Raw genomic sequence first — 144,179 nt, 5'->3', positions numbered from 1 at the left:
ATCCTGCCGCTTTTGCGTCATAAAGTCTACCCGTTCTCACCTCCTTCAGTGCTAACAACCTTGCCTGTCACCATCACCTCCTTCCTGGATCCTGCCGTGGTCACCCAACTGCCCCTCCACCCGCTTCCAAGCTGGCCCCTCTACAGTCTCACCTCCCCAGTGTTCCTAAGGCTGATCTTTCATCACATCACCTCTGTTCTCAAACCTCTAAGTGCTTCTCATTTGACTCCCAGAATAAAACTCAAAGTCTTTGTCATGTCCTGTGGGTCACATGAGGCCCTATGTCATCTATATCTGGCTGCCACGTTCATCATATCTCATACTGTTTTTGCCCCTGTTCCTCTATTGTATCCACACTGGACATCCAGACCTTCTTCACACACGCACCCAGAATTCCCACCTCAAAATCCTGAACTTTGCTTTCCCCTAAGTCTGGAACACTCTTCCCACCATTTTTACATGGCTCCCTCCCTCCTTGCATACAGGTCTCTGCTCATATGCCACCTTCTCTGAGAAGTCTTTTCTCATGACCTTATGCAGAATCTCCACTCTCCCCACCCCAACAATACAGATGGTCATACCACAGAAAATGGCTATCCTTGTAGGTCAAAATGGTAGAATATTGTCAATTTCAATTGGTCTAACACACACATACATGTTATTGTGCTTACCTGTCATCCTTTATGTTTTTATGGTTTTACTATTTATTTATTGGCTTATTTTTTCTCCTCCCCGGGAGTGCAAGTATCTTGAAGGCAACAACTTGGATGGCTCACTTCTAGATAGTACCTGAAACAAAGAGGCATCTATACATCACCATCTGCTGTACACTTCTCTCATCTTTGGCCGAGCCCTTTGATAAATTAAGTGCATTAAACGGCTCTCTGTACAGGCGCACTGCCATTTTTGGAGGCTGATCCCTTTCACTCCTTATCAAGAGCCATCCTCTTCTGTTCTCAGATTCTCAGTTTTGAGATCCTGTCATCCCTCTTATACTGTTTTCTCTTTCAGATTGTCTGCTTATAGGATCAGATTGTACTTTCCTCTGAATTTCTGAAAGCTGTGTGCTGACTTTAGGATTCATGTCACAGTCCCCTGAATGGTTTTTTCCAGGCATTTTAACCTCCCCCCCATGTGAAAGATTCCAGCCCCCAGCTTCCTACACTTCTGCTTCAATTACCAGCTCTTTCTCAGAGGTCAGAATTAAATCTAGGAGAGAAGTTCCTTGTGTTTCTTTCTCTTCCTCTGCAAAATGAAATTATCAGCAAGACAAGGTCAAAAATATACTGTATGTTCTGCTTTTAGAGAAATGAGATTTCCAGTTGAAACTCAGTGGCTGGTAAGTTCCCACTACTGCTATGACTTGCAAATGTGTCAATTCTGTGATCTTTTTAGGAACATATTAATCAGAGCTCCATCTTATTTAGCTGAGGCTATTATATTCACTTATGTTATGCCAGGTACTTTCCAAACCATTTAACAGTGGATGGAACTTCAGTCATCAATATGATAATGTTTAGGACCTACTCCAAGGGATGCACCCAAAGACTATAACTTGAATCTCTAATTATACTTGATTCAGAGTGTTTTTTGAATGCCACTGTTGATGAAAAAAATTAATGATATTTGTTGAAGATGATGGAAGACTTTATTTAGGAACATCATGAATATATGGAGACCACTGTGATGAAATTTCACAGGGAGAGAGATTGGGCTCAACTCTGAACACAGGATGGGCAAGTGGGAATTTATAGCCAAGGAGCACAGTAGGGATCAGTGGATGAAAAATTACTGAGACGAAACATCCAGGGTAAGGGTGGGAGGGTCCAGCTAAAATGACCTAACCGGGTTCTTGCTGAAGACAGGCCAGGGTGATCAGACATCCGCTGGGGGGGATAGTGGAGCATGAGGAACCTGATCAGTTATGAACGGTGGAGGGCTCTGGTTAAACTGACTTAGCACGGTTCTTGCTAAAACTAGGTTTTATAAGGTGGTGCACAGGAGAAAGAGACTGAGTAAAGTTTGATCAAAGTAATGTATTTTTGGGGCGCCTGGGTGGCGCAGTCGGTTAAGCGTCCGACTTCAGCCAGGTCACGATCTCGCGGTCCGTGAGTTCGAGCCCCGCGTCAGGCTCTGGGCTGATGGCTCGGAGCCTGGAGCCTGTTTCCGATTCTGTGTCTCCCTCTCTCTCTGCCCCTCCCCTGTTCATGCTCTGTCTCTCTCTGTCCCAAAAATAAATAAACGTTGAAAAAAAAAAAAAGTAATGTATTTTTGCCACAAGTAGCGAAAGGGGGTGGGTGGGAATAGCACAGAGTAGGGATCAAGGGCCTGGATTTGGAGTCAGACATACTTGATTTTGAGTCCCAGTGTTCTATGTATTAGGAAAACAGAAACCAAACAAGTAACTTTAACAGAAAAGAATTTAACGGAGAGAATTGGTTAAATGGGTATCGGAGATGCAAAAAGGTAAAGAAGGAAAAAAAAAAAAGAGGACACTGAGGCACCAGAGGGATAATGACTTTAGGAAGCAGCTTCTTCCCTAGGGCTAGGGGACCAAGAGAAGAAGATGAGGGTATCAGAACTTCGAAGCTCAGAGCAGGGCCCTTTATAATTGGGACCCAGACCTCTGGGAAAGGGGTGCCCATTGACTACTGCTGGTATTTGTGAGGTGCTGGTCTGGGAATGTGGAAAGTTACTGCTGCTGAGGTCAAAACCACAGCTGGGGTGAGGCTGACCATACCAGGAAGCAAACAGGAAGAAGCAGTCCCTACTCCCTTGCCCAGCCTTACAGTCTCCTGCCAGCATGCCAACAGAGCACCTATGACGAAGCAGAAATGCGGTTTGCAGAGTCCCAGACTCAGCACCTCAGAGAAGATTGGTTTTGAAACAGAAAGAGATCACCTAGTAACCGGGATAATGGCCTTCAGGACTTAGAGAAGCTCTCTTGGCCTCAATTCCTCTACCTGTGTAACGGGAGGAAATGCCTCCCTTCCAGGTTTTGGTGAGGATAAATGAATGGTGAATATAGATTGCCCAGCAAGTGCATCAACAGCAGCTCTACATGTATGTTCCTGACACCCCATCTTCAGCCTCAATCCAGCAGCCAGAGGGTAACCAGGAAAGGTAGAAAGAAAGATGGTAAAGAGGGAAGAAGAGAGGAGATGAGAGAAAGAAGGGGCAGGCGGAGGGGGAGAACGGAAGGCAAGTGAGATGCACCCCAGGCTTGTGTAGCCAAGTCTAGGGGGAGATTTTACACCACCGGAGGGAAGGGCTGAGGCTCTGTGGACCATTCCTGGTCTTCTTGGGCGGGCTTTTCCCATTTGGAACAGATTACGTGCTCCAGGTGCTTTTAATGACTCCTGGGTGTTGTTATGATTTCTGCAAAATCAAGGGAACTAATAAGGGTAGTTGGAGGTATGTGACCATTGTCTAAAATGTGAAGGCCCAGTGGCGTGGCAAAGGATGACAGCAGGAGGTCTTAATGAGTTAGACAACACATTAATCCTGGCTTGTTTCTCCTTTTAACTGTTTTTTTTTCTTCCTTGTGTGTCTTTGGCTGGCTCTAACAGCTGTTCCAACTGTGTAATTAAGTCATTTCTAAAAGAGCTGAGCAGCTGGGTCAGTACTATATGTTCCAGTGATCATTGGCTGTCAGGCTCAAACTTAAATTAATATTCTAAACAGTTATTGAATTTCTGCTGCCCCATCTTCATGGAAACCAGCAAGTGGGATGAGACTGCTATTCAGGCTTCTACTTCTATCAACAAATTCAAGGAGGGATAAAATCCAGAGCCAGCCTGCTATGTCCAACAATATTTCTTAGACTAGCTGTTGATGTGAAAAGTAGATAAGACTAAATTTAGTCTGAGGAATTGGAAATGTGGCTGTTCACTGTAGGCTGACAGGACAATCATCACTCCACCACGCTGAGCTGTCTCTCTTTGCCTCTTGGCCTCATTTCCTTCCTGGATAATAAACATAAATTCCTTACAATGCAAAAGGGTTACTTTCTGGAGGTGCAAATTGAAATTTGCTAGCTGTATAAACTTATGAAATTAGTTTTGCTGGTGGAATAAATCTTAATTAAAGGACTACTTTGAAATAATGGAGAGTAATAAAATATTTTTTGTTATGTTCACCTTGGCACCAGCCACATTCATTTAATGATCTACTTTTCTTATTTAATGGATGGCATTAGATTAGCTTTCCCAACAGTTTCATTTCCAAAAAGTTAATGAAGTCAAAAGCTAAGTATATATAGTAGATCATTAGGTTTTCTGCTTAGAACAACCAATATTTGGGGCGCCTGGGTGGCTCAGTCGGTTAAGCGTCCAACTTCAGCTCAGGTCATGATCTTGCGGTTCATGGGTTTGAGCCCCGTGTCAAGCTCTGTGTTGACAGTTCAGATCCTGGAGACTGTGTCAGATTCCGTGTCTCCCTCTCTCTGCTCATGCTCTCTGTGTCTCTCAACAATAAACAAATGTAAAAAAATAAATAAATAAAAAGAACCGCCAATATTCCATAGTTCTTGATCCTGCTTTGTGTTTTGGAACAAGATGAGATTTATTAGAAAAACTAGTCCCTCTTTTTATACTAAATTCTCTATACTAGGAAATCATTTTAATGATCAGAATTGCAGAGGAAACAGCATCTCCTCCAAATAAGTAAATTGCCCAAATATCAGGTGTTTTTTGTGACTTTTCATAAAAAGAATTGAATGAAAATAATAGATTTAATGTATGAGAATCAAAATTTGGGAATGTAAAAATTGATGTGTCACAACCCAGTCTTACCAGGGAGCCGGGGACAGGGTTTCAAGCATTTACTCAAGGCAGTAACAGGAGTAAAATTTAACTTTTTATAAAATCATTTTGTTTGCTTGTTTTCTTTTAATTTTTTTAATGTTTTTTTTTTTTTTTTTTTTTTGAGAGAGAGACAGAGACAGAGAGACAGAGCACAAGAGGGGGAGGAACAGAGAGAGAGGGAGACACAGAATCTGAAGCAGGTTCCAGGCTCTGAGCTGTCAGCACAGAGCCTGACATGGGACTCGAACCCACAAACCGCAAGATCATGACCTGAGCTGAAGTTGGATGCTTAACCGACTTCAAGCCACCCAGGCACCCCTTGTTTGCTTGTTTTAAGGTGGGACTATATCCACGTCTCTTCCATCAGGCTTCTTAAGGAAAGAGCACAGAATTTGGGTTCAAAGGCCTCGGTTTGCTAGTCAACAGGGACTAGATTTACAATTCCTGCCTGAAACAACCAAAAAGCAAAACAAAATAAAACAAAACTCCAAAAAAAAAAAAAAAGAAACAATGGTCTTCAAAAATTTGAACACTGGGGAACAAAGGATTGTTACTCTTGAGACATGATAAAAAGTGAAGTGAGTCTTACAATCTATGTAAAGTCAGTGCTATCTTACATAAAATCTCAGATGTTTTTCTCGTAGAAATCAAAAAGTTGATTCTAAAATATGTATGGAAATGCAAAACAACAAGAATAGTCAAAATAACTTTGAAAAAGAAGAGCAAATTTGGAGGACTTATACTACCTGATTTCAAGACTTATCATAAAGCTGTAGTAATCAGACAGTATGGTATTGGCCTAAAGATAAACAAATAGATCAGTGGGATGGAATGGAGATTGGAGAAACGGGGTTACATATATCTGACATGCAATTGACAATCAAAAAAGGTGCAAAGAAAACTCAACAGAGAAAGGACAGTCTTTTCTATAAATGATGCTGAAAAAATTGGCTATGCATTTGCAAACAAACAAACAAATAAGAAATTCAGCACACTCTCACATCATGTAAAAATTAACCAAAATGGATCAGAGGCTCAAATCATAGAACTTCTAGAACACATAGAAAAAAAAAAAAAAGAATCTTTGTGATCTGGGGTTAGGCAGGCTTCTTAAATATGATCCATAAAAGACAAAATATGATCCATAAAAGACACATTTTATAAATTTGACCTCATCAAAATTTAAAAGGTCCACTCTTCAAGAGACATGAAGAAGAGAACGAAAATACAATCTACAGAGTGAGAAAACTATCTGAAAAATCACATCTGATACCCAAAATATTTAAAGAACTCTCAAACCTCAATAATTAGCAAATAACCTAATTTTTAAAATGGGCAAAAGATTTGAATAGACACTTCACTAAAGAAGATGTATGAATGGCTAATAAGCGCATGAAAAGATACTTACAGTCATTAGTCATGGAGGAAATGCAAATTAAGACCACAACGAGATCTTACTACATGTGAGAATATATAAAATGGAAAAGACTGACCATAGCAAGTGTTGGCAAAGATGTGGATAAATGAACTCTCATACACTACTGGTATGTAAAACATATAACCACTTTGGAAAACAGTTTAGCTATTTCTTAAAAGTTAAAGTTTTTTTAGTTAAAGTTAAATAAAGTTAAACTTTATTTCTTAAAGTTATATGATGTACCTATCATATAACCCAGATATTCCATTTCTAGCTATTAACCTAAAAGAAATGAAAGCCTATGTCCACGGCAAGGACTTGTACATTAATGTTTATAACAGCTTTATTCATAATAAACCCGAAACAGAAATAATCTAAATTTCCAGCAAAGAATGGATAAATTGTGGTATATCCATACAAAGGGATATATGTCAACTATAAAAAATGAACCACGGATGCACACAACATTAATGAATCTCAGGATAAGTGAGATGAAGCCAGACAAAAAAAAAAAAATGTGCACACTGTATGTTTCTATTTATATAAAATTGTATAAAATGAAAAGCATAGTAATGGAAGGCAGATCAAAGTTTGCCTGGAGATGGTAGCATAAGGGTGGATAGGAAGGTGGGGTGGGGCAGGGGAAGGAAGTCTAAAAGGGCTGAGGGGAGGCGCCTGGGTGGCGCAGTCGGTTAAGCGGCCGACTTCAGCCAGGTCACGATCTCGCGGTCCGTGAGTTCGAGCCCCGCGTCAGGCTCTGGGCTGATGGCTCAGAGCCTGGAGCCTGTTTCCGATTCTGTGTCTCCTTCTCTCTTTGCCCCTCCCCCATTCATGCTCTGTCTCTCTCTGTCCCAAAAATAAATAAACGTTGAAAAAAAAAATAAAAAAAAAAAATAAAAGGGCTGAGGGAATTTATGGGGCTGATATATTCATTATCCTGATTATTGTGATGGTTTCACCATTTTATACATATCAAAACTTACCACATTTTACTTTAAATATGTGCCGTTTGCTGTAGTTCAGTTACATTTCAATAAAGTTGTGTTTAAAAAGGCCTATGTTGGGGCATCTGGGTGGCTCAGTTGGTTAAGCGTGACACTTGGGCTCAGGTCATCCTCTCGCAGTTTGTAAGTTTGAGCCCTGCCTTGGGCTCTGTGCTGACAGCTCGGAGCCTGGAGCCTGCTTCAGATTCTGTGTCTCCCTCTCTCTCTGCCCCTCCCCTGCTCCCTCTCTCTCTCATTCTCTCTCAAAAATGAATAAATATTAAAAATTTTTTGAATAAATAAAATAAAAATAAAAAAATGAAAAGGCCTATGTTCGAGTCATAGTTATGTGATCTCGAACGAGTTTCTTGAACAAGTGTACCTGAATTCCCTTCGGCGGCAAAGGAAGGCAGTAATAACAAGCATGTCACAGAGGTGAGAACCTGTAATGACAGCCCTTGCTTGGAAAAGTACTACATCGATGGCGGGTACAGCATCTTGTCCTCCCTGTAAAGAACCTGATTTTACAATTAATCCCTCAGACAGTGTTCTCTCTCCAGGCTGTATCTTTTATCTTCAGAAATCAAAGGACATGATTTTTGAAGCAGAGGTAGTTCAATCTCTTAAAATGCCTTTATAAACCAAGTCCGACGAGGAGAAATGAGAACACACAGGAGATTAAAAAGCAACAGCATAGCATGTGTAGCACTCAGGTGGAAATCACACTTGCCCGATCATCAATGCGCACAATAAATTCAAACCATCTGGCCTAGGTGTGAGCCACCCCCCCTCCAACCCTCCCACATTCACATGACAAAAAAGTATAACAATTAAATAAATAAACAAGCAAACAAATAAATAAATAATAAAGATCGTATGCTTTGGAGTCAGACTTCAGATCAGATCCTGACTCGTCACTCACTGAGTCTGTGATTTGGACAGCTCACTCATTCTTGCTGAGTCTCAGTTTCCTCACTTCTTTTAAAAAAAAAATTTTTTTTAACGTTTTATTTATTTTTGAGACAGGGAGAGACAGAGCATGAACAGGGGAGGGTCAGAGAGAGGGAGACACAGAATCTGAAACAGGCTCCAGGCTCTGAGCTGTCAGCACTGAGCCCGACGCGGGGCTCGAACTCACGGACCGCGTGATCATGACCTGAGCCGAAGTCGGCCGCTTAACCGACTGAGCCACCCAGGTGCCCCTCAGTTTCCTCACTTCTAGACCCATTACCTGTATGGCTGGCTATGAGGAAGAAACATGAAAAATACCTTGGACAGCACCTGGCACAGGGGAGGTGCTCAGTAAAAGTTTAACAGACTGGACAGTGGTAGATCTTGAGTAGCAATCTCCTGGCCCCAGTTCAATACTCCTTCCACTATCCTCTGCTGCTAGTTTCCTTTGCTACTCTGTGGCAGAGGGGCAATCAGATATCAGGAGTCTTAGCTCTCAGTCTGGCTTGTTACTGTGCAAGGTCATTTTTTTACACCACCATGAATCGGAATTCATTTATTAATTAGGGAAAAGGGCACGTAGAGATAAAATCATATTAGTTGCAGGAAAAAATCCCTTTGGCCTCTCGTCCAATGCCATTAATTACCAGCTCAGTTCCCAGTGTCTCTCTACTGAAGCATTCTCTGACTGCTACTGCCCCTCTGAGCCACAACCCTTTCAAGAGCTTTACACCAGGTAGCCCTGGTGCTGGACTGCAAAGGATGTTCTTCAGGTGCATAATTGCTGCTGTGGCAGCTCTCAACCACTAGATGGCACACAACTCTCTCCTTTCAGATGAGAAAAGCTAGCGAAGCCATGGAAGGAAGTCTGAAACCAGGCATATTTCAAATCGGGTGAAAATGCATTTATTTTAAAGAGTTGCCCCCTTTGCTTTCAAATATGGCCAGGACAAACCAAAGAGCATGGAAGGAGATCATGCTAAGGCCTGAGAGATGACGGGAGAAGGGAGGCTGCGTTGGGGACACCCAGGAGGGTTGGCAGAAGAGAGGATGTGTCTTGTTGGTGTTTGCACCTGGTCTTGTTGCCTCCCTCCCTGCTCATAGGCTGGCCAGAGCTCCTAACTCCAATATGGGTTATAGGGTTCCCTGTCCCTGACTGAGGGTCTACTTGAGCCTTGACGAGACGTCAAGGTTCCTGAATTCCTCTTCTACTCCCATAAAGATGTGTTCCTTACCTCTTTTCCCATAATGGCAAGGACATGGTTTTTACATTTTCCCGCATGTTCTCTGCTGCTGAGCAGCCACTCCAGATAGAACTTATTGTTGTTGTTACGCCAGTACAGGGATACACGAGTCTATTTTATCTGTATTTCACCTGAATACACCCAGGCCCGGGCAGCAGTGGTCCTGCCCCTCCTACCAGCCACAGCTCCCTGCAGCCCCCTGCTGAGAGGGTCACCATCTTCCTTCCTTGTCCTTCCTCCTCCCTCAGACTCCATCAGCTGGCAAAAGGCGTATTATGGAACCCAAAGCATTTGTAATACCTCCCCCAGGAGCTCATAAATCTCACTTGCAAAGAAGAGAACATTCCCATTGCCTGAAGTAATTCAAAGCCCTGCACTTAAATCTGGTGTCATCATCTTTCCTATCAAACCTTGAGGGAACGTGGTACGGACATACAGACAAATAATTGCAACATAAACCTGAGGGAGTGAGGAGGGCAGGTTAGAGATGATCACCAAAGCCGAGTGAGTGGGAGTTACCTAGTCCCTAGGCTGAGGAGAGGGGCTGGAACGAGGAAACACGTTCTCCTTGGACACAACGGCATGCGGGCTGGAGGCAAGGAAAGGCAAATGCAAGCAACGGGCACAGGCAGTATTGTTGTGCTAGAGAGTGAAATGCAGACAGTCACTGAGGAAGCAGCCCCTGCGACAGGCACTTGCTAGATAGAGGGCCTCTTGTGCCAGAGGGAAAGGCTAGGCCTCTGGCTCTAAGTGGTGAACTGAACCACCGAAGAGTTTGATAAGGACAGTTTATATTCTATTTTTTAATTAAAATTTTTTCATGTTTATTTATTTTGAGAGAGAAAGAAAGAGAGAGAGAGAGAGAGCAGGGAAGAGGCAGAGAGAGAGGGAGAGAGAGAGAATCCCAAGCAGGCCCTGTGCTGTCAGCACAGGGCCTGATGTGGGGCTCGATCTCACGAACGATGAGATCATGATTTGAGCCGAAATCAAGAGTCAAATGCTTAAGCGACCGAGCCACCCAGGCACCCCACGACAGTTTATATTTCAAATAAGCTGCTCTTCCCCTAAGATGAAGGACAGATTTAGGAAAGATATTCCTGTGTCCTGGGAAACCAGTCGGGATGCTACTGCAGTAATTCAAGCAGGAGATGATGTGGCCTGAACTAGGACAGTGGTGAAGGCAGAGAGGAGCATTGAGAAGGTCCATATAAGAGGACCCCATCAACCAACTGAATGTGAGGGACCAGGGCAGACCCCTAAGTGTCCAGCTTACAAGAGTAAGGAGATGTGGGATCAAGAGGGAGAGCTGATTTGGAAGGAAGGTGATAAAACAGGACGTGTGCATGTTGAATCTGAAGTGCTCAGAGGACATCCAGCTGGAGATGACCAGCAGGCAGGTGCAGGCAAAACCTGATCAAGGGCCTGGGCCAGCAATATTTATTTGGGAGACAGCAACAGATGAGTGTGGTTAAAACCAGGACAGTGGATGACCTTGTTCTGGCATGGAGTGAAGAGGAAGAAAAGCAGAGGGTCAAGGAGTGGGTCAGTGTTGATTCCTTTACCATTGACATTGAGGGGATAAGTAGCAAAAGAGAAGCTATTGGAAAGAGAAATCCATAAGGGAGACAGAGAAGAAATGGCCAGGGAGGTGTAAGTGGGAGCAGGAAAGTGCTTTGCAATAGACTCCAAATGATTAGAAGGAAGGAGTCAATGCATTCAGTGCAGCAGAGAGGCCCAGCAAGGTGAGGAGTGTGGACTCTCCACACTGCCTGGTGATGGGGAGGCTGCAGAAGACTGATGGCAGTGGACTGGAGAGCCAAGGGAGCTTGAGAAAGTGGAGACAGCGAGGGCAGATTACCTTCTGGGCGCACTGGCTGAGAAGGGGAGGAGAGAGGTGGGCGATGGGGTGGTGGCCATGGGATGGGGGCCTAGCAGGGCTGAACTGAATATAAGGCAATGAAGCTTATGTTACTTGCTTGATTTTAAAGTACAGGCATTTATTTTTTACCTTGTCTTTTGAAATCATTATAGATTCACAGGAAGTTGCAAAAACAGTACAGAGAGATTCTACGTGTCCATCACCCAGCTTCACCCAATAGTAACAGCTTACTTTGCTGTCGTATATATTACTAAAACCAGGAAATTGACATTGCTAAAACCTATAGACCTTCAACAGTTTTTACATGCACTTATGTGTGCATGAACAGTTCTGTGCAACTTTACCATCAGTATAGATTTGTGCCACCACCACCGCAATCAAATACAGAACTGTTCCAGCACCACAAAGGACTCCCTCAAATTATCTAACCTCTGGTGACCATGAATCACTGTAATTGTCATTTTGAAAATATTAAAGGAATGCCATTACATCGTATGTAACATTTAGAGACTGTCTTCTGTCACTCAGTCTAATGTCCTTGAGACCATCAATGTTGTTGCAGTTATCAAGAGTTTGTTTCTTTTTATTACGGGGTAGTATGTGTATATGGGAATATCACCCTTAGTTCAGCCATTTACTTCTTTGCAAGGCATTTGGGGTGTTTTCAGTTTGGGGTTATTAAGGATAAAAGCTGCTGTGAACATTGTATAGAAGTACGGGAGACATTTTTGTGATATTAGTTTACATTTCTCTGAAATATTTGCCATATTTGTATCGTATGTTAAGTGTATGTGTAGTTTTATAAGAAACATCAAACTATCTTCCAAAAGACTATACCATTTTGCGCTTTCAATAGCAATTTATGAGTGATCCAATTTTTCCATATTCTCACCAGCACTTGGTATTGTCAGTATTTTTCGTGTTAGCATTTCTTTTTTTTTTTTTAATTTTTTTTCAACGTTTTTTATTTATTTTTGGGACAGAGAGAGACAGAGCATGAACGGGGGAGGGGCAGAGAGAGAGGGAGACACAGAATCGGAAACAGGCTCCAGGCTCTGAGCCATCAGCCCAGAGCCCGACGCGGGGCTCGAACTCACGGACCGCGAGATCGTGACCTGGCTGAAGTCGGACGCTTAACTGACTGCGCCACCCAGACGCCCCTCGTGTTAGCATTTCTAATAGGTGTAGGATATAGGAAGCTTTTGTCTGTGTTGTGTTTTGTTCGTTTGAAGTTTTTTTAGCAAAGGTGAGCCTTCGGCACGTCTGTGGGTGGAGGGGAAGCAATGAGCAGCGATAATGGATCGGAGGTCCAGGAGAAAGGAGATGAGCGGATGTAGTCCGGAGAAGAAGGAAGAGGCGGGGCGGGATGAGCTTGGACAGCAGGATGTGAGCCTTACTCTCTGACACCACAGGAAAGAATGTCAGGATGGCTAAGTGGGTAGAGATAAGCTGTAAGTGAGAGGGTGAAGAGTTGACTCTAAGCAACACGGCAGATGAGACAAGATTAGAGGTGGAAGGCCCTGGAGAACATTGTCACCTGGTGGGTAGCAGCGTAGGCTCTGGAGTTGCACTGATCTGGACTCCAATACCAGCTCCTCCAGCGCTCACCAGCTATGTGACCTCGGGCACACTACCCGATGTCCCCAAGTACTTGGTGTCCTCATTCATAAAACGGGGCAGTAACAGGCCCTCTCTTATAGGACTACTGAGAGAACTGAGTAAGGTTCTCTGAACCCTACCAGTGTAGAGTGGCAATGATGATGGTCACGCAGCAAATCAAAGAACTAAATACGCCAGAGAAATTCATGGTCCAAACAGTTTGATAATTCGGGGTTTCTCTGCCTTTCTACTGCTTCTCACAAACTAAAAATAACTTGAGGGTAAGCAGCATATGTCTTCCTTTTCTTTGTTTCCTAAGTATCCAGTTCAATTCATTCCTCCTAGAGGGCTCTGAGTAAAATGCGTTAGGTGATGGAATAAATGGGTGGCAGTCATCCGGGCAACAGCTCAGACTCCTGACTCTCAGGCTGCGTTCTCTTTCCACCACACCACCCCTCCTGGTGGGGCTCTCACTTCTGTGGTTGCTACCCCCAACAGACTAATCTCTCTCTATGATCACCAGACGAATAATGAGTCCTTGAACTGGGTTCTAGGTCAGTTCTGAAAATGCAAAACTCTATTATTATACACGATTAAAGTCAAGTGACCTATTTGTGTTGGTTACAAATTACCCAGTATTAAAAACGAAAAAGGAAAGACAAATTGTTGGACAGACTTCTTTGAAATTCCTGTTTTTTTTGTTTGTTTTAAGTTTATTTATTTTGAGAGAAAGAGAGTATGAGCAGGGGAGGAGCGAAGAGAGAGGAAGAGAGAGAAAACCCAAGCAGGCTCTGCGCTGTGCGGAGCATTGGGGGGGGGGGGGGCTCCAACTCACAAACTCGTGAGGTCATGATGTGAGCCAAAATCAAGAGTCCCACGTTTCACTGACTCAGCCACCCAGGAGCCCCTTGAATTACCTGTTTTTAGGACCACTTGCATCCTGGGAGGGCTTTAACTTCAGCAAGTTCAACAGGTTCAATGTCCGAGGGTTGAGTAGACCCAGCTCGCTGGGTTGCATCTTCAGTGGGTTCAGGTGCGCAGACAGGTGATGGCCGAGTGCGGTCTAGGCCAAGGAGAGAAAGGCCGCGGCCGGAATATGGCCGCACCCATGCACACCTGTGTCGAGTTACGTTTTTTCAACCTTCGTCCCCACCCCAACCTTCAAAAAAAATAATGTCTTGTAAAAACACCCAGCTTCCTGTCCATCTCTCTCTCTCTCTCTCTCTCTCTCTCTCTCTCTCCCCCCCCCCCCCCCCCGCCTCCTCCCTCGGATGAGATACATAGAAATGCAGCTAAAATGCCGCCTGCAGGCGTTCAGGGGAGAGGGGCTCCGACAAAACGCGTAAGCAATGGAGGCAAACCAAAGAAGTTGGAAAATCCACAAACTGCAGATCATCCCCTCCTCACGACGTTCCAGTCTTGGCAACAGAGGCTCCGCCGGCGGAGGTGGAATTTAACTTTTCCCGGGACTTTCTACAGCCCAAAAGCACCGGGTCCTGCCCAGCAAACCACTCGCTCTGGCCACCAGGGGTCAGGCTGCGGCCGGGACACCCCGGGCTGAGCTCCGCCCCCCCGCTGTCCCCCAGGCCCCGCCCGCGTCCCGGAGAGCTCACCCACACTGGGCCCAGCGCGCCCAGCCCTGGCCTGTGGGATTCCTTTCCCGTTTGTCACAGAGGCTGCCTGGGGTTGAGTTAGGTCCGCGAGGGAATCGTGCCCTCATTTCCATTTAAGTTTGAGAACCACTCACCTAAGGATCACGTGGGGCGGGGGAGGGGGGCGGAGGCGGCGCTTATTCTGGGTCCTGCTTGTGGAGGCAGACTCGGTAGGAGGGTTTGGGCCCCAGAATCTGCGTTTTACGCAAACTCTTTTGAGTAGTTCTGAGGCGGGTGGTGCAGGGCCACACTTTGACAAGACGCTGCTTTAAGCGATTGCTCAAACGAGGGCAATCCCTAAGTGGAGGGATTTGGCTCTGTGCCTTGCCCTGGACTTAAGTAGGCAGGTGGGATGAGGCATCAGATGTGTGGTCTCTGGCCACTTGAATAAACACCCAAGGTGAGGGGCGCCTGGGTCGCTCAGCCTGTTGGGCGTCTGACTTTGGCCAGGGTCATGATCTCGCGGTTGGTGAGTTTGAGCCCTGCGTGGGGCTCTGTCCTGACAGCTGGGAGCCTGAAGCCTGCTTGGGATTCTGTGTCTCCCCCCCCCCCCCCCCCCCCGCGCCCTTCCTCTGCCTGCGCGCTCTCTCTTAAAAATAAATAAATAAACATTAAACACACACACACACACACACACACACACACACACCCCACCCAAGGTGGGATGAAGGAGGGTGAGGATGAAGGAAAATTCTTACTCCCTGGTGCCACATGAAGACCACCACTGCCGCTGGCTCTTGCCCTCTCCTGATGTCCTTCATGGTCTGTGTTCCTTCTAATTTCCGGGCACCGGTTTCCTTGTTTCATCCCCTTTGATGTGCCTCCCTCCTCCTCATTGCTCAGCAAAAGCATCCTGGATTAGAGGCAGCCAAGCTCTCTGCTCAGGAAAATGTGTGTTGTCCTCATCTGGTGCTAAGATACAATTTGCTCCTGGAAACACCCTGATGTCCTAACTGCTTTGCAGGGCGGAGTGGGGGGTGAAATACAGCATCAAATATGCTCATCCATGGTAAGATGCAGCCCAGTTCCAGAAATCAATAAAAAAATATATATGTTTTAGAATTGAGAGAAGTTTCTCTCTTCTTCTCATCATCTGATGTTACTGTATTCATTCAACTCAGATTCACAGAGTACCTTCTGTGCCAAGAAGCTGCTCCAAGCGCTGTGGGAGAGTTAAGCCAGATTCATAGTGTGGTTGCCCTCACACGGCTGAAAATGAAAGAATAATAAATGAATTAGTGAATCAGAGTTGGAGGTTGTGACCGGTGCCATTAAAGAAATAAATAGTATTATGTGGCAGAAATGCCATGGAGGGACCCATTTCAGCTGGGTGTTCAGGGAACTTTCTGCGGAGGGGTCATGGAATTGAGGTTGAAATGAGGAGAAGGACTTGAGGTAGAATATTCCAGGTAGAGAGTACTTTCTTGCGGTTCCAGCTAAGCTCACCCAGCAGCTTGGCCCATGTTGGCAGAATTTCAACTCATTGCTTAACATGTTTTGACCACATGTTTTGAGTCACATGATGCTAGTTCGTCAGGATGCAGCTGTGAGCAAGAATGCCGTGGTTTCTGCCCTCCTAACGCTGATAAATTGGTGCAATTTTTATTTATTTATTTTTAAGTGTTTATTGATTTTGAGAAAGAGCTTGAGAGAGCAGGGGAGGGGCAGAGCGAGAGGGAGAGAGAGAGAATTCCAAGCAGGCTCCATGCTCAACGCAGAGTGTGGGCTCGGTCTCAAACTGTGAGATTATGACCTGAGCCGAAATCAAGAGTTGAATGCTTGATTGACTATGCTACCCAGGCGCCCCTAACCTGGTGTAATTTTTTAATTTTTTTTTTTTTTTTGAGAGAGATTATGTGAGCGGGGCCGGGGCAGAGAGAGAGGGGCAGAGAGAGAGGGGGACAGAGGATCTGAAGCAGGCTTTGGGTTGACAGCAGAGACCCCAATGTGGGGCTCGAACTCATGAACTGCAAGATCAGATACTCAACTAACTGAGCCACTCAGGTGCCCCACCTGGTGTAATTTTTAAAGATAAGGTTCTGCTGATGTTCAGTTTCTACATTTACCACTTATCTTCTTCATCATAGAAAATCTATTTTAGTTTGGGACAGTGTGGCCCTTCTGGGGAGGCCTTTGTGACTACAAATACCAAAACCCGATGGGAAAACCATCTGTTGGAGGTCTCCAAGAAACTGAATACAATGTCCGGTGACTCATATTAAAGAAAGAAAAGCCACGGATCACAACCTGCCCATTTTGGGGGGAAGAAAGCTTTTCTTTGCTCTCTAGCATTCCCTTCATACCATCCCATCTCACCAGTTCTGGGTGAGAAGAAGAAATGGGTTCCCAAAGTAGAGCTCATATCTTCCATAACTGAATTCAGCCCATTCAGGCATTGTCATTTTGGGAGCCATCTATTGGAGCTGAGCAAAAGCACAATGGCCACGCCTGCCCAGACTTCTCAGACCTCAGAGGGGAAAGAACTCTTTGCCTTTGAATCCCTCAGTTGCCTTTCTGAGTTTCTGACTGAAGATAAGTGATGGGATAAAAGTAGCAACAATCAATAGCAGAGCTTTGTTCCCACCCTTCCCAGGAAGCCCCGGCTTCTCCTACAGCATGAATTGGTAACTGACAGGTGCTGTCAGCCCCCTGGCAAAAAGCAGATTTTTACCTCTGGGTTTCAGAAAGTTCCTGCTGCTTCTGAATTGCTAATAAGGAAGAAGAGAAAGCTGAAGTAGGGAGAGGACTGCCCCGAGGCCACAGGCAGGCCAGGCTTGGTCTGGAACTGGCACAGCGGGGCTTGTGGGGGTGGCCGTGGTGGAGGAATGAGTGGGAGAAACAGAATCCTGGGCCTTAAAACGCCTGCAGGTTCTGATCAGCTGGTGTGCTGCGAGGCTTGGAAATAAATCTATCTTAAAAAAAAAAAAAGTCTTTGGAGCTTCTGAAAATCATTCAGGTTTGTAAACACTTGAACTAGGGGATAGACTGATCAACAATCTCCTGCTTATCATTGTCTCCCATCCAGACAGGCTCCGTGTCTCCACCCACTCCCTCCGAATATAAGACCTCCGGTTCCATCTTCTGCCCCACTTTTTGTCTTAGCCCCCTGAGACTGGAGGCTGAAACCTGAGTCAGCCCCAAGCCCATGCCAGGTGGAGGAATTGCCTTGGTCCGTTTCAGTAAAGGCTTTGAGTTACCAGACACCCATCTGCTGGCTGTTCTCACCAAGGAAACGGCAGCCAGATCACTTTCACTGGGCATCAACCCCACATGTCCCAGTGTGCAGGGAGGAAGGGAGATTCGTCCCACCTTCTGGCGCTTTCACTACAAACAACTCCCATGTGGCTGCCCAAAGCCTTTTTCATTAATAGGCCAACACCTCCCAGAATAGCCTGCAAGGCGTTATCAGGAAGAGTCCATGCCCAAAGGAAAAGCCTCCCTCTTCCATTCTACCTCCTGGGCTCACATCCATACCGTGTTCATTGGAGATAAACTTAACAGCCCGTTCCTCAAAATGAAGACTGACGCCCACCACACTTGCTTCCATTTGCTGATTCTTTTCTCTTTATGGTCTCTGGGAACCCAGGGTTCTGTGCTAGTGACTGAAATCACTTTTTAAATTCTTAAAAAGAATTTAAAAAAATTTTAAGTTAATAAGTCTACATTATTTGAAAGTGCTATCATGCCTCTAACAAAAAATAGCAGTTTCCTCTTCCCTCCCCAGATGCTAACACTTTCAGTTCTTAAGGTGGTTCTAGAAGTAAAGTATTTACCTCCATGTTTTAAAGTAACATTCTCACAAATATTTGTACACTGCTTTTTCAATTTGGAATGTTCTCTGTCAACTTCTTGTTATGAAAGATGAGAAGATACCACTTGTATATACATTCACTCTCTCTTCTAACACTGAAGGTTCTCTGGTCCTATCCAACAGAGCTTAAAAAGCAAGCCTTTAAATATTGAAAGAAAAGGGCTGTTCAGTACTATACCCAGCAAAAATCTCTTTCAAAAACAAAAACGAAATAAAAAAATAAAAAATGGAAATCTTTCAGGCAAAAAGAACATACCAGATGAAAAACTTTATATGCACAAAGAATGAAGAGTCCTAGAAATGGTATATATGTGGGTAAAGATAAAACACAATTATTTTCGTATTTTAAATCTCTTTAAAAAATAACTGACCATTTTAAGCAAAAATAAGAACAATGTATTATGAAGTTTATGACATACGTAAAAAGTCAAATGTACTGCAATAACAAAAAGACCCGTATAAATTTCTTATACTATATTTGAAGTGGTGTAATATTATTATTTTTTTAAGTTTATTTTTGAGAGAGAGAGAGACAGAGCATGAGTGGGGAAGGGGCAGAGAGAGAGAGGGAGATACAGAATCCAAAGCAGGCTCCAACGGTCTGAGCCATGAGCACAGATCCCGATGTGAGGCTCGAACCCATGAACCATGAGATCATGACCAGAGCTGAAGTCGACGCTTAATTAACTCAGCCACCCAGGCACCCCTGACATAGTGTAATATTATTTGAAGGTGGATTATGATAGCTTAATAGTGTATACCATAAACTTTAAAGAAACTACTAAAAATAAACAAAGAGGCATAGGAGAGAAAATGAAATAAAAACCACAAAGCCCAAAGAAGGCAAAGGGGAAAAAAAAAGAACAAAGAATAGGACAAGTGAAAGCAAAGAGAACATTGGAACATTTAAACCCAATCATATCAATAATTAAGTGCAAAATTGACCAGAGACATTTACAAGGAATAGCCTAGAATTTTTTTTTTTTTTTGAAATACAGACCCAACGAGAACACGTTCACTTTTCCAGATGCAAAAAACACCACAGAATTCCTGTTATTAATGGTAGTGATGACGAATTGGCAAATGTTTTCTACAAAGGCCGAACAGTAATATTCAGGCTTTGCAGGCTCTATGGCTCCACTGACAGCTACTTCTCTCTGCCCTTGTAGCCTGAAAGTGGGCCTAGACGATAGGTCAGCAAAGTGCTAGCCGAGTGCCGCTGAGGAGGGAGAGAAATCAGTGCTTGCTCTCTCCATTTGCTCTCCCTCTCCTGCTTCTTTCCGCTCTGTGCAGCTCTTTTCTGGGACTCAGCCCTGTGAACTCTACCTTGGCCTCCTCAAATTCCCACCCTGTTTTCTCAATTCTGGGAGACCACTGGGGTCTGCTTGGTTCCTCTTCCCGCTTTGAGGCCTGGAAACCCTCTCCGGGCCGTGAGCTGGGGCAGTGATAACTTTTTGTTTGTCCTTCTGGGGCTTCCTCTACCGCGCTATGGTAGAAGGTTTAAACATTTTTTCATACATATTTTTTCTCTTTTTAAAGTTGTTTAAGGTGAGAGAGTAGCACTGCTCCTATTACTCCATCATGGTTACGATGTTTCATCATTGGGATTTTGATTGAAATTGATGGGAAAAAATGATATAATTGAGTCTTTCCTTTTAGGAACATGGGGTATTAATTTAGGCCTCTTTTAAATTTCCCCAGTAGCTTTCGTGGTCTTCCACACTCACTTTGCTGTTGCCTTTAAAGGCCCCGATAGAGTCTCCTTTGCTTCTCTCTTAGCATCTTATTTATACCCTGTAGCAATGCAGGGACAGAGTTTCAATAAGACCCTGGGGCTTCTGCTTCTTCCCACCTGTAGATCAGAAGAAGGTCTGTGACTTGATCTTAGGGGTTGGCTTCATTCCAGCTGACTCTGATGATGGCAGAGCAGGATTGAGCAGCTCTGGACCAGGGCCTGGGTTGTGGATGGGAAAACCCTAGAAACATCCCTCGTGGAACCGCAAGGCAGAAACTGGCTCAGAGCTGCTTCGTTTTGGCATAGCTTACCTGAAGCCTTTTTCTACTTTTAGCTACAGTTGGGCATGGATGTACCCTGAGATGTAAAACCTGAAGATTGAATTATTGGTCTACTGGGAGTGCTACCTTCTGTATCTGGTTGTCGGGTCACTCCATCTATCTTATTTATACTCTGGGCCTCTTTGTTGGTGGTTACTAATGCACAGGAAAAAATCATCTCTAATAATATCTCTGGGATAAACAGGCATTTGTGGGCTAGTTAGGGAACTTGGCGACGTTGTGTTCTAAATACCAAACAACCAATTTAGAAGCAAACTTGGAACATAATTCCTTTCTAAGTTGGGAACTATCTGTTTTTATAAAATCCATCTCTCGCCATAATAACAGTAATAAAGTGAGGAGACCTTCACAGACTAGGGTTCACACCAGATGGGTAAACACCCATTGTAAGTAATGAGTTGGTTAATTATAGCTGTGCCCTGTTTATAGACCTTCGATTAATCTCTTGAGTGTACATAACTCCATCATCCACAATGTCTCATAGCATTTGAGGAGGACTTTCCAGAGGTCAGGCTCCTCCATTAATTCAAAATGAATGTGTTAAGAATCAAAGAGCTAGGTGGAATTTAGCTTACTTCTTTCCATTATTCTCAGTAGCGATCAACTCATACAAAGCATCAGAGGAATGACAAGGCAAATGAAAGTGGCAGGGAGGAGATCTGGAAGTATTTTACTGTACTCACATAACCTCCACTCTCATACTTAGCAAAATAGTTATGTGTAAGTAACGCCCAGCTCTCTAGAATGTGGGTGTATTCAGACTTCCTGGGATGGTGAGTTCAGTGCCTCGCCTGAACGTTGGTCCACTCTCTGACCTCTTTATCAGTAAAAACATGATCATTCTCACAAAATGCAATATGCTGGGACACTCTGGAGACCCAATGCACCCCAAGTGTGGATCATGCTAGTTCAGAGCAAGTAGCCTGCTTGGTCTGTATTGCTAGGGCTCACTGTAGACCAGTGGGTGCACATTAGCCTCCCTTGCTGAACTTTTCCTAGTACCGTATGCCCACCCAGACCAAACAAATGACAAGCTCTGGTCTGGGCCCTAGGCATCGCTGTTTTAAATTCTCCAGGTCAGTCTTCTGTGCAGCCCAGCTTGAGAACCTATAGACTAGAGTAGTTGTGGCCATTGTGCCAATTTTTGACATTGGAAGCATCTGTGCAGAGTAGATTGTAATTCATTCTATAAAGCAGTAGTGAGCTTTCTGGTCTTCCCAGGGACGTTGCCAAGTATGGAAACTTGCCTATTTCTCCAGTATTTAGCTTAGAACGTAATGTGTGTGTGTGGGTGAGAGGGAGATGTGAGACAGGAGGGGGGGGGGAGAGAGAGAGAGAGAGAGAGAGAGAGGTGAGGGAGGCATAGCTACATAAGTTTTGAATCTTTCTTCTCCCTGCTGCCACATCCTTGTTCAGATCATCATCTCTCCAGTCCTGGTCCCGTGCCTATCTTCTACTGGCACTTATCCCATTATTTCTCTCAAATAATGTCTCTCAAACATGTCTCTTTCCGTTTATAACTCCCTTCAATGGTTCCCTGTCCAGAAAAAAAAAACAAACAAAAAAACTCATTGTCCTCCTCTGGGCACCCAGAGCCTTTCACGACTAGTCTGGAGAGAGTCGTTACTCAAGCTTAAAGGCCCCTGAATGAGCACTGTCATCCATGGCTTCTAATCTTTGCGTGGACAGTTTGTACCTCACCCCCATCTGCCAGAAGCCCCCCTTCAAGGCTCTTCTATGTTCTTCCCACCTCCCACTCCCTACTACCACTCCCCAGGTCTCCACTGCTTCTGTACCAGAGTACTACCCAAATAATGCTTCTATAGGTCTGGCATAGGGGTGCTTTAAAAAGGTGGGCAGGGGTGCTTGGGTGGTCAGTCAGTTAAGCATCTGACTTCAGCTCTGGTGGATGGTTGAGTTGAAGCCTCACATCAGAGCTCTATGCTGACTGCATGGGGCCTGCTTGGAATTCTTTCTCTCTCTCTCTGCCTCTCCCCTGCTCATGCACTGTCTCAAAATAAAATTTTTTTTTTCTTTTTAGAAGTGTGCAGGGACGCCTGGGTGGCTTAGTCGGTGAAGCATCGGACTTCAGCTCAGGTCTTGTGGTTCATGAGTTCAAGCACCACGTCGGGCTCTGCGTGGACAGCTCAGAGGCTGGAGCCTGCTTCGGATTCCGTGTCTCTCTCTCTCTCTGCCCTCCCCTGCTTGTACTCTCTCAAAAATAAATGAAACATTAAAAACAATGTCTCTCTCTCTCTCTCTCTCTCTCTGCCCTCCCCTGCTTGTACTCTCTCAAAAATAAATGAAACATTAAAAACAATTTTAAAAACAGTGTGCAAATAAATGTCATTTATCACATTATCCAAATCATAAGTCTGTCTTCCCTATCAGATTCTGAGCTTTCTCTGAGTGTAATGGATAACGTGGTATGTGTAGTAGAAAAAGCAAAGCTTTTGGACATGGATTTGGGCTTAAAACTCTGCTCTCTGTTTACGAACTGTAGGATCTTGGGGAAGTTTAACCATTTCCTCAGCTGTAACATGAGTTGACTACTTGAAGAGCTGTGAAGGTTAGACTTGACGGGTGTAATGGCAGATACAGAGCAGGTGACCAGAAATGTTCTTTTCCTTGACTCCAATTTACTCACAATTTACCAGATATGCTGCAAAATTCATGAGTTTACCCCTCAGCAGAAAGCTTTTGTTTTGGACCGGATGCTTCCGAATGGCCACATGGCTCAATTCTACACAAGTTAAAGGCTTGTTAGAAGATCAGAAAACACCCACCCTCCTTTCTCCCACCTTAGTGATCAGGGGCATGTTATAACTATTACGTTATTAATCCCCCAAATAGTCCTTTGAATTATTAATCCCACGAGAGCCAAGAAAACTGGAGTAATGAGAAGATAATGGATGTTCTTTCACCAGGACAGCCAGGCTTTTTGGTGCTTTCGACGCCTGTCTACTGACCGCCAGCTCCGGCCTCTCCCCCTGATGCCGCTTTGCTCTCACGCCCAGCCTTGCGATAGGCATGCTTTTAAATGTAACCACTTACTTTTTTAAAATTAAAACTAACATGCCAATGATGATTATCTTGAGGGAAAAGTTAAAGTAGTGATTTTAATTTAAAAAAATAAAATATTGTATCTTATCGAGTGCTTTTAGCCCCACAGCTCAGGCCTGCACAGCGGCTGGCTGCCACTGCCTCTCTGAGCTTCGGTTCCTTCGTCTCTAGGTCGAGAATGAGAACAGACCCCGCCGTATGCAAACACGAGGATGAAGGAGTTAATATGTGAACTCCTCACACACGCAGAGCAGGAGCAGGGGCAGCTCAGTCCCCACCAGCTTCGCCACGGGGGGCTCCGGGCTCAGAATCCTACCACCGTGGACCCTTACATGTTCCTCAACATGGCCTATTATAAGAAAGAAGAACATAAAGAAAACATTCACGCTTTAATGCTTCTTGCTTAATTGAGAACTCTTAAAAAAAAAAAAAAAACGGCACTTTAAAGACAAATAAAAAGTAACTTTATTGACTGCTAATCTTACCATGAAATGCCTATAAGAAATCATTACAAAATAATGCAGTTTTCTTTTACACACTTTTGGTATCTTCCTGATATGATGATCCTTTCACAGAAAGGATTATTTACAGTTTATGTAGATATAAAGCTCATTGTTGCAAATACAAATGTCGCTGTATCGAGGCAGTATATACCAACTGGTATACCGACTAGCGATGATATTAACAAATGCAGAATAAATAACAGCTTCGTACGTTTCTTTTCCTTTTTTATTTTTTAAAACAATTTCCAAATACAAAACGTAGATAACCAAAATGGATTTTCATATACATATATATAATTCTGCCACAAATAGAGAATCAAAAAGCAAAAATGTTCCTTAGCATGTTTCATTTTTGAAAACCCACAAGACTATGCATAAACCCAATTAGAAAGAGGGTGTGCAAAACCACCAATAATGCTGGCAAAACCCTGAAGACCTGATTCTGGCTGAAGCACAGAGAAACTAAAGCGCTACATACTGAATTAAATATGCTTTTGCCTCGATGTTGCAAGAAACGCTAAGAGCTAGGGAAACGCACCACATTATGATCTGGGCTCTTGAGAGTTAAACTTCCTAGGATTTGTCCCTTAAGCATCTATAAGAAATGGTGGACTATTTAACGACTTACTTATAAGTGAAGCTGTCATTAGATGATCCTTCTACCCTTTCATACAGAAGACTGAGACACTTGTACATTCTGGTATCTGAAAACTTTGGTTCTTTTAAAACTTTTGATAAAAACAAAATAATCGCATGACTACAAAACTCTATAGAACTTCTGTTCCTTTTTCCAAGTGTCGGGTTGAACTGATTCGATTGGGATTGCAGTGTCCACACTGGCCTGCCCCATCCGCACGCGGGCATCCGAGCACAGCACAGGTGAGGCTTGTCCACACTCCCCTTATGTTCATAATACTGACTCCCGCCCCTGGGGAACACTGCATGTTCTGCTGTACCCTAAATCGATTTCTTTGTTACCTGAAAACTTAATTTTGTATAAAAATATGACTGTTTCTCTAGAAAATAATATATAGTTTTTTTTTTAAGAAAACCTGGCAGATAAAAAAATGGTGTATCAAAATATGGTAAACAAATGTCGTTAAATACGAAATCATTACAAACATCTCGTAGAAAGACATTGTGCTAAAGTTCTCTCCTGAAGTGTGAACAACATTGTTTCTGTACATCTAAAGGTTGATCAATTCACTCTCCTGACGAGGTTTCATTATATATCCTAATAGCAGTGGCAGTAACTGTCTTAAAAATGGTCCTTTCTCAAACACTGACATTTTCTGTATACCTTAACTTCAAAATTAAGAAAAAGACACCCTCTGGAGCAGTGGTTTTAAACCCTGTAGCATATTAGCTCCATCTGGAGAGCTTTAAAGGAAAAGGCAATTCCACCTGGACCTCACTGCAACAGACTGATTTTATTGGTCTGAAGTGGGATCCAGACAGTGTTATTGTTTTTAAAGCTCCCCAAATAATTCTAGTGTGCAACCAGGGTTGAGAATCATGGCAAAAGACACATGGGAAAACAGTTGTTCTTAACTCTGCATATATTAACTGATTGTCTGTAGGTATCATTCATTCAGTGACACCTCCTCCATATTAAACAAGAATGACTATGTACACAAAACAGTCATGGAAGCCAAAATGAAGCGTTAATAAGCTGTAAACACATATAAACACATACAATCTCAGGTATTTATATATGTATAACATATATGTATAGTTAGGGTGTTTTGCTTAAGCAGAAACAAGCATTACTACAATTTGTTGTTGATTTAAAAAAAAACAAAACAAAACACCAAGCACAAACATTTTCTAAGACGTTTCCATAGTTTTAACAGAAACTGGTTTTACAAACTCTACAAAACGCACGAAGACGTGAACACAACTGATGAGTTACTTGGACGAGAAACTAGCTGGGTCCCAGAGCTTTCGCGAAGAGCAGGAGGAGGACAGGGCACTGACCAGGCATGAAGGAGTCACAAGGCATCACAGCACACATAGCCTTCTGGTTATTGCTTCATTCATGTCTTCTTGGCCCCAGGCTGCATTTCTGTTATGTACATATCTTTGGCTTGCTAGAACTACAAGATTTTGACCACTTCATTAGTGTTCACTTTGGGACAGCCCCAGCGAGGCGGCAATGGCTATGTACCAGGCAATGGTTTCTCCCTTAAAAGGAGAGACTCTCCTTTCTCTCCTCCCTCAAACCACGTGCATGAGGGAGACACACACACACACACACACACACACACACACACACACACATTTACAAGCAAACAAATCAATCTAATAACATCTTTCACATGATAAAAAATGTGATGTCGTATGATCAAACTGAAAAACAAAACGAGGGACAAACACACCACAATTCAATATTCTGAAGGCTTGGTAACCAGTAAAGCACATTTCCTTCCAAAGGGTCACGAACTTCCGGGCACTTGTCTTGCTGTACCTTCTCTGCAGTTCTTTTCTCTCTGTGTAATACTTAAAGTGCAATTGTCCCAAGGCTTTTATTTCCATTGCAAATATCATAAGGAAAGAGCTATGTGGTGGGGTGAAGAAAATATGGCACGATACTTAAAGAGAGAACCCGTGGCTTCTCCGGCCTCCAGCAGACAGCAGGCTGCCTGTGTGGCTAGCTACACGCAGACGTACTTTATACAACGAACTCTGGAACTTCGTCATGAGTGAGATCCAGAGAAAAGTACTTGCTGGTTCTTTTGACTGGAAAACCATCTTGGATGTTGACACACTGCTGAGCCAAGCAGCTGTTGCAGTAGAGGCCTTCCTCATCCAGTTCGTGGCCACACCCGAAAGTGTAGCTCTGAGCAGTGTCTTGACATAGACCTGCAATGCGCAGGAAGTCTTTCTGGTAAAGCCTGATGTCATCAAGGCTCAAGCTGTGTCGATCGGTGGAGGTCTTTGGTTTTCGACATATGGTCTGCAAAATAAAGTAAGGTTAAAACCACGTCAAGAGGATGACTAAAGTGACAGGTTAGCGCTATTTTGCCCTTGTAAAGAGCGACACTGCAAAATCGTAAAAGGTTATGGAATCCTTATATGTTAGAAAGTGATTTCCGGTCTGAGGTCCTGCAGGGAAAACAGCACCACTACCAACAGTCAGAGTGGCTAACATTTACTGAGCCCTGATTATGTGCAAAGCTCTCACCTAAACACGATATTATATATTTACTTGTTTACTCTTCCCATCTGCCCTATGAGCCCAGTGCTATTATTCTCCCCATTTTACAGATGAATAATCCAAGGCAAAGGAAGTAAATGCAACAGAAGCCTGTCTCTAGCATCTCAGAAGTCAAGAAAATGTCTTAAAAGGAGGCTAGAGTTTCCGATTCTGTGTCTCCCTCTCTCTCTCTGCCCCTCCCCCGTTCATGCTCCGTCTCTCTCTGTCCCAAAAATAAATAAACGTTGAAAAAAAAAATTTTAAAAAAAAAAAAATAAAAAAAAAAAAAAAAAAAAAAAAAAAAAAAAAAAAAAAAGGAGGCTAGATACGTACAGATATAGTTTCTTTTCCTTTTTCTTTCTACTAGAATATGACAATCAACATATTCTATACAGTAATACTTTCATGCTGAGCTCTATTATTATTTTCATAAGAAATGCGGAAATGAGCCAATTACTCAAGGAATACAATTTGAAGAACAGTTTTTTGGGGTTTTTTTTTGTTTTTTTTAAAGCTAGAGTTCTTGGATAGAAAAATAATACAAAGTACGGAAAGGTTGGGAGGCAAGAGGCAGCTCCCAAACACTGTAGGAGGTGCTGTGCCAAATACTCCACACAGCGGGCAACAGACTTACAGAACTCATTATCCCCAGAAGTCGTACTGGCTGAAAACATAAATAGGTTAAAAAATGGCTCAGATAATTACATGAATGAAAGATGCTTAATGGGTTATTTAAGGAAACAGGGCACTGTACCTCTCAGCTTTTGCTGCTGAACACCACAAAAGCCAACCTCGTTAGAATAAGAGATCACTTTTTGCTAAAGGCAAAAGCACCAGGAGGAGAGAACAGGGTCTGAGCCCAAAACCGTTTTATTTGGAAGTATCACATCCGAGCACTCCCTGAAGAAGATCCCCTGGACCCACACGGCTTCCCAGGTGCCAACGGGCTTTCCCACACAGAATTCATTAGGTCATCCTCACGAATCCACACAGCAGGCACGCAAATGCGCTTCCCATTTTGCAGGTGTGGAATCTGATCCTCAGCTGTGCACCACAAGCACTTACGTACAGGAAGATCTAACACCGGGTGACAGAACTGGGTGCAAACCCGGGCAGTGGAACCTGGGATTTGTAATCATCATGCTACACATACTGCTTTAGAAATTATTCACTGGAGTATTCAAAAAAATATGTAATAAAACATCATGTGCACATAGAAATGAAAAAGAAAACAGGGAAGAGAGAAGCACACACAGAAAGCAAAAAAGACACAAAACCCAAAAAAGACAGAGATGGACCAAGAAAGAGAGTCATAAAGGAGAGAGAAAGAGAATACACAGGAAATAGAGGTGAGTATATCAGCTGTGGAATAGATCCAGACGCTACAACGACGAATTTCAGAGTATTTTATCTTTTGATATTTTAATAGTCTAGCAAGTGATCACAGGTTATCAGTCTCACTCAGCATACTTTGAAAACGCAATCTGAATGGAATAATCAGCGTGGAAACGTTTCTGCCATAACACGCCTGACAAGAAAATTATTCTCTCAGTTGTTGAGGTTCACACACACAACCTGAAGTCTGAAGTTACACACTTCCCACCTCTATAAAGTGGGAAACAAAGTATATAATTTATCCAAATGAAAATCAACTCAGAGATGAATGGAACTAGCAAACACAATGGTTATCAACTGAGGATAAAGCTAGAATGTACCTAAGAAGAATCACTGCCTTATGGTTCTTAATTTTTGCTCATTTATATAAATATAAACGTTAAGTTCCAATTTAACATTTTCTGTAACTTCAGTGCACAACTTAAACATTTCGATTCCTTCTGTACCTGTGGAAGAGAGTCCGTACTCTGGCCACGAAGCTTCACAACTGTTTCTGAGGAGCTAGAGGTGGAAGAACCAATTTCTTTCACAATCAACCCTGAAGTAAAACACAGAAAAACAACAACAATGAAGAGTTCCTTATTCATACTTTTTGCCACCTATCTGACACATGCTACCACCGAGACTGAAAGGTCAAGTATTAACCGTTCCTGAAAAATCTCACTGTGACTCATCCGTGGTAGACAACCAGCCTAGGACACATCCCATCTCCTGTCTCACAGTAAATAAGGGGGAGAGGGATAAATGTGGGGTCAGCGTACATGAAGGAGTTTAGAGTCTGCCTTTTCTAAGGTGAACTACAATTTCTAATTAAGCTATTTATGATGAAATTAGTAACAAAAACAAAGACCGTAGATGTAAAGCAGTCTCCCTCCTAAAGCTAAACTGTGACACGGCCGTCTAGGTTTGGGTCCCTTTAGATGGATGGTTAAAGTGTAGTGTGGGGCTTGACCTCCAGAGTCACACGGATCTGAGCCGGAAGCAGGCCCAGAAAAGTAATTAACTGTGTATGCTGGCCAGTGACTTAGCCCCCCTATGTTTCGGTCTCATCTTATAAAGTGGGCCTGACAGCAGTGTCTATCCAACAGAGTTTAATGACGACTGACGAGTAAATGCATGGAAAGGGCGAGGTACAGGGCCTGCACACGGGACACACCCAACTCAGAGCTCCTCGGGCTGACAGGGGCCCTGTGGCACTTGCCTCCTACAACAAATCCTGCTGGGGAGAGGCCACGAGTGGGAGGCCACCCTAAGCATTCAGTTCTGGATCTCTGAGAGTGACAGGGCCCTAAATCACCCCAGTGCCCAGGAGTCACCTCCTAATATTTTGGAAACAGAAATCCAGGGCTGAAACTTCCCTCTGTGGCTCTAGCATGTTGAGTGAAGCACCAGGAAAAAATGTTTCGTAAGATAAAACTGCTAACAAGAATTGGATATGGAAGTGGAGATCACTGACATTTTTCTTGCAAATAGATGAAGCAGGTCAGTCAAACCCCAGATTCTTAAGGCCAAATGGCTTCTCAGATAAAGCACATTCTCACCTTATAAAAAAGGAACCTGGAGTGCAATATGATTTTTATTTAGCTACTTGCTGATAACCTCAGAAATGGCCTTTTGTGTTTTATCCCTTAACTCTTTAGAAATGACGTCTAACGATTCAGTGACGAGTATATACCTTGTATATATTAAGTGTTTGATATTTTGTTCAATTGAAACATGGAAGGAGGACATTCTTGGTTTACATGTAGACAGTTTAAAAGCCTTCAGGTGGGTACTTATGTTTTGGGGGTTGGTACAGACTGCTTTAGTAGGGGGTCTTTCTTGAGAATATCTTTATCTTTTAAAAAGCTTTAAACTTTTGACAAATCTTCAGAGGATGACGTGGACTGGTGTCCTTGGTTGGCACTTGGCATGGGTCCTTCTGGACTTCCTGGTAAATGTGTCCTTGGCCACCATGTCTGTAAATTATGTGCTCCCAAACCCAAACTCCGCATTAGACAAGTCAGCACAAGTCTGGTGCTGAGAACACTAACCTGACTTGTACCAAACTTCCATCGCTATTTGATCTCAGCTCCATGCTTGAGAAACAATGTTTAAATGCTCAAATTGTAGGGGCACCTGGGTGGCTCAGTCAGTTAAGCATCCAATTTCAGCTCAGTTCATGATCTCATGGTTTGAGTTCGAGCCCCGCATTGGGCTCTGTGCTGACAGCTCAAAGCCTGGAGCCTGCTTCGGATTCTGTGTCTCCCTCTCTCTCTCTGCCCCTCCCCTGCTCACGCTCTCTCTCTCTCTCTCTCTCTCTCTCTCAAAAATAAATAAATGTTAAAAAAAAGTAAATGCTCAAATTGTAGAGAATTTGGAAGAGGAGGATGATGCGAGGAAGAAAATAAGATCATCACAACCCCATCATCCAGAGAAAGGCTATTCATATTTTTATGTATTTTTTCATATACATATATACATTTTTGTAATTTGAGATCATCCTGATTATACAATTTGTGCTGTTTTTCTTACCTATCTTTCTTATATTATTAAATATTCTTTAAAAGTGTCATTAGTTAATGGCTGTATGATATTTCACTATATGGACAGCATATAACTGCTCATTGTTAACCATTCAGGTTCTTTTTCAATAAATAACATTTCAAAAAGCATTTTTTTTTGTATAAAAACCTCTTTAAACAGCCACCCTATTTATTTAAATTTTATTTCTACTTAAAATTACAAAATCTTACCATAAAAATTAAACATAGAAATATATAAATAAAAAGCCAAAGTCTGTTTCCCTCATCTCCCCTCCTCCCATGGACACTTCGGTGTATATGGTTTGGACAGTTTTCTTTCCACAAAAATACACATGCACATATCGAGTGAGAGCATGATATCCATGTACATATAATGTGCATAAAATTGTAAATTTATATTTAATATATGTGTTAAAATGTATTTGTGAGGGAAGACATCTATGTAAGAAAGTAAATGGGCAAAGAAACGGGGGTAAAGTTTGGTTTGAGAACTCTAAGCCTGAAGCATGACCAGAGCAAGCAGCCTGACGAATCTGTGTTTGCTTAGGCAGAGCGGTTCTCTGTAACCACTGGCAGGTCTATTCCCCGCAGAGCATCTGGAGGCCATGCTTCTGCTAGGTGAGCAGAGGAAATTCTGCAATAAAAGGAGCCTTGTGCTTTTACAGATTCAATGCCAGGATGAGGGGACCATGTGTACTGTGGTCTTGTTTCTCTCTCATTCCCAGCACCTGTTGCATGGGTGAGGCTCACTTATCAGGGACCGTGGGTCTTGACACAGCAATGGCAGGTCACCCCAGTTGTAAACAGGGTCTTTCACTCAAAGCTCAAAGCAGCTGACCAGTAAGTACCTGGGCCATTTCGACTTCATTCCTAAGGTATGTTTTTTAGACAGAACGGAGACCAATTCATAAAATGTGGCGAGAGCAGTTAGGAGTGACTGAGGTTTAAAAACAAAACCTGGGGCGCCTGGGTGGCTCAGTCGGTTAAGCGTCTGACTTTGGCTCGTGGTCATGATCTCGTGGTTCGGGAGTTCGAGCCCTGCGTCAGGCTCTGTGCTGACAGCTCGGAGCCTGGAGCCTGCTTTGGATTCTGTGTCTCCTTCTCTCTCCGGCCCTTCCCCTCTAGAGCTCTGTTTCTCTCTCTCTCTCAAAAATAAATAAACATTAAAAAAAATTGAAAACAAAACCCATACTGTGGTTTTTTGCAGTAATATCGAAGGGTAATATCTTTTATTTGATAGAAATAGATTATTATATATCGTATTACATAATCCCATAATAGGTTTACAGTGAATGCAAGTGTCCTAGTAGAGTTAATCAAATACAGAATATAATAGGAATGCATTTTTATGCCAACATTTTTTGACACTTTTTCCTCCATACTCCGATACCCACTCTGATCTAGTTGGGGAAAAGCAATACAAACCAAACTCAGAGACCTGACTTCTGTTTCTAGCCACATAAGCGTCTGTCCCCCTCATCTATGGGTTTTCTCATCAGTAAAAAGGAGGTCTCCGAGGTCCCTTCTAGATGTATTCTAGGATTCTCTGATTATCATTTGTAATAGCAAAACAAAACAACAGCAACAAAGAGAAAACTGTGTTTTACCACTTTGTGCTGAGCACAGGGGAGGAGATGCTAATTCCCCATCCTAGATGCTTCTCCCCTTCTGTTCTCTTTCTTCCTCACGAGGTACTCGACCCTGCAGTCTATGGCACTGACTTGGAAAGGTTCTGATTCCAGCCCTGTTTCTGATCGAGAGCTCCACCCTGACCCTTCTGTTTTCTGAGGCACCTGCTCCTTAGTCCAAGACCATCCACTAGCTCAGGAGAAGGACTTCCCACAAGAGCTCACCAGAGTGTCCATTCAGCTTCCGTGACATGAGCATGTCCTCGGTGATGTAGATGCACATGTCTGGGCTGACTTCCAGAGACTCTTCATTCATCTGTTCCAGGTCCCTGGGGTCATCAACCAACATCTCTATTTCTGACACAGAAGAAGAAAAAGACGTTTAGTGACACGAAGGGAAATGGATGCCAGCATTCGTAGCCACACTTTGCGGGAGGCTCTGTAATTATTCAGATTTTAAAATACATTTGCTAATGAGAATCTACAATAGGAAACTCTAGGACAGTTCTCAACTAGATGTATTTGCTCTCTTTTTCACAGGGTTGCTGTGTTATCTACATGTCTTCTAATGCCACGATTGAACTGTGTTATTCTTTCCTCTGTGAGAAAGAAGGAAAGAGCTATACCACCTTGCTGAGATGACAAAGGGCAACTGAGACTGATGGGCCACATGCCTAAGCCAGAGTAGACTGCTGTCACCTGCACAAGGAGTAGTTCATGAAGCTCCCCATTTCCAGACCTGCCTGCCCGCAGGGCATTCAGCTGACTTCACTAGAGATCCACATGAATTCTACAGTAAGCAAGCAAATGGGCTGTCGTTTTCCTTAATGAAGTCACTACCCTTTCCCCAAACCCGAATGCTATAGCACTTGAGGCATAAAAATAATAAAAAAGATGCCCACATATGTTAAGTTTGGCTGAGACAGTCTGGTTTTTCTCTCCTTAACAGAGTTAAGCATCCAGGTGCTAACTTTCTTTTACATTCCCAGAGTTCTGGCTGCATAGGAGGAATTGAAGAAATACTAAATAACCAATGGCCTGGGCTCAAGTCTTGTTTTTTGTTTTTTTTTTCCTCTGCCAAGTTTAAGACATTTCTGTCGCTATCACTGAGTCTCTGCTGTTGTCCTCACCGATGCCTATTTAATCTGGGAACCAGAAATGCAGACACGAGTGCTGCGGTACCGATCTCTCCTCTACTTGGGCTAAACCGCCAGGACTCAGCCTCCGCTGGCGTCCAACCCTGTGGCGGCAAAGGATCGTGACCAGAGGGATGCTTTGTTCACCGACACGAGCAACTCCCCGAAATCACGGGGGAAGGTGCAGGACACCTGTCCATTACTACCCCCCGGCTGTGCCCTACACAGCAGTTCTCCAGAAGGGATGCTTGGGAAAAAAAAAAAAAACCAGAAACAAGACGAGGCAAGAGAAAGAAGGGGGCGAGCGACAGCGGCTCAGCGCTGCCAGCTTGGAAAGCCGCGGCGAGCGGCTTACCGTCGTCCTGCGAGTCCTCTTCCGGCCGGTCCTTGCCGCTGCTCTCCACCCCGGAGGTGTGGGAGCTGCCGTGGCTGGTCGTGGAGCTGCAGGTCTTCAGCTTGCGGTGGATGGCGCTGCCCGAGTAGCTGTCCTCCGGCCCTGCGTCTCGGGGCTTGGTGTCCGCCTCGATGCCCGACGTGTGCGAGCTGCCGTGGCTGGCGGTGGAGTGGCGGGACAGGCGCTTGTGCTTGGCGCTGCCCGCGCTGCTGCCGCTGGCCCGGGACCGCTTCTCCAGCTGGTCCACGTCCAGGTCCAGGCTGTCGCTGATGTAGGACTCCCGGTACTGCTTCTTCTCTGCGAGGTGAGGAGCACATTCACGCAGGACGGCGGGCGGGGGAGGGGAGGGGAGGGGGAGACACGCCTGGTTAGCCTACAGGGCACATCAGGCTAAGAACGCGGGCAAGTTCACACACAGGATCTAGTTCAGCAGGATCACACCCAGGATCTAGGCGCCGTGAGGGTTCTGACCCGGGTGGGTGGGAGGGGGTCAACTTAGGAAGATGAGCAAAAACCAGTACAACGGATTTGAGCGAGTACTGAGACTACTCAAAGGGTTTTGATGCTTCAAAACTCGGAAAAGTGCTATTTGAAGTAGAGTCGCCAGACCACCTCTTGTCTGCAAGTTGTTATTGGTCCACAGCGATGGAAGCTCAGTAAGTGAGAATAAATAGAGATTTTCAGAGCAACCTGACAGTGCCGTGACAGCCACTTAAGGTGCTTTTGTATTTTGTAAAAGTATCAGTCCACGGTGGATGAGGAATGTTAAAAATCTGGTCCTTCCCCACAAATAGTTTCAGAAGCACTGCTATGGAAGACTGTTTGATAAATATAATTACACTAATTGCCAATGATTTCATTTGTTCAATTTGGCCCATTCAGTAGCTCAGTTCTGACTGCTGAATATAATTTAAAATAAAACTATTCTTCTATAAATTTCCTTCAAAGAGTTCTAACATTTAGTTTTTCATTAGTGAAAACTGTTTTTCTCCATTTGGGGTGTGAACTAGTGAGGTTTTACCATCTACTTAGAAAACACAGTCATCACTACTGGTTTGATGATTTATACCTATGTGGCCTCTGACTGACAAAACTGTTCTTTGATTTAACATGTCAGTGCCATTCTTTAACACCAAGACGCAATGTTAGAAAGTCCCTTTTATCAAATGCTAAAGCAACGATCACATTAAGGCACAAAGTTACAAGTGAGTTGCAGGTATACAATACTTTTGTGTCTCAGGTCAGAACTGTAAAACAGAGAACTAGTTTAGATTCTTTGTATTCTTAATGCTGATGACAAATAACACATTAGAACAATGTTAAAGATGGAGAATGCATTTGAGGAATGTTAAATTGATATTATTTCAGAAATTGCTAACTTGTAGACTAATTGGGTTCTCAGAGGCCTGCTGATGAATTTAATTGTCTTGTTTCTTGGGTAAGTGAAATCACTTGCACTCCTGGTGTCTGAAGTATAATCTACACAGCTTCCTCAGGGAGGGAAGAAGCATTAGCAGAAAGAGAAGATGCGCTCTCCAGGATGCAAAATGCAAAAATGCTTGCAGAAGGCGATGTGTACGTTTTTGGGCTCCAGCCATTCATGTCAATTCTAGGGAATCAGGCTGCATCACAACAGCGAGAATGCACAGCCACACAGAAAGCAGACTGGGGCAGGACACCAGAGCCCAAAACACACATCTGAGACAGATGTGCATCATCTAAAATCCATGTTTTAGGGCTAGACTGGGTTATAAACATTCCTGTTTTCTGAAGACAACAGGGGTTGACATGAAGACGGAGAGATAAAAGGGTTTGCAAAATTCTCATACAATTTCTATTCACTGTGGTTTCAAAATACTAGCCACGTGGCACTTGGAAAGGTGGAAAGTGAAAAAACAGTTTTCTAAAAAGTTCTTTAGGGTGCCAGAGTTCTAAGACAAGTGGGAATTGTGGCTCTAATAACTTAAAAGCTTTCTGCCTCTTTACAAATAGCCCTTTTACTCCCAACCCTTCCCAGCAGGTTGGGAGTCTATTACGGTTACTCTAGTAACAGAAGGCAAGCGCTTGCCTAACTGTGGTCTACCTCACAGGAGCCTAGCGTTAATCTGCTTCGTGTCAGCGTGTCAGCATGGCCTTACTGTTCTACGTGGCTGGCCAGTGTTCCCTTCCCAGAGCTGTATCACTTAGACCTGGTACAAATAAAAAGTGTCATGAAGGAAATGCTGACGTGATTATGAAGTTTATTCTGAGACCTGGGAAATGCAACCTCTTAACTCCCTAGTAATCACCGGAGTCAACAGCACAGATTACCAATGTGTTGGTATTCTTTGGATTCCCTCTGTTGTAAAAGCCCAGAGACCACAGAGCTTTTCATATATTATTTTGGAACAGAATGCAGTGTGACCTCTTGGAATATGGCCTAAGAATAAGCTCCCACTGTTGAATAAAGTTGGGTTAAAAAAAAAACTTTTGTTTTTAAACTTTTTTAATGACAAAGGCATTCTCCCCCTTCTAAATGCTATGGAATAATTCTTGTGATCATTTTCTACCATAAGATGCTAAAAGAGTATCTCAGACAAGATGGATCTAAATTAAATTTAAGAAAAATACACTCTCTTTCTGTGCTGTTTTTTTGCTAAGAAAAGGGCTTTATTGTAAAAGTGATGAAGACTTTAAGCGTGAGTGAAATAACTGGCATCAGGCCAAAACTGGCCCAGAGAAACTTAATTTTGGGTGTTCTTTAGACTGTGAGGGATCTCTACGTAAAAGAAAAGAAGTATGTTTTCTTTAGAAGAAAAAAAGGAGATATCCGCCCAAATCTATCTACATTTACCCAAATAACAAATACAATCCACACCTTTATCATTCCTTCATTGCCCTAATCGCGAAAGCCCCCAAATGCACTTGATACTACTAGGCGTGGTAACAGACAAAATCCTGCTCTCTAAGAACTGAAAATTCTTTGTCATTTTACCTGAGAACCTATAGGGCTTCTGGAATTCATTCAGGCTCTAAAGGGCTCCCCTTACGGTCATCTAAGCAAGAATCTGCTAAAATGCTGGCAAAGGTGATGAAATAAATAAACTTAAGGTGCTATAAGCTGGCCATTTAGGAATGTGACCCATTTGGCACATGATGGGCTCTGCACGTAAGTCGCCTATTCTTACAAGTTCCCTTGGCGCTTCTGTCCCATCTCGAGTCCTCCTAATAATCATGTCAGCATTGGAGAGAGGTGCTTGTTATAGCAATGAGTCATCGTGGGGAAGAAGGGGCAGCCTGGCAGCAGAGGAAGCCCATACACCTGGTGGTTATACACCAGTTCTCTCCAAAGACAAGAAAGCAGTTTGGTGGCAGACCGTGCAAAATGATTCATGTTCTAATGGCTACTTAAGATGCAGTGGCATCCCCAAACTGGGTCTCATTTAGTTAGAGAGATAGGTTTTGAGAGAAATTGATTAGATGTGCAAGCTTCTTTCAGGTTTTTTCTTAAGAGGACAAGTATTTGTGTTTCTGTGAGAAAGCTGGGGTCTGAGAGGTCGAAATCTGTTTCAGACAGGGACCTAAGGATATGAATCTGCATCCAAATGTTCATGCAGATATCCTAAATCTAATCCAATTGAATTATAAAAACTACCACAATGGGAATCTACAACACAAATGGAAGACATTGAAATAGGCAGGGGCGGGGCGCCTGGGTGGCGCAGTCGGTTAAGCGTCCGACTTCAGCCAGGTCACAATCTCGCGGTCCGTGAGTTCGAGCCCCGCGTCAGGCTCTGGGCTGATGGCTCGGAGCCTGGAGCCTGTTTCCGATTCTGTGTCTCCCTCTCTCTCTGCCCCACCCCCGTTCATGCTCTGTCTCTCTCTGTCCCAAAAATAAATAAAAAAAAAAAACGTTGAAAAAAAAAAAAAAAAAAGAAATAGGCAGGGGCGCCTGGGTGGCTCAGAGCCTGGAGCCTGCTTCCATTCTGTCTCTCTCTCTCTCTCTGCCATCTCCCCACTCATACTCTATCTCTCTGTCAAAAGTAAATAAACATTAAGGAAAAAAAAATTTTTAAAGAAATAGGCAAATGAGCACAATAGCATTTTGGGGGATCAGAAGTTCGTGTGTGTTAAATGGAATAACCCTGGGTGCCATGACTTAAGATGAAGGGCTAACCAGTAGAGTTGAAGCCTGCTCTTAGAGGCCCCAATCCCTGCCTTCCTCTTCCTTACCGTGACTCATTCTCCTTTTCAGGGGCCCCAAATGTATCTCAGCAAAGCCCCCACAGGACTGGCTGATATAATCCTCAAATGGAAACTTCTTTCAGGGCACTTAGATGGCTCAGTTGGTTAAGTGTCAGACTCTTGTTTCAGGTCAGGTCATGATCTCACAGTTTGTGGGGTCGAGAACCGCGTTGGGCTCTGTGCTGTCAGCGTGGAAACTGCTTGGGATTCTCTCTCTCTCCTTCACTTTCTGCCTCTCCCCCGTTCTCCCTCTCTCTCTCAAAATAAATAAACATTAAAAAAAAAGAAGAAGAAAACTTCTTTCTCCTTTGTCATTCCTGCTGACCCAGACCTGGGGTCCTCTCAGCAGTCAATAAGAGAGACTGGAGACATTTCTGTCTCCCACCTTTATTGTTACTTTAACCTAAGGAGTAATTGCACTGGAAAAAATTCCAGATTCCAAGGTGCTCGGAGTCGCAGATAAATCTTGCCCTGCATCTTCATGTGGTGGCTTTTTGCAAGGATTTTCAAAGCAAGTGTGGGGAAACGTTAAAGAGACTGTACTCGGGGATAGCTAAATGATAGGGATGACCTCAGGTATTTGGGCAGGTGCTGGGACAGTGGTGAGATGTGAGGCGGAACACGGCCCTGAATCTGGAGAGGCTCAGCCCTCGAATCCCATTTTGCAGGGGTCTAAAGCCCCAACTGATGGCAGCTACAGACTAAGGGGCCAGAGGTGGCCAAGGCACCGTGTGTGCTTCTCCCCCCCCAACACTGCCATACCTTCGTTCTCCTCCAGCTTCCGGATGTGGCGCAAGACAGGCTGCAGATTCATGTAGAGGCGGTGGCTGTTACTCAGGAGCTGGAGGAGGTGTCGGGAGCGCATGGGGCACCCTGTGTAGTAGATGAGCTTCCTGGCGGAGGGCAAGCCATCTGGCAAAATCTCAAATTTCTTACCCTGTGGAGCAAAAGCACGAGTCAGCTTTTGGAAGGTAAGTCTCTAATTTGCCAAGGTCCCCTTCATTTTCTCTTTAGTAAGGAGAAGTGCAGATTCAAAAAGAGATGTATAAAGCTGCATTCAAAATTCAGCGAGAGATAAATTGCTGTTTTCCTTTTCAAAAATGTCCCAGGACAAGGATTACCAAAAACTCAGGGAAGTGTCTAGCCAGGGTCATCCGGTCGACACACGGTGGAGGAGTATCTTTGGTTTCTCTGGCTAGTCAGGCCATTTATACAATGGAGAAGAGAAGGGCTCATCATGAAAGCATCTTCAAATGCAATTCCAACACCCTAATTCAGCAAACAAGATGACATTCTAGAAGCGTGATGCATTCAGATATTTGTTAAACACTAGGTACCAAACACTGTGCTAGTCACCAAGAAAATAACAGTGAATAGGACAGACGAGGTCGCTACCTTCACAGAAATACATTCTGGTGGGAGAGATGGCAAATAAACATAAATATATAAGATAACTATAGTTTGTGATAAACTCTGAGGAGGAAATAAATGAGTTATAAGAGCAAACACTATAAATACCTTTTTAGGGTTAAGAAAATACGGGAAACTTCTTCAGCTGGATAAAAGAGGGAGGCTGGGTGCGGGGCACCTGGCTAGCTCAGTTGGTAGAACATGAAATTCGTGATCTCAGGATTGTTAAGTTCAAGCCCCACACTGGGTGTACGGTTTATTTAAAAAAGGTGGGGGGGGGGTGGGAGGGGATAGGTGGAAGCTAGAGGGACAGCTCAAGGGATGAGACAGGAAAGAGAAAGGAAGAGATATAAGTACCGTTAAGTATTTCTATCGGAGATACCAGGAATCTCATTGTTTAAGTTTGGGATCATTAACATAAAGTTCATTAACATAAGCTGAGGGTGAGAGTTTGGCAGTTTTTTATAGTTATGGAAAACTGTAAGTTTATTTATTTTGAGAGAGAGAGAGCACACAAGCATCTGAGCTAGGGAGGGGCAGAGAAAGAGAGAAAGAATCCCAAGCAAGCAGGCTCTGCACTGTCAGCACAAAGCCTGGCCTGGGGCTGGACCTTACAAAACTGTGAGATCATGTGACCTGAGCTGAAATCAAGAGCTTAACCAACGGAGCCATCCAGATGCCCCAGAAATGGAATTATCAATTCCTTCACCTTTCCTATGAATGAACCGGGCAGCAGGATTGCATAAGGAATACTGCAGACATAATGCTTCTCAGCCAGAAGGGAGAAGTAAAGCAGAGAGAGGCATCTTCTAACCACACACTTAAAGTCAATAAAAAACAATATGGCTCTGTGTATCTCGGTTGGGAATGGATTTTTCACCTCTCGATTTTTCATTTTAAAGGAACCACCAGTGGATCCCAATGCTAGAATGGTAATAACTGACACTGAATGAGCACTAGGCAGGTATTGACTCATTTAATCCTCAGAATCAGTCTATGGGGGAGGACCAATTATCTCCATTTGGGAACAAAGAAACCAATGCACAGAGGTTAAGTAACTTGCTCAAGGTCACACGACTGGGGCAGGACTGGGCTGGCTGTGAGAAGAATCATCTGGGAAGTTCATTAAAATAGATGCCTGGTCCTCAACCCACACCCTCTGAATCAAAACTCTCTTAGGGGAGGAGGATGAGGCCCAGAAATCTTTATCTTAAACCAACTCCTCAGATGAGACCGATGCAAAACTAGATTCAGGAACCACTGTGTCCAGGACCCTTAAGACACTCAATTTCATAAATGCATTTTATGTCTACTCAATTTGGGACATGACTGGGGTAATGGGCTAATAATTTGCTCATTTTCATACAGCTCAGATCCTTTCACAAAGGGCCTAAATGAGAGAGAGCAAGTGAGGAGGAAGCAGGTAGGGCCCCATTTGATATATGAGTGAAGTGAAATCAGATTGAACTGGGCCCAAGTAATTAAAATAATGTAAAGTCAGGAACAGGTCTTTGACTTCACAGGGCAGTATGGAGTCAGAACCCAAATGCTCTTTGGCAATACAGCCCTTTATTTATATAGGCCATCTTCTTTACTTGTGTATGTGTACAAATCCTTATCTTCCTCCTTTGTGTATTTTTTTCCAACAATTTCTGAACAAAGAAAAAAATATGGATTTTAATGACCACCAGATATACATATTATTAACTGTAATTCTTTGAACCCTGCCCCAAACCGGATAGAGCCGGCAAAGTAGAGAAACAGCTGGGAAAAATCATGAATTTGCTCTTATAACAAAAAAGAGGATACTATTCTCAATATTCTAAAAATAACACCATTTTTTTTTCCTGTTAAGAATTGTAGACCTTTCTTTATAATGATGAGTTTCAAAGAGTTAGATATTAATAGAAACATCTTTTTATATCACTCTTTATTCTTTGCTCAAAAGAAGTAACTTCCAAAAGAACTGGCCTACCCCCATGCCAAGAGTAATTTATCCTGTGATTATGGCTTTCCGTTTTCTGATCCCTCTGATGTAGGCTTTTGAAAATCATTCTCTTTGCTGAAGTCATCTTGCACATTCCCCCACTACATTTCTTCTGCAACTAGAACAACTTAGGATAGCACTGTGGGGACCAGACTCACAAATTAAATAATTTCTTTTGCTGTAAAATTCCTTAATTTTAGATTCATGACCTATGAGTGGCAACGAATAGAGCACATACATAAGAATATAAGAAAGTGAGTTGTCTTCATTTTCAACTTTTTAAAAAAAAACATCAGCTTTTGTGCCTGTCACAGCATTATTTTTAAAAACAAAACAGGGAACAACGAAAATCCACAAAAACAAACAACTGAGCAATTTTTCTTTAGTCAGTTACTTTAAACTTACCACAAATACCAACTTTCCAACATTTGTCCAGGGGAAATCATAAAGTAATTGTTTCTCTTCATCTAAATTCTGTGGAAAAAAATTTTAATGCATACAGAGTTACTGAGGAAACTGCCAGACACTTTAAAATGGCTCTAACTTCTCTCCCAGAAAACTAAAATACAGTAATTAAAATCTGAAAGAGGTCCTCAACTCTCTTTGGAGATGTTCAGACAGTAATTAAAAGATTAGTGAGACAATTCTGTAGCTTTGGGTTCCTGAGTGACTGCATTAACTGGCCTTTCAAGGCAACCTTTTCCCTTTGAGCCTATCCATAAATTTAAATAAAAAATCCAAAAAGACTCAGGCATTGGAGAGATGAGATAAGGCACTCAGACTTTCATAATTGGATATTGTGCCTACGTCAAGATAAGAGATTCTTATATTCTCCCTGGTCTCACAGAAAGAGGGATTCTCTCTTTCTTGTTGATGGCTGTGGTATAATACCATCCCACCTGCAAAAGCGTGACAGGGACAGGGGACAGGCTGTATTGGAAAAGTGTAATGAAAATTAAAATACAGTGGTCTGCCACTGTATTAAGATGTCATTTTTTTTTTTCTTTACACAGTTGTAACGCTCCAGAGGAGCATTATAATCAGGATATTTAAAATCAGTAACACACAAAGAAAAATGTTTGGATGTTAATGATCTGTTAGTGATGAACCTGAGCCAATCTTGGGCTTATTACTTTCTATTCTAGAGGACTTATTACTGTCAAGGTTTGGACTGTATCACTTCATTTATCCTACATCATCCCCATTTGTACTAGACAAATAGGAAGTAATGGCCAGTCGATGGCCAGAAATGAACCAGTGAACCTGTCCAAGGACCACACAGGTACACTGTCAACATGAGACATGGCGGATGCCACTTGACACTCATTTCTCATTTACTGACCTGAAAAATCTGTATTCCTCGCATGGTCAGTCCAAGCATCAGAGAAGCTTCAATTTCCCTTTTATCCTATAGAAATAAAATCATATGAAACAGTAGTGGGTTTTTTTTGTACAATGGACAATTAAACACCAAAGGGAAAAAACAGAAGGAGAAATCTGATTAGAAAATTTTTGATTTAAAATAACTTCATTCAGGGGCATCTGGGTGGCTCAGTCCATTAAGGATCCGACTTCAGCTCAGGTCATGATCTCACAGCTCCTGAGTTCGAGCCCCACATCAGGCTCTGTGCTAACAGCTCAGTGCCTGGAGCCTGCTTTGGATTCTGTGTCCCTCTCTCACTCTGCCCCTCCCCCTCTCGTGCTCTGTCTCTCTCTCAAGAATAAACATTAAAAACAAAATTTAAATAACTTTGTTCATCTTTTTGCATCCCTAGCTTACCATAAGCTTTAAGAAAATCATGAGCACATACACATGAGCAAGGATATATTCTACTTTTTAAACCACTGAGATTTCAAAGGATTAGTGTTTTTACTATATTATATACACTTTCATATCTGACAATATTCTAAATACCGCCATCGCTGAAAACTCTAGTAAACAATACTATTTTTGCTGCTTATTTATTTATTTATTTATTTATTAGTTCTCTTCCTTTTCCCAGATGTCAGAATCTTGAATCTAATATCATCGATATATTCTGAGATGCATTAGACTTTATAGGTTTCAAACTATGTAACTCTCTTGCCTCTGAAGCCAAAATCAGAGGCACGCCTAAATATTTAAGACTGTCATCCCATGGGGATAAAAAACTGTAAAAGCTTTATATTCAGTTTGTTTGGAAAGAAAATACTTATTTCTAAAAAGTTCAATTGTCACTTGCCAATATGATATACATTCTACCAGCTAAACTATAAAAAATCAACTAAAATGAGTGTAGGGGACAAAAACCCCTGAAATGTTCTCTGAATTTTAAATGTACTCTGAAATTTGACCACATCTTTGGAGTGCTCATATGTAATAATGGGATATAAGGTATGAAGTTCAAAATAGAAGATAAATAAAATCACAAAGTAACTAAAATATTTTCATTATGAAATTCCTCAATAAAAATAAATGAGCATGTTTAGTGCCAGCGTTCCCAAGAATATGGGAAGAAATATTTTTAGAAAATGCATTCTCATCTGGTATAGTAAAGACAAGATATGGCCTATTTTCACTATTTGGGCTGTTTTCTCCAACTAGTATGTTTTTACATCAAGAAAGGCGCATACAGTATAGGTTCAGCAGGAGAAATCAATCTATCACTGTGAGTTTAGATCAATTTCCTCTTCAAGGCTACTCTGATTGCTTCCTGAAATAAGATTGTGCTCATAAAAATGCTGGCTGTGCAGGCACAGGCATGTACTACTGGGAGAGGGACACAGAAGTTTTTCCCCCCAGAATGTTTCCTGTCCTCTGTCTACCTTATTTCCACTTTACGAGCAGTTTTAATGGCTGCCACTTGATTTCTCTAAAGAATGAAAACTCCGCCCATGAGGTAACAATATCTATTTCCCCACTTCATTCAGTTTCATTATTATTAATTATCTTGCTTTAAGAAGATAAGAGAGTCATTTCCTTTTTTTTAAATTTTTTTAACATTTATTGATCTTTTGAGAGAGAGAGAGAGACAGAGCACAAGTGGGGGAGGGGAGAGACAGAGGGAGACAGAATGCGAAACAGGCTCCAGGCTCTGAGCTGTCAGCACAGAGCCTGATGCGGGGCTCGAACTCATGGACTGCGAGATCATGACCTGAGCCGAAATCCAACACTTAACGGACTGAGCCACCCAGGTGCCCCAAGAGAGTCATTTTCTATGCCATGTAGAAGTACCACATCGTAAGCAAATAAAAGGTAAATCTTTTAAGCAAAAGATAAATTCCTAACAGGATTCTTTAAAATACTATGTTTCCCTATCAAGTGAGAAGCACTTGGTATTTATTGAGCACTGATTAATGTACCAGACATTCCACCTGGTTATTTCAGATTCATTACATCATAGAATTTTCCCAACCTCGTGAGATGTATTGAACCATTCCTACTTAATAGATGGTCCAGAATTATAGTTGTATTTGCCTAGGATCCCATAACAGTGGTGATGCAGGGTTTCTGATATCTGACTCTAAAGCTACACTCACTCCTTCTTATACACGATTCATATTTCCTGTACATTTTAAAATATAAACTGATTGTCAAATGCCATTTATTTGCATTTTCTCATATAAACTGAGGTGTCACAAATGAAATCTCTCAAGGAAACAAACAAACAACTCCGTCCTTCAGGAATTTGGCCAAAGAGATCTTATAGAACTCAATTATGCCTCTCAAGGATGACAGGACATTAACAATTTCATCTCTTGGGCACAGAAGTGAGAAAAAAAAAATACCATTCTTTGGTACCTAATTAAGTTTTCTGAACCAGACAAGAAGATCATCCAGTAACATATCCAAACTACAGACTAGTCTCCAAAGGTCTAGTTATGCTAAACTTACCACAAAGGGTATAGTAGTAATAAGAAGCACATTAATAACAATGATAATGGTAACAACTTAACATCATTCTTAACATGTGCTGGGCACTATTTTTATCCACAAATTCCTTTAGTCAAGTAGACCTGGGTTGAATCCTGGCTCTGCCCCTTGCTAGTTTTGTGGTCTTTGGTCTGTTTCCTCATCTGTACAATGAATATTACAGCTTCTATTTTATAGAACTGTAAGGATTTAAAAAAGAAAATAAAGCGTGCCCCATAAAAACAATACTCAGTAAACACTAGCTGTTGTGGTCGTTCTTCTAATTAATGGATACAGTGCAGGTATGGCTTCACTTAGAGGAACATTAAAAATTACTGATCAAAAAAAGTTGCAAATGTTAGTCCCCAAGGCAGAGATGCAGATTTGGAAAGGAGAAAAATAACTATTTCATAGTCACTGAAAAACCAGACTCACAATTTGAAGCCACTTGGCATCTCAGTATTAGAACCATTATAAAGGGACTCTATCATGCTCCCAGGCCTGAGGAAAAGCATCATTAACTCGAAGACTGAACTACCACGAGAAACAGTTCACATGAATCCTTTTTAAAAAAAAAAAAAAAAGCCCACTAAAAAATGATATGACAACTTTTAATAAAAGCTTCTTCAAATCATGAAGGTATTTTGTCTTCAGAAGCTGCAGACTTGGTTCCCCGGGTGGCTCAGTGGGTTAAGTCTCTGACTTGGGCTTAGGTCATGATCTCACAGCTCTTTAACGAGTTCAAGCCCCACATTAGGCTCTTTGCTGTCAGCGCAGAGCCTGCTTTGGATCCTCTGTCCTCCCTCTCTGCCCTTCCCCCGCTCACTCTCTCTCAAAAATAAACAAACATTTCACAACAACAACCAAAAGCTGCAGGCTGACTGCAGTTTTGTACCTTATACAATCTGTAGTAATGAACGGCAACATCATCCAGTCGGACGGCTTCTTTGATGTATTTAAGATGAGCCTCGGAAGCTGTCAGCGCAAACTGATCTTTGTGCATGTTTGGAATGTGTTTCAGGATGTAGTCCTTCCCTCTCTTGGAAACAACCTGTTGGAATACAATGGGTATGCACTGCCACATCTGTTGGAGTGATGGGAGTCCTACCCTTGTCCCCCAAATGATGAAAGGACAAGGACCTAACATAGGTCATGGAAACTGGCTAATTTCCACCAGGAAATTTCCCACTTGTATTCTGTTTTCACCATCTGTTATGTTACTAGGCTGAATCAGCTAGTACTAGAAGCTCCAAAGTCAATTTAGCTGTATATCTGAGAAGAAAAAATCACAAGAAATGAGAAAAATATGTTCTCTTGGCTTTAAACTCACCAAGAAAAAAAAACATGCAAACTTGCAAAATTTTGTACACATCACTGTTTATACTTGCAAAATTATTGGTACTATGAAATACATCTACTGTCAACACATCTTCAGGTTCTGGATCCTACTTAACTCTTCTAAAATTACAGCCACAGAGTGGGAGGTTCTAAATGTTAATCCAAAGAAGGCAGGGGACTGGGAGGAATTCTCTGAAACATTTTTGGTTTTTGCATAAAAGGCTGATGTGAACACTCTATTTGAGTATTTGTGAGGAAACAATTTCATTCAAACATTCATTGCAATTCACTATGGCTTAGTTTTTCAACGGACAGTAGCCCGGGCCTTTCAATGCCCAAAACATATAGTATCCAGCAGCTGCAGGCTAAGATTAGCTAAAAATCTTAGCCGAGGGGCGCCTGGGTGGCTCAGTTGGTTAAGCGTCCGACTTCAGCTCAGGTGATGATCTCACAGTCCGTGAGTTCGAGCCCCAGGTCAGGCTTTGTGCTGATGGCTCAGAGCCTGAAGCCTGCTTTGGATTCTGTATCTCCTTCTCTCTCTGCCCCTCCCCTGCTGATGCTCTGTCTCTCTCTGTCTCAAAAATAAATAAAAATATTTAAAAAATTGAAAAAAAAATCTTAGCCGATTTCATAAGGATTATAAAACATGGAAAGGATTATGCAAAGAGAGCAAAAAGAGTAGTGCTTAAAATCATCAGAATAAAAAATAATTAAAGAATTTTTAGTTTTAAATGTTTTTATAGATATTGACATTTTGTTTCTTCCTATTGTTTAAACATGATAGATTGCTGGCTATTTAATATTGCTGAGAACTCAAGTTACAGATTTTTCTTTCAGACTCCTTTTACATGGAGATCACCTAAATTAGTATTTGTTAACTTTTCTCGGCTCAAAGAACACACAGAAAATAATATTTGCAAGGGCACTGAAGTAAGTGGCTTTGGTGATCCCAAAGGTTGAAGAAACTTGTATCTCAGTGCTCTGGAAGCTATGGCGCACTGACTGGGAAGATCTGATTTAAAAGAGCGAGATTCAGCAAGTACGTGATGACAACTTACCGGATGTAAACATAGGCTAATTTGGGTTCCACAGACACTGATATGTAAAAGCTTGATACCTTTTGTGGTTTCTCTTTAACAACTGACATGCTGGCAATCAGTTCACAAAAATTTATATTGAGCACCTCAATGTGAAGTGCTGAAGAAACAGAAAAGGTATAGTTTAAGCCTGCCCTTTAGAATATACTAATAAACAGTTCACTGGAGGCAAAAGATAAACAGAAAATAAGATGTAAAACACTATGCGTAGCGGGGGCTTCTAGAGCCCAGAGGAGGGGCACTGGGTACCTAGCCAGTCTGCCCAGAAGGAAATACATCTGAGCAGAGTCTTGGAGAATGAACAGGAGTTGGCCAGGTCAAACAGGGAGAGGGGTTCTGTTGGCTAAGGGAACTTCAGGAAGAAAGGCCAGAAGTGCAAAATACCACAGGGCGTTTGGAGACATAGGGATTGCTGGATGTTGTTAGAGCATAAAATTCAAGGTGCAGGACAACCTGAAAGGAAGCTGGAAAGGCTGGCAGAGATCAGATCCTGGAAAGTTCCTCGGTTATGTGTGGGAGCCTGGCTTTCACTCTGTAGGTGAGAGGGAAGCCCCTGAAGATTTAAATCAGGAGCAAAATCCACTCATCCGCAAGCTCTAAAGACAGAGGCAAAGACAACAAGCCCCCTCAGCAGTGCTGCTGAGTGCTGATGAGAGCTGGAACCTGGGGGACGGGAGCAAGGACGCTGGGGAGGGCACACGACAAACATTCAGGAAGTCTACCACAAGGAAACTTCAAGAGAATTTGATTTCTTAAGCTGGTGACGGGTAATCAAGTATTTTATGTTCTAGGTTGTTTCGGTTGGTTTGGGCAGGCCAGGGAGAAAGGAGGGTGATGGGGAGAGCTCTGCAGGAGACTCAAGTTTCTGGGTGACTGGGTGGATGGCAGTGCTACTAGCTGACATTAGGGGCACAGAGGCAGGAATACATGAAATCAGGTGGGAGAAAGATGAAGTTGACTTGGGACATTTTGAGTTTGAGGTGCCTATGGGTAAACAGCTGTCTCACGGACACAGAGGAGAGAAACAGATTTGGGAGCTACTGGCACACAGGTGGTTGTTAAAAAAAAGAAAAGCATTCGTTTGGAGGAGATCTCCAAATGAGAGTGGTTCTATGTCAAATGCAGCCGAGAAAAGAAGTGGAAAGTGTCCACAGAATTCGGCAACTTAAAGGTCACTGGTGACCGTAGGGACAGCATGAGGAGTGGAGGGGAGCGTCGGGGACAGAAAGCAGATGGAATTGTGTTGAGGAGTGTATCTGGAAAATAAGGTAAAAAAATCAGATTTTCAACAGAGGCCTGGAGGAAGGGTGGGCACAGACATGGGCAGGGTTGGGCGGAGAAAGGACAGTTGAGACAGTTCAAATAACCTAAATTTGCCTGCTGCCGTAAAGGCGTGGTTCCTCTCTCGAGAGTGGAGGAGATGGCGGTCAGGGCAAAGTGACTATTTAATTTGTTTTCTCAACATAGGAAAAGCTGTGAATGATCTTACTTTTCAAAGTGTAATGTTTTTCTCCCTTCAAAGGGAGGAAAATGATGCTTGAATTAAGAGTAAATAAGAAAGTAAAGACCAAGCAACTGCCAAAAGAAGGCTGGTAAGTTTCAAGTTCCACCACATTTAGGATGGACAGAAATCTTCTTCCCCTTTAACTGGAAGGAGCAGATCAAATATATCAAGAGATCATGTGTACAATGCTCTTAAGTGTTAAACTTCTATCTGGGCATCACGAAGGGTTTTACTGGCCACAAACATCTGTGTTCCCATTTCTTGAAGCAACCTGAGTAGCAGCATAATGAACTAGAAATGTGCTAGAGAAAACACTTTAAAACTTGAAAACAGTGCCTACCCAAGATGGGAAGTAAGCCTCCGGCTCAAAGTATTTTCCATAGTGCTTATTCCTTTTGAAGTTCCCAAGATCAGCCTGCAGGGCAAAGGCTGCCAGCAGGAAATAGGCCTCTTCTCGGAGCACACACTGAGAATGAAGAACTTGTTTTCTCAGGTGCCAGTAATAATAGTATCTTGCTGCTCTGTCACTAGGAAAATAAAAGAAAACAGAACTCACATTTGATGGAACAATCCAATGGCGTGTAAACAGAACCCAAATCCTGCTATCCATCTGGTGACAAGAGCTCTTCTGTTTCTGTTCCCTCTTCCTGCCTCCACACTCCTTGAAAAAAAGTGGGTGGGGGGTTGAGGCTAATACCTGATTGCTGTCTCACCCAGGTTGCAGGGAGGTAGGACTCCACGTCTGACTGCCCCAACAGGCAAAAATAACATTTCCTGAGGCCTATAACATTTAATTCATTCAGAGAATGGAATCATCCATTCCAACATGGTAAATATTTCACTGAAACAAGTATTACTCTAGAAGCCTAGGCATTTGTTGTCTGCGTTAAAGTAACTTTGCTGCAATAATGCGGCACATATGACAGAAACAAGGACAAATCTGAGGGGACAATCCTGGCTTTAATGTTTTGCTCCTCTGTTTTGTTTTGTTTTCCAGCTGAGCACATTACAAATACCCTAAGGTCCTTATAAAAAAATTTCTGTTTAAATGCCCATTAAAAAAAACTATAGTGTTTTGTTTTCTTTCTCAGAATGAACTGGAAAAAAAAAAGCTTGCTTTAAATCTCTCTCTCCCTTTCTCTTTTTTTTTAATTAAGTGGATGTTACTTTATGGGCGTGGTTTTATAGGAACATGTTATGACAGTCATGATACTCCTCACAGATGGAAATCCTACTAGTGCACTCATTACAATCCGTTGAAGTCAGAAATAAATATAGTTCCCATTAAATACATTGAATAAGAAGTGCTGACTGGGGAAAAACATGGTCAAGCTCCAAAAAATGTCACAGGCAAATGGGATGCCTTTGTGATCAAAGTAAAAATGCAAGAAAAAAAAAAAAGTGTGTGTGTGTGTGTGTGTGTATTTAATGAGCTTACTTGCTTCCCCTATTAGTTTAAGTCAAAGGTTTACCTGAGATTTATAATGCATTAGCTGATGACAATAAAAACATGAGTTTATTTTAACTAAGATCATGTTTGAGTATGATGAGTTTAAAAATAAAGCATTTATGTAATTTTTTCCCCATGGGACAGAGTACTTTTCAAGGCATTTCTTTTTATAATGCTGACCACACAGTGTTTGGACTAGTTCATCCCTGGGGAAAAGAGCAGAAGTACAGGGATGAATTAAACATTCATTAGCCCCAGGGGGTTAATTTGTGGCTAAATAATGTATTTTCCTTCTTTTCAGCACATTCCATACTTAGTAGGTAAATTGAGCAAAAATTTTACATAAACTCCAAATAACTAAGAAAGTTTCTTGGCCTTTAGAAAAAATTATTTATGGGCTAATATTTTTTACTTTAAATTTACATGTGGCAATAACACAAATATTAAGAGCAGATCTCACATATAACTTTTAGCCAAATGTATCTTTGTATCTTTTAATGGAGTTTCTCAGAGTTTGAAAGTAAATAAGGAAAACAGAGTTCACATTTCTAGTATTTTCCATCAGCATTTTCTATCCGTTAACAAAACCAACTCTGAAAGCTTTCCAGCACTGAATCCTCCCATACAAATGATAAACTGAGCTTTTGAAATGGTAAATTCTGAGTCTGTATCAGTAGCATAGAATTGCTCATGCACCCACCTCCAGAAGAAGAATCAATTACCTGCCCTTGCCAAACTGCATCTAAGATTCTCACAGGATAGCTCCACTGGGTGTAATCTTAGCTTTAAGGCCCCTGCCAAGAACAGAAGCAAGACCCCAAAGGTGGAAAGAAAACCAGGCTATATCGACACCATTTTTACAGGAGAGAGTTCTTGCTGCTGCCCTACTCCCCATATCACCACCAGAAAAGAATACAGTCCTTTAATTAATTTCTCCATTCTTCACAAAAGTGCTAGTTCCTTCTTGAATGAAATATCTTCTTTTTGGTGAATGACTGGTTATCGAAAATGGGGAGTACAGACAATGTGAGGCAGTGACATTGTTAACATTTTCATCAATAGTCTAACATTATCATTCATCCATTCATTCATTCATTCCACAAATATTTAGAGCGCTTACTGTGCCTCTTTTCTAGGAACTGAGGATACATGAGTGTACACAAAGATTTCTTTTAAAATCCTTGCTCTTTTGAAATGTGTATTCTAGCAGATGGAGACAAACACACACAAGAACTTTATTTGGTTATGTTAGAAGGTGAGTGCTTGTGGAAGTGAAGGTTTAGAGTCTCTCCCTGTCCTCATACCTGATCAATCTGCCATTTTCCACATAGTACTGCACACGGAAGTGAATGATCATAGGAGGTCCAAATTGGTCAATACCCTGAAACAAAGACACATATAAAAAGAAAGCTATTTTTAGTAACTGCAAAACGGGTTTTAAACGCAACCAAATACCATTATTTACAAGATACTTTTAAACCTTGAAAGGTTTAATCTACTTCTAATGGGGCTGGGTGGTGGTGGTGGCTGGGCAGAGGGTAGACAGTTGTCCATTATGGATATTAAGTTCATACAAAACTGGGAAGTTATAAAGCATCATCATGTATTTGATACTCATTCACTGTAATGCCAATGACAACATAAGGGAAGATAAAAATAAATGCCAGTGGAAATTTCTAGTTGAGATCCAGTTCCTCTCTCAGCTCTATCCCCTGTGGTGACCATTTGCTCCTCATTACAAATGTTCTCTTGTTCCTCTGACATTCCACATACCAAATTCTAATATGCTGTTTGTTTATTTAGACTTTAATGTTCCTTACTTTGTAGTTAGCTTCCAAGTAGCCTTCCCGTTTATTCCAAGAATTCTTAAATACGAATCGGAGGATCTAGGATTAGACATTGGGGACTTATTCCTGATTAATATGGTGGAAACACTAGGCAAATTCCCTGTGAATGATGCCCCATGTAAATGGAATTGATGTTTATTAAATAAAGGCACCAGTATAATTTCCTACTTTTAATAAAGTAATAAAGTATCAAAGTACAGTAAAAGTAGATTTAAAAACTATGAATAACTTCTAGAACATTAGTTTTGATGGCTAACATAGCCACAGAAGAGAAGCAAGTTCTTTTTCCATGGTTCTCGTTTCAAAGTATTATCCCCAAATTACTAAAAAGTTATTATCCAACATGATTTAAACAGATACCCGAAATCTATCATACACTATAAGCTATTAATACTTTATTAATGTGACATTTTAGAACTTACACATTTCCCTTTTCCATTTTCTACTTCATAGTGTTTTTATGAATTAAAATTTAAAAAATTAAATATTTTTCTAATGTCGAATAGCTAAAATAAACCTTTTAAAAAAATCAAAATAGTTTTGCTCATAAATGTAATCTCACCCAAGTGACTTCGTATTGTCGTACCTTGCTGGCCTCTTTCTTCCATTCTTTTGGACAGTATTTATACAGCTTTTGTGACAACTCCATATAGACATGTTCATTATCTGCACATTAAAAAAGAAGGCAATATGATAAAGAAAAGATGATTTTTTTAAAGAAAATACACACAAAAACGGGTTCTTTAAAAAAGCCTCAATTTGTGAATGTGCTCTGAATTCACATACAAAACGTGAACAATCAACAAGATACTAAAAGTCAAAAAGTTGGCTAGACATTAATGAGATTCTTTATAAACTATTTTGCGTTCGCAATACAGAACACATCTTATTAAAAATATGTGGTATTTAGAAGAAATACTAGCTTCCACATCCTGCTTTTACTAAGTTTCTATGGTCAATCCTAATGCATAGTCAAACTTCCAACTCTGTGCTTACTTGCTCTTAGAGATACATGCTTTTGCTTAGCTCACAGAGGACTCCTGTCATAGCTGCAGAATAATGAAACAGGGCAGAAACACCATCCTAACTGCTATGTAAGAAATGAGACAACATTCAGGATAATTGCCTATTTCCAAGTGACGGGTCTGACCCACGCTTTGTGAAGAACATCCTTTAAGACAATTTCTTCTCTGTGTTTTCCACATAAAACACACCCTGGTAAAACACACTGTCTTTGGACTGATCCCATGGAAAGATGAGAAGAATCTCATGCAAAAAAAATAATGCTAAAGTATTTCTTCAAGGAGATGATGTTCTTAAGATGAACAGAAACCATGATTGCTAAAAACCCATGTAACAATGATCTAAACATATGAAGACAAGCTGTTAAAAAATATTAAAATTTTCAGATTTCCCCAAGAGAATATTTTAAAAGAGAGATATTTCACAACAGAAACCTTCAGCATTCCTATCCTGTACAAAGTTGTAAATCTTTTTAAAATAGTTTAGTCCTTTTTCTCTAACCATCACTAAGGCAGCTTCCTCATGGAAAGCTCTGCATAAAAATGTACTCAATCTGGAAGGGAAGGGTGTCTCTTTGACTTCTCCAAGGATAACAGACCTGACTACACTGTCACTCCTGACTGAATGCTGGAGAGGTTTGCTTGAAAAAGAGCCATAAGAGAACAGGAAGGGTAGAGTTTCTCTGTCTATAAATGGCATATTAAGCCAGCCAATTTGAATGAAAGGGATAAGAGGTCCCAGAGACCAAAACAAAACAAAAACAAAACAAAAAAACCCAAAAGGATGCTACTTAAATCCACTTATCAGATCAGCCAAATTATCTCCCATATCTCACATGCTACCAGTTAAACATGAAGTGAACAAGACCAGACAACCTTCCTGTTGAATATGGTTTGTGTTTGGCTTGAATTCCCATCTGAAGAAGCAATATAATAAACAGAATGGAGACTGTTCAGCGTAATAGCACATACTTTTAAACTACCACCGTATCTCTGCCATCTGACAGTCTGATCATGGCTTTATATTTTAAGAATTCTAAAGCATATATCAGAAGTCTGCAAAGTGGGTGAAGTAATCTCCAGCTGACACCTGAGAAAACTGAAGTCGAGAGAAGTCAAGTGACATTTCTAAAGCTACATAGCTAGCTAGTGGTAGAACTATAATTGGAACAAGGTCATCTGCATCCTTTTCCAATGTTCTTTTGCCACACTACAATCTCTCTTTTAAAAAAGAGATCTTAAAAACTCATATTTTGAAATCTAAGGAAGCCATAAACTGGTTTTATTAGACTGACTTGTTAAACAACACAGATCAACAATCTGGCTGTCGTGGCAGTAAGAAAGAATTAATTTTGAGTTTAGAATAAAAGAAACAATTTTTAGAATCTATAGAGCATCTTATTTCTCCCAAACCCTTCCTCGAAAGAATGACTGAGGGATGTACTAATAGAAACACAGAGCTAAGCATCTGTGCTTTTATTGCTTTAACTACTACAGGAAAAAAACTGAAGAGCAAATGGTTGATTCGTTGGTTCCTGAGGTGTTCCCTGCTCCAAGCTCTCTGGCTTCTCCTAAAAAGACAGCTGAAGATGGTCATATTTTGGAGGAGAAGGGCTGATCATGATACACTTTCTAACTTGGCAGATCTAAGCTTTTTATGGTATTAACCAGATTCTCAAGATGTCATAAGCCTTTAAATTTAAGCCGATTCCAGTAGTAGAATATGATTCATCTACAAGTATAAAATGTAGTTAAATACATTTTGCACAAAAAAAGTATTCTTGAAAAACTGAGCAAAGATAGAAAAGGTTTTTTGCATAAGGGTAAATTAGAGAAATTTAAACATATGACTTGAAAGAAAAAGCTTATAAGGAAAGGCTGCAGGTAAACCCTGGGAACTTAACTCTAAGGTATTATGGGAGTGGGCAGGTGGAGGAGGCTTCATGTGAAGAAAGCCTTCACATAAAGTAAAAGTAGAAACTGATCCCCCATCTTTAAGTCTTATAGTCTGATTGGAAGAAAAGGAGAAGGTGTTAAGAGGGAAAAACAGGAAACAAGAGCAAATTAATAGATCACTTTGTTATACTATATGGTCAACAGCAAGAAAACTTGAATAGACGAAAGCCATTTTTCTTATGCCTAAGTTTTTTAATGTCAAAAATTATGAAACACATTACAAAAACATGCAAGATAATTTCCTACTAGCTCCAGCTGTTCCCTGAGTGCAAGGAAACAAAAATCAAGCATGGTTCATAAAAACAGAAAAGAACAAATACAAAATTTAGACTCCTGAAAAGGAACCGATTTTTAAGTTCAAACTATGATACACGGCCTAAAATTCTAAGTCTTGTAAGAAATACACAACAGTTAAGATCAAAACACGAATAGTAGACTAAAAATGATGATGAATTTATGGGTATTTTGCCAATCACAATCTTATCACAATACGCCCAAATCAAGTCACAGCCAGCTATAAAATATCACTTCCTTGGTGACAGTTGGCTAAATCTATCAGAGATGGGACTAAGACCTACTTTGTATAACACTGAGTCCAAACAGGTGACAGTCCTTTAGCCTGAGTAGGTCACACACCTGGACCAGCAACTGGTGACACAGAATTTTAACCTGTAGAGAAAAACAAACAAGCACACAAAAAACACAACTTGAGACAAGTCACTCAAACCCAAATACTGAGCCACAATCAGGCAATTTAATACACCCTGAATATATGCCTTGAAAGGACAAGCCAACACTAGCAAAACCGCTGTTGGTTCATGGAAATTGCTTTAATCTGCGTTGTGTTTCAATACTGATTATCACAATACGAATTTTTACAACATGGCAATAAAGTACCAATGCAATCTTGTACAAGACTCATAAATCTTATGACACATTGACGAGGCCTTAATTCTAAACCCATGGCGCATGGTAAATATTTCAGAAGGTACCCAAAACAGCCTACTCAGATTATCAGAAGCATGAATTAGGCAGGTATCTTTACAAGGAAGGTTTTCTTCTTGATGGTCTAAGCAAAATACTTAGATATTATTACAATGAGTGAATGAGTGAATAACTAGCTTTTATTTATCTTACTTTTATTGTTTTATACCTTTTAAGTACCTAAACAAGGGTCCTTTCTAAGTCCTAGTATAATTCAACCATAAAAAATCATATTAATTTGGAACTCTGAATAGGCTATCCTGAAAAGTCACATGTTGAATAATAACATAGTCTTTAACAGACACAGTTTTAATGATTTCTCCAATATTTAATAAAGTATTTTAGGGGACAGTAATTCTGTTGGGTCTGTCTCATTGAATTCAGAATCACTAAAGCCTAGAGCTGACTTTAAGAGACCATACAGGTCAATTTCTTCATGTTATGGATGATTTCTTCATGTCATGGTCAATTTCTTCATGTTATGTCATGTTCTTCAGTAGGTTAAACGTCCAACTGGTGATTTCAGCTCAGGTCATGATCTCATGGTTCATGAGTTCAAGCCCCGCAACAGGCTCTGTGCTGACAGTGCACAGCCTGCTTAGTATTCTCTCTCTCTGCCCCTACCCTGCTCTCTCTGAAAGAAAGAAAAAGAAAGAAAGAAAGAAAGAAAGAAAGAACCCACAAAGCTTAAAGTCATATAAGCTAGTAATGGCAAAAGCAGCAACTCACAACTTTGCTCATTTAAGTATTAAAATATTTCCAAATGTGTATTTTAAAATATATACAACATGACAGTTTATCATTTCAGCTATATATATTATGTGGGGCATTTGTCCCTCACTTGTACTATACTTGCAATGATACTGATGCCACTTGCAGTTTTAATGATAAATTCTAAATGAACTCTGAATTCATGACTTTTTATCATACCTTAATATGTGACTCAGATTCAGAAAATAAGAGACCCCTGAAACCCCTTGATAACTGAAAGCCAAACAATGCAGAATGGTGATAATTCCAAGTGAAGGTTTGCTGCTCTTTCCACATTATTAAATGGCAACTAATCTGAAGCACCTTATCTAATGGAAAGAGCAAAAGGTATTTATTTAAGACCAAGAGCACCAATTCGGCTGCTTAGAAGCACCAGGAACTCAATGAAGCTGGGATCGTGTCTTATCTTATTTTTAGGATATATAGTTGGCACTCAGTAAATGTCTGATGGATAAAAGCAGGTGTCTGATGCCCATTTGGGCTTCTTGCTTTTGTTCTGTTCCAGGACTATAGGCTAGTCTCTGGCCCACTGAGCACATCACTTTATGAATGTGCCACTGAAGAATTTAGGGAAAATGAAGAATTGCAAACTCACGAACACCACTGGGAGACTACATTTGCCAATAGGAAATCATCCTCTTTGTTCATTAAAAAAAAACTGTGTATTTTTGAGTTCTATATTGTCCTAATTCTACTTTACAAATAAGCTTAACCAACATGATAAAGGGGAAAACTATCAAATGTTATATAAAGTTGAAATACACACTGCAAATTTGAGACTTAAGATGCCATACCATCTAGGATACCTTTAATCCTTAGTTTTTACTGTATTTTAAAATGTTATAAACAAAGCAACTGGGATAAAATGTGATAAAAAAGTTAGCAGAAAACTTCCAAACCACAAACTATACATAAAACAAACCATGTTGTAACTGTAACTGTTGTTCAAATAATGCTGTACATTTCTCCCATATATCCCATATACTTACTATTTTTCTGCTAATTTAAATCAAGTATTTGGGGCCTACTGATAAAGCTCTGTAACAACTATGGAGTAAGTAGTGTTCTTGTTTAAAATTGTGGCTCTGAAGTCTTACTTCTGTGAAAAAAGGCTTGAGTTTTTTGTATTTGCATATTATGAGTCTTGAAGGCTACATTTTAGCTGATTGTGAAAATTTTCAAGTTCTTTAACCTTCAGGAGCAATGGAGCTTTAAAAAGTGCTATAGGGTATATGAAGTATTAAGAATAAGAATTAAAATATTATCTAAAAATATCCTCTATATGGACCTTTTATTAAAAAAAAAGCATTTGGTCCTAAATGTCAATGGTTATTGAGCAAGCACATTTAAAATATATTCCAGGGGCGTCCGGGTGGCTCAATTGGTTAAGCATCCAACTTCAGCTCAGGTCATGATCCCGTGGTTTGTGGGTTTGAGTCCCACATCGGGCTCTGGGTGGACAGCTCAGAGCCTGGAGCCTGTTTCAGATTCTGTGTCTCCTCCTCTCTCTCTGCCCCTCATGCTTATGCTCTGTCTCGCTTTCTCTCAACAATAAATAAATGTTAAAAAAATTTTTTTAAATATATTCCAGATAAAAAAGAATTGTTTACCTTAGTTTTAGTGAACAAGTATAAACTCTTGGCCACTATTTATATCACTCAAAAATTTTGTGGCTCTAACATTTACCATAATTTTATTTCCAAAATTTTCCAAGTTTCCATATTTAGTTTTATCTGATGATTAAAATCATTTAAAACAGCCCCTACTAGTTCAACCTCATGGAGAAACTAGAATGATCAGATACTAAATATACCTCACATGTAGAAAGACAACATTCTATCAACTACACGTCAAGGAATAAACCATCTTTGTGTAAAAAATATTTAGAAATGATGAAAAAAATGAAACCGTTGATAAAACTGGTTTTGTTACAGTTAATTTGCTATGTTACAGCCATGCAAATAACAATTACTATTTTATGAATGCAGAGATAACACTTTGAAGGAAAAGGCAGAGCTCTGGCAGTCCTGCACTGGTTTTCCAGCAATGAGGGGCCTCCATACTACTTAACTGAGTCCCTCCTCCCTCCTTTGTTCAATCACTTGCTAGAGAAGGGTCTGGACATGGCAGCGGGGTCTACATGCCCTGGAATAAGAAGATCTCAACAGGCCCACAGGGGGTTCGGATTCTCTATTTGAGTTTCATTAACAGAGCTCCCAAATGAAATGCACAAACATAGCTCAAAGAAATGAAAACAAGCGCTACTCTGTTAAGTGCTCACGTACTGAGCAATGCTCAGCTGAGATTTTAGGACAAGTTAATCTCTTTGAAAATTCTAGCCGGCTCTCGGTATTCTTCATGAAGCCAGATTAGTCTTCCTTCCACTCACCTGAGGTCAGTAAGGTTTTGTTCCGTATCCTGTATGTGCGCATAGATGCACACATGAACACAAGGACATACAACCCTCTGGGTGGGAACATATAAATGGAACTGAGAGAAGTTTCTTAACTTCTTATAGCTTAGGCTATATGCCCTGGATTTTGAATTTAAAAAAAAATTTAGTATCTCTTTATATAACTGTATATAAAAACTGAAATAGCATATTCACCTGTATAAGCAAAATTAAATTTTATATATTTTGACCATGACCACACTGAAAAAGATAAGCTGCCAAGTTTTATTAGATTAAAAAAAAAAAACCCCAAATGTTGTAAAAATGATAGCCTATCACTTCACATACTCAAAAACAACTTTGGGTACCCTGAATAGCAATGTTGCTGATGAACAGAAATTCTGCCCCACAGATGATAAAATTCATCCAAGAGGTAGGTTTGATGCTCAGACAATTCCTATAAGCAAAAACGAGGTTATATTAGTAAATCAAGAAACTAAAACCCAGAAACTGTGGTGGTTGTCAGAATAAAACCAAAATAATTACGGTGATAAGCAGAGCCATTTCCTGTGTAAATTTTGTAATGAAGCTATTTAAATGCCATATATATTCAGTATAACACTTAGAAATATTCTTTTATATAGCAATTGGGTTAACAAAGAAAACTAAGGGGTGCCTTGGTGGCTCAGTAGGTTAACCATCTGACTTTGGCTCAGGTCATGATCTCGCAGTTTGTGAGTTTGAGCCCCACACTGGACTCTGTGCTGATAGCTTGGAGCCTGCAGCCTGCTTCAGAGTCTGTGTCTCCCTCTCTCTCTGCTTCTCCCCTGCTCATACTCTGTCTCTGTCTCTATCAAAAATAAAGATCAAAGAAGAAAAAGAAAAAGGAAAAAAAGAAAACTAATTTAAGGCATTGCACTGAGGCAATATTTTTCCTAATTCCATCTGAATACAATCAGTAAAAGGAAGAATATGAAAGTCGATAACAGGGAGAGGAGCTGAAAAGTGCTAGGCATGATTCTGATTACCATAAAACTGTTTGGCAGTGTCTACCAAAGCTAAACACAGGTATCCTTTTTATGATTCACAGTTCTGCTCTTAGGTGAGGCTCAGAAATGTATACACATGTGCATATACATAAAATGCTCTCAACACTTTTACTCATAGTAATAGCCCAATACTTACAACAACCCAATATCCATCAACAATAAATGGATAAACAAATTGGGCATATTCATAAAATGGAATATTACACAAGAATGAAAAAGAATTAGTGTTATGTGCAATAACATAAGTGAATTTCATAGGCCAAGTTGACTGAAAGAAGCTACATATAAAAGAAAACATACCATGTAATTCCAGCTGCATGAAGTTCAGAAATAAGCAAATTACTCTATAGGGGAGGGAATACTTATTACCCTTTGGGTAGAGATGACTGACAAGGAGAAGTCATAAAAGATCTTTCTGGGGTGCTGGAAATGTACTGTATCTCAAGCTGGATGATGGTTATAGGGGTGTATACACTTGTAAAAATTCTCTGAGCTGCATGCTTATGATTCCTATACTTTGCTGTATGTAGATTATAACTCAGTTTTAGAAGTTAAGAAAAACAGTACCATATTCCTCAATATCCAGGTCAACTAAGAGAGTTACCCTTGACTCATGAACCATAGCAACAGCTTAGTGCTCAAGTGCACAGCCTGTCCTTAAAATTGGCTAGACTTAGGCTACGATTAATGATCAAGATGCATATTAAGAAGCTAGCAATTATTACCATATCATGTGTGTGACAACTCAAAAACATTTAAAAAGCAAAATCATACTATAGATTAATAAAAATTTATATTTCAAGACACAGTTTTAAAATAGCAAGGTGTTTGTTTTTCTATAATATAGTAACCAAAATTCTGTAATTCCCCCCCCCCCACCAGGTGAAAGAATATTGAGGGCAGTTGCTCTAAAGCCATAATTCAAAGTTTGTAGACAACTTTAACCCCCCAATTCTGTCACATTATTAATGGTCTCATTCTGTAGCGCTCTCCCCTTCACCAGGTAATAACTTGAATGTGGCCACTGGTGGGAACAGGACGTTCAAACATTTCTAAAGTCGAATCTACTTACATTTATGATGATGTTCAGAGATTCATCGTTGGGAAGGAAGATACACACACTCCGGCGGTCTTGCATGACTCTGTTGTTGTGGAAATTCAATTTGTTCATCGTGTTGTGGGCTCTCCAGTGGTCAGGGCTGGGCTCCGAGTCCTCGGCAATTCCTCTGGTTCCGAGCACTCCAAAGCCAAACTCCGTTCCTCATCACACGCCCTACGGGAGAAGCAGCGTGATGTTCCACTACGTAGGTTTCATAGCTGTAAAAAAGCCCAAAAGCCAGCCATAAATGAAGGCAGTGAGATTGGTGAGGAGAGAGACAGGGACATGAGCAGCAGCACAACTGTTTCTGTTGGCACAAAGACAGCACGTCTCAACGCGAGGGCTGCCTGCTTTAATAAATGAGAACTCACTGAAATTCATTCTGTATTTTGCCCACTATCAACTCTTTCAAAACTTTCATTCATCGTCATGAATTAAACATAGAGCCAATGAGCGCCTCATACATTCGAAGCTGTGCTGTGCACTCCAGGGCTCACAGAAGCAGAGAGAGCCTGCCTTTGAGAAGTTTCCAGTCTCGCATGGGAGATAACAAAGGGTTCCATAAACAAACAGAATGACAAACCAGCAACAACAACAAAATTCAATCTTTTTTCCCATCGCAAACTCAAATAAATGCCTTGGCTCTTACATCACATTCCTTCTTTAACTGCTGTGGTCTGGCTTTCACTTCCTTCACTTCACCACCATGGCTCTGCCAAAGGAAGCCAGTGACCTCCAGACCATCAGCAGAATCTGGGATTCACTTCAACCGATCTCTCTCTTACCAAGGTTAAGCCCTCCTGACAACTTTTTTTCTCCCTGAGGTTTTATGGTGCTGCTCTCCCTCCCGATTCTTTAACCTGACAATGCAAACAATTTTTCTGTTTCTTTTCACCAACGAATTAACACCTAGAAATAACAAAACTGTATCTATCAAACCATGTTTGTATACAAAAGAACTGTGGATTTTGTAGATACCCTCTCATATCTATTCAGTTTATTAAACACATTTTTTAATTTCTCTCAGGTTTTCAATATATGCAATTTTTTTTTGCAAGTAATGAAGATTTTATTTCTAATCTTCAACACTCACACCCTTTGTTTCATGTCTTATTGCATTGGCAAGACTTTGCAGAATAATTTTAAAACAGTGGGGGATATATTCTACTTTTAATGGGTGTGTCTACTTTTTCATATATTATTGCTAATATAACACTATTCAACCAAGATTAAGACTAGTTGCTTCTCAAACAGTAATTATTTTTCCCCAACAGTAATTATTTATATTGTCTCTTTCCAGCTATATTTGTATGATGCAGAAAAGAATTTCTCAGAATACAAAATTGTTTTGCCAGAGAGTATAACCACACATTTTTCTTTCTTTTTTTATCATCACTTATATTCAACACCCAGCGCTCATCACAAGTGCCCTCCTTAATACCCATCATCCATCTAGCCCATCTCTCACCCACCTCCCACCATCAACCCTCTATCATTAAGAATCTCTTGGGGTTTGTTTCCCTCTCTCTTCTTCCCTACCCCCCATTCCCATATGTTCATCTGTTTTGTCTTTTAAGTTCCACATGAGTGAAATCATATGGTATTTGTCTTCCTCTAATTGACTTATTTTGCTTAACATAATACATTCTAGCTCCATCGACGTCATTGCAAATGTGTGTAATACACCCCCCCCCCACACACACACACACCATCTTCTTTATCCATTCATCAGCTGATGGACATTTGGGCTTTCTCTGTAGTTTCGCTATTGTTGATAATGCTGCTGAAAACCTTGGGGTACATGTACCCCTTTGAATCTGTATTTTTGTATCCTTTAGGTAAATACCTAATAGTGTAATTGCTGGATCGTAGGGTAATCCTATTTTTAGTTTTTTGAGGAACCTCCATACTGTTCTTCAGAATGGCTGCACCAGTTTGCATTCACACCAAAAATGAAAGAGGGCTCTCCTTTCTCTGCATCCTCACCAACATCTGCTGTTTCTTGTGTTGTTAATTTTAGTCATTCTGACAGGTGTGAGGTGGTATCTCATTGTGGTTTTGATTTGTATTTCCCTGATGATGAGTGATGTTGAACATGTTTGCATGTGTCTGTTAGACATCTGGATGTCTTTTTTGGAAAAGTGTCTATTCGTGTCTTCTGCACATTTCTTAACTGGGTTGTTTTTTGGGTGTTGAATTTGGTAAGCTCTTTATAGATTTTGGATACTAACTTTTTATCAGATATGTCATTTGCAAATATCTTCTCCCATTCCATAGGCTGCCTTTTAATTTTGTTGATTGTCTCTTTCACTATGCAAAAGGTTTTATTTTGATGAAGTCCCAATAGTTCATGTTTACTTTTGTTTCCCTTGCCTCCAGCAATGTGTCTAGTAAGAAACTGCTCTGGCCAAGGTCAAAGAGGTTGCTGCCTGTGTTCTCCTCTGGGATTTTGATGGTTTCCTGTCTCACATTTAGATCGTTCATCCATCTTGAATTTATTTTTGTGTATGGTGTAAGAAAGTGGTCCAGTTTCATTCTTCTGCATGTCGCTGTCTAGTTTTCCCAACACTATTCATTAAAGAGACCGTCTTTTTTCCATTGGATATTCTTTCCTGCTTTGTCGAAGATTAGTTGATCATATAGTTGTGGGTCCATTTCTGGCTTTTCTATTCTGCTCCACTGTATCTATGTGTCTGTTTTTGTACCAGTACCATACTGTCTTGATGACTACAGCTTTGTAATATAGCTTGAAATCCGGGTTTGTGATGCTTCCAGTTTTGTTTTGTTTTTTTCAGGATTGCATAAACTGTGTAGATTGCTTTGGGTAGTATAGACATTTTAAAAATGTTTGTTCTTCTAATCCATGAGCATGGAATGCTCTTCCATTTCTTTGTGTCCTCTTCAATTTCCTTAGGCATAAGTATTCTATAGTTTTCCGAGTACATAACCACACAGTTCTAACAGAAAAGCTACTGTCAGTGCTCACATAAATCAATGCATAAATGAGATATAATCTGGTCTATTTGCTTAAGGTTAAATGTCCATCTGTTATGAGCAGGAAGATGGGAGAGAATACAATCTTATATGGCACTATGAGTAAATACAAACTAGCATTTCTTTTTAAAATATGAATAAAATGCCACCAACAAGGAAGCTACTTAAATTAAATAAAAACAAATGGTAATCTTACATACAGTATTTCCTTATTAGGAAGGTGACTGAAAGCCCCCTTACAAGTATTCTGTTTTTCTTAAAGGATAATAGCAATTGTTTCACATTAAGATTGTAGCCAGCATATCACCCTATAGGGTCACTGGAGGTCAACACCGAAGTTTATCTCCAGTATGGGATGGTTAGCCCATGTGTTATATGACCACAAACTAAGTACATGCCAAATCCAATCACTGGTCTGACAGATGCACACTTTCAGTTCAACAGTTCCAAAGCACCAATTGGAAGACCCATTTTGGCTGCATCAGAATCACTTCAGTGTCTGTAAGAAATACAGAATCCTGAGTGCAGTGACATTTCTACTCACTCAGAATCTCCCAGGTCAGGACTCAGGAATCTTAATCTTTTAAAAAAAGCTCCCAGGTATTTCTGACACATAGTCATGTATAAAGACCGCACTTGAGTTAATGGAAGGAAGGTACTGAGCAAACAGTTGAATATAATACTTTCATAGCATACACTGGGAAAACATCATGAGGTACAGAATGAGGAATAAGCAACATATAAGGACTTCTGAAAAGTACTCAATATTTTCAAAGGTATAAATTCCTAAAACAGGTCAAATTTTTGTATTAGAACACTTCCCTGAAAAGTGTTACTAGGTGACCTAGGGATAAATAAGTTGGAGAAACAGGGGACCCTATATATACCTTCTCCGAAACAAAGTGTTAAAGGCTCTGAGGAATACTGCAGGCAACTTCCTAAATCTGTTTAACTTAATATTTCTCATATTTACTTGGTCACCGAATACATTCCCCACCTCTAAGACTTATCTATTAAGGTCCTATAGAATAATATTCTTAAACATACTATTTGAGAACTATGGTTGTAAAACAATTTCCTTGTCAATTTCATTGCAAATTTTTTTCCTACATATTGATCTATTCTAATACTTAGGTCTCCTCTCTGCTATTAAAATCTTTTCAAGAAGAAATACTAAGCTATGACTAAACGCATCTTATTTAAATTCAAACCCTTAAGTTATATTAGTCCCAGTGTAATTCTTCTTATTTAAATCTACACTTCAAATTGAGTTATTCCTATAATTTTCCATTCCTAATTAAAACAATTAAAAGAGGGATATTTCTACTGATCTACTTTCTAGAATTTAAAAAATAAACTAAGGAAAAAAACATCTTCTGGTGTTTGAGATGTTTCTAGAGCTTCATTAAAATAATTTTCAAATTTCATTTGAGTACAATTTTTACTTATTTTATGATTCAAATAATGTAATAAAAAAAGGACTGGAAGAGGATTACTGAAGAAAAATTAATGAAAAGCAGAGTCTTTAAGAAGCAGCACTGCCTCGTTGCTGCCTTTTCTGCTTTGAGGATGGCAAACTAAAATGTCCTAAAAGAGAGATAGGATTACTTTTTTATTTTACCCAGGACTGCATTAAAACTGATTAAAAGATTCCAGTGAAACAGCAAAATGCCTATGTCTTTAATACACTCCAGTATAAAATTTAATCTGAAATTGGACTTTCCTAGGGAAAAGAATTAGGCTAAATTTATACCTATTTGAGTTGTTGAAATTAGCCTGTGAGCCATTGGCTACCTCTGCTGTGTCCTCAGCTAAGTCCCAACTCCGCCCCAGGAGGGCACATTTCCTACTCCAGGCAGTCCTTTTCTGCCCAGTGATCTTAGGATAGATTACTGATTTTAAGACAGGTATCCATGAACATACCATGTTGTAGGATCAGATTTCCAGGCAACAAAAACATACCTTTAATAATGATCAAACCCCACATCCTGTCGTCTTTATTAATACCCAACTTACAAATAAAATTTGTTAAGCTATTAGATTCCCCCACTTGAATTTTAAACCCAGGTTATTATAAGTCCCTTACTTCCTGATAAGCTGCACTGGGTAGTTACTTTGTTTCTTTTAAGAAACAGGAAGCTACCATCTGGTATGTGTGTACAATGAATAGAGATTTTCATTTTTTTTTTTTTTTTTTAGAAATTATTAGAATTAACCCTTAAAACTGGGTCACCCCAGAATGAAAGTATGACCTTTAGTTTATTATCATGCATCAATAATGGTTATTAGTTGTGATAAATATAGCACACTCATGTAAGATGTTACCAACAGGGGGAAGTGGGTACATGTGGGTATGTAGGGACTCCTATACTCTTTGCAACTCCGATATATTTGAAAGTATTCTAAATTAAAAAGGTTAATTAAAAATAAAAGAACTAGGTTACCAGAAATTTCCAACACACATAATATAGTCTCACTCTGAATGGAAGAAAAGGAGGATTCTCAATTCTGAGACTGTCACCCTAAAAAAAGTGAAAGGTGGTAATGTGCTACGGTGATTACTAGAAGGCAAGCATGGTTAGTAGTCATATTTCAACGGTCAATAAGGTATCTTTACTACCTAACAAAAACAAGATGAAAAATTATCTTGGAAAGCTGGATCACAAAGAGCCCTTTTAATTTAATGACTATACATTTAGGAAGCTCAAGTTACACACACAGTATTGTATTTATTTGCTGAAAAGCAGAATACAACGGCAATAGAAGACGTGCCCCTGCATCCTTGAGCTTGAAATCTAGTCAGGAACATACCACTGCCAAGAAACTTAAGATGATGATATTGCCTCTGCTTCCCAAGAACACACGTATCCTGACGGATAACTCTCATGGGATGACATAATAGCGGACAGCATTAAGTACATAAATACTGTGGCTAGTATTATTTTGGCATAAATAGTATATGGTCTTTCAATGTATGGTATCCTAAAAGTGATATCAAAGTGCCTTTGGTAAAATGAGTCGGGTTTTTTCCTCATTCATTTATTCATTCATTCATTCCATGTATATACATTGAACACCTACAATGTACTGTTGTCGTAAGCACTGAGTATATAACACTGAACAAAACAAATATCCTGTGATGATGGAGAAAGACAAATATATAATGTAGATGGTGATATGTACTGTGAGGAAAAATAAACTCAGAGTAGATGACAGAGTTGATGGAGATAAGGTGGTAGTGTAGATGCTATTTCATACAGGGTAATCAGGGGAAGCATCTCTGGTAAGTAGATATATGAACTGATAACAGAATTAAGAGAGGGATGCCATTTTCTTCCTTCCTTCCTTCCTTCCTTCCTTCCTTCCTTCCTTCCTTCCTTCCTTCCATTTATCCATCAATCCATGCCTCCATCCATCCACCTCGGGAAGACTTTTCCAAATAGAGGAAACAGCAAATGCCAAGGTTCACCTACTGTTCAGAAAAGGCACTGATTATAGCTAACATTTAGTACACACTTACTATGTGCCAGGTGCTCCTGTTAAGGACTTATGCTATATTAAAGAAAACTGTTAACTCTTTGCCATGCTTCCCATTAAGAGATGGGATCTATTTCCCCTTCCCTTGAATTTGGGCTGGCCCTGTGACTGACTCATATTCAGTTAGAAATTCTGCTTCATGGATGACTCATTTGTGCGAATACACTTTGTTATTCCAAAGCACTATCTTTACACTAACAGTTCAGTAGCTTATGTTTCTTGTCTGTCTCCCCTACTCAGACTTCATTTAACCTCCGATTGGCAGGTGTAGTATATGCTCATTAAGTGAGGGATGTTTCACTTACTACATACATGTCCTTGGACAAGGAAGATTCTATAGCAGGGTTTCTTAACCTTGGCATTATTGACATCATGGGTAAAATATGCTTTGCACTGTGGGACATCCTGTGCATTGTAGGACGTTCAGCAGCATCCCTGGCCTCTACTCACTAGATGTCAGGTGAATCCCCCCACCTCCCAGTTGTGACAATCCAAAATTTCTTTGGACATTGTCGAATGCCGCCTTGGGGAAAAATCCCCCACTGTTGAGAACAAGTTTCCTTAGAGTCATTACTTTTTAGCATCCAGTTGTTTTTAAAATACATACACATCTTGTTTTATTGCACTTTGCTTTACTGGACTTCACAGATGATGTTTGTGTGTGTATGGTTTTATTTGCTTGTTGACAAATTTAAGGTTTGTGGCAAATCTGGTTGGCACCACTTTTTCAACAGCGTTTGCTACCTTTGTGTCTCTGCATCACATTTTGGTAATTCTCACAATATTTCAAACTTTTTCATCATTATTATATTTATAACGGTGATCTATGATTAAAGATCAGTGATCTTTAATGTAACTATTGTAACTTTGGGGGAGGGGCGCCATAAACTGTGCCCAGATAAGACAATGAATTTAATCAATAAATGTGGGTGTTCTGACTGCTCCACCAACCAGCCATTCCCCATCTCCCTGGCCTCTCCATTCCCCATGAAACAATATTGGAATAAGGACAATTAACAATCCTACAATGGTCTCCAGTGTTCATATGAAAGGAGGAGTTGCACGTCTCTCACTTTAAATCAAAAACTAGAAATGATCAAACTTAGTAAGCAAGGCATGTCAACAACCAAGATAGGATGAAAGCTAGGCCTCCTATACCAGTTAGCCAAGTTATAAACGCAAAGGAGGAGTTATCGAAGGAAAAGTGCTATTCCAGCGAACACACAAATGATAAAAAAGCAAAAAAGTTTACTTAGAGGTCTGGATAGATCAAACCAGCCACAACATTCTTTTAAGTCAAAGAGTAATCCAGAGCAAGGCCTTAACTCTCTTTAAGTCTGTGAAGACTAAAGGAGCTGAGGAAGCTGCAGATGAAATGTATGAAGCTAGCAGAGGTTGGTTCATGAAGTTTAAAGAAAGAAGCCATCTCCATAACATAAAAGTACAAAGTAAAGTAGCAGGTGATGATGTAGAAGCTGTAGCAAGTTATCTAGAAGATCTAGCTCAGGTGGCTACATGAAACAGATTTTCAGTGTAGACAAAACAGCCTTCTATTGGAATAAGATGCCATCTAGGATTCTCATAACGAGAGAGGAGAAGTCAATGCATGGCTTCAAAGCTTCAAAGGACAGGCTGACTCCTCTCCAGGGGCTAATGCAGTTAGCAGGTGACTTTAAGTTTAAGCCAATCCTAATTTAGCATTCTGAGAATCCTAGGGCCCTTAAGAATAATGCTAACTCTACTCTGCCTGTCCTCTATAAGTGGAACAACAAAGCCTAGATGACAGCCCATCTGTTTACAACATGGTTTATGGAATATTTTAAGCCCACTATTGAGACCTACCACTCAGGAAAAGATTCTTTTTAAAATATTACTGCTCATTGACAGTACATCTGGTCACTCAAGGGTTCTGATGGAGACGTACACTGAGGTTAATGTGCTTTCATGCCTGCTAACACAATATCCTTTCTAAAGCTCATGGATCAAGGAGTCGTTTCGACTTCCAAGTTTTATTATTTAAGAAATACTTCCCATAAAACTAATGTTACCATGGATAGTGAGTCCTCTGATGGACCTGGGCAAAGTCAACTGAAAACCTAGAAAGGAGTCACCATTCTAGATGCCATTAAGAACATTCGTGCTTCATTGGAATAGGTCAAAATATCAATAAGAACAGGACTTTCGAGGCAGTTGATTTTAACCCTCATGGATGACTTTGACGGGTTCAGTGGAGGAAGTAACTGCAGAGGCAGCAGAAATAGCAAGAGGACTAGAATTAGAAGTGGAGTCTGAGGATGGGACTGAATTGCTGCAATCTCAGGATAAAACTTGAGCGGATGAGGAGTTGTTTCTTATAAATGAGCAAAGAAAGCGATTTCTTGAGATGGAACCTATGCCTGGCGAAGATGCTGTGGAAATGACAACAAAGTATTTAGAACAGGATACAAGTTTAGTTGATAAAGCAGCAAGAGGGTTTGAGAGGACTGACTCCAATTTTGAAAGAAGTTCTACTGTAGATAAAATGCTATCAAACAGGGGCGCCTGGGTGGCGCAGTCGGTTAAGCGTCCGACTTCAGCCAGGTCACGATCTTGCGGTCCGTGAGTTCGAGCCCCGCGTCGGGCTCTGGGCTGATGGCTCAGAGCCTGGAGCCTGTTTCCGATTCTGTGTCTCCCTCTCTCTCTGCCCCTCCCCCGTTCATGCTCTGTCTCTCTCTGTCCCAAAAATAAATAAACGTTGAAAAAAAAATTAAAAAAAAAATGCTATCAAACAGCATCGCATGAGACAGAGAAACTGTTCATGAAAGGAAGAGTAAACTGATTTGGCAAACTTCATTGTCTTATTGTAAGAAATTGCCACAGTCACCCCAACCTTCAGCAATCACCATGCTCATCAGTCAGCAGCCATCAATGCAGAGGCAAGACCCTCCAACAGCAAAAGAATTACGACCTGATAAAAGCTGAGATGATAATTTGCATTTTTTTAGCAATAAAGTATTTTTAATCAAGGTATGTATATTTTTAAGACATAACAATATTGTGTACTTAATAGACAACAGTATAGTGTAAACATAACTTTTATATGACCTGGGAAACCAAAAAGTTCATCTGACTCACTTTATTGCAATATTCGCTTTTCTGCAGTGGTCTGAAACCTAACCTGTGATAGCTTGAGGTAATGTACGAGTAATATACAAGTTAGAATAACTACATTTGAAATGTAGTTATTGAATTGATAAAAATGATAAGCTTGTAAAGTGGGGATATAGTAAGAGGTAATATGATGTGCTACTTAAGAGCATGGAGCGACTGCCTGGATTTGGATCCACCTGAAACACCGGAAACCCAGGTGCCCGTGGGCAAGTCTCTTTACTTCTTCGTGTCCATTTTTCTCACCTCTGAAATCAAATTGTCATGAAGATTATTAAATTGGCTACTCATTTACTACCAGGTAACATTATTGATATCATATTACGGAAAGTAAGTGGAAGAATGGCTTTTTGTGTAACACGTGGTGTTGAGTTCTAAAAGAAATCGTGTTCTTCTCTTGTTAATAGCTAATAGATTATTTCATTTCTGTATTTAATGATGACATTTGCTAGACACACCGTGGGGCTGGGAATGGCAAAGCACCTTCCAATTAAAGTGGACTTGAATTGGTGCCAACTAATACTTACCATACTCTAAGGAATAAAACTATGCAGCCAGTCCTACAAATGTTTGTACCTTTGACCCAATAATCTGACTTCTGGGGACAAAATGTGTAAGAAGGAAACAACCAAAACACATCACACTTTTGATCAAAATTACTCACTGAACTATTATCCATCAGAGTAAAAACTGGGAAAAAAACTAAATAGTCTAACAACAGGAATGGATTAGTAAATTATAGTACATCAATAAAAGGTACCATTTATTGAACACATTCTTCCCAAATCACAAATACCCACTGTAGCCCCAAATTACTCTTTAACTACATTTTCAGAATAGAACTAGCAGGAATAAAGAAAGCCCCTAAATCAAATAGGTACAAAGAAAGACAGACAGTAAAAAGACAGTAAGACAAGGAAGGAAGGAAAGAAAGAGAAAGAAAGATAGAAAGAAAGAAAAGGAAACAAAACAAAATGAAACAGGGAGGGAAGGGGGGAGGGAAGGAGGGAAGGAGGGAGATCCAGAGTATTCTGTTAGTCGGACAGCATGTAAACTAACTGGAATTTGAGTCCTCCAGCACTTTAAGTATGCTCCTTCTCGTCTCTCACATCATTTCTAAATTCTGGCCTTAGAGACCTTATAATCTCTATTAACACAGTAGGAACAATAGGAAGTAATACAATTGTATTTTAAGTTAAATGCTAAAGTGTGTGGTAAAAAGAAGGTTGTATCTGGATTTGTGGAAAGGCTGTGAACAGAGGGAAGTGCAGCACAGAGGAAGGTAAAATGGCTTGTATGCACTGGGGAGAAAAAGAAAGGATTACAAGGGTGTAAAGTCATACAGATAAGGGCCCCGGCTAGGGAGGCAGGACAGAGGACCGAGCCCCTCAAAAATTCAGTGTTGCTGTCCCATGATGCAAACTCAGACTGGACAGATGAGAAATCAGGCTGTGGAATGTTCCCCTGAATGATAAGGCATTTCCTTCAGTACCCTGACCAGGTTTCTGAGGAGACTCAGAATGAGGAAAAGACAGTCTCTTCAGTAAACAGGGCTGGGAAAACTGGATGGCTATAGGCAAAAGAATGAAACTGGGACACTTTCTTACACAATACAGAAAAATAAACTCAAAATGCATTAAAGACCTAAATGTAAGACCTGAAACCATAAAACTCCTGGAAGGAAACTTAGGCAGTAATTTCTTCAACACTGGATTTAGCAACATTTTTCTAGATGCCTCCTAAAGCAAGGGAAACAAAACAAAATTAAACCATTGGGACTACACCAAAATAAAAAGCTTTTGCCCGGTGAAGGAAACCATCAACAAAACAAAAAGGCAACCTAATGAACGGGAAAAGATATTTGCAAATGATATATCCAGTAAGGGGTTAATATCATATATAATGAACTTGTGCAACTCAACACCAAAACCCTCAAATAATCCAATTAAAAAATAGGCAGAGGACCTCAATAGACATTTTCTGAAAGAAGTCATATAGTGATGCTCAACATCACTAATCATTAGGAAAATACAAATCAAAACCATGAGATATCACCTTATACCTGTTAAAATGGCTAAAATCAAAAAGACAAGAAATAACGAGTGTTGGCAAGGATGTGGAGAAAAAGGAACCCTCATGCACTGTGGGCAGGAATGCAAACGGGTACAGCCACTGTGGAAAAGAGTATGGAGGTTCTCAAAAAATTGAACATAGAATTACCCTATGACTCTGTAATTCCACTACTGGGTATTTACCCAAAGAAAACAAAAACACTAACTCAAAGGGTGCAGACATGCACCCTTCTGTCTGTTGCAGCACTATTTACAACAGCCAAAATATGGAAGTAGCCCAAGTGTTCATCCACAGATAAGTAGATAAAGAAGATGTGGTACATATGCATACAATGGAGTAAAAGCCACAAACAGGGATGAGATCTTGCCGTTTGCAAAAATATGGATGGACCTCGAGCGTATTATACTAAGTGAAGTAAGTCAGACAGAAAAAGCCAAAGACCGTATGATTTCACTTATGTGTAGAATCTAAAAAACAAAACAAACAACCAAAAAGCAGAAATAGATCCAAAAATACAAGAACTGGTGGTTGCTAGAGGAAAAGGGGGTGGAGGAATGGGCAAAATGGGTGAAGGGACATGGAATGAACAAGTCACAGGTATAAAAGGGACAGCATACCGTAAAAGCATTGTATAGTGACAGAGGATAGCTATACTTGTGGCGAACATAGCATAACGCAGAAACTTGCCGAATCACTATGTTGTACGCCTGAAATAATGTAACAATGCATGTCAACCATACTTCAATTAAACAGAAAAAGTAATGGGATCTTTACAATTACTTTAGATATTTCAAAACCCCTGATAAATGCTGGTATATTTATCCATGGTAATATTTCAAAGAAAACTAAAAGATCATTCACTTAAGTCATTTTCATACCAGTTTTCAAGTGCTTATTTTGATGGCACATTTGGTTTTACCCGCCAGATTTAAAAAATGAAAATTCACTTTGACAGACAATCTTTTCATAAGGCCCAAGGAAGGTGGGGGAGAGGAAGGGCGACAAAAATGATCCCAGGGGTCGAAAGGCTGTGATATAGTTGCTACATATACACTTAAAAATAATCTTAGTTACAAAAAATGAATATATATTCTTCCTGTGTCTGGTCTACCATTCTAGTGCCTTTCTCCTCTACTATACGTCGTCACTGTACTCTCTCCCTTGGATTTCTAGCTGTTCGGTCTTGTTTCACTCTTCGAGTCCGCCACCCCCTCAATGCTGCCAAGGTGACCTCATGAAACTGCACATTCAATTTTGCGTCTCACATCCCAGCTCACACATTCTTTCATGCCACAGCACTTCCACAGGACAACTCCTAAACTCGAAGGCACAACCTTTCACCTTCGCGTTGTATCCAGCCCCCACGTGGCCGTTCTGTCAACTCGTGTTGTACATTACTACAGTTGTTTTCCTCAGAGTTCTCTGAACAAGTCTTACTGTCATATGTCTATGCTTTTGCCCATCCTGTTCCCCCTGCCTAGATATCCTCCCTCACATAGTATTCACCCACGTCCAAAAGAACAAGAACAAAATACTGTATCTTCGTTCTCCCCAGAAAACTCAAGATACTTGTCCGGGAAGCATGCCTCCACATGGCTAGGCAGCTGAGGGGCATTTCACTTGCACTCTTATCACCCTTGTACTTGTTGGCAAGTTGTCCCCCCCACAGAGAACTGGAATGTCCTCCAGGATAGGATGAATGTCTGTGGTAGGCAGAGACACTGGGTCTCTAATAGGCACACAGCAGGACGCAATGAGTAAATTATTTATCAATTCACCAGAAATGTGAATTCTCTAGCAATTAAGATTAAAATTATGTTTTTAAAGAAGCGCTCTCCAATCCCCACCCTAGAAATGGGAGTCAGTATTGGTCACAGCTTCTTGAATATTTTCTGCATGTTAGTTACAGAAGAAAAGGTGCGTATTTTTCCTCATCTTTAAATGTGATAGCCAAACATAAAAGAAAATAATCTCCAAAACTATCAACAAAATACAGTTTCTAGGAAAGTCTCCCTGTATATCAAGTTAAGCCAACTTATGTGAAAGCAAATATATAAAAAGATACATTGGGTGGGATGCATTATATTGTAAGTACCAAAAACATCAAACTGAAACTTGAACTCTGTAGCCAAATTGCCTGGGTCTGACTATTAGCCATCTACTTCCTAGCTATGTGACCTTGGACAAATGCCTTTGCCTCTCTCTACATCTCAGCTTCCGTATCTGTAAAATGGGAATAACAACAGTAACTACTTTAAAGGATGATATAAGATATATGGTATACACTACAGACATGTTAACTATTAGTAGTTAGGCTAGTTAAATGCTATAAGGGAAATTTATAAAAAGCAAAGTAACTTGAAGGCAACAAGCAGGATGAAAGGGCCCGTGGGTGGTTTGATGTGATAGTTTGAGATGTCATCCAGAACCTAGTTTCCTCTTGGTACCTTGGAATCACTCCACTTTAAGGCTTGCTTCTCTCAGAGTCGCCAAGTAAACCAGAATGCGGAGGCAAACAGGAGTAAAGATATTAATCCTAACTGAATGTCTCAAGTCACCAGCACGCACCCCCCCACCCCCACTCCTGACACACACACAATATAGGGCAGCGGCCTGCATAGATTAGCTGAGGCCACCCAGGGCTCACCTCTAGAGCTAGAGGTAGGATCAACTTCCCCTCAAGTACATAGACATCAAAACAAAAATCTGAGTACATTTGGAAAGCCTGGGAGATGAGGGGAGATGCTAGATAGGCAACCAACAAGAAGAACAAAGTCAAGGGTAAAATTCATGAATTTTAAGCCAGAGAAACTTGATTTTGCATAGCCATCTGTATTCAAAAGTCATATCGGGTTTAGCAACCAGGCACAAAAATTCCTTTCAACCAAGATGGATTTCTAGCATGACATCGCCAACAAAAAGTGCTGTTCTCAGGGAAAATCCTCCAACTTAGAAGCATCTGCTTCTAATTTCCACAATGAAATCTTTGATTCCTTCATTCATGGGACTTGCGCTCAATTCTCTCTGACAGTGGAACTGCAATTTTCTTGATAATGATTTTGCTGTGAAATTCTCATTATCTGGTAGAAATATAGAAATCCTTATATTACATAGGAACCTTAACATTAACTTTACTTATTTTTCCTCTGAAATATTTTTTTTTTCCAAAGAGACTTTGGTACCCCTAAGAAAGACTGAATTAAGGATTTGGAAAGTTTCTAGCTTTAACACTGCAGAAGGACTTTTCATGTTATTAAACAGTTCTTAACAACAACAAATTAAACACACATATCAGAGAGGCAAAAGTCCATTGACAGAATAAATAAAATATGGTACATTAAGGCAATTCAGCAGTGAACATTAATGAACCACAGCCACACGTGAACAACTGTGAATCTCAAAGACAATGGTTCAGTTAAAAAACAAGTTACAAAAGAATACATACAATTCTTTCCTGTGAATAGAAGTTCAAAATCAGGTGATGAAACAATAACTCATTCAGGGATACAGAATATATATTGGTAAAACTGTTAAGAAAGGTAATGAGTAAGTTCAAAATGGTGCTGGATGGGGTAGTCTGGGAGCAGGAGATGTCTTCAGAAAGGGACAGGAGCTACAAAGGAGCTAGAGAATTATTTTTCTTATACTTGATAGTGGATATAATGGTGTTGATTACTATTACTGTTTAAAATGTACACAGACATTATAGGCATTTTTCTGTGTGTGTATTTCATAATTAAAAAAAATTATCAGAGGTACCGTTGTTGAAAATGCTGTGAACAACTACATATTGGTGACTAAACTTGAAAAAGATATATAAAGTACGACAAGTATGCAATCCTGTTAAAATAAATAGCCTGTTACTTTTAACATAAATTGAATCCTTTGAGGATCCTATGCAAAGACTTTACAGCAAACTAAAATAATCTTTATAAAATATTATTGTACCCACTACATAAGTGTTTTCATGGCCCAGAAGTGGGAAAAAGCCTTAGATATTCTGGTGTTGTTAATGAATTTTTACAGTATTTACAAGTTAGTAGTAGGCATATGTATTAATTTCTAAGATTCTATCTACTACTGAATGGAATAATAACGCAATAGAAGAACCAAATGAAAATTTGACCACTGTATCAGATCTCACAGATGATCTACTCCAATCCCTTAATTCAATTTTACTTTGTAAGTTTATTCATTCATTTTCGAGAGCCAGCAAGCGAGAGTGCGCACAAGCGAGGGAGGGGCGGAGAGAGAGGGAGACACAGAATCCGAAGCAGGCTCCAGGCTCTGAGCTGTCAGCACACAGCCTGATGCAGCGCTCGAACTGACAAGTTGTGAGATCACAACCTGAGCTGAAGTCGGACACTTAACCGACTGAGCCACCCAGGCGCCCCCCAACCCCATAATTTTATAGGTGAAGAAACCAATGTGGTGAGAGAATGATCTGCCAAGATAATACCAGTTAGTTTTAGGTACCCAGTATCCTTTTTGTTCCCCCCCCGGATTTTTCTTCTCTAAATTCTGTTCAAAAACTCGCATGAGTAGGAAACAATTTAATTTAATCTAGTCTGTCTTCAAAAAGTTCATTTTTGATATGAAGTTAAGAAATATGTTAAAACGATTTACTAAAGTGAATGTACTCAAATGCTAATAAGACCTGCCTTCCACCCTGACAGTTGTAGCATTATATGTAAAGAAGTTTATGAAGCCAGAAAAAGAGTTTGAGGTGCTAGGAATCCAATTTTTACCTTGATACACATAAATGATGGGCTGCAATTACTTTGTTAACCAGACACACCTGAAAGAGTAGCATTCGCATCAGGGCACACCCTCACACATGTGCCCATACTGTTCATGTGCCAAACGTGCAGAAGGGCGTGAAGTAAACCTCATGGGTCCAGGTACTCTTTACAGTAAAAGATCAAAAGCACAATCTACAGACTTCAAAGTAAGCAATTCCTCTGGACATTCTAACAAGGCTTGATACTGCTACAAAAGTTCTTATTCAACACCTCTTTGGGGGTTTTGCTGTGAGTAAGGTAGAGACAAAGTTGTCACGTAAACTTATAAAGATATCTGAAAATACCAATTTTAAAAAGTCAGAGAAAACAACTATTACTATTATTATTATTATTATTTATTTATTTTTTTAGTGAGAGAGAAAGAGAGAGCACACATGTGCATGCACAAGCAAGGGAGGGGCAGAGACAAAGAGACAGAGACAGAGACACAGAGAGAATCCCAAGCAGGCTCCATGCCCAGTGTGGAGCCCAATGTAGGGCTTGATCTCACGACCACAAGAGCACGACCTGAGCTGAAATCGAGAGTTGTATGCTCAACTGACTGAGCCATCTGGGAACCCCAACAATGATTATTTTAATCATTAAAAAAAAAAAAGTCTAAAACTCTGACTTACAGTTTTAAAAGTCCTTGCTTAAGAAAACTGATGAAAATGTTCATTTTATATAGGGCTTCCCAGTTATATATAGCTACCCCATCCCCCTGGGGCATCATCCAGTCATTAGCTAATCTTCTCCAAGGAGACTGAGGTGATTTGTGCTATTCTGGAGAAACACAAATCCAAGACTGTTAAGACGGATGTGAGGAACATCACCGGGAGCCACGGCTGCATCCCTTAGGTTTTCCCCAAGGTAACCTTCAATCAGAAGTTGGCTCTCTTGTATCCGTCATCCAGCGTTTAATTCCCTTAGCTTACTTGTAGAAGATAACCACCATAAATTTGCCAGGTCCATCAAGTGTGAAATCTCATTTTCAAGTAGTATTTACCTATATAGTAATATTCTATTTCCCATACACCAACTCACAGACCTTGTTTCTAGAACTCTTCTCAACCAGGTTTTGAAATAAGAGACCAAAGCCAACTTGAGTGTCACCTTATATCCCAAAGAGAATAGAAATAAAAGTCATTTAACAGTGAATCTCTGCACTCTCTGGTGAAGTCCACACTGTCCAACAGTGAGTCACTGAATAGCCCAGTCAAGTTGTCTCCATTTGACCTACCTGTTCATCGGATTTTCTGGTTCTGTGATGTGCATCCCTCTGCATACCGCCAAAAGACAACATTCCTCCTGATACTAATCATCCTCTAATGCTGTGAGAGAGACTTAAAAGCCTGATTTTTAAAGGGTGTGGAGGAAGGAAATCAGAATTATAAGTTACCCTACAGTGACAGGGTTAATCTTCCATGAAAAATGGAACCACAACTCAACGTTGAAGTTAAAAACAAACCAATCAAACAAAAAACAGAAACCAACCTATCTCTGTTTAGTATTGCTTTTTTTTTCTTTTTTTTTTTTAATGGCTCTAATCATCCTGGAAAGGCAGCTAGTCTTGAGGCTGACCTACAGACTATTATCCTGAATAAACCAAAAGAGCAGCCTACTCCAAGGTCAGCCATTCTTCATGGCAGGACTACTGCCCAATACCAGTGGTCCATCACTGTCCTCCTACTGCCTTAATTCTACCAAGAAAATGTTATATACTGCCAACAAATGCCATAGAATCATTATGACCTCAGATCCAGAGGCAAAACTATTCAACTATTCAAAAAGTCCTCATTAAGAGATGAGTGCCTATTTTCCTTCATGACCTTCACATTTGGAAAAGTGAATTAAGAAAATACGTTGTTGGTACTAATCATGGGCTCTCTAGGGAAAGCTGGATGAAAATTCTTTTTCAGATAAGATTTGGAAAGTTGTAGGTTGTCTGCTGGTAACCCTCGATACAGTTGGCGATAATGAAGAGACAAAATCCTGAAAATCCTTCTAAGGAGTCTTTCAGAAACATCTTCCAATTGCGTTACTCTGTCTGGAATTTGGAAATTACTTGCTCCTAGAAGTCATGACAGTTTAAGAAAAATCTACAGTTAATATTACACTTAATGGTGAAAAAGTAAATGGTTTTTCCCTAATATTGGAACAAAGCAGGTATGTCTGCCCTTTCGACTCAAATTCAAAGTTGGAAGACTTAATATCTGATTTTTCAGACTTACTGTAAACAGTACATACATTACTTAAAGCAGTGTATATTTTTACTTTTTTTTAAGTTTATTTTGAGAGAAAGAGAGCATGTGTGCATGTGTGAGCAGAGGAGGGGCAGAGAGAGAGAGAGAGAGAGAGACAGAGAGAGAGAGAATCCCAAGCAGGCTCTGTGCTGTCAGCATGGAGGCCCATGTGGGGCTCAATCTCACGAACTGTGAGATCATGACCTGAGCTGAAATCAAGAGTCAGACGCTTAATGATAGCCACCCAGGTGCCCCTAAAGCAATACAATATTGGCCTAAAGATATGTCAGTTGATGGAATAAAGAGTCCAGATACAAACCATATATCAAAAGTCATTTGATTTTTGATAAAGGTGCCAAGGTACTTTACTGAGGGAATAAACTTAGAATAGATTTCGACCCTAATACAAAGATTAACTTGAATCACAGATCCAAATATAAAGGCTAAAACTGTGAAACTTATAGAAAACTTCTAGGAGATCTTTGTGATCAAAAATTTTTTTAAAGGAAAAATTGGACTTCTTTACAATTAAAATTTCTGCTCTTTGCAAGTCAGTTTAAAAATGGCAATGCAATCCTCAGACTGAAAAAAATATTTTTAAACATTTATCTAATTAAAGACTTAAATCCAGAATACATAAATAGCTCTTACTAACAGAAGAAAACTCACTTAAAAATATGGCCAAAAGATTTAAACAGTCACTTCTCTGGAAAAGATACACAAATGGCAAGTAAGCATTTGAAATGATGCTCAATATTATTAGTCATTAGGAAAATGCAATTAAAAACTACAGTGAGGGGTGCCTGGGTGGCTCAGTTGGCTGAGTATCTGACTCTTGATTTAGGCTCATGTCATGATCCCAGAGTTGTGGGATCAAGTCCCACACTGGGCTCCATGCTGAGCATGGGGCCTGCTTGGGATTGTCGCTCTCTCTCCCTCTGTCCCTCTCCCATACTCACACATGTGCGCTCTCTCTCTAATAAAAAAAATAAAAAACAAACTACAGTGAGATACCACAATGCACACCCCTAGAATGTTTAAAATTGAAAAGACAGAGAATACCAAACCTTGGTGAGAATCTGGAGCAACTAGAACTCTCAGACACTGCTGGTGAGAATGTTAAATGATATAACTACTTTGGAAAACAATTAATAGCTTCTTATAAGGTCAAACATTCATTTATCGTAGAACTCATTCTTAGGTACTTGAGTATGATAAATGAAAAGATACATCCACCAAAGACTTACACTTGCAACCCTTATCAAAATACCAATAACACTTTTCACAGAACTAGAACAAATAATACCAAATGGAACCACAGACTCCAAACAGCCAAACTAATCTTGAAAAAGAACAAGGCTGGAAGCATCACCATCCCAGATTTCAAGATATACTACAAAGCTGTAGTAATCTAAACAGTATGGTACCAACATAAAAACAGGCACATAGATCAATGGAACAGAATAGAGTCCAGAAATAAACACATGCTTATATAGTCAATCTATCACAAAGGAGGCAAGAATATACAATGAGAAAAAGACCATCTCATCTCTTCAATAAATGGTGCTGAGAAAACTAGAATGTTACATGCAAAAGAATGAAACTGGGCCACTTTTTAACACTATATACAATAGGACTAAGGACCTAAATGTGAAGCCTGTAACCTTAAAGCTCCTGAAAGAAAATATAGACAGCAGTTTCTTGGACATCAGCCTTAGCAACATTTTTCTAGATATGTCTCCTGAGGCAAGAGAAACAAAAGCAAAATGAAACTACTGGGACTACACCATATCAAAAGCTTTTGCACAGTGAAGGAAACCATCAACAAAACAAAAAAGGCGACTTAATGAATGGGAGAACATATTTGCAAATGATATACCAGAGAAAGAGTTCTATCCAAAATATACAAAGAACTCATACAACCCAACATCAACCCCCCAATAATCCAATCAATCAAGAATGGGCAGAAGACATGAATAGCTATTTTCCCAAAGAAAATATGCAGGTGGCCAAATGACACATGAAAAGATGCTCAATGTCACTAATCATCAAGGAAATGCACATCAAAGAAATATCAGCTTACACCTGTTAGAATGGCTAGATTCAAAAGACGAGAAGTGTTGGTAAGGATGTAGAGAAAAAGGAATCCTTACGCACTATTGGTGGGAATGCAAATTGGTAGAGCCACTGTGGAAAACAGTATGGAGGTTCCTCAAAAAGTTAAAAACAATTAAAAAAAAGTTATTATGACCCAGTAATTCCACTACTGGGTATTTACCCAAAGAAAACAAAGACACTAATTCAAAAAAATATATGCACCCCTATGGTTGTTGTAGCATTATTTCCAATAGCCAAGTATGGAAGCAACCCAAGTTCCATCCATAGATGAATGGATAAAGAAGGTGTGGTATATGTGCACAATGGACTATTACTCAGCCATAAAAAAAAAAAAAAAAAAAAGAATGAAATCTTGCCATTTGCAAAAAGTATAGATAGACCTAGAGGGTATAATGCTAAATAAGATAAGTAGGACAGAGAAAGACAAATACTGTGTGATTTCACTCACAGAGAATTTCATTCATGGAATTTAAGAAACAAAACAAACAAAGAAAAAACAAAAAGAGAGAAACAAAAAACCAGACTTTTAAATACAGAGAACAGGGGAGCCTGAGTGGCTCAGTCAGTTAAGCTTCTGACTTTGGCTCAGGTCATGATCTCACGGTTTGTGAGTTTGGACCCTGCATTGGGCTCTGTGCTGGCAGCATGGAGCCTGCTTCGGATCCTCTTTCTCCCGGTCTCTCTGCCCCTTCCCTTCTCTCTCTCTCTCTCTCTCTCTCTCACTCTCTCTCTCAAAAATAAAGAAACACTTAAAAATAAATAAATACAGAGAACAAACTGGTGGCTGCCAGAGGGGAGGTGGGTGGAGGGATGGGTGAAATAAATACAGGGAATTAAAAGTACACATATCTTGATGAGCACTGAGAAATGTATAGAATTGTTCTATTATATTGTACACCTGAAACTAACATAAAATCATATATTATACTTGAATAAAAATTTAAAAAATATAAATGAACTGGTGTGCCTCAAATTCAAAAAAAATTTATACATGAACGTTCATAGTAATTTCATTCATAATAAACTTCCATTCCCAACTGGAAACAATCCAAATATCCATTAATAGCAGATGAATGAACAAGTTGTGACAACTTAATATTACCCAATTAAAAAAAAAAAACTTGATATATGCAACAAAATGCATGAATCCAGAAAGCATTATGCTAAGGGACAGAAGCCAGATACAAAAGCAAAGCACAAAAAAACTACAGGTCACATGATTTGATTTACATGAAATTCTATAAAAGGCAAAACTAAAGATCAGTAGTTGTCATGGATAACTGGGGTGGGAGGAAGGAGAAAAAGGAGAAAGTGGTGGAAGAGAAGAGGACTAACTAAAAAGGGGCTGAAGAAAACTTTTTGGCATGACAAAAATGTTCTATATCTTGACTTTGACACTGGTTACATAATTATACACATTTCTCAAAAGTTACCAAATTATCTACTTAAAATTTGTGAACTTTATTTTTACTGCATGCAATTTATATAACTAAAGATTTGATTTAAACAAATTTAATGAATCTACATGTTCATTGAAGCGCCTTATGTGTTTAAGTAACACCACATTACTTCAAACCCTTTGCTGTATGATGCAGGTATTATTACCTAAACTGGCTAAACCCATGGCTTCCGAAAGTTTAAACTTGACCTTAAAAATTGAAAGGTAGGAATTCATGGTGGTTTGGAAAAAAACACTACAATTTTAAACGATACTAAGTAAAACCAAAAGTTAGGGCCTTTTGATGTTTACCAATGGTATCACCTGGTAAGAATTCCGGAGAGATAAAAGAAAATTTAAACAAAAATAGCACAGCAGAGTTTTAAACAGGTAGCATTTCACATATCACATGGTTTAAGTGTTCACTGGTTTGTCTGTCTCCCTCATCAACCAGGCTCTAATTTCCAGAGGACAGGTCCATGCCTTGGTCATCACTGAATTTCCAGCAAAATGCTTGGCATATAAATAAGAGTTGAATGAAAGAAAGATTTGCAGATGTTCTCATGCTAAATTCGGGTTCATTTACACAGTCCACATGTCTAAAACTTCCTACAGAAAGGCCTGTAGTATGTTTCCATAAAACACCAGCACTTAAAGATTATAATGTTCTAAAGGGAAATCAAGCAAATGTATTTAATGTGTCACCTTTAAATGTACGATGTGCCATCATTCCAAAAACACCTTTATTCTGATTTTCCTTTATTAACCAATCCTACAAATTACTAGAGGTTTTTTCAAGGTAACAGCTGCTCTGAACAAAGGATTAATAGTGTGAAATTTTATGCATGTCTTGCTGTCTTCTAATAAAATCCAATGATCAGGAATTTTGTGTGAAGTTAAATGCATTATCACAGGAAGTACAATATGTTTGAAAAGACTACCCTATCTAGTTTGGATTGACACAAAAAATTCTCTACGGCAACATCAGTGTAAGCTAATTAAGGAACAAAAGTTGATTTAGTATCGGGCAGAAACCAAAATTGACTTAAAAAAATACTAAAAAAAAAAAAAAAAAAAAAAGAAATCAAAATGTCACACTGTATTTTGCAAATACTCTAGAAATATTTTATCACCAGGATGACTGGTAGCAAGAAAAAAGAGCACAGGCCTCACAGTCAGAAGAGTATCATGTTCTGGTTTTTCACCAACTGTTTCAGGTAAAGTTGTCAAGTCATACAAATTATTTAACCTTCTCATCTGTAAAACAGGGACTACTACTCTGAGGATCAAATAAAGTAACCTACAAAATGTCACATAGAGATAAATTATGATGATGCCGGAATATCTAGTTAAAGGAAAGACATGCTCACCTTCCTTTAATTTTTGAGAAAGGTAATATATACAAATCATGGTTCTTAATCTGAGAAATAGCATGTATCCTTGCCCCACAAGTACGCATCAATGTTTCATTTTCCAGTGTCAGAGTCTCCCGCTCACCACCTGCAGTCCAGGGTAAACGCTGTAACAATCGCTTCTTTCTCCTGCCCACACCTATGGGTAGTAAATGACCACCCAGATAACATCTATGATAAGACCCTGAGGTGTCTCCATGGGATACCACATTTACAGAGCACTTTCAAATGCATTATTTCATCTCAGTAGTATATCCCATTATCTAACAATACTTTAAGATGTGTGACCTTGGCATCTGTGTGGCTCAGTGGGTTGGGTGTCCCTCTTGATTTGGGCTCAGGTCATGAGATTGAGCCCGGTGTCCGGCTCTGCACTGAGCATGGAGCCTGCTTAAGATTTTCTTCTCTCTCTCCCTCTGCCCCTCTCCCCTGCTCATAAGCTCTCTCTCTCTAAAAAATAAAAAAAAAAAAAATCTGTGACCTCACTCAAATATCAGATGTAATTCAACTTCTCAACGATGATTTATTATAATACCAAACTCTAATGACAGAATTCTTAATCGTGCTGTACAGCTACATTTCTATCTGCATTTAGGTAGAAAAACCTTATCAATTAATATGCATATACCATTCTGAAGATCTATTATTTTACTTTACACTTTAGCATCTCAAAGAGAATTGAGAGAACACTATTTATAGTTATTCTTATGATTACATAATTATTCCCATAATCAAATACATACATATATATATATATATATATATATATAAATTATCATAGGAAGCTAATCAATGACATCTTGATTTGTTTCTTTGAGGAAAATGTCCTATTTTATAACTACACTCTATTGGTAATTTTCAAAATTCAATCTTTGTTTAGTTTTTGAAAACTTTAAATTTATATTTTTCACAGAGATACAATTTATATTTTTCAGTGTGACATTAAATCTAACTACATATTACTGTTATGAAAGTTGTATTTTGTTCATATGTCAGATTTGGGAGATACACAACATGGATTTTCATAAACACAGTTTTTAGTTTGTTTTATGGATCAACTGCTCCTGGCCTGTGAAAGGTTTAAATTCATAAAGATACTTATAAAATAACTTTATTAATATCCTCAGGGGAAGCACACACACACACACACACACACGCGCACGCACAATTTGAGTAGAAAAGAAACTAGGAAGGAGTAGAATCTCTGTACATGATTTTAGTTAAATTCTTGTCTGTGAGCCTTTTCATCCCATTATAGAACATACGACATGCAGAGTTGTTTTTTTCTTTGTAATAGAGGATACATAGGCGATCAGATGAAGCAGGAACAGAACACAGAACGGTTGAAGAAACAGAAGGCAGGGGAAGCTAAAACTCACATCCATAAGGAGGTCAAGACAACAGCAAAGATGGGTGGCGCAGCAAATATAAAAATTTGATTTAGAAATAATCGCAACTTTTTGACCCCACCCCCAATATGAAAGTAAGATAAGACTAATATCAACTATTTTATAGGAAATTATGAGGTCCGTTATCATCTCCCTCCTAGGCACAGGGCCAAGCACATCAACTCAAATGGTGGGAGGGTGTCATTTCAGGACTACCTCCTCACAGGCAATTCGATCATCACAACGAGGGGTGGACACCACCACATGTCAAACCAAGGAGGAAAAACTGCAAGAATGGTTGAATGGGCGTTTCCAGTGGATTAGGCTTGTGTCTTGGGCCCCAGTGCGTGGTGTACCATCACTAAGAAAACATCTGGCATGAGGAAACAAGAAACGTTGTTCTGATGCAGGCTGGGAGGAAATCCCTAATTGAGGTATTTCAAGAGACCTTGTTTTCTTGCACTGAGAAATCACAGATAATTTCTATTGCTGCATTCTACTATTAATGCTTAAAATCCAATCTTTATTTATGGTCTTTTGAAAGTTTATGGAACAAAATTTGTATCTTCATGGCCTTTTGAATGTTTAAGCAACAAAATGTGTATTTCCAATGCCAATATTAAATATGAATACATGTCACTATTGTGCTATTGATATACATCATTTATACATCAGACTCAGGAGATACACACAAACACAATTCTGTTAACTTTTTTTAATGAGTCAGATGCTTCCTGGACTTGCTGAAGGCTTAAATCTAGATGGCAGCTCTCTCACATCATACAGATCAGAAAGAATAAAGTCACAACGCTGTTGGGCTGAAGTCAAGAGTCAACAGTTTTATAGGAGCTATGAAAGAATTCAAGAGAGTAGAAATCACCTCTTATGTGTCCTCAAACATTACTGCCTACCTGGGAAGACATGACTAACGTCCATAACACAGACAATAATATCATACCAGAAAAAGATACACAAACTCAGTCACCACTGCAACATGTCTGGTCAGGATTCAAGCACTAGAAAATGGAATTCAGTTGACCACAACCAGGCTACACAAGCCCCCAAACATTTCAGAGCCTTTCCCAACCCCTTGGCAATTGAGAATTTGTTTCAGGCCCCTCAACTGAAAATAGTTCATACATTAAAATGCATTAATTTAGATCCTTTATCTATAATATGGTGACTACAAATTTCCTGAAAACGTATTGGTCAATTACGAGTCTAGTTCAAAAATACATAAGCCAACCAATCATTAAAGGCAACTTTGTTTTATAAGTTAACTAACTTTCATTGGCTTTCCCTGCTAGTTTTTACTCTACAACTAAAATTCATGAAAACTTCTCTTTATATTTCTGTAGGCACCAGTAAAAGCAAATAATTTAGTAAATAACATATCATCTGTTAAACACCCTCTTCACAACTTAAAACTGACATGGGCTCAATTAATGAATATTTAAGGTTAAAAAGATTTATCTGGTACTTATTTTAAATTCTACATGACATTTGACATTTCTTAAAAACTATTTCCTGATCTGATTTCCTTAAATTTCCTTAAGCTCACATCTAAAAATCTTGGGTGAATTTGAACTAAAACTTCCTTCAGTATGTTAATTTTTCTGAATCTCTTTCTATAATTACCAGTAACATGAGTTTCTCAACAGAAATTTCAGACATGGCACCACTACAGCTGACCTTTGTTTCAGTGTGATGCTAAGCTATGCAAAAAATTAACTTTACCACTATATTTAGATGGATTTAGTTAAGTATAGAATTCTATTTTCTTTGGGGGGAAAAATGCCTAAAGCATTTCTGATTGCTGTTAATAAATATATACACCACACAAAATTCCACTCTATTTTTTGGCTCACATATGCTACTAACTTTACCTCTGAGGTTTTTCATAATACCCTATTACATCACTCCAAGATCATACTAATAAACTATTAGTATTTTTTAGTCACAGGCTTGGAAAGATAAAATAAAGGTACTATCCACTACTCACTCTTGAGGGAATAAGTCAGTTTATTTTTTATATCCTACTTTCGGAAGCCATAAGAAATGTCCTCACTGTAAACATCTTTAAAATAATTACAGTTTCATAAAATAAAAGTTAGTTTGCGAGTTAGCTATATCTGAAATTTCTAGCCCAAATTCCTTTTTGTCTTTCATTTACTTATTTATTTTTTTATTTTTTTTGCAATGTTTAGAACATTTTATTAAAGTACAAAATTGTTGAAATTAAGTGAAATAGAAAAACATAGTAAATATTTACAAAAACATTGATAACACCACTCAAGTCACACAACATGTAAAAATGCAGAAAGGCCTTAAAAAGTTTGTAAGTTGAAAATTATAGAGATTTCCCAAAGTGGATATAACTGCTCCTGAGTATGGCACTCATAGAAGATCTTTGAATGCTGTCCTCCACTTTTCTGCAATCCAGTGCTCCCTAGACATTTGTTCTTTGGGAGATTTGGACTTGGAGACAGCCCAAGGGGACAAGTCAAGAGCTGAGATAGTCACATAACTTATGGTCTAATTTTCTTCATCCTATTGACTGTGTTGAGGTTATACAGACACAGCCAAGGTGTTTTCTTCAGCCTCTGCTAGTATTCAAAAGGATATAAAGAATATGAGTAATTTTCTTATTGCTTGAGCAGAAATTCAGCACATAAAAGGCTGAGTGGGGAGTATTTGTATTAGAACTATAAAGTTCTATCTGATGGAAAATTACCTAAATTTTAAGGTAAAACAGAATTAATCATGCTCTATCTCATATTTACGAAAAGTAGGAAATTGAAAGGAGGCAGAATAGACACTTTTATAACAATTTTAGCTTAATGAATGGTCAGTAAACTGTATTATGCTGAAGTGACCACACAACTATCTCTAGAGTCCAGAAGAATTTAAAATCAGATTCTAAAGACAAAAGAAATCATTTACTTATTCAAATAGAGTTCAATTCAGGTACCAAACAAAGTAAACTCTAGAGTTATAAAATATAATTCATTCTTCATGGGGCACCTGGGTGGCTCAGTCAGTTAAGCATCCGACTCCAGCTTAGGTCATGAGCTCGCAGTTCATGGGTTTGAGCCCCACGTGGGGCTCTGTGCTGACAGCTCAGAGCCTGGTGCCTGCTTTGGATTCTGTGTCTCCTTCTCTCTCTGTTCCTCCCTTACTTACACTCTGTCTCTGTCTCTCTCTCTCTCTCAAAAATAAAGATTAAAGAAAATAAATAATTCATTCTTCCTCATTAAAGTAATGACTGTAGCCAATGGTAAGTTCCTTAGAGATTTTTTTAACTCTTATTTTGTCACAGAAATTACCACTTAATTTATTTGTTTCTAAGGTTAATTTTTTTTTAATTTTAATGTTTACTTTTGAGAGAGAGCAAGACAGAGCATGAGCAGGGGAGGGGAGAGAGAAAGAGAGACACAGAATCTGAAGCAGGCTCCAGGCTCTGAGCTGTCAGCACAGAGCCAGACACGGGGCTTGAACTCACGAACCGTGAGATCATGACCTGAGCCAAAGTTGGACACTTAACCAACTGAGCCACCCAGTGCCCCTCTAAGGTTAAATTTTTACATTTAGAATACTTTATAAACTGCTATGGCATTATGAGAAAGTCAAGGAGTTTAGAATTCAGTTATGTTATACTCCCTATTAACAGCCCCACCCTCAGACCAGACTGCTCTGTTAGGAGGTCTCAGAGAACCCCCCAGTTCTTGGTAATATTTACCAAAATTAAACAATTATACATTCTGTTTTCTGATATCTGCCTTTCTGGCTAATGGGTTAAAGCTTCAGGAGAGCAGGTACCATCATGCCTGTTGAATTCACACTATCTCCAGGGCCTTCTACATAGGGTACTCACTATTTGTCAAATGAATGAAAAAATAAGACATTTAAAACAGTATTAGCCTTAGAAAGAAGCATATCTAAAATTATAAAATGGTATGTAATAAAGTTCCCCTTGGGGCGCCTGGGTGGCTCAGTCGGTTAAGCCACCGACTTCGACTCAGGTCATGATCTCGCAGTCCATGAGTTCAAGCCCCGCGTCGGGCTCTGTGCGAGCCTGGAGCCTGTTTCAGATTCTGTGTCTCCCTCTCTCTGACCCTCCCCCGTTCATGCTCTGTCTCTCTCTGTCTCAAAAATAAATAAACATTAAAAAAAAATTAAAAAAAAAATAAAGTTCCCCTTCTTTGGAAACATCATCCACCTACATAACAGAATCTAAACAGGCAATACATGAGGTGGTGACTTAATACTCAAATAAATGATATAAATTTTGCTACAAAGAAATCGATATAGTAAATTAAGATTGACCTGTCTGAGGAAATAGATTTTATACGAGTTTTGGGTATTTTCTAATCCTTCTCAAGCATCACTATAATTATATATTACCATTACTGGAAGGTAACTCTAAACAATAATTAATCTAGTCAATCTAGAGTAAATTTGCTAGGCACTAGTAAATAAGATATGGTTGTTGTCCTCGAGAAACTTCGAGCTGGTAAGTTAGAATATATAAAAAGATGACAATATAAAGCAGGATGTACTAAGTTCCAGTGAAGTGACACAAGCATTCTGCAGCTCACTTGAGTGCAAGGAGAATAGCAAGCATGACCCAGACTAAGTATGTATGTCGTAGTTAGCCTGGTAATGGAGACAACTGGGGACTACGAAGAGAACTGGGATAGACTGACGGATCTGTGAGATGACATTATGTAAGAATCCAAGTGACTACAACACACGGATAGTCAATTCCCATGCCGACAGGGGCAGGCAAGAAAGGAGTGAAGCCTGCAGGACGAAAATGCCGACAGCAATTTGGTCTCAACATTGGGGTCAAGAGGATCTCTTCTGGGGAGTATGGTGGGCTACAGAGTACAAACCCCATATAAAAGGGGAAGTTGTTACATTGCTCCCCAAAACTCATTGCCAGGCCTTCCGGCTTTTCAAAAGAAGATATAAAATTCAATTTTTTTAAAGTGAAAAGTTTCAACTCTTAAAAGTTGGCAAATAATTATTTTCATGCTATGTTAAAAACCAAAATACGTCTGTAGCCAGTCTTCCCGGTGGGCCACAGATTTGGAGCTCTGGTTTGGGATATTGAATTCCATGCTCAAGAGATCTGGACTTCATCCTGTAGTCACTGACTTAAGAGACTTAACGTTTATTCCAAAATTTGCTTAGTTTTATACCTCTGCACACTCCAGTATTTACCACGTACAACTCTCAACACTGCCAAATTATTTCACATTGGTCTTGTGTATTTCTCCGTTACAAGCCAATTATGTTCATTTAACAAACTGTAGAGTGACTTATAAGTTTCAGCTGAAAAAACATTCAAAATGATACTAATAAAGCAGTGTTGACAGAGCAGTGCCTAAAAGAATGCTGACATTATGTTACACCACAACCCACTAGAAACACACACACACAGTCCCTGGAGCTCCACTTCTCAAAAAACATGTACCATAATCCAGTGCAAAAGAAGAGTCTTTGCTCTTTCCAGCATTTTCCCATACTTAGCAACTTTCTAAAGACTATTACTACACTTTCTTTTATCACCAAACAACACTCGAACACATGTAGCAAAGTTTTAATTCTACCATTCACTGTAAGCTTTTAACTATCCAAAAACAATATTTAAGTACTAAAGGCCGATGTGTTAACATTTTAATAAGCTTAGGGAAAGAAAAGATAATTAGTATCAGAGACTTGTTGATTCGTTTTGATGACAGTATTACAGAAAGTTAGCATTATAATTCAAAGGTAATTCCCAGAAGAGAAAATTCTTGGTGCATAATTATGATATACAATACAGAACTATGAAAATTGCTTAATCACATGCTTTGAAATAATATTCAGAGTGGAAGCTATCAACAAAGTATAAAAGAACTACTAAACAAGCAATGTTTCTATTACTTAAATTCTTCTGGCTCTTGGGAACCCCTACCCTGAGCCATCCATTCTGTGAACGAAGGCCTCCAGGTTCATGGGGCACTACGATGTGTGCCTGGTCAGCTCAAATCTATCACCATTGCCGAAAAAGAGGCTAACTCAAAGCACATGTCTCACAAGGGCTCTCTTATACCCTTTTCATGTAAAGGATCAATGGGTTGAAGTAAAGAACATGTCTTTACTAGAAACAGAAGTCTCAACACAAAGTGACAGTGCTTCCAGGATATGGTTCTTATCTAAAGGGATGCAACATAGAATAAAGACACTGCATTACAACTGATTTTCTATTTCAAAAGAAACAGACTACAATCTATATGCTGGGAGCTTTCCCAATAATAGCCAGAGGGAAGCTCAAAGGCTCCCCATTACCCCCATCCCTGTCAGAGCCTGCTGAAGACCCCTCATGGCCTCTAGTATTCTGAAGTCCTGCCCCACATTCTATCAGACATATTAAAAAGTACTCACATTCAATACTGTTTATAAGAAACTGAACAGAAAATAAGAATTATCAGGGTACCTGGGTGGCTCAGTGGGTTGAGTGTACAACTCTTGATTTCAGCACAGATCATGATCCCAGGATTATGCCATCCAGCCCCGTGTCAGGCTCCCAGCTCAGTGTGGAGCCTGCTTAAGATTCTCTCTCTCTCTCTCTCTCTCTCTCTCTCTCTCTGCCTCTTTCCCCTGCTCTCATGCTCTCTCTCTAATAAATAAATAAAAGGAAAATTATAATTCTCTTTCATAAGCTTTTTATTCTCTCTTGAGCCCACTCCAGTCACGTTTTGCCCCCACCCCTCCACTAACACAGCACTTGTCAAGGTAACCAATGACTTCCCTTGCTAAATCCAATGAGCCACTCGGTCCTCACCCTACCTGACCTCTCAGTAACCTATGACGCCACTGATTCACTCTCTCCTCCCTGAGACACCTCCTTTACTTGACTTCAAGGATATTCTTCCCATTTCCCTCCTATCCATCTGGCTGCTCCTTCTCATTCTCCTTTACTGGTCCCTTCTTACCAACTCAATCTTTAAAGGCTGAAACACCTCAGGTTCAGCCCAAGTGCCTTATCATAGAAAAATAACTCTCAGTTCATTCTTCCCATTTTGTGGGTCAACAGAAATGAGAGTATCTTTTAATAATAACACTTATTTAGGAAATGGAGACAATTAGATCCACTATGTTAGAAATGTGTGCATAATTCCTATGTCGTAAGATAATTTCTTAGGATATTTCTTCTCTTCTTCAACAAACTGTAAATACTAGCATGACCCAAGGCTTGGTCCATGGACTGTTTTCTCTGTCTATTCACATTCCCCAAGGGATCTCAACCAAATTCTCTCGGCCCCTTCCAAATTTGAATCTCTAGCCTGGGCATCTGAAACTCCAGAATGCTATCAAACAACACACTCAACCTCTCTACCTGGAAGTCGAAGATAACGTGTTTACAACAGCTCCTTGTTATGTTTCCCAAACCAACTCCTCAATCAGATCCCCACCTCAATTCATGGCAACTCCATAATTATACAAAAAGCCTTGATGTTATCCTTACTCTGATCTCTCTCATATTCCTCAAACAGCTGGCCAAGAAATCTAGGTGGTGTGATCTACAAAATAAACCCTGGTTATTTCTCACCACCTCCTCCACTGCTATTGGCATTTCTCAACTGGATTGTTATCAACAACTGCTAACCTGTATCCCTGATTCTGCCCTTGACCGACCACCCAGCTCCATTTTTCTACCTCAACACAGCAGCCAGTGATTCAATTAAAATGTAAATCAAACCCTTACTCCTCTGCTCAAAGCTTTCCAATGATTTCCCATTTCACTCAGAGTAAAAGCCTAAGTTCTTAAAATGGTCCACCAAGCAGGCCCTACGTGACATGCCCCCTAAACTTCTCTGACCTCATCTATTACTGTTTTGTGACCTTCTCATTGTTCCGGGAACACACCAGGCACACTTCCACCTGAGACCTTTGCCGGTCTCTCTGCTGAACAATGTTCTCCAGGTATCTCTGTGTGGCCAACTTCCTCTCTCGAGTCATCTTCTCGGTAAGTCCTACTGTGGCCATCGTATTTCAAATCGCCAACATGGTCCCGGGATACGTCGTAGAGACATAAAACCTATTTCTGATGGGCTTAGGAAACTTAATGTTTTAAAAACGTTCACTAAGTTCAAGATATTATTCAACACATAACAAGCATGGGTTATGCAGGGTAGGTCCTGCTTTTAAAGAACACAGTGGGATGATACATCACAATTATTCTGGAGGATCCTGTGCCTATTTTGACTGGTTTCTAATTATGCTGTTTAGATGTAAATGTGTCTTTTTCTAATATGCTTAACTCTTTCTTAAATGTTCCTTTTGAAACTTTCAGACTATTAATTTCCATTGAATGAGTGGTTTAAAATCTTAAGCTTTGGGCCTACTGAGAGAAAATTATAAAGGGGTCCGACCCACATTATAGAAACTATGCCAATGGTGGGGATGGGGAGGGGAGAAATAAACAATAATTGCTTTCTACCAATAATAGTGGTTTTCTTTATTTTTTTTAATGTTTATTTATTTATTTTTAAGGTGGGGAGGGGCAGAGAGAGAAAGAGAGAGAATCCCAAGCAGGGTCCACACTGTCAGCACAGAGCCTGATGCGGGGCTTGAATTCACAGACTGTGAGATCATGACCTGAGCTGAAATCAAGAGTTGGATGCTTAACTGACTGAGCCCCCCAGGCAGGTGCCCCAGTAGTAGTTTTCTTTAAAAGCACATGTAGTTTATAGGGTACAAGAGCAAAAGACATGGGCCACTGGTAGTCTTTAAGTTTAAAAATACTTTGTTTGGTCTTCATTATCATAAAGAGAGATTATTTTTTAATCTGTAGATTTACTTTTTGGCATCTGGAAAGGCATATGTATCTAGCAAGCAGAAGCTGAGAGCCTGCGTAAGACTACTGGAAATCAGAAGAGAAATAGGAAAAATAACTCAATCAATTAGTGGTCAATGGGATAGGCCAGCAGATATTCTCAGTGCAGTGATATAGACTGCCCAGTATCTGTAACTGAGAAACACTAGGTTTTGTTGCCTGTTGAAGGTCATCGAAAACAAAATATAATATCATCTCATGAGCTGCTTGTAAATTAAAGGCTCAGGGACTTCCAAAAAAAACTGTAAATCCTATACATCATTTTTTTTTTTTTGTCTTAAGTAGTAAGAGCTAACATCACTTGACAGTTTGCTATGTGTCAGACCACGCCATTGTTTTCTATGTACTCTTTCATATAGTAATCAAAACAACCCTGTGGGATAGTTACTATCATTATCCTCATTTTACAGGTAAGAAAAAAGAGGTTCAGAGAACGAAGTAACTTCCTCAAGGTTACACACAGGAAAATAGTGGAGCCTGGATCTGTGCCCCAGAGGATTGATTTCAAAGATCTTGTTGTTACCGATAGACTTTTCTGCTTCTCTTCCATGTTGCCTCTGAAATGTACTATTCTTTTCTGCAGTAATTTCAGTGAGGAACTTGTCAGAGATATGACCCTATGGTGAGCACATTTTTTTAATTTTCTAAGATTGCACATGCTAGGTTTTTGCTGTTCTAAGCAGTATTTCATTGAGCAGAATATATTTACTACCCATTTGTAACACTTCTGCTATTTTACTTGTTTTTCATTTTCCTCATGAGCCTAAGTCAAAATTCTGAGCCTTTTCTTAAACCATGAAAAATGCCCTTTTCCCCTTTAGGGAAACATAAAAGAAAAAAAAACATCTACATCATTTGTTTTCCTTTGTAAGCACTTTATCTGTTAGATTTCTCATAATCCTCTGTTTTACAATAAATGCTTCCTGGAGACTGCCACAGACATCAGCATCAGAATTTCACTGTTGTTTTAGGTAGAGACAGGATGTTTCCACAGATATTTATGAAAAGATAACTTGAAGGAGGGGGAAGCGTGTCCAAGGGAGGAGAAAAGTGTATAACCGGTGAGGACATAATGGCAGGAAGAGGCAAACAAACAAAAAAAGACTTTTTCATAGTATCTTCTTAAGAGTGAACTACTCTGAAAATATTTAGAAAGCAGTCCTTTGAAACTGAGTTCCAGCCTAGATCACTTGTGGATCAATGAAACACTGAGTCAAGAGGGACCTCAAGATGTCACCTACCTGGCACTTGACACCCAACCTCTCACTAGAAAGTCCTAGAACACAGGAAGAAGGAGAAAAGGGCTCTGCATGGGAGCAGAGGCAGACCAGCCTAGAGGAGGTAAAATTCTTCCTCACTGGACCACTGCCCTGTTTTCTCCGGGCAGGTCTGAGTCTATCTGAACAAAGCCACACAATCCCTTTGTGTTGACAGAAAAAAGCACCCCATCCTGAGGCCAGTGGACTCACTGCAGAGTAGAGGGCCGGCTGTCAGCCCTCAGATGGCGCGAACCTAGACCAGACTGAGCTTGAGAAGGAGCTTGTTCACTTGGTGCTGTCATTACCTGTGAGACTCTGAGTCACTCAACCTCACAGGGCTTCAGTCCCTCCACTTCTAAAACCTGATGAGGCTGTCTGCCACCTATGGCCTCCTCCCTCTTTCCAGTTCTCAGTTAAAATCTGGCAAGATCCAGTTGGTATGTTCCTGTGTCCCTGAAACAATAGGATTCCGTGGACTGAGCTGAGACTTCAGTGTTTTTGTAATGTTCCTTTCTCTTTTTTTCTCTCATGTTTTTGAAGTAATTTTCTCTTTTAATCTTAAGACTATACTCTCCTTTCAACTCCAAGGTGCTCGACTTTTCTTGAGCCTTCAAAAGGTCCTACCCCACATATTAGTCCCATCCCCAAGTGTCCATCAACAGAATGGATAAATACACTGGATATATTCATGCACAGAAAAAAAGAAAAAAGAACGGCTACCTGCATCAATGTGGACATGACGCTATGCTGAGCTGAAGAAGACACAAGAGAGAACTTCTATTTGATTGCACTTACATGCAGTCTGAGCGGGGCGCCTGGGTGGCTCAGTCAGGTAAGTATCTGACTCCTGATTTTGGCTCAGGTCATCATCTCAGGGTTTGCAGGTTTGAGGCCTGAGGGGCTGCCAGAGTGGAGCCTGCTTGGGAATCCCTCTCTCCCTCTCTCTCTCTCTCTCAAAATAAACATTTTTTAAAAAACCATCTAACCTATGGCAATGAAAGAACAGTGGTTATCCCTGGGGCAGGCAGGGACTGCGAATGTAAAGATAGGCTTCTGGGGAGCAGATAATGATGTTTTTTTGGCTTGGATGCCGGCTGCCTGCATATGACCACTTCGTGCTATACTTCTGATCCGTGCATTTTCCTGGTTGTATCTACTGAGACTGGATAGTACAAGTGCCACTACTAAATAATTACTCATTTGATGTAAACTACACAAAGAACTACCCAAAAAGCTAAGTGAGCTTTTCATTAATTTCCTAAAATCTTCATCCAGAATTTGCTTAATTTTTATAATCATTTCCTCCTTCATATGAAACTGTGGCTAGAAGACAGTATAAAATAATTGTTTTTCTCTCTGTCTTCATGTACCTATAAAACGTTACTACTCAAAGTTGTATCGTATCTATGTACAAAGACAGGGTTATTCGAAAACAGCTGAAAATATCCCTGGATAATCAATTAGGAATACTGAGGTTCTAAATAGATCTTTTTGGACCAAATTATCCCAGTTACCACATTAATGAAATACACGGGGTCATGGCAAAATCTCTTAGTTTCTTGCTGTGCAGATTAAACTCTGCTAGGAAAAGGCCACACGGGTGGGAAAAGGCATTGGAGAAAATACTGTGCTACACACAGCTCCAAGAAAGCTCTAGTCAACACTGCCGTCTCCTTTGGCCTGTAACTGGTTCATCTGAATTTGATGCAGTGCTACATTTTTCTCCTCCTGAGACTATTCTTCATGTCAGATCAGAGATTTTTTTCCTTTCCCCCTCCCACTGTTGTATGATATCGTTTTGATCAGTATGGTATACTGCATGATTGATTCCACTTGATACGTATCAAGAGTGATATCATACTCTGATGCATTACTTGCATCCGAAGTAATTACACCACCAAATCATGTCAGATAATCTGGAAGCACTGATAGCTTGTTTTCACTCAAAATCTTATCATAACTATGGCCATTATTACTGTAGAGCCCCTCTGGTCCTACAGCATGGCAGGCAGGCTGTCGCTCTCACAAATGCTGGGGGAGTAATTAAATATTTGTAGAACCAGGGTCACCTGGGTGGGTCAGGGCATGATCTTATGGTCCATGAGTCTGAGCCCCGTGTCGGGCTCTGTGCTGACAGCTCAGAGCCTAGAGCCTGCTTTGGTTCTGTGTCTCCCTCTCTCTCTGCCCCTCCCCTGCTCCCACTTTGTCTCTCAAAAATAAACATTAAAAAAAAATTAAATATTTGTAGAATCATTAGAGTTTAGACAAAAAAATGTTTTTAATCTTCAAAATGAGAAGTGGCATGGGTGGCGGTGGGGCACAATAATAAGCATCCAGTCCCTAAACACTATTTAAGACCAAAGCAGCAATTTAACACAAATGCACACAAGCTTTCCAGGATGAGTAGCACATAACAGCACCATTTCATATTGTATGCAGATTTTGTAGGGCACCTTAACATGAATCCTTTTTTTCTCTGCTAAAAAAGATCTTGTTTCTTAATTTCCACTTTTAAATACAAAGTTTTCTCTACTTCAGTCTTGTTTAAATATTCATCCTTCTAAGTTCAGATTTTCCTTGCAACTCATTGTCCAGTATTCCACTTCCTCCTTCCTCTCAAATTATTCCCTTAACCTGTTTCTACTTATTTTTATAGGCCCCCAAAGCCTCTTCCTCAGGATAATGTGCAATTCAAAAAACCCTCTCAACTACCCCCTGTATCAAAGTTTAACTGCAGAAGCCAACAATACTATTTTTCCTGTTTGGGTTTTAGGAAAGATATGTTTTAACTAAAATTTCACCACTCATAAAATGCCATCACTATTTCTTTTCCATTCCCCCCTCCTGCATTCAACTGTTTAATATGCAATCACAATGTAATCAAACTCTTAAATGTATAATTACATAAACAAAGACTTCTTAAAAATATATAATTTTAAGTGTGTAACACACACCCTCAGTAACTTTAGTGTTGGAAGTACAGATTTTTTTTTTAAGTACTGGAGTTTTCTTCTAAGTTGTTTGTTCTCTCTTGGTGTGGGAGCAGGGTACAGGATCATCATATGAGGACCAACTGCTTTATCAGAAACCACAAACTGTGTTACAACAGGATCCTATTAAAGACCGAGAACGCACTTAAAACTCTTTATAAAAATAAAGTTGGAATTGGGGCGCCTGGGTGGCTCAGTCGATTGAGCATCTGACTTTGGCTCAGGTCATGATCTCACCATTCATGAGTTCAAGCCCCACATTGGGCTGGCCGCTGTCAGCCTATCAGCGCAGAGCCTGTTTCAGATCCTCTGTCCCCCTCTCTCTGACCCTCCCCTGCTCATGCTCTCCCGGCAAATAAATAAATAAATATATTTTTTTAAAAAGTTGGAATTGCATAAATGAAAGCCAACGTTTCTATGCTTTGTTCATAAGGATACACAATACTGAATACCTCTGGTTTTCCTACTTATGAAACACACAGGCTCATTTACCAAACCAGGGCATTTATAAGGTTTGCATTCATGTGGAATAGGAAAAACCTATCTCTGCATAAATAGAGAAAACTTTCTATCCTTGAGAATGCTTAAAACAATTTTCAAGTGACTTTAGAGAAGGCCCCTGAAATTTAGTTCTGAACTCAGAAAACCACCTAAGGGACAGTTTGTGAATGCCATCTGGGATCCAGGCAGTTTCATCAACAAAAGGGAAAACTTGTTGAGATCATCCAAATCTAAAATTCACATACATTTTTACATCTGGACTGAATTAATCTTTTCTTGGTACTGGCTTTCATGTAATAAAATAATTGTTTGCAGGTTTTATTTTTTTTTTAAACCCACAGTCTCAGAAATCAAAATGTGCAGCATCCACGCTGAAAACTACAAAGAACTCCTTTATCAAAAAAGTTAGCTGTGAGACAGGACTCATTTACACTAAACTCTGAACTTGACAGTTCAGTCAAAAGCAATTCTGTTTGAAACTTTCATTTCAAGCATCTGCCACAAAAGGCTACACAGTCTATTATGTCATAAGTTCTGAAAGCCAAAGGCTTTATAAGTGTAGTTAAAAGTGAAAACAAAGTCCAGAAACCAGAAAAGCTCTACAACCCCCCCCTTCCCTGGATTCAGCTAGCCCAACTGGATGAGTTTTTACAGAACTTGTTGCCAGAAGTGATCACCTAGCACATGGACACTTTGCTTTCAAACAAGCAGGGTCTTCCTCCTAGCTCCTATTGTTTCACTGCAGAGCTAGGAGCATCTTCAAGCAGCAAGTTCAAATTATGTACTTGAAGCTGGTAGCTTACCCAGGGTGCCCCCCAAAAAGGAGGGAGTGGATACACGGAAAGATTTCCTTTCCCTTAAGATGTTTTGAGTTCTGCAAGAACTGCTGATTACTGTGGTCCATCAGTGTCAGATCTCCGGCATTTTTACAAGCAATTCAAAAGGGGGAAAATTAGTTCCTATTACAGTCAGTCTGCTTTCTGGAGAAGATATCCTGCAGATAACTTGATAGAAGATATCCCCTGGGGGACCCTTCTCATCTAATGATCCCAAAGGTCCATTTTAATATGAAATATAAATCCAATATGTTTACAAACATACGGAAAGAGCATTTAAATGTCAGCTGCCTCATATCATGCAGTTTTTCCTTTTTAACGTAATACTTTTATTTCTCAAAACCACACCCAAGGAAAATGATTAACTGCTACAAGTTTTGTACTACAAAGGACAACAGCAAAAGCATCTGTTTTCCTGCCTCTCTCCTCTGGTCTTCTCCCCTCCCCCATCTCGATGGTGCAGGCTGTAAGTCTTGGTGGTTGTTAAAATTACTTTCTACAAGACTCTCATAATGCTGCAGTTTCTGAAAAACTTCTTACCCTTTAACATTGCTGAGCCTAAATTTATGTGCTGCTCTAAGAAGACAAAATCCAAAAGTCAAAAGCCTTTTTAATGACAGATGTATTACGGAAAATTTTCCCCACAAAGTTTTGATGCTGTGAAATATCAACTCCCTGAAATCACAGAAAGGAAATGACTTACATTCTTGGAAAATGAAGCCACTAGCAGCTTTCTCCAACAGTATTTTCTAATCCCTAAACTACACCCTGTGGCAACGGGGAGTATTTCGTGCAAAAACTGAATTTAAATAGATGCTTATAAACCCAATAAACAAACATCGTCGGATCCCAGAGAAAAACAGAATCAGACACTTTTTCTGCACACTCAAAAAACCTGGAGAGCACAGGCTTGAAGTCAAAAGCAACCTGAGAACGCTTGCTCAAGTTTTCCTGCCCCACTGTGGGCCATGCAAAGCTCCTGAGGGAAATTCTGGCAAAACAGATTATTGCCAAAAAATAAAAACGAAAAGGGTGTAAAAGAGCTAATATTTCTTTGGACACTTAACTTCACAACTGCACGACCTGAAAATCTGCCAGTTTTCGTTTCAACTTTAAAATATGCTTATTTTGACACCTTTCCATTTATTCATGCCCTAAAGAAAACGCCCTCACTATTAGGTTACGCTGTCCCAGGACTCGAGGTACTGTTATTAAGCCCTGTGGATCTCACACGGGTGGCCCCCAGCGGTCCATACGTGACAGTTCCTGGTCCTCCTCGAGGACAGGCTGGTGGTCTCTGCTGCCCCGGGCCGGGCCTGCGCGCCGCAAGCACCTCCAGGAACCCAAATTCTGCAGGCCGCGCCCCCCACTAGCATCCCACCGAGGCCCCCTTCTGGCGCCGCCGAGCCCCAGCTCAATCTCGGGCTCCCCGACTAGACACTTTCAGGGACCGTGGGGCAGAGGCTGCTCTCGGGTCCCTTCCCGCAGCCGGGCTGCCCTCCCCCGGAGCACGCACAACAGGCGGCAGGGCACCCAGGAATTCAGGGTTCACGCGCTGGCCCCGGCGCCCCGTCAAAGTGGCGACCGATGGGGCGCAACCGACAGGCGCCCCCGGAACAGCGCGCCAGAGACCACTGGGGAGCCGAGCGCGGCACCGTGAGCCCGGGGAGCAGCCCGCAGCTCCGGCCGGCCTCCCGCCCTCGCCGCAGAGGCGGCCCCGGAGCTCCGCGCCTCCCCCGCTGCCTGGCTCGGCTGCCCCGGGGCCCCGGCCTCCCGCCCCGGCGTGGGCGAGCTCTGACCCGCGGAGAGGCGACCTTCCAGCCCGGTGCCCGAAGCCCAGAGTCGAGGAAGCAAAAAGAAGGCGAAGAAAGACGCAGGGAAGACACTGCTTTGGCTAGGGCTCTCGACTCCCAGAAACCCTCCTAAAGTCCCGTCCAGCCGCCGCCGCCGCCCGGCCGGCAGGGGGCACAGTGGGTAGCCGGGGCGCGGAGGCCGGGCCAGGGGACAGACTGGGAGGCCCTCAAGCGCCGAGCTCCCGCTCATACCTCCCAGAAAGCCCGGAGCACCAGGCGTCGGACTCTTCCCAGGTCCTCGTCCCTTCCTGCCTGCGCCGCGCCAGCCCGGCTCCTCTCAGCCCCTCTGCCCCGGCAGCTTGTCGAGCGCTCCGCGTCCGCCCCGCCCCCCCCGCCCACGCCTCCCGCCCCGCCCCCAGAGGCTCCGCCCCCACGCCCGCCCCGAGGTGGCGGGGGTGGCCGCCGGGCCGCGGGAGCAGAGCGCCTTGCTCGCGGCCGCACGTGGAGCGCCTGTCGGCCCCGCCCCGGACCCAACCAAGCGTCCCGCGGAGGGGTGCCGCGACACGAAGGTGGGAGCAAACGGAGGGAGCCACCCCTCTCGGGTCCTGAGGAAGGAGGAGAACCCAGAAGGGCACCGTACGTGGACCACTGCCATCTAGCCCTTACCCTCACGCGACGGATGCGGGAGGGGACACTGTCAGCTTCCCCCTTCTGGCCGAATGGCCCTCTCCGACGCTCGGCCCCGCTCCCCGGGAACGCTCCCTCCCGAGCCCAAGTCTGGGTGGGCGGGGGCGGCTGTTTGGCCTGAGCACCGTTTTACTAATTCTGAACGACGGAGTGGAGGGAGGCCACTCTAAGAGGAGGCGATCCCAGCGGAGGAGGCTTCGTGACTCCTAGCTTCCCTCCCGTCTTTCTGTCCCGCACCCACCGGCCCACCCACCACTCGGGACGCCGCGCCCTCGCGGGTTTTATCCTACATGGTGGGGGCGCCGCCCGGAAGCCAAGCCTCCCCTCCTGAGTCTCCAGTTGTGAAGGTAGACACAGCGTCTATTGGCTGTGCTTTTAGTGTCCGTGACCCCTCAGAAATTTTATTTGCCCGCTCCTGGAGGTGGCTGGAGAGAGCGCCGGGTGATGCAAAGGGCCCCCGGAAGGTGTTTTTACGGAATTTTCTTGGGTCTGGGAAAGAGCTACGCCTCTTTGGTCAACCTGTGCCCACTAGGACCTGCTCCTGGGAACTGGAGCCAAGGGAGAGTCACGTCGTCCCCAGACCCCTGGTGCACAGTGCTCCCGCCTCCCGGGCTTCCGCCCTCCTAGGTCTTATGTTGATTGCTGACCCAGTGACCCCTGGCCAGTGTAGCAGTAATACCCCCCAGGGCCCTTCACTAAAGCAATAAGGCTGTGTATGTTTCTGGGTCTGACAAATGGGTGAAGAGACCAGAAGACGAGGACCTGAGAAAGGACAATACCCAAAATCAGATTTATGCTTACAGAAGCCAACTTAAAAATTGCTCTGCTCTTTTAGTCCAAACATAAATATGTAAAGCTGGCTGTTACTGGTCGAAAGTATGCCTGTCTGTGTGCTTGGCAAAAGAAATTCACTGTGTTCATTAGGGCTGAAGCTAACTTGGAATAGTTGCCTCATTGACAGCTTTTACAATGGAGGAACTATGACACTGGAACTGAATCTTAGAAGCAGCTGTGATCTTTTTTCACAATTGATAATACATTCAGAGCTTATTTCTGATAAAGCAAAGCAGCAGTGTCTAAGGATATTGCATTTAAAGTCATAATTCCGTTATGGAAAAAAGGACCAGAACTACATTTCAATGACTGTCTTCTAAAGTAGTTGTATTTAATTAACAGAGTAAAATTAAAAATTGGCTTACACTGGTTGATGACAATGTAGGCATTTAAACGTGGAGGCTCATACTTTTCTCTCACTTTTTTAGATGCATTCAGAATGAGTGCACAGTAAACACTGGTTGATAAGATCTTAAATTAATTTGATGTCTAATGAGATAATCCAGCATTTCATAAGTAAAGATAAACGAGATAAAGGAGTAATACATTACTATCTTGGAAAACAGTTCCTAAATCTGATTTCTTTTCAGGCTTTCTGCATCTAGTGCATAAAGAACAACATATTGTAGGGTACCTGGGTGGTTCAGTTCGTTAAGCGTCCGCTCTTGATTTTGGTTCAATACATCTCACAGTTCAGGAGTTGGAGCCTTGAGCCCCACATGGGGCTCTGCACCGACAGTGCGGAGCCTGCTTGGGATTCTCTCTCTCTCCCTCTCTCTGCCCCTCCCCAACTTGCACATGTGCTCTTTCTCCCAAAAATAAATAAACTTAAAAGAAAAAAGAACAACATATTGTTAGATTGTGAAACATTGCTGCAATATAAAGTAATTAGGTAACCCAAGGAGCAAAATATTTTAAACAGCTTTTTAAAAAACATGTTTAAGATTGGGTTTATTGTCTAGAATTAGATTGTCTCAAAACTTACTGTGTGGATATTTTTTTACTCATAATGATCATACTAATAGTGAATACCAATAAACATACATTCTTACATAATGCATTTTGTAAACTAAGTAACACTCTTAAAAACCACTTTATAGCCCCGTGAAACATAACAAATTTCTGAAAGGATTGCTTTGGAAAACAACACATAATCCACTCAAAATGGAGGTGGAGCTGAGAAAGGATGGGTTGTTTTAGATATTTCTTACCACAGGACATGTTTTTTTGCACTTATTACAGTAAAGAATCTAAATTCATAGGTAAAGTTATATTTTATGGTTCTTTTTGATGTTTAGGTATAGATCTATTTTCACCAATATGATGTTTTCCTAAATATGAGACATTGCCCATCAGTGAAACATCACCTTGAGCACATCTTAAATGACTACTTTCTCCATGGCATGTAAATATTAACATAACTCCATATTTTTGCTTTTTTTTTTTAGGGGGAAAGTATTCATTCCATAAATTTATTGAGTACTTCCATACACCAGGCACAGGGTTAGACTCTGGGATCTGAAGGTAAAAATACTCCTGAATTTTACAGTGGTTTGAGGAAGCAGGCATGTGAGTCAGCAGTTACAATAGACTTTAATGCTTGCCAGGCTAGGGATATGCAGGAGGCATAGTGGGAAGGCCTGGCCCCTTCAGGGCAGGCATCAGACCTCTGTCTGGGTGAGAAGGATGAACTGAGATGGGAAGGATGAGCAGAAGTTTGCCAAGGAACAAGTTGGTCAAGGTGGTGGTTCTCAAACTTGGAAGTACCCTGAATCACCTGGGGACCTTCAAAAACTGTGTCCCAGGCATGTGAGTTAATTGGTCTGAGATGTAGCCTGGGGTTGGGAATGTTTTTAAATCCCCAGATTATTTTAAGTGGAGACACGTGTGGATATGGTATCCCAGGTAGAGGGCACAAGAGTGAGCACCTGTACTGGGGTGTGAGTTTAAAGCATGATGGCCATAGCCTCATTTTATAATTCAAGAGGCTTAAGCTTTTGGTGGCTGATATTTACATATTTTTGGTATAAAGAACACAATTACATAGAAGGGAAAGAGCCATAAACTGCTTTAATTCACACCCCTTTACAAGTATCTTCCAAACACTGGAATAGTATTTTGAGAATTAAGATCATTCAGAATATTAAAAGACAAAAAAATTAGTTCTTTTTCATCCTTTCTATATAATTCAGGGTTATTTGGGACTCAGAGTATGTTTTAATGCTGAAATATAAGTTCTAGTCAGAGAAAGAAGTCGGTCATTTGACATACTGGCTTTTAAAGAAGACCTTCCCCAAGTTAAATACTGTTCATCATTCTGGATGAAGGTCATAATACAGAAATTAGGTTCATTTTTCTTTTTGGTAATTGCTGAAGTGCAATTTAAAAAGCAAAACAAAATGCATTTGAAAGCATTCAAAATACATTTAAAGTCCTACTCTGAGGTCTTAAATCTCCACTTAGCTAATGTATATTACTTTGAGAGACAAACTAATCACATATGGAAACTTAACAGTGCAGTGATATAGTTCTGGTTTTCACTGCCTAACATTTAAAATGCTCTTTTTATTATTCTCATTGGTATATCACTATATTCTGCAAAACAAAAACACCAAAAGATTTTAAGGGGTGCCTGGGTGGCTCAGTTGGTTAAGCCTCTGACATTGGCTCGGGTCATGATCTCACAGTCTGTGGGTTCAAGCCCCGCATTGGGCTCTGCGCTGATAGCTCAGAGCCTGGAGCCTGCTTCCGATTCTGTGTCTCCCTCTCTCTCTGCCCCTCCCCTCTCATGCTCTGTCTCTCTCTGTCTCTCAAAAATAAACATTGAAAAAAAAATTTAATAAAAAAAAAGATTTTAATACTCAAGAAAAGTCAGGAAAATTGATTATCAGTTATTTAATCCAGCTGTCTCATTAGTATGCACCAGGAGCCCCTAACCAAGAATGCAAATAATTATTTTGCAGAGGTAGCACAGCATAGCAATATATTAGCATGCATAACATATTATGTAGCAATCTAACACAGATGTACCTTTCCCCAATTTAGAGACACAAAGTTATAAAAATTAAATTAATTGATTCTGCTCTTTTGGCCATCAAATTTTGAGAAAACATTAAAAACAGGATAACTTAGGGGCGCCTGGGTGGCTCAGTCGGTTGAGTGTCCGACTTCGGCTCAGGTCATGATCTTACTGCTCGTGAATTTAAGCTTCACTTGGGGCTCTGTGCTGACAGCTCAGAACCTGGAGCCTGCTGCAAATTGTTTCCCTCTCTCTCTGCCCCTCCCCTGCTCACACACACTCTCTCTCTCTCAACAATAAATAAACATTAAAAAAATTTTTTTTAATAGGATAAATTAATTATCCTAGTATAAAGTTTGGTTTTAACGCAACATGTAAAACTCTACAAGAGACATATTCGAAGAGCTACTTTTCTTTCCATTCTTTTAAGGCTCTAGTTTTGCCAAAACATCACATTACTATTCCTTGAGGGCTTACATACTTGAACACTCCAGACAAAAGATTTGATAAGACTGGGAGGGTCAAGCCAGGCCCTTCACTCTTGAGAAGTGGGGCAGTGAAGGTGTTAGCTGCACCAGGTAGGATAACTGAGTACTGAGGTCTTGGAGGTGAAAGGCATAATGGCAGAGAGGCCATGCTCTTTTGAGGGATACTGTTGTGAATTAAAATAGAGTGAGGAGGGGCGCCTGGGTGGCGCAGTCGGTTAAGCGTCCGACTTCAGTCAGGTCACGATCTCGCGGTCCAGGAGTTCGAGCCCCGCATCAGGCTCTGGGCTGATGGCTCGGAGCCTGGAGCCTGTTTCCGATTCTGTGTCTCCCTCTCTCTCTGCCCCTCCCCCGTTCATGCTCTGTCTCTCTCTGTCCCAAAAATAAATAAACGTTGAAAAAAAATTAAAAAATAAAAATAAAAAAATAAAATAGAGTGAGGAATTAAGTGTGCGCATAGCATTTCTGCTTTTGCATGGGGCTTCACATTCCAGAGAAGATTGAGGACAAGTACAGAAAAATGTCTAGTAGAAGGGACGAGACAAGGGGTAGACTCCCTATAGGATAAAGCTTCCTGATGTATACCATTTGTGTTTATACAACAGGCCTCAATGTCCCAGAGCAGTTTTTTGGCTCTGATTCCTTGATTACTCTCTGAAAAGCTGAAAGAAAACATTCCTACCCCCAGAGATGAAGGCGACTCCCTCCATTCCCCACTGGGGGAGACAGATGGGAAAGGAAAGGAAGTAGGACCAGTTACTCCAAGTTAGGCCTCAGGCACACTCTGATTATCTTTATCTGAGATAATATTCCTGGAAGAGTCACTTTCAAACACAAATGACACCATTACAGATGTCACTGAAATTCTCTTCAGTATTTTATGACATCTTATCAATTTGTGCCAGAGACACACGGAACTAGAACAGGAGATGTGAATATCCATCTTCCAGAACACAGGCTTACAGCCTAGCTGACTGGTTTTCTTGAGAATACCCACAAAAGCTTCATTTATGAAGAGGATTTGTGAAATGTATCCATTTGGTTTTAATTCGGTTACCTTGAGTTATATTTTAAGCACAACAAACGTGCCCTTAAGCTTCTTTTCAGTTGCTTGAAAAGGAATGATGAACAAAAATACAAGTAAGAAATGCTGGTTCTGGAATCCCACGGGAAGCTCACTGACACTAACTGCCTCTGTTGGCGGGGCCTCCAAGGAACACCCTATCCATGTGTGGTGGCTGGGATTTTGGTTATAACACAAAGTCCTGATCCGCTGGCTATATTACCCAGTTGTACGCAAGGGAAAAAACATTTATGAACACCCGCATTAGATCCCTGTTTTCCTCTCACCTGATCCTAGATGAGAAACAAAATCTACCCTTGCTCTTGTTTGGATTGGCTATGGAACCAAATGCCAAAAAAAAAAATCTTAAGGAATTCTTCCATAGGCAAGGCAGTGGTTATATTTTTCTTTTTACAAGAGTAGGCTAATGTATCATTCAATTAGCCTAAACAGAATTCTTATGCTTTAGTTCTTTGAAGAAAGAACACTGGTAATTAGGCATGGAGTTTGAATTAGAAACCGAGGATTGTAAGATTGTTCTCAAATGGCCTCAGATTCCAATGTTTAGTTTTGACAGGCCTGGAGAAGAAAGTGCTGGGTGATAGCATTCTTAACTAGATCTAGCTTGGAAGGTAAGACTCTTGGGGTGGAGGGGTAGGGCCAGTCCTTAAACATGCTTTTCTTTAAAAACTTGATTATGTATTTATAATTCATCGGTGTGATTTCTTGAGCAGAAAAATAGAATCAGCAGATCAGTGATTTTCCATTTTGCCCATAGTTCTGTATTAGATAATTTTTGTCCTTTACACCCCAATTTCTTAAGAGATAATGGGATATATTCTTAATATATTATTTTATGTATATATAGACCTCATATTATATATGCATCAATATAAAATATTTTATCATGTCACTTACTTTTTTCATAGCACTTTGCTCATTATCTGAAATTATTTATAAATATGTTCACTTGTTTGTCCATGTCTCTCCCTTTAGAATTTAAGCTTCATCTGAACATAGACCTAATCTCACTAACCGCTGTGGCCCCGGCATCTAGAACAGTGTCTGGAGTATATCTCTTGATATTCCTTAATGGATATTTTATTTCTGTTTGCACCTTTACCTCTATCTTTAACTACTCAGACTACAGACTTTTGAAAGAGTGAGAAGAACATGAGAGGGATTTTACTAGAGCAGTGAATTATCGAATTCCTTGCCAACAAAGCATTTTGATGAGATACCTCTTGGGAACAGAGTGGTTTGAGTTGAGCAAGGGAAAAAGAAATGGCCTTGCTTCCATTTGGTCAATGCCCTTACCTCCACGTGAAGGTATCCTACTGTCGTCTGGAGCTGCTCTATCTCTAACATATGAAGGTGCTCTGTCCACCACGTCCTGCCCTTCTACCTCTCCCACCAGAGCTGTTGTTTGGCTTGAGACTTCCAGTCACCAAAAACCCTCCCAGTTCTTCCAGTTTATTGGCTATTTTTGGCCTCTCTTCTTTTATTTTGAATTTAGTGCCTAGGCTCACCATTTTGACTTTATTTTCCCCCATAGTCTATGCCCCATATCTCCTTGACCTTCTACTACAGCTTTCTTAACAGCCCTAACAGGTCAACTCAGTCACCCATTTTCTTGCATTTTGCTTTAAAGTCACCAAGGAAGACTACAGAAAATAATGAATGCGTTGATCAGTCACGTCACCAAGACAGCGGTTGTAGCAGTGGAGCACTTAACACAGATGCTTGGTCAACTTTTTATTCATTCCTGATTGGCTCCCTTTCCCTTTTACCATAATGTCCAGATTCTTATGTCTCTCTTCAGGTCCCTCATCCCAGTCCAAAACCCTGCTGCTGTCAAGGCTCAGCCTAGCACATCTCTCATGGTCACTGGTCTGAAAGGTTTATAAGTATTACCTTGTTGAATCCTTTCAACAGCCCTTGGAGGGAGGCACTGTCATTTCCCTGGTTTACAGATGCCTAAGATCTTAAAGAAAGTAGGTGCTGGATCTGAAACTCAGGAAATCTGTCTCTAAGCTCACACTCTCTCCCTAAACTGTCTTGTCAGTGACTCTTTGTCAGCGATTTAGGAAGGTTTGGAAAACTAACCGTTGGCCATTACTGACCGATTGACTATTTGCACTTTAACTGAAATTATTCCCACCAAAGTTACCTCAAACTGGTACCTGTGGTTTAAGCCTTATAATCGAAGATTGTGAAAAGAAAGACACAATCTGATTAAAGGAATTTCAGCATTTGTAAGGGGCGGGGGAGATATTTGTAAAACAAGGCACTTTTTAAACCCATATTTTGCAACTTTTAATCTAGTAGTTCTCTGGGCACCTGGGTGGCTCAGTTGGTTGAGCATCCGACTCTTGATTTCAGTTCATGTCATGATCCCAGGGTCGTGGGATCAAGCCCTGTGTTGGGCTCCACGCTGAGCATGGAGCCTGCTTAAGATCCTCTCTCTCTCTCTCTCTCTCTCTCTCTCTCTCTTTCCCTGCCCCCTTCCCCCCCGCTCTCTAAAATAAATTTTTAAAAAATCTAGTAGTTCTCAACTAGAGGGTGATTTTTCCCCAGAAGAACATTTGGCAGTGTCTGGAGATGTTTCTGGTTGTCACAAGTCAGGGTTGGGGGTAAGTGGGTCATTGCTACCAGTGTCTAGTAGATAGAGGCTAGGGATGCCACTAAGCATCCTACAACACAGGGCACCTCAAAAGAAAGAATTATTGCTCCTAGTTGATAACCATGGGTCTAAACTTGACCAGAACATTTAGCTGCCCTGCAAGTTGGGTTGAGGGAGGGGTCCCTTTGGGGATTCTGGCTAAGCCTGCTGAAGGTCTGTCGAAGAGTGACTAGAGATGAAGAATCATTTGGAACCTACAGAGTAAGTTGTTTGGGCTGAGTTTCTCCATCTGCTCTTCCCCAAACTTTACCTGAGTCTTTCTCTTAGCTCCAAGACACTTCATGCACATTTTATGACATCTTGCATCACCTATTTTAGTGTATGGGGACCTGGAGAGAGAAAAGTAAGTAGGATAATCCCTTTATCTGACAAAAGCATTTTTTTACATTAGCGAAATTTCTACCTGTGGCTATAAAATTACCAATGTGGTAGAACACCATGCTCTTTGTCAACAGAGGTATAGCGAGATTTATCTCAATCCAAATTAAACAATAGGCCAAAGAAGAAAAAAGCTGGAAACACTAAAGCTTTTCACTGACATCAGTGAAGAATCAACTTTTGAGCAATTTTAGTCTTACGGATATTATTAATAAAGTATAAAGTTTATAATTTAACTAGACCTGACTAGTTATTAGCTCTTATAGTGAATAATAACTGTAATTGCTTAAATAATTCATGAAATTTTATTTTTAAGTAGTATAAATGCATATGATAGAATAAACAAATCTTTTGAACAAATAGCCACTGCCAAATATATAGAAATAAACTTTGAAAGGATCATTAGGGCTATCAATTACTTGCATGAATCATATTCATCACATTTATATTGACTAAAGCCATTTCCTAACCCTGTACTTCCATTATTCTTCATATTACTAGCATTTGTAATAAAGGATATATGTATGTATTCAAATATATTCAAATTTCATGAAAGCAAACCCAGGAATAACTATAAGAAGTATATCATGAACCACCATTTTCAAATATTACCTGATTTCCACTTAGACTTATTAGCTGATTTCTTTTATATAGTCATTTGCAAACCTATAAATGTATCAGAACCATTTAAGAGCCGATGGCAAGGTTGGGAATCTCAATATAGTGGCAACAAACTCCTCAAATCATTCCTACACCCATTTGTGACCATATGTGTAGTTGCACTGTTAATGCTTATACTAAAGTAAGATTTAAATGAAGAGGCCAGATTAAAGATACTTTAGAAATATTTAATTTGACGCCCCAAAATGCTTTAGGTACTGTAACTCCACCATCCCCTTCCAATGAATAAAACTAGATGGGAGGGGAGGTGGAGGGAAAATGTGTTAAGATGTGATTAGTAATATTTTATCACAATAAGGATGGTGACATCAGTGCAACCCATTCAACTTAGGGAAGGGTTGCCTATTTTTGATTCTTTGTGATGTAAATGGAATTACTAAAACTATGATTTTTAATTCGGTCAATAAGAAGCCATTCAGCTAAAGAGAAAACAATGGAGACTACCAGTCTTACTGAGTAACATAATTGCATCTAGTCCCCAGAAACTTCCACATCAATCTAATAGTGTATAAATGAATCAGAGTCTTAATTAATGTTTCCATAAATACGCTGAAGGGCAGCTCTGAGAAAATGGAATAGAGACTGAAGAGAATATGTAAGTAACCCAATTTCTACGTCTTCCCATTTCACAGCTTTGCTCTTCTGATGCTGCCTAGTAAACACATATATATTTCATCCCCACGGCACTGACTCACTCAGGACTTTGGAAGGTGACACCTCATTGATAAATTCAAAGTTGCGTGGATAGATACTATTTTGTTCTATGAATGACAAGTAACTTCAGAAGAGTAGTTTCCAGGAATACAATGCATTTAAAATAATGACAGGTGATTGTTTATTGGTCATTTACTGTGGCTTAGGTACTATGCCAAATGTCTTAAGTTTACTATCATAACAGCCACCTTATGAGATAGATACCATCACAATTCCTATTTTACAAATAAGGAAACTAGGGCACAAATTTAAATAGCCCACTAGTATTGGAGTTTCTAAATACTTTTTGTAAAAAACAAAATAGAAAAAGTCACATGAAAATAATGGAAATGCCCAGATTTGATATATTTTTTAAGTTTATTTATTTTGAGAGACAGAGAGGGAGAGAGAGAATCCCAAGCAGGCTCCACACTGTCAGTGCAGAGTCCGATGCAGGGCTCAAATTCAAACTGTGAGATCATGACCTGAGCCGAAACCAAGAGGCAGACGCTTAACTGACTTGAGCCATCCAAGTGCCTCTGATAAAATTTTTAAAATCTAACACTAAGGTGTCCACTTTTTTAGCAGAGTGACTTTCAGACAGCAAGCTATGGTATTAGAAAATGTGCAGAAGTACCCACGATATGGACCCACTCAAACTGTATGTGGGACAGGAAGGGCTGGGAACAAAATTCTTAGCCCTGTTTTCAGTGGGTAGAATTACATGAGGTCATTTGGCAAGAAGGCACCCAGAGGGCAGTGCTTGATGATACCTTTCCACTCCACCAGCTGTAAATTGGCCTGTGTTTTAAATTGATCAGACTAAAGGAATGATGACCAGGGCTCTCAGGTAAGTGACTACACCCCTCTGCATTCATCTGCAACTCCACTTTTTCCTTTCAAGTTTCCAGTGACTTCATTTGAGCCACACCACTACGTAAAGGAGAGAGGTGGACAGTTCAGGGGAACATTTGAGGAGCCAACTGGCAGTCCCTAGAATCACCTCTGCCTTTAGTCTCCATGATTTTAGCATTGCTAGAGCCAGGTTGTAAAATCTAGCATGCGACATGAGCCTCCTAGGTCAGCTGTGGCTCCCAGAACAGTGGCTGTCAACCCTGAGCCTCCAGGAGGAATTCAAACAATGCAGAACCACCCACAGCTGGAGGCTCCCAGTCTGAATGAGGTGGTAGAGACCAAATTACTGCTCCCACTGGCACTGAGGCTTGGGCTCCATGCTATCCTGTCTCATTCGACTCATTATCCACGGAAAGAACTTGGCAAATTTTTTATTTCTTAAATCAAAGATTTCCCTACTACTCTTCTCAACTTGGAGAACTCTTGAAGAAAATGTCCTTGAGTTTCAAGAAAAGCCACCCATCAAAATCTTTTGGGGATTTAGGGAGAGATGACTTAAATTGGGATGATTTTTAAAAACTGTTTTAGGGTGGGGCACCTGGGTGGCTTACTCGGTTAAGCATCTGACTTTGGTTCGGGTCATAATCTCATGGTTTGGGAGCTTGAGCCTCATATCGGGCTCTGTGCTGACAGCTCGGAGCCTGGAGTCTGCTTCAGATTCTGGGTCTCCCTCTCTTTCTGCCCCTCCCCTGCTCATGCTGTCTCTGTTTCTCAAAAACAAAGAAGCATTTAAAAAAAAATTAAAAACTGTTTTAGGTCGAGGGTGCCTGGGTGGCTCAGTTGACTGAGCTTCCGACTTTTGATTTGCGCTCAGGTCCCAATCTCACGGGCTGTGAATTCTATCTCCACATCAGTTTCTGCACTGACAGCGTGGAACCTGCTTGTGATTCTCCCTGACCTTCTCTCTCTGCCCCTCCCCTGCTCATGTGTGCATGTGCTCGAGCTCTCTCAAATACATAAACATTAAAAAAAAAACAAAAAACCTTTTAGGTGGGTAAAGGGATGGGTAAAACAGGTGATGGGGATTAAAGCATGCACTTGCTGTGATGAGCCCTGGGTGATGTATGGAAGTCCTGGATCACCAGGTTGTACATGTGAAACTGATCTTACACTGTATGTGAACTAACTGCAATTTAAATAACAACTTAAGGGGCGCCTGGGTGGCGCAGTCGGTTAAGCGTCCGACTTCAGCCAGGTCACAATCTCGCGGTCCGTGAGTTCGAGCCCCGTGTCAGGCTCTGGGCTGATGGCTCAGAGCCTGGAGCCTGTTTCCGATTCTGTGTCTCCCTCTCACTCTGCCCCTCCCCCGTTCATGCTCTGTCTCTCTCTGTCCCAAAAATAAATAAACGTTGAAAAAAAATTTTTTAAATAACAACTTAAAAAACAAAAACCGTTTTAGATGGATTTATGGATGACATTAATGAAGATATAAACATATCAGTTTGTATTATGAATTTCACCTTTATCCTCACCTTTCAAAATTGCTCTGTTTGCAAGTCCTCCTTCAAAACAAAATCTCTTTAGCTTTGTGACCTGTTATGCTAATTACCAGAGAAAAAATATTTTTCTTGTTCTCCATCCCCTGTACATTTGTTTTTATTTCTTTGAGTACAGTTAACGCACAATGTTATGTTAGTCTCAGGGGTACAACTCAGGGATTTGACAAGTTTATATATTATACTAATGTTCACCACAAGTGTATGTACTGTCTTTCCATTATATCACTATGACAGTATCATTGACTGTATTCCTTAGGCTTTGCCTTTTATTTTCGTGACTTATTCACGAACTGGAAGCCTGCATCTCCCTCTCCCCTTCACCCATTTTGCCCAACTCTCCAGCCCCTTCTCTCCCTCTGGCAACCATCAGTTCTCTGTATTTATAGGTCTGGTTCTGCTTTTTGTTTATTCATTTATTTGGGGGTTTTTTTTTGTTTGTTTTGTTTTGTTTTCGATTCCAAATATGAGTGGAATCATATGATATTTGCCTTTCTCAGTCGGACTTATTTCACTTAGCATAATACCCTCTAGGTTTGTTTTTAGATACATCAAGCGTTGCAATTGTGTGCGGGCAGGATAAAATGTTGTTGCTAATTGTACTGGTCTGCGGTGCTGATAACATGCCATTTGCTTTATGTCAGTTTTTCCCCCCAACAACCATTTCTAGCCAATGGTATCACTCTTATGTGTAGTGATTCCAAAAATTAAAAATAAAAATTTGCAAAAGTATGTTCCTAAAGTTAGGGAATTACACATATATTTAACATCATTCATTTGCATACTAACTGGGGACACATCAATTATAGAGTAAAATTAGTTTTTAAAGATCTTTCACTTAATGGTTGCTATATAAAATGCTTATTCTTCTCCTTAAATAGGAAGCACATCCATACAAATAAAGTCCCCTGCCAGTTATCTTAAAGAAAAACAAAACTTTATTTTTTAAATGTAAAAGACACCTGCTATTCCACGTAAAATGTGTAATGCAGGTGAGAAGATGGTTCAGAATGAAGCTGGCCTTTTCTTCCCTATGGTTGCTTCTGTCTTGCCTTGGTCAGCCCCCTGGGTGGGGGAAGTCTCTCCTACCCCTCTGGGCCTCCCTTTCTGGGTGCAGAATCAGGACAGAAGAACAGCTACTCCATGGCCTTTGGGAAATGATCACTGTACCTTGTAATAATGACAGTCCTTTTGGAGGTCACCTCCCACATCATGGCCTTTTTCCTCTAGATTTGATCTTCAAATTGGACTTCACATATAAAAAAGTGGCATTTGAACAGCATTTCGCAGTTTTTAAACCACCAAGCATCTCATTTGCCTCTTGGCAACAGTACAGGGACTTGAGGACCATCTTCAACACAGGTCAGCATTTCACAAGGCTGCTTCTCCATAGCTGCCCGGAATGGGCCAACAGCACATAGCCAGACAGGGAAATGGTCAACTATAGGCAAATATGACAAATTGACTAAAGCAATTCAATTAGCTGTGGAGAGGCCTAGGACTGCAGGGTAGGGGTGGGCAGGAGCAGGCAAGCAAGGACCCCCCCCCTCCCCCCACCCCCCCCCCCCCCCCCCCCCCCCCCCCCCGCTGCCTTCCTCCTTTATTCTGCAGATGTGAGCATAAACAGGTCAGAGTGAAGAGACAGGTACACAGCAAATGTTTTACTGTGTTCTTTAGTAGGGAAAACAATGTTTTCCCAGATAAAGGATATTTGGAAAAGACCAGTTGTAGCTGCTTTATTGGGTGATTACTACATGTCAGGCGCTCTCCTAAGTGCTTTTGTTTTGTTTTGTTTTCATTTAATTCTTATGCCTCCCACAGGCCTGTGAAGTAGGTAGCATTATTTTTTTTTTTTCTTTTTGTAATCACTTTAAAAAGATGAGGTAACTGGGTCATGGAGAAGTCCCTTGTGCTAAGAGCTATTTTCCCCCCAGCTTTATTGAGATATAATTGACATATAACATTGATGATTTGATATACACATAAATAGCAAAATGATTACCACAATAAGATTAGTTAACACATCTATCCTTATCTAAGCTCTAAATCCAGGATTCAAACCCAAACAATCTGACTGCAGAGAATATGTTCTTAACAGCTGGATATGCTGCCTTCTGATAAAATTTACTTCAAATATTAAAAGAAATGAGAGCATGTTAAACGGTTTCCTAAATATACTCGTTTAAAACATGAACAACAAAGAGCCTTTACTTATATGTGAAAGTTTTTTCTGGCCAGTACCTGGGCTCATATAATTCAGAACGGTGCTGAGTCTGTGCACAGGGCTATGCCAGCCTCTGTCTACTTAATATTGGAAAAGATAGGAAGCTTAACACAAGGCATTGGTCAACACAAGGCACTGGTCAGCAGCCTCTGGGAGAAGAATAATTAAAAAAAAAAAGAATTTTAGAGCTGGAAGGAAACCTAGATAATTTAATCTCACCTTTTCATTTTATAACTGAGCAAGCTAAAGCTCAGATTAAGTGGCTTTACCCAGGGTACGAACAGCTAAATAGTAGCAAAGCCAGGATTCCAACCCAGGCTTTCCGTCTGCATTCTCTGTTACTCCTAAATTGCCTCCAAATTTGTGAGAGAGAATTTTCCATTTCCTTTTCAAATGTTTTAAGAAACGTCAAAAGCTAATATCCATGTATTTAAGTAAATTTATCTGAATTTATTTTTGCCTCTATTATATACAATGGTAAATGGAAATGTATTTGGATTTCCCAAGGGTACTTGAATTTCATGAGTTTTACATTTCCTACAAAGGGGCCAGGCTCAGCAATTTAATTTTCATGGGCTAAGAGCTCTGATTAAGCCTTTACCTTGACAAATAATTGGTTTTGAGAATAGGGGATAGAGCTAAGTCAGAGATATGATAAGCATTCATTCATTTACTCAGACATGTATTACATGCCTATTATGTTTTAGGCACTGTGCTAGGTATAGCTCATACAAATATAATTACGACATAGTTCTTTCCCTTTAGGTATATGTTTTCACTTTGTTTCCTGTTAGCAAAGGATCTGATATATTCTTGATGTTCTCAAATGAGGCTGATGTCTCCCAAGGTGTATGAAGAGTATTAATTGTGGTATACACCACGATCATTACCATGATTTTTGATGGTGAGAGACAAGCATTTTCAAAAACTAGTTATATGGTCATTTCAATGTATTTTAGAAAAACCAGAACAGCTCAAAACCCATATTTAATAGATGTTATGGCTTAGGACATGGCCAATTATGCTCACGATCCATTTTATACAGACCATATGAACTACGGGTATGAAGCTCAGGCATGTTCCGTAAATCCTCTTCCATAACATTTCCAAAGTATGACAATACGGATTTTTTAAAGTTTATTTATTTATTTTGAGAGAGAGAGAGTGCACATGAGTGCCTGAGCACGCACGCAAGCAGGTGAAGGGCAGAGAGAGGGAGAGAGAGAAACCCAAACAGGCTCCGTGCTGACATGGGGCTCAATCTCACCAACCGTGAGATCATGACCTGAGACTAAATTAAGAATCAGACGCTTAACTGACTATGGCACCCAGGCACCCTGACAATATGGATTTTTGAAAGTACAGATGATATGGAGGCACCTGGGTGGCTTAGTCAGTTAAGTGTCTGACTTTGGCTCAGGTCATGAACTCAAGACTCGTGAGTTCGAGCCCTGCCTCAGGCTCTGTGCTGACATCTCAGAGCCTGGAGCCTGCTTCTGATTCTGTGTGTGCCTCTCTCTCTCTGCCCCTCCCCTGCTCATGCTCTGTCTCTCCTTCAAAAATAAATAAAAAATATTTTTTTAAAAGTGCAGATGATATGGATTAATAGCATAGATTCTGCATGTACTAAATTTCTGTGTTCATCACTGCATTTTTTTTAAGAAGATGTATCAAATTGTGACTTCTGAAGTTGACTCATTTAATATGTGAAGTATAATATGTAACTTTATTAGGTTAATTATGCATAATGCCATTCTCTAAGCAACTTAGTTTTAGCTACACATATTAGAATTGATTAGTTATTATTATTTATATTGTTTGCTTTTATATGTTTGACTTATGAAATGTAACATTACTTTTGATTATAATTTTATGGTTACCTTATAATTATGACAAGTTATTCACTTTTTCATTCTTAATTCAACTATGTGTTTGCATTACAAACAGTAAACATCAAAACTAATTAGTAAAAACAAGCCACATTACACTTACTTGTTTAATGAGATGGTTGAGCTTTTAGTTAGCATCTGTAGCTTTAACCTGCATATCTTCACAACAGGCTTTTTGCTATATTAAAACTCTCTCACACGCCTACATCACTGCTTTGTAAGCTCTTAAAAAACAACATACCAGGCCATGAATGACTAGGCGAGGTGTAAAGGCTATAGCATTCCAGAGGAAGCTAGCATCTCAGCCTTCATCACTAAAAACCGCTGATAGTAGGATTGTTAAAAAGAGCGAGTGACAAAGAGGAGGGAAACAACAGAGGACTCTTAGGACCAGTCTCCAGAGAGTCTGATTTCATAGATTGGGGCTGACTGATTATTTTGCATTAAAAAAAAAACTCATCAACACCAAAATATTCAAACCTACAGAAAAATATTGTATAAAATCCTCACCTGTCCCATTACTCAGATTGAAGTTATTAATATTTTGCCAAATTTGCTTCATCTATTTTTTAAAGGATTTTACAGCAAATCCTTAGCATCTTAACATTTCATACAAAACACTTGAGTATGCATCCTTAAAAACTGGCATTTTGTTCATAACCAGATACCATTATCATACCTAACAAAATTAATAATTCCTTAGCCTTCAAGCTTTCTATGTATCCCCAAAATGTCTTCTTATAGTTGGTCTGTTGAAATCCAGATCTAAATAAGTGCCATGCATTGCATTTCATTATTATATGAGTTAGAGGGTTTTTTTTAAGTTTATTTATTTATTTTGAGAGAGAGAAAGAGAAAGTGCTTGTGTAAGTGGGGGAGGGGCAGAGAGAGAGGGAGAGAGAGAGAGATAATTCCAAGTGGGCTCCACATTGTTAGTGCGGGGCTTGACGTCATGAACTGCGAGATCATGACCTAAGCCAAAGTCAGATACCTAACCAACTTTGCCACCCAGGCACCCCTAGTTTGTTTTTTCAATGAAAAATTCCTGTTTCACATGAAACTACCATTAAGCAGCGCTCAGTCAGGTTGGCCCTTTAGGCTTTTACAAGAAAATTCAGATTTAGAAAGGTCATAGATTTCATTTCTCCTTTAACATATTTCTACGCTCTATGGGTTTACCAGTCAGGGTCCTTTTATGGGCGATATGAGATGGAATGTGGGTGAAATGGAAAGAGGTTCCCGCGTGTGTGAACTTTGAATAGACAAGAAACCATACTCCTAAAGCAATTGCAAATTTCCTGTCTTTCCCCAAAATGTTTTACAAAATGTTCCCGTGATTAAGTTTTTCTTCTCAGCGTATAAACTTGAGGAATCACCATGTTGTACACTTGAAAGTAATATAACATTGTGTGTCAACTACACTTAAAAAAAAGGTTTTCTTTTCAATTCAAGCAGTTCAGGAAATACTCTGTGCAACATGCCCCTCTTGGAGGCTCATAATGTACATTTAACATATTAAAGGCTCTTTGGTATTACACAAACTTTACTCTGTGTTTCCCAAACTTATCTGATTATGGAGTCGGGTCTCTTTTCCCCACAGATCCCCTATTAACATCTTTTGGAACATAGTTTGAGAAGTGCACTGATCTTTGCTACAATTATTACTGCTTTGATTAGGTACACCAATAACCATCTGTTCTGGCAGAGCACTTTAATAATCACATTTGTTAGTTTTCCTCTCACTCTTAGTTTTAATCCCACTGAAAGATAAGTGCTATTAAGTACATGATATGAGCCCAGTAACAAAATGCTGCCAGTTAGGATTTAACTTAAAGCCTTAAAATTTGAAGAACTTAACTGGTAAAAATTAAAATAATCCCCAATTACCTGTGTTGGCTGTCGCTAGAGAAAAAGTAATTTCAGAATGTATCACTCATATTCTCATCTCTCATCCCCTGTCCCTTTTACCACATTTCTAACCCTTGCCTGAACAACCTCTAACTTGGTGCTCTAAGGAATAGAAGAACTTCAGGAAATAGTGACATTTCTGTTGAAACTAGGCATCATAGGGGTGCCTGGGTGGCTTGGTCGGTTAAGCGTCCGACTTCGGCTCAGGTCATGATCTCACGGTCCGTGAGTTCGAGCCCCGCGTCGGGCTCTGTGCTGACAGCTCAGCGCCTGGAGCCTGTTTCCGATTCTGTGTCTCCCTCTCTCTCTGCCCCTCCCCTGTTCATGCTCTGTCTCTCTCTGTCTCAAAAATAAATAAACGTTAAAAAAAATTAAAAAAAAGAAACTAGGCATCATAAAGATGAGTTCTCACTTTTTCTTTCATGGTGATCACATAAACATATATGAAAAACAAGTGAAGTAAGAAACACATAAATCAAATATTCCTAAAGACAAAGATTAAGGAGGCCTCCACTGTGAAATCTGTAAATGTATGTTTTTGTCGTCTTGAGAGAGAGAGAGTTCCTCCAAGCGCCCTGTAGCATCTTCTAACTGCTCCTCTCCATCTCTACACTGCTGTGACCGCCACCATGCAGGGATGCCAGGTGGTGGTGGGTGGCAATGACATCAGTAAAGATTCCACTCACCCGAGGGAAGCAGAACTATTACTCAAAAAATGTACCAGTTTAATTCTGGAACTTCTTAGTTCCTCACTCTGGGTGGTAAAAATGTCTCTGTGGATTTTCGCTGCACTATCTGGGCAAGTACTTGGGATGAACAATCTTTTCTCAGCTGGGGGAAAAATCAAAATGCCTATTCAATAAACAAGAACACCATTTCTCCCCATTCCTCCTGAAGCTGTGAGATTGATTCCTCCTCCCCAAGGTTTGAACTTTGTGTGTGTGTGTGTGTGTGTGTGTGTGTGTATACATATATATACATGTGTGTATATACATATATATACATGTGTGTATATACATATATGTATATATATGGCACCCAACTACAGAAATAAGGCCTGGACCACAAGATAATTATTGGCTGTACAATGTAGTTATAATAATTGACCACTGTAAATCTCATTGTTATATTTTCTCATTAGTTAGCATTTACATTAACTTTTCCCCCTGCTCATCAGAATTTTCATCCTTTGTTTTTTTCCTCTCAGTTGGCACAGTGAAATAAAATTGGATTCCAACTAGGTGACCTGGGCTTAAAACCCAGCTTCACTTACTAAGTGTGTGTCCTTATGCTATTTACCTAACCTCTCTTCACCTGTGGAACGGTGATTGTAAAATTACCTCAAGGATTATGAGAATTTCACCATGTGAAAAATATGAAAATACTCATCTCATATCCAGTATGTGGGCAATTGGCAGATGTTGAGCTGTTTGCTTTCTTTTCTTTTCCTCTGCTTGCATTATTTATCACTCGATCCCATCATTTCAGGAAGAAAATCAAGAATAAATGACTTCCCTGAATGTGTGGGCTTTTCTTTGACATGATACCAGGATATAGCACCATGAAAGGCTTATCCTAAAGGGATCTGCTTCAATTTGTCGGAGCAGATGAGAATCTATTGGAGAAGCAGCTGTCCAGGTAGCTGGAGGAAGAATACAGGTAAGCACGGAGCCTCTACTCCTGCCCACATCAAGTACTAGGTTTTTGCTTCTGTTTTTAACTTATTCTAATTGGCCAAAACAAGTAATGGAAACTAAGCATTCCTTTTCTGCTTGTATAGACATCAAAGGGCCTGTTTCGAGTTGTAAGGAGACTCTGGTCCATGAGGAATGTTTGTGATCCTACTGTATGAGCATAATTGAAGTGACTGACAATAGCAAGTGTTGACAAGGATGTGGAGAAACCGGAATCCTCTTATGTTTCTCACAGGTGGGTAAAATATATTTTTCAGTTTGAAAAATAATTTGGTGGTTTCTTAAGAAGTTAAACCTACCACCTCACCCAGCAATTTTGTTCTTAGGAATCTACCCCAGAGAAATGAAAACAAATATCCACACAAAGGCATGTATGTGACTGTTCATAGCAGCATTATTTATAATAGCAAAAGACTAGAAACAATCCAAATGTCTATCATTTGGTACATGGACGGTGGAATAGTATTCAGCAGTAAAAAGGAACAAACGACTGCAACAAGTATAAAATTCAAAAACATTATGTTAAGTGAGAGAAGTCAGATGCAAAAGACCTACTGGATGATTCCATTTAAATGTCTAGAAAAGGCAAATCTATAGAGACAGAGAAGATATTGGTAGTCACCTGGGGTCAGGTGTAGAAATAGGGATTAACTGAAAACAGAGATAAAAGATTTTTGGAGAGATGTTGGAAATGTCCTCAAAGTGGATTGTGGTGATGATTAAATAACTCTAAGTTTATTAAAAAGTCATGAAATTATAGATGCACCTAAAATAGATTTTATAATATGTCAATTATACCTCAATAAAGTTGTTTTAAAAATATTTATCATTATGCAGTTAATGAGATGATCTCCACATCAAAAGTAACAGTCAGAGATTGTAGAGGATATCATCATCAGGCTGTATTCTTGGAAACAGTCCCACATCTGTCTTTAAGCTCAAATATTGGGGCGCCTGGGTGGCTCCGTTGGTTATGCAGCCAACTCCACCTCAGGTCATGATCTCATGGTTCATGGGCCCCGCATGGGGCTCTGTGCTGACAGCTTGGAGCCTGGAGCCTGCTTCAGATTCTGGTCTCCTCTCTCTGCCCCTCCCCTGCTCACACACACACACACACACACACACACACACACACACACACACACACACTCTCTCTCTCTCTCTCTCTCTCTCTCAAAAACAAATAAAATATTAAAAAAAATTTTTAAGCTCAAATATTATTATTTCATAACTTTGATTATAAACAACTCCAAAGCTCCAACTTTCCAACTGGGTAAGGAATGGGGTGGTGAGCAAGGGGAGAAGCAGGATTGGCTGATGGTAGCCACAGGAGAGAGATGAGCATTCCAGAGCTACTTCTGTTTATCAATAGCAGGAATGGAGACAGTAGGATGCCTGTATGGTCTGGTCTTTTGAGGACCTGGACCCAAGATAGCCATCCCACCATTTTTCATCTTGCCCAGAAGTTTCTCTTTGCCTCACCTCTCCCTCACTCTCCCTTTTTCTTGATTTCCAACCTCCTTGGGCTGTGCTTTGCTATCTGTTAGTCCTTCAGTCATCTGTGCACCAGGGTGTCCTATCTGACTAGACCTTCTGAAGTATCTTAACCCTTACATGTAATAGTTTAAGCCAAGGAAAACCCTATGCTTCAATCATTATTTTCCTTATACTAATGAAACTCATAAAACCTCTTTCTAGGTCTCATTCACAAACTTATACCTGAGAAGCTAAGGTTATTAATTCGCAACTTACATTGTGGAAGAAAGTGAATGTGGATGAGAATCTCAAACAATAGTGAAGCTTGACTATTTTGGAACTTGATAATTTAATAATTCTCCTGTTCACTTCATTCAGCCCTAGTATTTCAGAGTAAAATTATCAAGAGAGAAGAAGCACTGTTTTCATGCAGATAAATGTGATATACTCCTAATACTGATGGTTGCCATTCTACAGTCATATCAAGAATAATCAGAAATGTATGAGTCAACTAAACCATAATTTGGCATATGGTGCTTATTTAAAGTAAAAGCCTATTTAAAATCTACTTTTAAAAAATTGAAAATACCCTCCCAAACCTGTACCTGCCAGGTGAATAATTCAGATATTGAATCATATGGGCTTCTTTTCTATAAGAAGCTTATAGTATTTTACAAATAATAGCCAATGGTAACTGATCTATTCCGATGTCCCAGGCACCTTATTTAATCTTACGAGCAGGAGCAATAATTACTCACATTTTTTACAAATGAGAAAAGTAACACAGAGGTTTTCTGTTCAAAGTGACAGTTGATAAGTAACATAACCAGGATTCAAGTCCAGGTCTCTCTGACTCCGAAGCCAGTGTCTTCAGTCACTACACCGTACATCTAAACAGACCTCCTGATAATATCTTGCAAAAACTGTCACCCTCATTTTTTAAAAAATGGAAAAGCCACAGGGGACATGGCATATGACTCACTCAAGAATAGCCAATAAGTTGGTTCTCTGTACATTTCTGTCCTGGGCTCCTCTTCAGTGCTTTATAAATTGTTCACCAGGTTATAAGACTCTCTTGAACAGGACTCTCTTCTTTTATAGGGTACTTACCTGAGCTCTAGCTATAGGCTTCAGACAGCCAGAACAATTCAGACTCTTCATTTTCTGGAAATCACTGGAGTGGCTGAAAATAAAAGGACCATTTGTATTTAGCTTACCAGGTCATCAGAGCCAATTAAGGAGCAGTTTTGTTCACTTTACATTTAATGCAAAGATTTTGGCATCACTTCCACTGAGGAAGAGACATGAGATGATGGATCAGTGACATTATCATGTGGTGGATATATGCATGTATTTTAAGTAACTAAAACTCATCCTTTTACTTAAGGCACATCATTATATATCAAATCCCTTTAAAATCTCTCTTCAGTATGTTTCAGAATTGTTTATCTTCTTAATCTGACATCAGGCAAGAGTAGCAGAGGAGAAATCCTGAGAATGGAATGAATGATTTACAGAGGAATATGATTTAAAATCTTTCATTGTGGAGATGTGACTGCTGCTATATTAACTGTGCAAAACAACCCAGTCCCCAGATTAATAATGATAAGAGGTTGCACGGGCAAGCCTGGCAACTTCAATCTTTCCCATTTTCCCTCTAGAGTTCTCTGATCGTGAGTGCAAGTGATGGCACTCAATGATTTTTATTTTCCCTAAGTAAAAGAAATCTCAAAACTCTTTAATCTGTTTGGTAAATTAACAGAAAATAGGATCATTATTTCCAGGTCTCGGTTTCATAACCAATAATAACTCCAATTTATTGAGAACCTACTATATAGGTTCTATATAGTATATATAGAACTATAGCGCCTATATAGAAGTTCTATATAGTTCCAATTTATTGAGCGCCTATATAGAAGGCGCTGTACATGGAATTTCACATTTCTTATTTCTAATCCTGATAACTAGGCAAGTTAAGTCTTCTTATTCCTATTGACAGGGGAAAAAAACCCAAATACCTGAGGACAAGGGAGATTAAAAAATTCTGTCTGACTCAGAACTCATGTGCTTTCCATCATGCTATCTTGCTCTTCACCAAATCTGGGAGTATCATCAAGGATTAGATTTTTTTTTTTTTTTTTGGCCACTTAAACAAACACTGTCAGTTGCCTCCTTCATGCCTAAATAAACCTAGGATATGACAACCCCTCCCCCCAAATAAGACATGAACCTTGTTCATCAGGAGCTCCTAATTCAGTAAAGAGAAAAGAACAGAATTAAGTTATAAAAAGAATGACTTAGACAGTATATGCTAAGGGAATATAGAGAGGGGCAGTTATGAGCTGATGAGAATGGGTATAACTTTCTCAAATGAAGCCAGGCCTAGGTGGGCCTCACAGAAGGCACGGTTTGGATAGCAGAGAAGAGAGACAAGAGCATTCTACAAAGACCTGGAAGTAAGAATGGGCATGTTGCATTGAAGAACAGTGAGGACACCCACCTGTGATGGGTCAGTGTGATGGGGTTTCTGCTGGGGAGCAAAAAGATTTGAATGTTACAGTGACATATCCTATGGCAGCCTGTGACACTAAGGAGATTCCATTCCAGTCAGGGTCCAGGGAATAGTTACTCAGGTACTGCTTCCTGTCTTGGGTAAAAATCTGTCTATTTTTTTTTTGCCAGCATATAAGAAGAAGAAAAGAAAAGAAAGGGAAAAAAAGAAAGGAAAGGGAACGGAAGGGAACGGAAGGGAACGGAAGGGAACGGAATGGAACAGAAGAAGTCAGGGGAATCCCAGAAGGGTCATAGGACAAATGTAGGGTTAGAAATCAGAATTTCTGGGTTTTGTTTTCAGTTTCAGTCATTTATTCTCTGAAAACGCAACAGCAGAAATTATTGAAGCTCTTCTGAATTAGTTTCAGCTAAATGGGAAAAATATATAATCATCTCCCCCTCCACACACACAAATTCATCCCATTCTAAATATGCGGATTGTTGGAAGTAAGACACCAAGTCTTCAAATTACTGATCTGGGTAATGAAAATACTCCCAAACTACTCTGTTTCATCCCCTTCAGCACACACAATGCTGGCGACAGGGTGAGTGGCAAATGATGTTTTAAAACTATAACAATGTTGGGAATTTTTAGTATAACAGGAGAGATGGTATTAACACTCTTTATAGTTTTCAAGTACAGTTGCTAGATATAGTATAATTTTTTTTTTTTACTGTCATTATAGTTTTCCTGCTACCTGGACAACTTGAAAAATCTCCAATGTGTTTAATTATAGTTTTGATCGAGCAAGATGGGGGGTGAGCAATTATTTTAGTGAGTTTTATGAAGGCAAGTTAGCATTCCAGACAAATGTTCCCAAGCTCCCTCAGCTCTAATTTGGATTTAAAAAATTCATTTTACTAACTTGCTGAGCTTAAAATATTGGTGCTGATGTTTAGCTGTCTCAGCGCTACAGTTTAGAAGGGCAAGTAAAGAACACCACTCTGTGCCCCTAAGGCTGGACTGAAGCAGATCTAGACAGTGCCCATGTCCCTGGCTAAGCAGAGCCTAGCAGAGACATTTTATGAAAGACAGAGCAGTAGGGGATGCCTGGGTGGCTCAGTTGGTTAAGCGTCCGACTTCAGCTCAGGTCATGATCTCACGGATCTCACAGTTCATGAGTTTGAGCTGCACATTGGGCTCTGTGCTGAGTCTGGAGCTTGCTTCAGATTCTGCGTCTCCCTCTCTTCTGTCTCTCCCCCACTTGTACTCTGTCTCTCTCTGTCTCCCAAAAATAAATAAATATTAAAAACATTTTTTTTAAAGATGGAGCAATGGAATAGACATATATATTCCACAATGGGATAACACAATCATATACACTCATCCTACAAATTCATCTTGCTTTTAGGAAGGCAGCAATATATTTTTTAAGTTTATTTATTTATTTTTGAGGGGGAGAGGCAGAGAGAGAGAGGGAGAGAGAGCAGGCTCCACACTGTCAGTGCAGAGCCTGATGAAGGGCCCGAATTCATGAACCATGAGATCATGACCTGAGCTAAAATCAGGAGTTAGACACTTAACTGATTGAGCCATCCAGGCACCTGTAGGAAGGCAGCACTAATATGGGCAGGAATGAAGGCGGTAAGGGAAAGTTTCAGAAATTGGAGATTCTAACTTACCCTTGATAGATCAAAGGTCTGGGAGACCCTTGAAATTTTTTATCCCAACTGATGAATAGTATTGTCTATATGGTGTTCGCAATAGGGGCTACTGTTTCTAAGTTGGGAAACACCGGAGTAAGGTTCATAGGAAATTCTTTTAATCTATTTCCGGAACCACTAAACCACAGTTCTTGCCTTATAAGTGCTCTCTAATGACATCTTGCTTTCATTCACTTGTTCATTTATTCAACATTTATTGGATGTCTACTGCAACTACAGTAAATGCAGTGTTTACTGAGATTGCTCATGGTCCAGTCAATAAAACTTGATGATACGGTATAGAGAAATATGATATGATCGTGAACTAGGTGTTAATGGTGACGGGAGGAAGACAGCAACGGTGAAGTCTTCCAGGAAACTGTGATAGCCGGGAAAACTCTGAAGGACAATGAGGAGTACAGTCCAGTTGGAGAAGAGGTAAAGCGGCTTTCTAATAGGAGAAAAGCATGTCCAGAGGGATGAGAAAATGTGCATGACCTTCACAAAAATAGGAAAGGTGATAGAGCTGGGTGACAGAGAGGGCTGAGTGATTGTCAGGATTTAGCTCTGAGTCATCAGCTGTACTCTGGTTTATACAATATAATGAATTTTGACTGTTTGGACCTGTGGAATTCAGGAGCCCATTTTAAGGATAGGAAACACGATGGCAGACTGGTTCAGAATGCATAGCTCTTTGAAGCATAGATTCTCCAGTGTACCCAGGTGGTAACGAAACGAGAGCACCTCATTTCATTTCTTTTTTTTTATTTATGTTTTTAATGTTTATTTATTTTTTAGAGAAACAGAGCATGAGCTGGGGAGGGGCAGAGAAAGAAGGGAGACACAGAATCCGAAGCAGGCTCCAGGCTCTGAGCTGTCAGCACAGAAACCGATGAGGGGCTTGAACTGACAAACCGCAAGGTCATGACCTGAACCAAAGTTGGACGCTCAACCGACTGAGCCACCCAGGTGCCCCTGATTTCTTGAAGTATGAAAAGGAATTCCGCCAAGATCATTTTTGTGTTGTTCTGTTTGAACAATCACCTATACCTTTCTCACGGTCCATAGAGCAAAGGTATTTTAACACGTGCGTAGAGGGCAGCTGATTTTCAGATCTGACCTATTTTTTTTTTGAGGAGCAAAATTTGATCTCCTATTTCTTGAGGTATTAAATCATTTTCATCGCACATCCAAGAGAACTGAAGAGCTTATGAAAAATGACAAAGCCAGAAAATGAGTCAGTGCAGACAAAGAATTAGATTGAAGGTCTCCTAAGGCTTGGTCCGGATGAATCTTCAGGGTATTGTGAATAGGAGCAAATACACTAGAGCCTGAGCAGAGTATGTATGTGTTGGGGGTTGGGCAGCAGCAGAAGCGGGGTCAAGGACTGACTCAGAGTAAAGTTCTCAGGCAGGAAATAGCCCTATCAGTGAGTAATATAAAAGGACCTGAAGCTCACAAACATGCAATGCACCATTTTCTCCTACATTTCTTCCTATATCCAAGGACTCAAAAGCAAGGCCACTGCTACCTCTTTCTTTTGTCTATGACCCTCAGCTCCAGCTGGGAGATTGATTTTCTTCTCTTAGAGCTGCCTTTAGTGATCATTTCATCCTAATTACATTGGTATAAATATGATGAGAGTAAGAAATAATGTGATTTACACCCTACTGGGATGATGCTGGTCCCTACTTCTCTCCCCAGACTGTGCCACCTGAGCAGGTGCCCTTACCACAAACTGTGGAACTTGAGGCTCATACAATTTGTGTAGGAGTCAGAGGGTGCGGAGAAGGATGCTCTCTAAAAAAAGAAGAAAAAAAGAGGGGCACCTGGGTGGCTTAGTCGATTGTGTCTGACTTCGGCTCAGGTCATGAACTCACAGCTCATGAGTTTGAGCCCCACCTTGGGCCCTCCACTCTCAGCACAGAGCCCACTTTGAATCCTCTGTCTCCCTCTTTCTCTGCCCCTCCCCTCTCTCTCCCTCAAAAATAAATAGACATTAAAACAATAAGAATAAATAAATAAAAGCATAACAAATCATGTGTGCAAAATTAAGGCCATGTATGAACAATTACTTAGGAAAGAAATCACAACAGGTAACTGAAGCCTTCGGGATTTGGAACTTTTCCAAAAACATCTTCAGGGGAATTATCAGGGATGCTCTACACAGAAACGCTTCCTGATCATGGTCTAGTTTTCACTACACACCTACAATGCTCTACAAGTCCAGTCCACTCCCAGCATGCACAGGGACCCGTGTGAGTTAGGGACCAGAAGCTTCATTGGCTTCAGGGCTCACCCAGATATGGCATCACCGATGAAGGCTGCAGGATGACTGGGATACACATCCGGGTTTGCCAGAAAGCCCCAGGTTATGCCTGTTATTCCTGTTTAAATTTTAATAATTCCCTTTTCATTCTGAAAACAAAACAAAACAAAACAGTCCCGCTCTGCACCGTCAATTAAATACTCACCCTATTTATGTCGGTCACCTCTGGAACTGTACATGCTGGGACCAGGTAGAGTCTTTCCACTCCAACTTTTGCAACTTCCTTGCCTTTCTGCCCCCGCTGGACCTGGGAGAATCTCTGTTTCCTGATCTTAAAGTGGGGGTAATCACATCGACCTACTTAGAGCGGGTTGCAAGGAAAGGTACTGTTGTGCGGGTTTTTATTTTATCTCCCTAGAAGTCATTTTTAAATATAAATTAAATCTTATAAAAATTAGTCATTGGTGTGTAAGGCATCTTCTGTTTAATTTTTTTTTTTTTTTAGTGTTTTTATTTATTTTTGAAAAAAATTTTTTTTCAACGTTTATCTATTTTTGGGACAGAGAGAGACAGAGCATGAACGGGGGAGGGGCAGAGAGAGAGGGAGACACAGAATCGGAAACAGGCTCCAGGCTCTGAGCCATCAGCCCAGAGCCTGACGCGGGGCTCGTACTCCCAGACCGCAAGATCGTGACCTGGCTGAAGTCGGACGCTTAACAGACTGCGCCACCCAGGTGCCCCGTTTTTATTTATTTTTGAAGGAGAGAGAGAGAGACGGAGCATGAGCAGGGGAGAAGCAGAGAGAGAGAGGGAGACACAGAATTCGAAGCAGGCTCCAGGCTCTGAGCTGTCAGCACAGAGCCCGACGCGGGGCTCGAACTCACAAACTGTGAGATCATGACCTGAGCCGAAGCCGGACGCTCAACCGACTGAGCCACCCAGGCGCCCCAGGCATCTTCTGTTTAGAGACCCAAGAATCTGTAAGTAATACCACGTAATCCACTAGAGTTAGTCCTCTCTGGTCTGCTTTCACAAAGATCCTTCTTAACCAACCTAGGAAGGAGCAGCAGGAAAGCCTGCTTAAAAAGACCACCCGGGTGCCTGTCCTTTGGGTAAAACACTGCATCTGGAGGTGCCGGTGGACTAAGGAAGTGTTATCCACGCAATAGCTTCGTCTTGGTGGGTCACACTGTGTCAGTTCATCAACGTGACAGAAAGACAAGCAGGAAAGCAAGGCAGAAGACCACCCCCACGTGAAGCTGCTTGGCATGGCTGGCCCAGCGAGGACAAGAAGACAGCTTCGTTGTGGGCAGGCTACTGGATCCAGCACAGCACTTCAGAGCCTTTGAGTCATACGTCAAGCGCAAATAACCGGGCTTATTTTCCCTGCCAAAGTCACATGCACTGTCGAGGCAACATCAAAAAGTTGATTTAAAAGGCAGTTTCCTCTGAGTGCTGATTTAGGCACATAAACAGTGGCTTGGTTAAATGCCACTCTGTGTTTAAAGTAATTATACTTCAGCCCTGGAATGTGGTGATGTGAGAGCCCCACTGCAGCAAACAAAGTTGATTCTATCAGCAAACTCTGGAAAGTCAGCTGGCCTGGATGCTGCTTCTCCCTGAATTTACTACTTCCTGCTTGGGGACCGTCTCTGGAAAAGTCAGAACTTGAGGACAAGTGTGGGTGCACTGCCCAGCTCTCTAAGGCTGGTGCCGGCTTGCAACCGACCATGTGTCGGGAACACGGCTTGGGAATCTTGGCCCATAGGAGCTGTGGTCACTCATGTTCAAAGGGAGCCCTTGGAAATAGCTGAGTCCCATTGGAGCAGTGGTGGCTTTGGTCTGTGCGTTACCCTGTTTTGCCAGATTCTGCTGGTCTGGACAGCCACTGCTCAGCAAGCCAGAGAAAGGCTGGTAGGTGGGCAAGGCTTCCTGGGAAGGGTGACATCCTTAGGAGCAAGAGATGATGACTCTCAGCTGCTGGTTCCAGAAGCCCTGCCTTGATGGCCCATACATAGGTCTGACTGGTGTAGCCTAACTTCATCCTAAATAGAAGGACACAGGGGCCCTTTTGTCCATTTCCACTTTGGAATCATACCTTTCTCAGAGAAAAAGACCTAGTAATCACCTTTCCGCCCTACGTCTTGGCAACTAATTCCCAACTGTGTGCCAAATCAGTGGAACTTTTCTTGTGTCTGGGAAGAATCATTTCCCTTCATCCTTACAGAATTTCCCTCATAAGTTACTGCTGGCAACTATATTCGTGCTAATTAGCTGCCCTTGATGGATTTATTTCATCCAGTTGTAAATTTTAGAGGAGAAGTTCCCAGGCTGACTTAAAAGTAGAAATCACAGAACAAGCTGAGTGGAAATCGGGTTTGGATGACCTCCACAGAGCAAGTCAAGCCAATTCCCATGGGGTTTGAACACAGCGTTCCCAGGGAGGCAAGTCAAAGTCAAATGACAGACCTGGAAGAAGTCTTATGGACACCATTTAGTTCAGTCACTTCATCTTATAATGAAGGACCTGGGGCTCCTGGAGGTGAATGAATTTGCCCTGTCACACAGCTATTTACCAGTCACCTCAGAAAGTGAAAAGGGTATGTGCGACATGGTGACCACAGGGATAATTCCTGTTTGTCTTCTGAGACAACTTGAATACAGTTGTCATAAGCAAAGACCTGGTCTGTTTTTCTCAAGTCCGCCTTTCTTTTCACCTTCTAACCTTTTTTTTTTTTTTCATGGAGTACTGATGTATCCCCAAAGAAAACACATGGAATCCAGCTGATGAGATGTTTTAGATATTCCAAAAAGTATACAAAGCAGCTGACGTAATTTGGGTAGGTACAGTGGACCAGCTGTTGGAAAGTACAGAGCTCCCCAAACATCTGGACTGATCTGTGTCCTAGGTTCCAGTCATAAACTGTCCATTAGCTATAAACCTTTATGCTCTGAGTCTGGTATATTCTCTGATTCCCCATCTGTCTCTGGCCCCTGAAGAGTAGTTAGGGAAGGTGGTGATGGTAGGAAGATTTGTTTTATGGGGTAATTGAGAAGAAATCTTTCTGATCATATTTATGACAGCTCTTCCAAATGGCATTTTTTCTTTGTGTATTGGCCTCAGATTTATTAGAAGTGAATGTCAGGATTTTCTCTTCTGTTTTTTTTTCTTCCTCCTTTTCTTCCTTCATTTCCCTCCTTCTCCCTCCCCCTTTTTTCCCTCTTCCCTCTATCCTTCCACCTCCCCCTCTTGTTTGCCATTCTTGTCCTCTTTATTCTTCTTCCTTTTTTCTCCCCCTCCTTTTTCTTCACACCTCAAAGCCCAACTGTGCTATTTAATAAACAGTCACCCACACCACATGCTTGTGGAAGGGATACTGTAACAGTTGGTCACTTGTTGAGCCCTGGCCTCCTGTGCATTTGTTAAAAATGAGTGTTCTTTCATCTTGCTCAGCTTTTGTATAGATATGAGGAATATTCATGTTTTAATATAAAATACCAGAAGCCTCTTCATTTTCCAGAACCAAGACCAAGAGTTTTCAGTATAGAACTTCTGTCATGAGAAATTTTTGCTCTGTGTTCAGAGCTGTACTCTCCATGGTTAAGTTTAAATGATGTCAAAATAATAGTCAAGCGGGTACTAAACTGACAGTACTGATTATATTTTATTGCCTCACAATCGTTTGAAACATTTTAAACATAGGGATTCTAAGGATCATCTGGACTTCCTTAATATTACAACTTTATATATATCTGCACCAGATGAAACCTCGTCAGTTTTACAAAATATATACATTCATAATTGTATTACAATAATTATCTGTTGATTGCAATGGGTTAAAACAATTTGCATTGCAATTAAATGATTCTGACAGCAAATCACAAGTAATCATCTTCCCTACCAGACCTGTTCCTCCTACAGACTTCCTCATTTCTGTCAGTGGCTGCACCATCTACATTCACATTCAATCTATTACCAAGTCCTGTCAATTTCACTCCCACAGTCTATTTTGACTCTGCCTATTTTGCTTCCCATCTCCATCTACTCCGGTCCACCCAAGCCACCATCAGTTCTTTGCTGGGCTACTCATCAGTAGCCTCCCACCTGGTCTCTCTTCTTCCACACTTGCCTCCCTCCAATCCAGCAACCAGAGCAACCCTTAAAACAAGTGAACATGGGCAAGTTGTGCTCTTGTTCCAAATTCCTTAACACAGGTCTAGATCTATTGCCCCTTCTCTCTTGGCTCCCTAAACTCTAGCTGCCTTTGGCCTTCTTTTGGTATGTGAAATGATGTGGAACATTTCCTCCGCCCCTTTACCCCCACACCCCTGCCCCAGACACTCACTAGTTTCTTTTCATCCTCAGATAGGTCTTAACTAAATGTCAATCCTTGGAAAGTTTTGTACCCAAACTAATGTAGTTCCCATTAAATATAGTATAATGTAGTTCCACTCCTAAATATAATAACTGGCTTTCTTCTCTCAATACGCTTACCACAATCGATCGGGGATTTGTGTATTTATGTTGTATGATAATAATATTGTTTATTGTATTATATATAATGTTTAACTTCTCCTGAAGACTATAAACTCTATGAGGGCAGATACCATGCATGTCCTAGTTCAGAGAGGCATATAAAACATTAATATGCTTTCAATCAATACTTGTGAACAAAGGATCATCACTGTAATGCATTTGTACATTGCATGTTTTTTTTCTTTAAAGTGCATGAGTATTCTAGGGGCTCCTGGGTGGCTCAGTCGGCTGAGCATCCGACTTCGGCTCAAGTCATGACCTCACAGTTCATGAGTTCAAGCCCCGTGTCAGGCTCTGTGCTGACAGCTCAGAGCCTGGAGCCTGCTTCCGATTCTGTGTCTCCTTCTCTCACTACCCCTCCCCCATTCTCTCACTCTCTTTCAAAAATAAATAAATATTTAAAAAATAAAAAAAAATAAAATAAGAAGTGCATGAGTATTCCAATACCCTTAAATTTATGTACCTATTGACCAGATGATTGCATCCCCCTTTCACAGACAGTAAAGCAGTTTAAAGAAAAAAAAAACAAGTTAGGAAAAGTAGTTTAAGGTTCTCAAGTTCAGAGTTGCCAAATATAGAAAAACAATAACAACAATTAACATTTACTGCTCTTTTATAATGTCCCAGGAGTGTTCCAGTTGCTTCATTTAATACCCATAACAACCCTGTGAAGCAAGTAACGTTATTATCCTATTTTAAGGATATGGAAGTTAGGTAACTTATCTAAGGTCTCAAACATGTACACACATAGTATTCATTTTTTTTTAAATAAAAAGTATATTTTCATGTTGATCATCTTACTGAAATACCGCTCTAACGTATTGAGCTCTACCCAGTCAGGTTTCCCATACTGAGGAATACTGCAGGTGGAATGATTTCTGTTCCTCTTGGTCACCATTCTCTTTCTTCTCTCTATATCCCCTGCCACTGCCCTCCCCACCCTCCTTCTTCCCTTCCCTTCTGTTCCCTGCTTCCCCGGGGCTGTTCAGTAGTAAAACCTCTGACAGAGCCACTTTTCTGCCAGGCTATCATATACAAGGTCAGTGTTCCCACATTCCAAAGGTAGGTAAAAATGTGTGTGGAAAGCAGGGAATTCTGCCAGAACAATGACTCACTGTGTCCATGCAAAACAGTTCAATAATAGGCCACTGCCTTAGCAAGAAAAATGCTGCCTGTCCCTGTGGAAAGTAAGGGAGCTAGCATATAGCACTCCTGTGATTTAGGAGACGCTTTCTACGACCAATGGGAAAGACATACCCCTCATAAACCGTGCCCTGCCTTTTTATTTCATAGGCATGAACGGTGATTTTCAAAAAGGGATGGGCGTGAAATGTGTTTCTGACATGTAATGTCACACAGATTTATAGGAAGCATGTTCAGCCACCTCTAGGTTATCCGGCAATTAGTGATATAAGTGGGGAAGCGTCTGGTCCTGTTGCTTCTCCCAGTGCTTTGTTTACTTGATTGTTTTTTTGTTTTGTTTTGTTTTTGTCCAGATTCCTGTTGATATAAACTTCCACTAGTGGAAATAGAGGATTGAGGCAGAACTGGGCTGGGCTGCTCCCTGTCTCGCTTTCTTCCAAGCCCAGCCTTAGACTGCAGGGAGCTGACCTGACCCCTTTCTTGTGCCTCGAGCCTGCATAAACCCCACCTCGGACCAGTCCCACCACCAGCCTACTTTGCTGGCCTTACACTGTGGCGGGGAGAAAGAACAAAATCACCCTTTGCAGATCAGGGCTCTCATAAATCTGTGCTCTGAAGACTCACCTGGTCTTGAACATCACTTCACAGTGATTCCACTCGCCCTTAATTCCCTTTTCCATTCCCCTCAGTGGCAATTTCTAGACTATCTGATACTTTCCTCAACCCCTTCAGTCTAGTCTGAGCCAGCAGTTCTCAACCTTGACAACCTATTAAAGTCTCCCCAAGACCTTCTGAAAACACAGGCCAATTATATCAAATTCTCTGGCAATGGATCCAAGCATCGGCGTTTTTAAAAGCTCCGCGGATGATTCCAGTAGACAGCCAAGGATTAGAACCATTGTTTTTAAGTAGATAATGTCACCTCCTACTTCAGCAGAAAACGCGATGTGGTATAGCACAAATGTGTCGCAAGTTTTTCTACATGCACCCTGTGGTCCTTTGCTCAGTTGAAGCAAACTAAGTCCTTCATAACCATGTCTTCTACAGTCTTGGCCAAGACCTGCTCATGTCTCTAATCTCTTCCTCTTTGCTGGATCTTTCCCTGCAGCGTATAAGCAAATTTAAGTTTCCCCCATCTTTGATAAGATCCCTACATCTTTTCATCTCTCAGTCTCCAGCCTCACACCCATCCACTCTCCACTTAGTTCTTCATGTTCTGGTAATATTTGCCCTGAAAACCAGCTTTTTCAGCTGGACTAACTCTTACTGACCTTTCATAATCAGGCTTGGTTGTTTTCAGCTCTCCATGAAAGGTTGCCGGATTCAATGGCTGAATCAAGACTTTTTTACAGCATTTAGTGCATTCAACTGACATTCTCTATTTGTTTTTCTCTCTTCCCTTAACTTTAAGCTCCTCAAGGACAGGAACCATGTCCTTTTCATCTTCCTTAACATCAGCACCTGGGGTTTTGTAGACATTCACCCATGCTTGTTGAACTGAACTGCAAAACCATTTTCCCCCTAATTTCTTGGGCGGAATGATGTGTTCCAACTGGCTGTAGGTACATTTCATTTAACCTAGCCCCTATACTTTTATCCTCGTGAATAAACTGTCACAGAAATCACCTGGGGCAATTATCCGGACATTCTTTTGAATTTTATATTAAGCCAGTAATGTCATACTTACTTGTTTAGGATAAACTTCTACATAAATCTAATATAGGATTCTTCTGATGAGCATTCCACGCTTTTCAAGGCCATTGTGCCAACAATAATGATCATTAGTAGCCAGCAGAAAAACGAATGAACGGTGTGGCTTGTACTATAGGCATAGTCTTAGAAATGAAAATTCATAACCCAACACGGTCTGCTGTGTTTTAGAATCTAGCACCATTTCTTTGCAGAGGCAGGGCCAACCCATCTTTGCAAAGCTCCCAGAATAGGCTGGGCCACTACACTAAGCTTCTGGTGGCAGCAGCTTACTAAAGTTTTTCTCTGTTTCCTTTTGTTTTGCACTTAAACTCTGCTTCAAAAGTATAGGTTGCTCTTCAGTCATATTCCAAATGCATTAGGTCCCTCAACAGAGGAGCCAAATCCCTACCCAGCCTGATTAATTAGCTGAGTAAATCTAAGAAACTCCTCAACGTTACGGCCCTTCTTCCTGCCAAGTTTTGTAAAATTCATAGGCTGCACGTATTCACAAGCACGAGAAAACACCTGTGAGCAATTAACCAAATATCCTCGATTCAGAGGCCTTACATGTATGCTGATGGTCCCCAGACTGTTGGCACAGGTCTGTAATTATGTGAGGCCACAGCCAGATCATCCCAACAGGCCAGTTACAGGAAGGGTCACTCATTCAAATATAACATGCTGCCGCCTCTAAAAATAATTCTGCCTGAGATTCAGAAAGAAATCCCCCTTATGAGGGTGCTGCTTTAAAGAGAGGACACATCGGTGGTTGGGAAGGAAGTAGTGCCTCCGGCCATTTCTTTGAAATTTGTGTATGACCATGGTGAGGGGAAAAGAAACCGCCAAAACCAATTTTAAAAAATTTGCAGAATTATGAATCAGCTTTAAAATTATCAACCTAGAAAATGATGCCTATAACTCTGCTTTTGTCTGGCTTGGAAACAATATCCACAGGGTTAACAAACCAAATCTGCAACCCAAAGTGTCCCATGAAAATGTAAAAATCCATCTTTCAGTGTAGACAGTCCACCGGAGAATTACAAACCAAAAAGATGTATTTGGGCAATACATCCTTTTATAAAATCCTTTTATTTGCAAGAATAAATTCTTGTCATTCTGAATTGTACATTACTTTATATTCTGTGTAACCAGAATATTTAAAATTAACCCTCATAATATTGAAGAAAGCCATGGATTTCCAGAACCAGTCTCAAGAAACCTAAAGTCTCTAAAAACAAGAGTTCTTTTTTTTTAAAGGACTATTGCTTTACCATTTATTTTTTTTAATGTTTATTTATTTTTGAGAGAATTTATGAGAAAGAGCTCAAGAAGGGGAGGGGCAGAGAGAGAGGGAGACTCAGAATCCAAAGCAGGTTCCAGGCTCTGAGTTGTCAGCACAGAGCCCAACATGGGGCTTGAACTCATGAACCACAAGATCGTGACCTGAGCCAAAGTCAGATGCTTAACCGACTGAGCCACCTAGGTGCCTCTAAAAGGAAGAGTTCTTAACCAAGCATAGGTATACTTCAGGGGCTAAAAGAATCCCCAGAATTCTAGGAAAATTTTGTGTGCATATATATTTTTCAGGGCAGAGTCGTGGGACCTATCTATAGCCACAAGGTCTAATGCAGTAGCCATAGGTGGCTACGAAGCACTTCATATAGTATAGCCTCAGTTGAAGAATGTTGTAAGTGTAAAATTCCAGCTGGCTTTTGAAGACCTAGAATGATCAAAAGAATGTGAAGTATCTCAACAATTATTACAGTGATGAATGTTGAAGTTATAATATTTTGTGTGCATTGGATTAAGTAAAATAATTCAAATAATTATTTAATTTATTTCTTAATAAATAATTATTTATGTAATAATTAAAATTAATCACACTTGCTTCTTTTTACCTTTTTAAAATATGGTTACGAGAAAAACTAAAACTACGTTTGTAGCTGACATTACATTTCCATTGGACGGTACTGAGTCTATAGCTTCCATGAGTTTATCAAAATGCTCTTTTGCTTAGAGTAGGACTTGCTGAGCTATAAATGCTCATGCTTGTCACTCATCTTGCTGATTCTGTCTCAGTAGGCCTGGGTAGAGCCCACCACCAGGGGCTGTAATGCCGGCAAGGCTGTCCTTGGCCTACATTTGGAGACATGCTGCCTTAGAAACTTCTGGCATTTTCAGAGACAAACATTGACCCACCCATCACTTCGCCCTAGCGTACAGATTCTTTCATCTCTCTGCCTCTCATCTTGGAGGTACATGTACCCACACATCTGTGCTGTCTTCCTGGACGCTCCACCTAAAAACCGAACGTATGAGCACTTCTCACACCAGTCCTGCTCCTCCAGCACTTTTTATCTGGGTCACGGGCACCTTTAATTTCCTTGTCTCCTCATTCCCTGCCCGTGCCAGCCCGTGCAAACAATCATTAAGGCCTATCAAGTGTTTCTAATACACCCTTTTGTGTTTGTCACCACTGCGGGGATTATTGTCATGGCCTCCATCCACCTGGCCTCCCTTCCTCCAGATCACCTTCCTCATCACTGTTCTGAGGGTTTCTTTTCAAGTGACAGATCCGGTTATTCTACTCCCTGGTTCAAAGATCATACCATAAAGTCCTCATTGTAGCCAAAAAGGCCCTCCACAAACTGTCTGAACCTCAGATGCACCTACGATTTAACCCCCAACCCACATCTGCTCCAGCCACACCACACGTGGTCTTTCATGCTCCCAAGCCTTGGCCCATGAACTTCCTCTGCCTGCGTGCCTCTTCCCCCTCTTCCCTTTCAAGACCCACTTTATCACCATCTCTACTACATCTACTCTGGGAGTCTGGAGCACTTTATCTATATCTCCATTATGGCACATATCATGTTGTATTGAATTATTTGACCGGGCGCTCCCCCGGGTTACTCATTTTGTCCTCGCTGCATGGTACAGTGCGAAGAACTGTAGGCACTTACTTGCCATCTGGACAAAGGCCACATGATCTTGTTTCTCCAGATTTTCCAAAAGTACAGTTCTCTAGTGTCACGAGATAGAGTCTGAAGGATCCTTAGAGATCTTCTAATCTCCCTTGTCAATCCTGGATGAGCAAATCCAGACCTTCAGAGGTTACATGAGTCACCGAGGGCCCGCTACCTCATTTCACCTTTGTGATGACCTATGACGTAGGCATTTCTATTATCACTCATTTAACAAAAGAGAAAAGTGAGACCTCAGTAAATTTAAGCAATGTACCAAAGGTCATGTAGCTAGTAACCTGGCAAGATTAGACCAGAATTCAGCACTCCTTGTACTTGGCCTAGCTATCCTTCCCTTGTCTCAGGTGACTACTTACAATTCGGGGCACTATCTGAGTTATTCAACAAGCACAAAGATGACATTCTTATTTATTTATTGAAGTATAGTTGACATTCAATATCATATTAGTTTCAGGTGTACAACATAGTGATCTGATGCTTCTATATACTACTCAGTGCTCACAAGTGTAAGTGTAGTCACCATCTGTCACACGGTACAATGTTATCACAATATTATTGACTATATCCCCAATGCTATGATTTTCAGTCCTCTGACTTACGTATTTTTTAACTGGAAGTCTGTGCCTCTTAATCCCCTTCAGCTACTTTGCCTACCCTCTCCATTCCCCTCCCCTCTCAAAACCACCAGTTTGTTTTCTGTAGTTATAGGTCTGATTCTTCTTGTTGATTTATTCATGTTTTTTATATTCCAAATGTAAGTGAAATAACATGGTATTTGTCTTTTTCTGCCTGACTTATTTCACTAAGCATAATTCCTTCTAGGTCTACACATATTGTTGCAAATGGAAAGATTTCATTCTTTTTAATGGCTGAGTAATATTCCATCTCTCTCTCTCTCTCTCACACACACACACACACACACACACACTACATTGTCTTTATCCATTCATCTACTGATAGACACTTAGGTTGCTTCGGTATCTTGGTTATTGTAAATAATGCTGCAATAAACACGAGGATGCATACATCTTTTTGGACTCATGTTTTGTTTTCTCTGAGTAAATACCCAGAAGCAGAATTATTGGGTCATATAATATTTCTAATTTTTTGAGGAACCTCTGTACTGTTTTCCATAGTGGCTGCACCAATTTATGTTCCCATCAAGAGTGCATGAGGGTTCCCTTTTCTTCACATCTTCACTAACACTTCTTATTTCTTGTTTTTTTTTTTTTTTTTTAATACTAGCCATTCTGACTGGTGTGAAGTGACACTTCATTGTGTTTTTTTTATGCATTTACCTAATGATTAGTGATGCTGACCTTCTTTTTCATGTGTCTCTTGGCCAACAAAGATGATATTTTGTACAGATAGAACGTTTTGGTGAAAAGAACCTAATTATGACCATGAGACTAGTTTTAGACTCAGCTCTGTCTCTTCTAGTTTTCTAGCTGTACTTTTTATTAATATAAGATATTGTAGAAACAACCTAAGTTTTCATTGACAAATGAGTGGATAAAAAATGTGATATATACAATGGAATATCATTCAGCCACAAA

At 40.6% G+C, this 144,179-nt stretch overlaps 1 protein-coding gene and 1 long non-coding RNA gene across 4 annotated transcripts in view; both read right to left on the bottom strand.

The window, feature by feature from the left end:
* Positions 1 to 14,334, bottom strand: part of LOC115517234 — a 17,293-nt gene extending 2,959 nt beyond the window's left edge. Inside the window, exons 1-3 of the long non-coding RNA XR_003969748.1 lie at positions 14,240 to 14,334; positions 13,796 to 13,941; positions 672 to 789 (exon numbers count right to left, since the gene is read on the bottom strand). This is a non-coding gene — a long non-coding RNA (uncharacterized LOC115517234). The remainder of the gene's footprint in view (positions 1 to 671; positions 790 to 13,795; positions 13,942 to 14,239) is intronic.
* Positions 14,335 to 23,921: 9,587 nt separating this feature from the next.
* Positions 23,922 to 104,026, bottom strand: FRMD6 (FERM domain containing 6). Of its 3 annotated transcripts, none has more exons than XM_030319089.1 (14): positions 103,929 to 104,026; positions 62,253 to 62,497; positions 56,563 to 56,653; positions 53,569 to 53,672; positions 52,464 to 52,540; positions 50,050 to 50,236; positions 46,666 to 46,821; positions 43,221 to 43,286; positions 42,284 to 42,352; positions 39,244 to 39,418; positions 34,219 to 34,554; positions 32,953 to 33,084; positions 29,021 to 29,112; positions 23,922 to 26,939 (listed from the first exon to the last, which is right to left on the bottom strand). In XM_030319089.1, exons 2-14 carry the CDS (start codon positions 62,349 to 62,351, stop codon positions 26,655 to 26,657), a joined length of 1,869 nt encoding a protein of 622 aa, XP_030174949.1. In that variant the 5' UTR covers positions 62,352 to 62,497; positions 103,929 to 104,026; the 3' UTR covers positions 23,922 to 26,654. The 3 variants fall into 3 exon arrangements, with proteins under 3 accessions (XP_030174949.1, XP_030174951.1, XP_030174950.1); XM_030319091.1 differs by having other exon boundaries at positions 53,593 to 53,672; XM_030319090.1 differs by having other exon boundaries at positions 62,253 to 62,453.
* Between the last annotated feature and the right edge of the window lie 40,153 nt (positions 104,027 to 144,179).

Source organism: Lynx canadensis, chromosome B3 (assembly GCF_007474595.2).
Source record: "Lynx canadensis isolate LIC74 chromosome B3, mLynCan4.pri.v2, whole genome shotgun sequence".
Lineage (NCBI taxonomy): Eukaryota > Metazoa > Chordata > Mammalia > Carnivora > Felidae > Lynx > Lynx canadensis.
This window is presented reverse-complemented; position numbering and strand designations above follow the sequence as displayed.

Coding starts and splice junctions, on each gene's coding strand:
- FRMD6 (XM_030319089.1), bottom strand. CDS start 62,351: ATGAACAAATTGAATTTCCACAACAACAGAGTCATGCAAGACCGCCGG. Junction 50,237..52,463: donor GAAAATGGCAGATTGATCAG/GTATGAGGACAG, acceptor TTATTTTCCTAG/TGACAGAGCAGCAAGATACT. Junction 43,287..46,665: donor ATTACTACAGATTGTATAAG/GTACAAAACTGC, acceptor TTATTTCTATAG/GATAAAAGGGAAATTGAAGC.